At 37.1% G+C, this 144,179-nt stretch overlaps 3 protein-coding genes across 9 annotated transcripts; all 3 read right to left on the reverse strand.

Moving 5' to 3' along the window:
• Positions 1-21,916: 21,916 nt before the first annotated feature.
• On the reverse strand, positions 21,917-30,589 carry CCER1 (coiled-coil glutamate rich protein 1). Of its 3 annotated transcripts, XR_011534858.1 has the most exons (4): positions 28,863-30,536; positions 28,114-28,254; positions 26,590-26,706; positions 21,917-23,638 (listed from the first exon to the last, which is right to left on the reverse strand). XR_011534858.1 is itself a non-coding variant. In XM_008525700.2 (1 exon), exon 1 carries the CDS (start codon positions 30,039-30,041, stop codon positions 28,842-28,844), a length of 1,200 nt encoding a protein of 399 aa, XP_008523922.1. In that variant the 5' UTR covers positions 30,042-30,589; the 3' UTR covers positions 28,690-28,841. The 3 variants fall into 3 exon arrangements, 1 of the variants encoding a protein (XP_008523922.1); XR_011534857.1 differs by lacking the exon at positions 26,590-26,706 and having other exon boundaries at positions 22,849-23,638; XM_008525700.2 differs by lacking the exons at positions 21,917-23,638; positions 26,590-26,706; positions 28,114-28,254 and having other exon boundaries at positions 28,690-30,589.
• Positions 30,590-40,112: 9,523 nt separating this feature from the next.
• EPYC (epiphycan) lies at positions 40,113-92,980 on the reverse strand. 2 transcript variants are annotated; one of them, XM_070600681.1, is made up of 9 exons: positions 92,770-92,980; positions 80,557-80,689; positions 76,641-76,730; positions 74,120-74,297; positions 52,242-52,416; positions 46,665-46,823; positions 45,614-45,816; positions 44,248-44,343; positions 40,113-40,636 (listed from the first exon to the last, which is right to left on the reverse strand). In XM_070600681.1, exons 4-9 carry the CDS (start codon positions 74,282-74,284, stop codon positions 40,466-40,468), a joined length of 969 nt encoding a protein of 322 aa, XP_070456782.1. In that variant the 5' UTR covers positions 74,285-74,297; positions 76,641-76,730; positions 80,557-80,689; positions 92,770-92,980; the 3' UTR covers positions 40,113-40,465. The 2 variants fall into 2 exon arrangements, with proteins under 2 accessions (XP_070456782.1, XP_070456784.1); XM_070600683.1 differs by lacking the exons at positions 80,557-80,689; positions 92,770-92,980 and having other exon boundaries at positions 74,120-74,292; positions 76,641-76,705.
• A 25,361-nt stretch (positions 92,981-118,341) lies between these two features.
• On the reverse strand, positions 118,342-130,814 carry KERA (keratocan). Of its 4 annotated transcripts, none has more exons than XM_008525695.2 (4): positions 130,650-130,814; positions 125,473-125,523; positions 123,302-124,195; positions 118,342-119,334 (listed from the first exon to the last, which is right to left on the reverse strand). In XM_008525695.2, exons 1-4 carry the CDS (start codon positions 130,699-130,701, stop codon positions 119,162-119,164), a joined length of 1,170 nt encoding a protein of 389 aa, XP_008523917.2. In that variant the 5' UTR covers positions 130,702-130,814; the 3' UTR covers positions 118,342-119,161. The 4 variants fall into 4 exon arrangements, with proteins under 4 accessions (XP_008523917.2, XP_070455273.1, XP_070455271.1 ...); XM_070599172.1 differs by having other exon boundaries at positions 130,484-130,808; XM_070599170.1 differs by lacking the exon at positions 130,650-130,814 and adding an exon at positions 125,687-126,028.
• Between the last annotated feature and the right edge of the window lie 13,365 nt (positions 130,815-144,179).

Genomic DNA, 144,179 nt, shown 5'->3' on the forward strand with positions numbered 1-144,179 from the left:
CAGCTTTGTCATTATTTTATGCTCCTTCATAACTTCAGTTTTCATATAGCTTCTTTGGGCCTTTTCTCTATCTTGTAATTTTTCACCTTACACTCCCACTGCTAACTCAAAAACATTTCTTGTGCTTCTTAGCCCAAATTTAAGTTTGTGGAAACAAGAGTCAGACAGGCCTGAGTCATCTTTTCAAGTCAGGCCGCAGAGGCCATTGTTGTCTGGCCAGCCTATAGTCAAGGGACTGTTTGTTACACACATGACAGCTCAGGGAGCCAGTGCTGTCATGGATGCAGTTGCTTTTAGAAGTGAGTGTGGTCAGGGATGGGGCTTCAGTCCATATCTATGTAGCACATGGCAGAGTTTTCATAGAATGCCCTTAGAACGCTTTGAACGTATACTCGGGCCGTCCATAGCTGCCTTTGTCCATACACTGAGTATTAGAGGTAGAAAAGCCCAATGGCTACATGTTAGGAATAAAGTATTTCTCCGAATAGAGAGGGAGTTAACATTGCCTCTGCTCCTTACTCCCCAGACCCTCCTCACCTTTTCTGGAACACTTTCTAGAATAAGCCATCTGATTAAAGCCCTCTGAAAGCCCGGGGACTGACCCCAGGATGCCAAGCTCTGCCTTTAGGAAGGTTGAGCTTTCACTGCCCTCCAGTGGGCATGGAGGGGGCAGTTTTGCTGCTAATAATCATTGGGGTTCTGGTCTGAATGGATAAGCAGGATCCACTTTATTGTCCAGAAAGAGCCACCGTGAGAGAAAGGGAGAGGAGAGAGAGAGAGTTCTTGTATGGAGGCATAAAAAGGGAGTGTGTATAGGGTGCCAAAGGAGTCTGGGAAGAAAGGAAGACCAAGAAGGACAACCTGAATGCCAGAAGCCCCAAGCTTGGAGAACAAATACGAGTGACGACGAGGCCCGGAAGATCCTGGGGAATGAAGAATTGTCTGAATGCCAGGAGCTGTGTGGGAGCAAAGCCCTCATTAGAGGACTTCCTGCACAGACTTCACCTGAATGGAACGTCACACACAGCAGTTATCCATTTGCAGACTTCAAACCACCTGCACCCAAGTATGTGTCTGGTATCATGCCAAACCCATGCCTCCTCCAGTTTTCCATGGGATACTTCTCCTCAGCATCCCTTCAGCTCTAAAATCAAGACCTGGAGCATAATTAAATACTCAAAAGCTGATTTCATGAATGTCAATCGGACCTTTAGACCCTATGTAGATGGTTGAAAGGAACTTCTGCACAAGTATTTGAAAGATGCAATAAAAATACTACATCTTAGCTAACACATTGGAAAATGAATTCCTATTTTATACTTAAAACAAATATTTTTCTTAAAGTGACTTGACTGAGTATTACTTGTAGACAAAACAGCTGGTTGCAGGTAGACCTCATTATATAGACCCAACGCAAATATGAGGTGTATGGGCGTCCTGTACAGCAGAAAAGTATGTATTATTGAACAGCTTACCTGCAAATTGTCAAGCTATCAAGCTACTTAGGTAAGCAAGTATTGATTCACTCTTAAAACTAGAGAGCAAATGCATAGTGATGCATAACTTTAGCCACCATAACCAAGCTAACCCTACCTAAATTGGTACTGATTCTAAGCTGAGTTCACTGTCTCCATGGAAGTGTGTAAGCTAGTTATTATGGGTGATGATCCAGCTGGTTGGTCCAAAACACCTTATATCATCCACTAGGAGATCTAGCCTGTGAGAGTCAATCAAATATTTATGAATAGCATGCAAGAGACATACTGTAGAGAAAAGTAATAGTGCCTTCATAGGGCATTCCTGAAAATTGGCTAGAATAATAACTAAAAATGACTCTCAATAACCTATGCCACTGTTTTACTGTCTATATTTATGTGAGCAGTGCAAGGAGAGACTCAGGGAGCTTCACTCAATGAGAAGTCCAACTGTAAAAGGAATCCTGTTGAATTTACGAATCAGCCACTGAAGCAGACCATAGCATTCCCCACAGGGATAAATACCTTATATCACAAGCAAGATGCAGGGAACATCGCATTGATGTCAAATTAAAGCGTCCTTGGCAAGTAAAACAGCTAAGCCAAGAAACATTTCCTCAATCCTCTGTTGAAGAGCCGGGGATACATTCTGTGAGTGGGAAGAGAATCATATGGAATAGATTATGTTAAATCTCTGGCACAAATTTCTGTTTAGATACTAATTAATAAGGAATGCAATCCTTTATCCCCTAGGCCAGGTAAGGAGACCCTGCAAAGGAGAGTAAGAAAGTCCCCATACCAGTGGTTCTTAATGTCAGCGTGCAACAGCATCCCCTGGAGGGCTTGTTAGAAAACAGATTGCTGGGGCCCCATCCCCAGAGTTTCTGAGTCACTTGGTCTGGGGTGGGGCCTCACATTTTGCATTTCTAAGTGCTCAGGTAATGCTGAAGACGCTGGTCTGGGAAACCACTTTTCCAAATCACTGCCCTTTGTATCTGTGGACTTACTATTTTTGAAAACTTTGAGAACAAAGATGTGGAGGTGATGTATCACAATTAATTTGCACGATAGATATCCACATTTCTCAGACTGGAACTTTAGTGCAACAATTACTGGGTATATTAAGTGCCAGATACTTTGAAAAAAGTATAATATTGGTAGAGTGGTATTATACTACATATACTTATAGAACTGTACTGCATTTCCTTAAAAATAACAGCTATTGATCCCTATTTAGTAATGCACATATTATGTATTTATGTTATGAATTGGGAAAGTATAAATCAATGAGGAAAAACTATATTATTCAAGCATATACTGTATCCTAAACAATAATTAATTTCTTATTTGAAAAATAGTTTAACCAAGGTATCTCTTATAGATTTTAGTTCTAAAAATTCTCTAATATCACAGTTCTTTAAAAACTTACAGTTTTAGAATTATGGCACTCTGTTACAAGACATTTAAGGATCATCAGCCCGACTTTTTTTGTTAAAGAAAGAGGTCCAAATGACTTATTATGTTTTCTTCAAGATCATAATGACAACGGCAGTTACTTAACTTAAAAGCTGCCAGGAAAGAGAAAAGAGAGAGTTAAAACAAAAGCACAGTCAATTCAAAGAAAATGACTTTTATTTAATTTTTCAGAAGGGCAGAGAGTGGAGGAAATTGGAAGCCAGAAGGTCAGGAACTCATATGAGACTGCTAGAAAGAGCATTGTAGGAAGATTCTAGAAGCAAATAGAAAGAGGTGTGGTATATAACCTAGGTGGAATGGTTACCTTTCTCTTAACAGAATATTGTGGGGTTTGCAAATAAAAATTAGCTAAGTACTGGCTGATGGGGCATCAGTTGCTAGAGACACAGGAACAATGATAATTTTGATCCTTTTTTTGTATTCATTACCTTCCAACAAGTCTCTCTAGTTTTGCAGAGTGATTTCGATATTCTAATTCAAGTGAATTGTGTGAAGTACTAAAAATCAAACAAATAAAAAGAGGAACTCATATGAAATCAGAGCTATTCTCAGAATAAGAGCTATTCAGTGAATCTAAATTGAGATCATCATTCACTCATTCTAGGTCAATACAATGATGAAATCATAATACGTTCCTGGTTGTCTTCCTCTTTGTAATACGGCCCTTAAACATATGCATGGACAACTGAAATCATAAGTCTGTGCCTGTGTAAGACACAGCTCTTAAGCAGAGAAAATTAAAATCTTTCAAGAAATCTTCCATGGACTCTGCAAGATCAAATGCCCTGTCTGCAAAAAAAACCAAAAAAAAGTTAAAAAACATTTATCTTCAAAAGGACTTTGTCTTTTGAATCTGAAGAACAGTTTGAAAAAGATACAAATATATGTTGATGTGAAGACATGCGGAAAGAGAGAGAAAAGAATTTATCCCAAGATGCTGTTTCGCTCCATCTCTTCACTTCTTCATTCTTATCATCGTTTCTATTTGCTCCCACCATAGGATTATTTCCACTCTTGCTGTGGGTCTAGATGATCGCCTGCCTCCTGGGAATGGTGTACCTTTATTTACATTGTTTGGCATCATGATCATTCTTGCCCTGAGCCTTGTATCTACTACTGTGTTTAACAATGTTCTCGCTTTCTCTGGAGCTGAGTCCTGAAGCTTCTTTTCCTTGGTCCCTATCCCGTGTTCCACAGCCTATATTTCAGATCCTATGCTACAACTTTTCAGATTCTCACTAAGTCCTTTAAGGAGGATCTATTTTCCCTTCTTAAACCTCCTTTCTTGTACTGATGGCTTAGAATATTTTATTGTCTTACTCCCTGAGTGGAAAGTTCCCAAGCTCTTTGCCTTTTTAGACTGCAGTCTAATCATGACCCTTTTTGTGCACACTCTGATCATGTGTTAGAAGTTTCTGGTGTGAATTGTTTTCCAGTCTTAGCTTCTTTTAGTTTCATACAGTAGCATCCAAAGCCTTCGTGTAGATTGCTTATGACAAATAGCCTCATCTCTATAAAACAAATCTAAATGTTAATTATAAGGATTGAAGGCATCATGAGATTGGGGACTTCCAGTAACCCTTCAGCAGACAAAGAATGGCAAGTGTGGACAATTCACTGGGGGATTAATAAGACATGAATAAAAAGAATGCCAGCCAGTGGCAAAGGCCAGTGTTGAAAATGGACAGTAAGAATCTGTGATGGTTTATAGTTCCTCACGGTTTTGTATCTTCCCTAAGGATTACTCTGTGGACTTGTTGGAGGAGCTTGGCAGTGGTTACTAGGGAGGAATTCTGATTTGGGATTGATACAGATGGCTTGAGAAGTTTCAGGAAGGTGAGGGTGTTGATTTTGCTAATACTGAAGTAAATGAGCCAAAAGTTTAGAAGAGGAAAGCATTACTGGTTCAGACACCTCTGTTATTCTAGGATTCTGCATATTTTAATGATATTTTTGCTTATTAGGTTCCAGAGCAGCTGAATGGGAGTATTAAAGTGAAAGTAATCAGTAGTTGAAGAGAGAAGTAGCGAGCTGGAGATTTCAGAGAAGCTACAACACCTTTTACTGGTTACTTCCAGCATGATGGGCCAGGAGAAGGCAGTTCTGTGGGGGTCTGCAGTCTTAAGGAAATTGTATCCCAAAATAGGTAAAATTGATGCAATGAACAGGCTGAAGGAGAAACATGTATGTGAGGGAATAGAACCAATAGCGATTCTAAAAGAATGCTGCCAAAAAATGTGTTGGACTTGATATGATAGATACATATATATGTCCTTAAGAATGGCCCTAAGAAGAAAAGAAAAAGTTGACTCCACTAGACCCTCCAGTTTTGCATTAGAAAAAAAATAAGGGCATGGCAGAATAGGACAATTAATCTATCTGAAAGATAGATAAAGATGACAAAGGGAGGGGGTTCAAACAAAGTTTTAGGAGAAATGAATTTTTTTTATCCATAACAGAGAGGAGAGAAAAGGAACATGGTGAGATAAATCATTGCAGACTGGGTTATTTAAGCAGTAAGGTTATAATTGGAGCTGCTCATCCTTATAACAGAAAGGTGGACACGCAGTATGAGACAGAAGCACCAGTTATCATGGGGATGACTGGAAATGCTTTTACACAGAACAGAGGGTGAGGAGGTTTGAACGCTGGCAAGAACAAAAGACGAGACAGAACTTTTATTTAAGTCTGAAGTTGTGACCTTTTTCTAATACAGAAATAATGCTCATCGAAATTTCTTCAGTGTTCTCCAGTATTTTAATTAACTTGGTTTTTGGAAAGTTTATTTCCCCCAACTATCAGATTTACTTAATTTTGCCCAGTGCTGTAACAACAGTGAAACTATCTTGGAAAAATTCTTGGGAAGTACAAGCTGAAAATTATCTTCAGTAGTTTATTTTTAATACCTATTTTCATTACAATTTGCCCACAGCATAAAACTCTTGCTTGGTAGTAAGGCCTGCAAAGTCATGTTGACTCTGACGTGAGATGGTATATATTGAGTCCTGTATAAACTTTAGAAAAGGCAAAAGGAAAATGTAGTTTTAATTGCCTGAAGCTCCAAAAATTTCTCTTGCCTCCACTGTGTCTTCATTAACACAGCACTCTTTCACAGTTTACTGAATTCAATTGACAGGCAGTTAGCCAACTGACTTGAGGATCACACCCACTGAGTAATAATTAAAAGTTCAATTTGTGCTTTTAAAACATATTGAGTCATGTCCCAAAAGAATCAAACTAAACACTGTTATTATTTTGTAAAATCATATCCATATAGTTGTTATTTAAACTCAAATATAACTTTGTAGGTAATGTTTATAATCTGATTGTGTACACATAAGCAAGAGGGTCTGACTGAAAGATCGTACTTTACCATTTTTTCCACAACAGACAGACGTTAATGCAGAGCTTGGTTTGCAGCAAATGTTTGCCTAAGATGCCATTTTTCATGACATTCTTCATGTCTGAGCAGTCCTAGGTTGTACAGAATGCAAAAAATACTGGTTACACTTTGGGAAGTTCCATATACACCCAACATAAGTTTCAGTTAAATTTACTCCGATGATATTAACATAGACATGGCTTCAAATTTACAAGTGTCCTAATACTTTTACTAAAAACAAACAAAAAATAGACCCAGAGTTATTCCATGTCTGGTTGCTAAATTTTATGCAATACCTCCAAAAGAATCAGTCCTGGCTAGCTGCCATGAGCACAGAGACTTACCTGAAATTGTTCATCCAACATCAGCCTTGGCTGGCTACTTGGGCAACACGGGAATGAACATTCATTTGGAGTATGGAAATCAGAAGAGGGGCTCAGAGCATTACATTGGATCTGGAACTTGTAGGCTAAATAAGATTTAGCTAGGAGTATTTGGGAGGAGGTAAGCTTGTGGGCAGAAATAGCCACACCAAAAAAGTTTCACAGATCTGAACACACATTGCTAGGTCTGGGAAATGCTGAGTGCCCCACCCCACAGTGAGCTTGGAGCTCAGGGTGGTGGGAATGAGACCGGAGGGGACTTTAATATTATGATAAGAAAGGAGGGGCCACAGAACGGGTTTAGGCAGAGGGGCAAAAGATTATAGATGAAATTTTAAATATCAGTCTGGCAGATGAATGGAGCATTGATGAACTGAAAGGCGGGAAACCAGTTAGGATCCTATTCTAACAACTCAGATAAGAAACAATAGGTAGGGGCCGGCTCCATGGCCGCGTGGTTAAGTTCACACGCTCGGCTGCGGCAGCCCAGGGCTCGGATCCTCGGCGGGGACATGGCAACGCTTGTCAGGCCACGTTGAGGTCACGTCCCACATCCCACAACTAGAAGGACCTGCAACTAAGATATACAACTATGTATGGGGGGGGGGGGGTTGGGGAGATAAAGCAGAAAAGAAAAAAAGAGAAGATTGGCAACAGTTGTTAGCTCAGGTGCCAATCTTTAAAAAAAAAAAAGAAACAATAAGCACCTAGACTAAAGCAAAGCAAGGAAAGAGTCTTTGAAATTGAACAGCCATTTCCAGTACCCTCCAGCCCCATTTTCATTCTTCTCTATCATTTTTTAGGGGGCGGGATACATTTTTTCATTTTTTTCCTTCTTGATTTCTTTCTTTCTTCTTCCTCTTTTATTTTTTTGTAAAGATTGGACCTGAGCTAATGTCTGTTGTCAATCTTTTTTTTTTTTCTTCTTCTCCCCAAAGCCCCCCAGTACATAGTTGTATATTCTAGTTGTAGGTTCTTCTAGTTCTTCTGTATGGGACGCTGCCTTAGCATGGCTTGATAACTGGTGCTAGGTCCACGCCCAGGATCCAAACTGGCAAAACCCTGGGCCGCTGAAGTAGAGCACGCAAACTTAACCACTTGGCCATGGGGCCAGCCCCCCTGATTTCTAAATGAAAGAGTTCTTTCCCTCTTTATCTTTCTATAGCAACTGATCCACAGGGTTACACTGAAATTCAATGAAACAATGCATTGGAACACATATATAGCAACATAGATGTATATATATTTGATATACACATTTCTACATCTGCAACATGTATTTTGATTGCTTTCACTTTATAATGAAAGTATTTTCACTTAATAGCATTTAAGACTGGTTTTTAAGCAGATGTCTTCCAAATAGTCAACCCTATTTCAATTACTCTAATGATTCACACCCAATTTACCAAATACCCACTTGAATGTTTCTACATAAATGTCTGTTGACACAATAAATTCAACCTGTGTGAAATGGAATTCAGTCAGTTCCTTCTCCTGAATTTCCTGTGACCATGAACGGCTCACCCATTCTTCTAGTAACTCAGGCTGTGCGGCTTGCTCTAAATATGCAACCTCTGTAAAGCTTAACACGTGTGTCCTTCTTTCCATTTCTCCTGCCACCACCTTTTCATAGGCCTCAAAATCTCTCTCAGGACCTACATCTAAAAGCCTTTAACTGTTCCATGTGCCTCCTCCAGCATGCTGCCATAAGATGGAACTTCTAAAGTGGAGTGCTCCACATATTATTCCTGTGCTCAAAAATCTACAATCTCATTTAAGAGCACAACTTGCTTTTCTAGCCACATTTTCTCCTTCTTACCTTCATACAGTCTGTAGTCAAAGCAAATTGGATACTTTCTTCCCTTGACATGCCTTGTGTTTTCCTGACTTTGGACATGTTCTTTCTGAGGTTACCCTGAACATCATCTTCCTTATGAAGCTTTTTCTGATATTCTCCTCATTACCAAGTAGGGTCTCAATCACCATTAAAATCCCATAGCACTTAAATCCCCTCCCCTTACACCTCTTTAATTTACAGTATGGTAAATAACTATCTTATCCTTAAAAACTTACTGTATTGTAAACTTCTTGTGGACAGAGGGTGTGTTCTCCCTAATTTATCCCAGCAGAGAGCTGTGTATGCAGAAGCAGCTCACTAAGCATCAGATTTATTTAATCGTATTGAGCATACCTTCAAACCATGTATTACCCCATCCTACGTGTAGCTGTTCCATTTTAGGTGAATGCACAACATTTGCTCCCAAAACTTTCTACCTTTCATCATCAACATCACCGTCAGTATATTCATCATCAATAAAGATCCATTGAGGGGCCAGCTGCGTGGCTGAGTGGTTAAGTTCACACGCTCTGCTTTGGTGGCCCGGGTTGGGTGTGTACTTAGCATCCCTCATCAAGTCATACTGAGGCGGCATCCCACATAGCACAACTAGAATATACAACTATGTACTGGGGGGCTTCAGGGAGAGGAAGGAAAAAAAGGAAGATTGGCAACACACGTTAGCTCAAGTGCCAATCTTCAAAAGAAAAATCTAAAAAATAAAATAAAATAAAATAAAGATCCACTGAATGTCTACACATGTAAGGTATGCCCAATTTTGTAGAACTGTATGTGGTCAACACATTTCACTCCAGGACGTCATTGGTGGTGATGGTCAAAGTTAAGCAGGGCTTGGCAATACTGACAATGCGTTTAAATCATGAAATGAGATAGCTGCAGCTATCCTTCATATTGATGAAATGTAAAAATTTAGGCACTGCCACGATTTTGTTTGGAGATGGGACTCACTTCTTGACCGTTTAGTCTTATTAATTGTGAAGCTCATCTAACCCCTGTATCGTCTCCATAAAGCACAGCACAGCCTTCTCGCGCTTAGGAACACTGGATAGCACTTCAGCACCACGCTTTGGAGCCATTTTGAGTTTCAAAATCACCAAGAGAAGGCACAAAAATGCAAAACCACATGGCATAAATAGACCTCAGGATGGATACTTGCTTACAATAGGAGAGCTGAAAGAAGAAGGCAGAGGAGTCGCCTTGTTTGACCTCAGCTGGGAATGTGCAGGTTGGGTGACTTAAATTTTTCACCAGTCTGTGCATATCCCCAAACGACCACAAAAGCACTCAGGTATTGATTTGGAGATTACAGGTAAATTTTAGCATGTAGGCAAATTCACAAATATGAAATCTGTGAATAATGAGGATCAACTGTACTAAGGATGATTAACCACCAGACAGCTAAAGACTATATAATATTTTTTTGGTTCCTAAGTGAGGTTGAAAGTGATGTTTATTAAGTTTCTCACCATTCCTTAGCTTGTATTTTATACTAGTGATGAGAAGCTGTTTATAGCCCCCACCAATATTTACTATTATTGGCCTCTAAACTTTTGATTGTATAGTTCCCTCTGTCTGGAATGCAGTACTCATATCTTCTTAATTCCATTCAGTCATTACAGCTCAAGTCAGCATCATCTCCACCAAGAAGCCTAACAAGTACCCTCCCTCTGAATGGAAGCATTATGGTCTATCTTGCACTTGGAATTTTCTGTCACCTCTATATTGAGAACTTCTTAATAAAGCCCATGTTCAACCATTTTGTAGCCTTAATATTTAGCACAATGCCTGGCACAAAATAGGTGCCAAATATCGGGTTGAATTGAACTGAACTAGGAAGGGTGTAAGAATTGCTAATTTAAAAAAGAATGAGAATTTAACTTGAATATGTAAAAGAAAACAACTTAAAAAAACTAGGACCAAATTTAATAAGTTTAAATGAAAGTATAGTGAAGAACAAAAACCAAATTCAGTTGATTTAAGAAAGACCTTGTGTGCTCAAGTACTGAGGGTTATATGACGCCTTAAAACATCATATAACAGAAATCAGATGATTCAGCAGCATAAAGCAATTATTTAAAGAGCTAAGATTATGCTGGAGTATATTAATAGAAGTATGACAAGCTTATCCTGAGTAGTAATCTTCCTGCCATATTTGGCAATAATCAAGCCTTTCCTGAAGTATTTATGAAAGTTGTAGAGAAACTGGAGCTCATTCAAAGATCAAGAAAAATGAAAATAAGACTATTAGAAAAGATGAAAGGGACTCCAGGACTCCAAGGAGGTCAGAGGACTGCAATGAGGATCATGAATTAGAACTTGTCGTCAAGCCCAGCCCAAGACTTGGCACAAAGCTCAGTAAATAGCTTGATTAATTAAAGTACTGAAGTTGAGGCTCAAAGGACAGAGATCAGTGGTCCTGCAATAGTATAGTGGCCAAAACTGGATGAAATAGATTAAAATTCTAGAAGTAGATTAAAAGTTATTTGAAGCAGAATTTGATGGTACCAAGTGATTAAACACTGGAACACACTCCAGTGAGAGATCTTGAAATATTCCTTCAGACATATCTATTAGAATCATTTACATGATAAACTGCTTTGAATGAATTAAGTCCAGCCTAGAAACCAAGGGCTGAACTATCTTCCCTTTAAACCATTCCAAGAGAATTATAATATTTACCAATATCTTTACATTATTTTTCTGATCTAGAATTCCATGACTGTAGTCTTATTTAATCCATTTAACCTGTGTCCATCATGACTATTTTCTCATTTCTCACTTTCACTTTCACATATATTTTCCTAGGAGTGATGAAGAAAAGTGTCTCCATTTATTTCCTTTTTCTTATTCTCACCTGGTAATAGATTTGAACCAAGCTATAGAAGGAATAACTCTTGATTTAGGAAGTTGCCTGCATCTCTTGCATAGATGGTAACAGCTGTAATTATCGTCATAGTATCTATTAAGAACGTTAATGTTCCAGCACTAGAATGAGGGCTTTATATGCTTTATCTCACTTAATCCTAACAAAAATAATCTGAGAAAGGTACCATTATAATCTCCTTCATGGATGAGGAAAATGGATTGTTGAGTAAATAATTCTAAGTCACAGGAATTAAGAGGCAGAGCGGGGATTCAAATACAAATCTTTCTGACTCCAGAACACAAATTCTTAACCATTATGCTATTCTCTTCATTCATTCATTCATTCATCTATTTATTCAAAAGATATTTATTGAAACACCTACTGTATGCCGTGACTTTTGTTGGTGCTGAGGCATAGCCTGCGTTCCCAAGGAAACAATGTCTGAGATGGAGATTTGCTCCCCAGAAGATTATTGGGGCATGCTCTCAGGAACATTTTGAAAGAAGTGAAAGAAGCAAAATTGGGCAGAGGGAGAAGAATTGTAACACGGTTGCATAAAAGGGCTCAGCCTATCTCCTGGGACTTTTGAGCTGGATGGCCCTTCAGAATTGTCCCAGATTGCGGCAAGGGGTCTGGGCCTTCTTATTCTCAACCACCAGCCACTGAATAGGGGCTTCCCCCATGGAAGGTACTTGTCTTGGTGAGTCAGATTCCTTACATCCAAAGGGACTCATCTTCGGGCCCCTCCCAAGTGGAGTACCACAGTGTAAAAACACATAAGAGAACCTGCCCTTGTGGTGCTTATCTACTAGGGGAAAAATGGAAGAAACTGTCAAAATAGCTTTTTTTCCTATGGCAGGGAGAGGGTGTTCCGGGGTGAGGGTTGGGTATGAGGCAATTTAGGTAAAGCTTCATTAAGAAGGTGACATTAGAGCAAAGATTTGAAAGAGATGAGGAGGAGTTACAGGAGGACAGTTAGGAAAAGAGAATTTTTTTGGAGCGAACAGTCCCATGCAAAAGCCCCAAGAATGAGCATGACTGCAACGTTGGAGAAACCGCAAGGGGAGGCAAGAGGGCAGCTGGCCAGTGTGGCTGGATCACAGCCTGCAAAGAACAGAATGATAAGAGATCAAAGCCAAAGAAATGATGCAAGCCAAGATAACGCAGGGGCTCTATGACTCATTAAGGACTTTGACATTTATTCGGAATGAGTTAGGAAGTTCTGAGGGTTTTGAGCAGAGGTGTGAATGACCTGACAAATTTTAAAAGTCTCCCTCTTACGTGTTAAGAACAGACTGTAGGGAGACAAAGGCAAAAATAGGATAAGAGTTAAGCTATTGCAGTAGTCCAGGCAAGGTTGGTGGTAGCTTGTACCAGGGGGGTAATAGAGGAGGTGGTGGGAAGTGGTGGGTTTCTTGATACATTTAAAAAGTAGAACCAAAAGAATTTGCTAATCAAGGCTCCACAACTTAATATTTGGCCTTAAGCAAGCTATTTAATTTCTTAGAGCCTTAGTATCCTTTCCTTAAAATATGAGACAATATGTCTACTCTCCTGAGCCGATTGTGAGGATTAAATGAAAAACTATATGTGATGTGCTTGGCTTAGTGCCCAGAATGCAATGGATGACTGACACTACTTCTTCTCCTTTCTCTTGTCTCCCACCTTTATCAACATGCTTTTACCTTCATCACTTCATTTGGTCCTAAAAAATGTACTCTCAGGTAAACAGGGCAAGCAATATTAACTTCGATTTATAAATGAAGACATGTAATGCTATTAATTTATGTGATTTAGATGAAACTTCACCAAAAGTTAATGAAAACATCTCTGGACTTAACCCCTATTAGAGTGTACCTTCAAGAGCCGAATGAGGATTCTTACATGGTGATGTTTGAATCTTTCCAGATTTCTCATAAGTCTCATAAGAAGCAAAATCCACCCTACTTTTTGGTGGATTTTATAAGTGTGCTCTCCAAATTTTAAATTTTAAAGGTTTCTTTTAAAGAAACATATGCTATCCCAGCTGTCTACATCTAATAAAGCAGCTACTGACATAAGGAAAAAAAGGAGGAACGGAATATAACATTTCAGAGGTTTTCAGATACACTGAGGACTTGAATAATATGAGTGCAGTGAAATAAGGTTAACATGCAAATTTAGGAATTGTGGAAGAGTGAAACTCCCTATAATGCGTGGAGAATTCCAGACCTTTGAAGGCAACGCTGAAAGTTTGAGAATTGCAAATTCTCGCTTCAGAAATAACATGAACAAGTTACTGAACCTCACTGATCCTGGGTTTCCTTATCTGTAAACTGGAGATAATTATATTCACCTCATAAGATCATTCTGAAGATTACAATAGATAAAACCAGATGAAACATTGGAAGCGTGCAATGTTTAGTACCATTTTTGATCATTGTTATTGACCTAGAGTTCACGGTTTTCTGGGCTGGTTCAATGGAAAAACAAAGAATTTGAGGATATTTTCAAGAAAGCAGTTCAAGTAATAGATCATAAAATTTAGACATATTACTGATTAAAATGAAGCCAGGAAGGACTTGGCAGAGTGAAAGAAAAATGAGTGTTGGAGGGTCTGAGAGTCTCAATGAAGTCAAAGAACAATGCATAGTGAGCCAACACGGAGAGTTGGCAGGATGGAGAGTGGAGAAGAAAGTGTGTTCCCTTTCCTCAAATTTCTGGAATGGAAATGTGCGTGTATGTGAGCGTGTGTGTGTGTGTGTATAAAATAGTTGGAAATGTGATAACACTATCAAAAGTACATGACATCAACTACAAAAGTTGTGAAACATAAGACACTGAGCAATTTGATATGGGACAATTTAAAACCCTGGAGACAAAATAAAAACCGATTTCTGCTGCATCCAAAGGATCTGTTCCTCCCCTCTAAAAAGTTCTGTAACTCTTTATGTAAGTAAGGGGTTAGAGAACAAAATAAGAAAAGAAAATTGCCAAAGAACAGGGAGTTAAAATTTAAGATTTCATTGGTCCAGCAGTTCCCAGTTATGGAAAGACCAAGGCTATGACGACAAAATTAAGTGACTAAGGTAGAATTGAAGACCGATGGGGTTGAGGCCAAGGGCCTGTGAAATAGCGATTGTCCTGTGGGTTTCCAGCCTAGCTGGGGGGATGGCAGGGTTTGGGGGTGGAGTGGAAGACTGCGCTCTAGGGACAATAAAATGACCAGTGGAAGACGGACAGTGAACAAGAGGCTGATGGAGCAAAAGGAGGAGAAGTGTAGAGGGGCTACTGTCATGAGGTGCGTCTCATTTACATTAGGTCTCAAGAGGAATGTTTGTAAGTGAGGCAGCATTGTGGAGCTGGGAGTTTTGCCTCCCACCCCCACCCCCGTTCCCATGAGCAGGCAAGAATAAGTGCATGCTCAGGCAGCTGCAAAGGAAGCCAAGTTCCTCGGAGGAGGAGCACCAGATTTCAGGGAGACAGAAGGCTCCGTCTGTGCAAAGGTTGAGAATACCAGGAAAGCTGTTTACCACGGTGGGGACGGCTGGGCCTCCTGGGTCTGCTCCTAGTGCCCTCACACAGGGCCTTGCTCTCAAAAGGAGGCTCTACTCTTGGGCATTAATGCTCGGTGGACATTGGATATTGCCTTGAAATTCTTATCAATTTTGTCTTTGAATTTGTGCTTTACTTACCTGCCATCCCCCATCCCACTGCCCAGCAACTCCTGCCCCAACTGGGGAACTCTGCCTGGGCTTGGGGAGGAAGGAGGGGTCAGGAATGCAAGCCCCACACTGGAAGTTGTGGGGTGCGCCCCAGGCTCCTGTGAGAGGCTGTACTTGCCCCCTCACGTGAGTGAGCATGACATTAAATGTTTTTTTTAAGGTAGGCTTTTTGGTGAGGAAGAGCGGCCCTGAGCTAACATCTGTTGCCAATCTTCCTCTTTTTTTTTTCTCTGCAAAGCCCCAGTACGTAGTTGTATGTCCTTGTTGTAAGTCCTTCTAGTTGTTCTATGTGGGATGCTGCCACAGCATGGCTTGAGGAGTGGTGTGTAGGTCCACGCCCAGGATCCAAACCAGCGAACCCCAGGCCACCGAAGAGGAGTGCACAAACCTAACCATCAAGCCTCCAGGCCAGCCCCTAAACAATTTTTTAAAAACCTCTCTGACTGGTTTAAGAAAAGCTTTTTCCCCTCCTTTTTACCCAAGAGGCCCTACATTTACATTACACTGAGCCCCACAAATTATGTGGCTGGCCCTGATTTGAGGTTTCCAAAGATAAAGGGGGAAGATGATAGGAGGAGGGCAATGATAAGAAGATGGATTAGAGAGATGGGACATCAGCGAGACTGAAGGGAGAATGGAGTGACAGACTGAGGTGACCGGGGGTGATGGACTTTGCAGTTTGACCAGTGGCCAAGGATGAAATTGTAAGAAACATGGAAATTACTCTGTCAAAGATCCAAACGGAACTCTGGCAAAAGTTTTTGTGTGAGTGCACTGAACTCCAATGTTTAGCTTTATTGCTGCTGTGATGGCCTCAGAGGGCTCAAGGTACCAAACAGAAAAGTGGAGAGTTCTTATAAGCTAGTTCAATAAATCCTTTCCCAGGGGCTATTTAGTCAGAGAAACTTCACTTCAAATTTGAAACAGCTTCTCTTGTTGAACACAGCAGTAAACTCATGCATGTGTGGGCAGGTAAAGGCCCAGGGAAGGTAGTAGGGACAGAATTTGGGGCTCATTTTAAAGAGCTGGAAATGGCCAAATCCTATTGAGATTACAAGAGAAAAGAAAAGGCTTTGAGTCCTGGCTTTTCTGTTATCCCTTTACCCTGATTAAAGACTAAGTTCTTTGAGGTTTATCTGCAAAATGGGATGATGGTAATTCCTGCTTTCTGACTGCCCAGAGTTGTTAAAAGTGTCGAAGCATATATAAATGTAAATTTCCTTTCAAATAGCTACAAAAATATTAATTGGTACTATAGTTCTATATCCTTTTTTTTTTGAAGGATTATAGGATACTTCAAATTACTCTGTGATAGCATTTAGGAGAGTGACACTGAAGTCACGCTTCATCATTGCCAGCCCCATGTCTCTTGGAGGTTGAATCTTAGGGTGGAGCAATGAAAAATTTAAACATGAACAGAGCAAAAGCTAAAGGTGAAGTTTCAAAGCAGAGGAAAGCTACATATGTATATGCAAATGCCAAGTGTGTGTCTTAGAAGATATATATTAGGGTAAGAAGAATGTGGGCAGAGAAAGAAAAAGGTCTCATTTTTCTGAATTTTAGAGTATTTTTCACTCTACATCATTTATCTACATCAAGTAGCCTAATTCTTTTTTCATGTTGTTGTCTCTTTCTCTTTTTCAATCTATAATGGAAGGATCTAAAATGTAAGTGAGTTTAGCACTACATACCCACCTTCCCTTGTTTACCAGTAGGATATCCAGAAAAGAGCAACTATAGGCAGTGGGAAAAAAACAATTACCTATCTAAAGAGATCAATGAAGCATTTCATTAAATAATAATGTCAAAGCTTTAGAAAGGCAGATTTAGACAGTCCAGAGTAAAATTTGAGTAAAAGGTTTCAGTCACCTCCTTAATTAATCAAAACCCCAGCTTAATTCAAACTGTTTCTCAAATATCTTTTCTCAAATATGTACTTAAAATTTTTTAAGTAGATAACATCCATCTTTCCAATCTTGCGAGATTTTGAAGACAGAATTTAAAATCACATTGTGTGCCAAAACTGTATTTTTTCCCCCTGTGAACACGAAAATAGTAGCTAGAGTAGGGTATAAATATTAGGTGCTGACGCTCGATTTTCTCAGGCCGGGGTGCGTGCAGGGCTGCTTTGAAAATGGCGCCACCTAGTGGAAATTAAGAGTCAAAGCAACATCTGCAATGCACCACGCGTACCGCGTAATACGTAAGGATTTACTTCAGAAGAAAAACATGTAAAATGTTCTCAGATTTCAGTTAAATGAGGTGGGCCACTCAGGAATCACAAGCTACCTGGTGGGCCTAGAAGGTGCGCACAATCTTATTTTTATTTCTAAGTAATATTATAACTGCATGTAACTCATTTATGAAACAGGGCTTGGCGTAATTTTTTCCTCCACGTCTAGAAATATTTTTTGACGATAGATATCCTGACATTTGATTACAGGGATAAAAATTACATTTTTTGGCAAAGTCTTCAATTTGAAAATAATCATTAATTTTAATTAGTGCCCTGAAAATGTTTAAGACACTATCACTGAAAGCCATTTTATATCTCAAAAGTCTTAGAAATTAACGAAAATTTCTCCTTAAACTTATTTCTTCTGAGTATTTCGGACTAGGTCCCAAATCAGAGCAAGTGGAGTGAGAGATAATTTAGTAGGTTATTCAGGAAAAAATGGGCTATTTTTGTTTGCTTCAATTTCTGATGTTTCTGATAAATGTCTTAGAGAATCACTGCATTTTACGAAAGCATATTTAACATGAAATATGATCCACGTAGTAATCTTTACATGCTATGCTACAAATATTGGAACTGGAAAGAAAGTAACAAATCTTTAATGTAGGTTTAAATTGGGTGATTTATTTCCTGTTTTTAAAAAAGCTACTAGCTTAAAAAGTTAACTCTCTTAATTAGTTCCTAAAAAATTATTTTAAATTAAATCACATGTTCTGAAGATAATTTTTGGTTAATTAGATGCCTCTGGATTACGAATTTTTAATGCATCAAGAATCATGGAATAGGCAAGTGTAAGGAGAAAACAAATTTATGGACTATTTGAAGAAGTTTTATTGTCCTGTGTTTACTCATTAAATCAGTTATCATACTGTGTAGTGACTGCTTATTAACGCATCAATTTCCTCTGCCAAATGGTGAGCCCCCTGGAGAGAGACTATGTCTTATATACAGTCATTTCCAAGGTGCTATTTGATCAGTGTCCGTTGTGATTAATTGGTGCCCATAGTGCCAGTGGTTAATATTTAAAATATGACCATTAGCTGTAACTACACCACTGAGAATGATGCCTGACATTTAGTAGGAACGGAAAACCCAACGAATGAATGGCTTCGCAAACTGGACTGGCTCTTGCTTTGAGTGTACATTTATGGAATGTGCCACTCTCTTACAAAAACAGAGAAAAACATAACTAAGAAGTTAATCGACTTTAGAAAGCATAATTAATATTTTAAGGCAAAGAGAAATATAAGTTATTCTCATCCCTTTTTAGATTATCACTAGCCTAAGCCTCCTCATAGGCAATCAGTAGGTAGTGGCACACCAATGGGAACTATTTTCTCATATGTAGATACACATATATATAATATTATATAGTAAAAATAAAGTTGTGCACAAACACTTTCTGGGCTCACTAGTATAATTTATATACATATATAGAGAGGGAGAATTTTAGGAATCAGTAGTATATTTGATAATAGGATGGAAAAGATTTTTGGATGCATTAAGATGAATTATGAATTTATCTACTTCAATAAGTAAACTTGACAGTTGGTCACTCCCTAGTAAAATTATTTAAATTGCTTGGCAATCCACATGTAACTCTCCTAAGTGATGTTAAATTCAACAAGTACTGATTATCTTCTGTTTGCAAAGTAGCTGTTATGAGTCTAAACTTTAGTGTCCTATAGTTTTTGTATAAAAATGGCTAATAATAATGAATATCCTAAATATTGAAAAATTCTGCATTCTAAAACACACTTGACCTCAAGGATTTTAGCAAAATCCTGGTGGATCTGTCTTGTGTATGTAACCTAGACCAATCAGCTTCCTCCCTCTAGCCTCAATCAACAATGGCTCACCACGGTTCAATCTCCATCAAATCTTATCCTATTCCACTCCCTATAGGCCCTCTTTTCCTCCAGGTCAACAACTTTGCTAAACTAGATAAACTCATTGATGCTAATACATTCCTTGGGCATTATTAATTGCCAACGCTCTGCTGATATATGCAGAATACAATAGCTGACTTATTAGGAAAAAAATTGTCTGAAACCAATGGAGTGGTGAGGCTTAAGGTGGTGGGTTTAAGCTAGAGAGAGCACGGACATGCCATTGACCAACAGAAACTATTTTGAAGAAACCCATGTTTTAAGGTGCATCAAAATATAAACTCCCTGTCTTTTGCCCATACTTCCAGCTGTGCCTGATGGTAACCTTATTGACACAGGAGTTGTAATATTTCACATGGTATTATTTCTAGCTAAGTTCTTATTTCCTATTGTTTCATTGGCATTTCCTATTTAGATTCTTACTCTAATTTCTGGTACTTTCCTTACAGTGGTGAATCTTTCTCAGCTTTTACATTACACCCAAATGCTTTCAACCAACCTGCTAACATTGGCTACTGCTTTTCTTCTTCATACTGTATTTAATTTTTTTCCTAACCATGACTGCCGTGTGGCAGTGCTCAGGCTCTTCTCCTGCCAGTAGCTAGCAATTTTTCATTTCCACCCACTTCCATTAGTGACAGCTCATTCCTAATTTAGAGAATTAAGAGCTCTGCAATCAGAATGAGCTTTGTACTTTCACCTTAGAAGAAAGGGGAATGGGGCCAGGAAATCGCTGTAATGATGTGAATATTCTAGCACAGTTTTGCACTCTGCTTCTTTTCTCTCTTTGAAACTTCTCATCCCATAAATAATTTATCACAGAACCTTTGGACATCAATTACTGAGACTCAGCATTTTTCCAGGACCGTATTACAATATGCAGTACGACTGCGGAAGTTTGACTTTGGATATTGATTCAGAATTATGTCTTTGAATAATCTGAATGCAATTTAAAATTTCATCGCACTCCCCTCCATTTCACAGAGCAGAGTTAATGATATCAGGAAGCAGACTGTGCGGCTTCCAACATCTGTCACCCATCAGTTGTGCAACTTTGAGTGAGTTCATCAATAGCATCAGCTTTCTCATTGGTAAGCTAAGTACATGTGCTTCACCCAGGCCCTGACACACAGTAAGGGCTCAGCAAACGTTAGTTTAAATATGGAATAAAATAGGTGTCGGCCTTTTAAATTTCTAAACTAGGTATTCTAAATGGTAGCATTATAATACATTTAAAATGTATTTTCCGGTGTGCTTGAAGAGGAGCATCGTTGCTGGGAGCGTTACCAAGGTGGTTTATACTCAAGATTCTGTCGTCCAGCAAGTTGGAGCTGAGAGCTTTCCTGTTACATCAAAGGATTTTGTGTTCAGTGCCTGCGAGGACCTGCCCGTCCACGAGGACCTGTCTACTGCATAACAGAGAGTTCAGGGGGCAGAGATGTGGTGCCTGCCCCTCTAACAGCTCCTTCCTTGCTCCTTCGTTTATGCTTTCCTTGTGAAAGTGGTTTTAGTACAAATGTCATGAATAAGTCACTGCACTTCCTTGTTAGAACTACCTAATAATCAGAGTTTATTTCATAGATGTAGTTTCATTTTATTGTTTCATAATATTAAAAATGTTTATTGAGGGTCTTCTTGTATGCAAGGCTCTGCACAGGAAATAGAAAATCAGTTCCTTGCCCAATAGGATTTTCTAGGTAGAAGAAAACTGCAGACAACAAACTATGATTTCAAAGAGTAAAGGAATTAGGGATGGAGTGTGAAGGAAGCACAAGGCAGGAGTATCTCCTCCTTCCAGAGGCGCTCGGAGCAATGGACAAAGGCGTTACTAAGAAAGCTGTAAATGTGGAAAATGCCTCTCAGGCCAAGGCAGAGCCCATCCTTATCACTGATTCATGCTCCTAGTAGAAGTGGTGAAGCGGCTGGGGTGAGCTGGAAATGGCGCAGTAATAAAAATATAAATTATCCTCTGGATGCAAGACCAACAAATAAGCAGGTCAGTCTCTTTTCTTAACAAGTTGTGCTCTAATTAGTGGCTGTGATCATTAATAAATTAAATTATGCTCAAGTCCCAGGAGGTGATTGATTATCACAACTCCTGCATTTAAAACTAGGACAACAGACATATATTCCCATTTTATTTCTCAGGAATAAAGTATTAAGTATTATTTAGTTTAGTAATTTGGATTTAAAATTTAAGCATATAAATATAAATTTCAAATTTGTTAATCATCTTCTCTGCTGTTGATATTAAAAGCAAAACAAATATACTGTCAGTGAAGATTGCTAATGTTAATTAGTGGTGTTAATATCAAAAGGAATTCAAAATAGATTTATTGTAGTAGTGTAGTCCCCCCATATCCGTGGTGTTGCTTTCTGAAGTTTCAATTACCCACAGTCAACTGCACTCTGAAAATATTCAATGAAAAATTCCAGAAATAAACAATTCACAAGTTTTAAATTGCGTGCTGTTCTGAGTAGCATCATGAACTCTCTGCCATCCTACTGTCTTACCAGGGAGGTGACTCAGCCTTTGTCCAGTGGATCCACGCTGTATATGCCCACATCATCTCAAGAAGAAGGGTAAGTACAGTACAATAAGATATTTTGAGAGAGAAAGACCACATTCACACAACTTTTATTAGAGTTTATTGTTATAATGGTTCTATTTTATTATTAGTTGTTGTTAACCCCTTACTGTGCCTAATTTATAAATTAAACTTCCTCATAGGTATTTATGTATAGGAAAAAACACAATATATGTAGGGTTTGGTACTGTCCGCAGTTTCAGGCATCCACTGGGGGTCTTGGAACGTATCCCTGCAGATAAGTGGGGACCACTGTAATGCCTTTAGATAAACCAGTATTAACAGTATAAAGTTATTATAACTGTACCAAAAATCCATGGACATCTAAGGACTCTTGTGGGTCTATGTTTTCCCTCTTTCCTTTATAAACTTTGATGGTTTAGGTTTATGGCTTAGTCTCATAGATCAAAAAGATACTGATTATTAAAAACCAAGGCATATGGCCAGACATTCAAATAAACGATAACTATCTTAATATGATTCCTTGTGCCAACACCTTTACAATACTCCTTTTATATATATTAATGTATTGTGTCCCCAAAAATGCGTCTGTAAATACAATAGAAGAGTATGATCACTAGTTCACATTTAAATGTTTTACTTTTGCCACTAGGTGGCACTTACATATTAATAGTTGCAGAGCATACGCTTTGCATAAGAAGGCAAAATAGAGAGTGAAAGAGAGAAAAAAAAGTTAGTTTTATTAACTTTGTTTTGTATTTAAATATTTGTGCTAGTATATACTTTGAGGTCATGGGTTTATTGCAAGAAATAGTGTGGAATTCATAAAACTTTTTTTAAGAAAAAGGAAAACGAAATTATGGAGTTTTTTAAGAAAAAATGAAAGATGGACATTGACTTTGAAAAATCGACTGGGAGGGAGGAATGTAGATCCACTTATTCTGGACCTCAGCTTGTCATTTTATATTGTAATCTCTTAGCTCAAAGGAATGCTACGATCAACAGAAAATAACACAAATATACAAGTATAAAAAGCAGCATTAAAACTTTGCATTTGGTAGTGCTATGTAATGGCCAATGTTATATGAAATGTCTAATCTAATAGTGATTTTCGTGAGAACCAAGTTTCATATTAAAAATCTAAATATATTCATAGGAGTGAATGCTCAAATATTTCATGATAACAGAAGTATCAATCATTATAAAAAGTTCAAATGCCATATGAAAACATCAGAAGATGCAATGTTAATAGTTGTTTTTTTAGGTGTAGTGTAAGACAGAACCTTCAGTAATGTGGGAGTATTATGAATGATATCCAGTTATCTTACACAGCTATAAAATTACCTACAAATTCTTATGAAAATATTTTTCTGAAGTAAAATTTTTACTCTAATTGTAGGTGAGAAGTAACACAACAACTTCTTAGACTAAATTATTCCACTCAGCTTTTTTTTCCACCAAATATGTGTATATTTGTACTCACATACATAAAAATATAAATCAACAATTTGTTCAACAGTCATCACATGACATATAAATTATTAAACAACTACTGAAGAATTGTCATTGAGACGGGGTATCAGTATCTTTTCTTTAGGTGCCACTATCATCAACCCCACACTGAATAGACTATAATTGTTTCTATCCTCCTTGGAACTCAGATGAAGCTTATTAAAGGAAATTTTCTTCCTAGACAAGTTGTTTTAAATAAGACAACAGGAAGACATGTTCTGATAATACGGTGGACCTACAAGTTTGAACTCAAAATAGAAGACTTGGGTTCCAGAACAATTTACTTCTTTGAATTCCAGGTCCTTCATCTGTAAAATGAAAGCAAAGCATTATTTCAGTGTAGTTATACATTTAAATGTGATAATATATGTTAAGAATCTTGCATAGGCTCAAATATTCTTTGAAATCTTAGATCTCTGTTCTGAAGAGCTTAAGCGTTCTACAAAGGTGGCTTACAGCAGGTGTTTAATATTTATTGGAATTTTCACTATCTTATGTGTAGCCTAAGACAGAACCTTCTTCTTTAAGCATCATGATGTATACATTTTGATTTTGAGAAGGTGCATTGCCGGTGTGGGAAAGAGCAATCTTGACTTGAGTGGGTGATGCTTAGCACCAGTCATTAGGGTATTAATGTTAGCCATAAGAAGAAAAGAAACATCATTGACCTGGTGTGGGGGAGGAGATAAAGGAAAGAAAGTGTTCTTTGGGAATGAGTCCAGCTCTAGAGATTTAATTGGTTTCTATAGTTGAGATATAATTGGTTTCCTGCACAACTATACGTGCTGCTCAAAGTAGTGTATCTGATTGCAGTTATCCAAGAGAAAACAAGATGGTTAATGTATCATTTTGTTAATTATCTCGTGAGATTTTACATTTATAGTTGCTCTAATTACTAACAAGTGATTTTCAGACACCACATAATAGTATATCCATGGTCTCATCTGTGTACTTATTGAATACTTATTACTATAATTAGTAGGTATTGAACAGGTTTTGAGTTCTTGGCAAGTATTGACCCATTTAATCTTCATAATTTTATTTAATCCCACGAGGTAGATACTACAGATGAGGAAAATGAGAAGCCAAAATTTCAGTTACATACCTAAGGTCACACAAGCAGTAAATACAGTCATGCACTGTTTAACGACAGGGATATGTTCTGAGAAATGTATCGTTAGGCGATTTCGTCGTTGTGTGAACATCATAGAGTGTACTTACACAAACCTAGATGGTATAGCCTACTACACACCTAGGTTACACAGTACTAATTATATGGGACCACAGGTTGTATGTGGGGCCCGTTGTTGACCAAGATGTCGTTATGTGACTCGTGACTGTAATAGAAGTTTGAACCCACAAACCACAATCCTAATCATTAAATTCCCATGAGGGCTCTGTAGTGGATGTAATCCCTAAACCACAGTCTCCTGGTCATTAACGTGTATACATATCACTTAAAGGTCTTGTTCTAACTCTGTTGGTCTAGGTGGAGCCTGGGCATCGGTATTTCTAACAAGCTCTCAGGTGGTGCCAATACTGCTGGTCCAGGCACCACACTTTCATTATCAAGGCACCAAACTACTGAACTTGAACACTATTTTACCAGAAGCCAAAACTGAATTTCCAGGACAAGTTGGTTCATGCTTAGTTCAGTGGTAACAACTAAAATCTCTGGAGATCTCAGTCCAACAGAATCGCAATGAGATGACATTTCCTGAACCTTGTTAATGAATCTGGACTGATCCAATGTCCAGAAATTGAGATGATGATTTTTGACTGTTAAATGTAGTTTAGTGGTAATGATTAATAGTGATTGAGAGTCTATAATGCAATTCTGAAGTATTGGGTTATTGGTCTTCATATTTGACCCAAGTGGTAATGGAGAATGACATGTGTGTTTGAGGAAGCAGAGACTCAAGGCAAATGGCTACCAGCCCAGGTCTCTTAGGCAGCAGTGACAACACACAGATGCACAAACTCCTGTCTTCCCTCAGTTGACCTTGATGTCAGGCTAAGTTCCTTTAACTGGCTAAAAGTAAAGAGTTGCAGAACACTGCTGGTACTGGAACAGCTAAGACACAGCCACATGCTGATTTTGCTTTAAATACACAGATAATCAAGGCCAAAGTGATTCGGAAGCATTAATATTAAGAGTAATTTTCAATTGTGATTACATTAATTTGAATCTATCTAAATACAAACAACATAACTGCATATATCATTGTTTTATGCTGCTAAGATCAAAATTAAACTAATGAAGCTATTTTCTTATTCTCTGCACTCCCTCGCCTCAAGACTGCCTATGGGGTGATACTTGTATCATTCTCTTCCCAGATTCTGTAGGTGTGGTGTGGCTGGCAGGAGACTGGTTATTTCACCTCGCGTTTATTTTAATGGAACTAAATACTTTGGAATTAGTGTCTTCTTCATATGCAGATGTTATACAATTTTATGAAGCCATACTCAGAATTCAGAGTCGATCTCTAAATGTCAGGTGTATTTACTATTCTTAGAGGTCTAATATTTTCACAGAAAAAAAATCCCTTTAAGTTACTGTGAAGACAAAGTAATAAAGACAAGTCAAAAAGTGCTGCCAGTCACCAGGAAAGGAAAATACCAGAATCTCTACATGCAAAAACACCTAAGAATAGACAGCAAAGATTCTTATCAAGCCTAAGCCTTCAAATCTTATGATTTATCATGTTATATTTCTGACAATTGTCAAAGGAAATAACTCCATTTGTGAAAGAAATGGCTAAGTGGCACCCCCTTATCATTGTGTTCACTCATTAAGTTTGAAATGACTTAAAGAATAATAATGAGCTTATTTTGGAAAATTGTGTTTTCTTCAAGTGTACATTTACCTCTAAAACTAAAGACTGTTCATTCTGAGCCATACTAACACTGATACCACCGAACCATCATCGCGTTGTACTGAATGACTCTGCGGACACTCTCCATGGAAGCCGAGCAATAATCCTCAGGACCCCATGGTTACACAAGAGTGGGTGGGGAGGTCTCTGAAAAGTGTAATAGGTGCACTGGGATGACCAATCCCCCCACCCCCCAACATGATTTACCCATTCTATATCAGCCTTCAGGATTAATAAAGGGACCATCACAAGATCTGGCTAACAAAAAAATAAGTTCATATACAGAATGACTAATTGTTTTCCCCTTCCATTAATTTTTGCTGGTATCTATTCAGAAGATATGAATAGCAAACAAATGAACAGATAATATGGCTTCTTCCTACCTATCTCACTTCTTACTGGCAGCTCCTTCAGGACACTCTGGTTCTTCCACCCTCAGTTCCTCAAAGGCACCAAGCTCCTTCCAGTTCTCAGCATTTAGACTCACAGCTCCCTCTGCCCTGAGGAAACATCCCCAACTTCACTCTTGGGTTCCCTTGTGACATATACATTCATAGTGGTGCATTTCCTGCAGAATACTTGCAGTGACTAATCTGTCTAACTCATCACTTAATGTCTGTCTTTTCTACTAAACTATAAGCAATACAAATGAATACGGATTTTCCTACTTTACCATTGTATCCTCATCTCTGTTCACAGTGCTTGGCGCCTGGTAGTTCAGTAAATATTTGTTGAATAATAATTCATGAGTCCTGAGGCCTTGCTTGTGTTTACATCCCTCACAATGACTAATGGATAATGCCTTGTGCATATGGAGGCAATTAACGTGTTCAATTTTGTAATGTAAAAGTAGAATCTTTTGTAAGGATAAATTGAGAATTGTCCAGATGTGATTGTGAAGAAATTCAATCCTAAATGAAAGGGTTTCTTTAAAGAGAACATAGTTAAGACTTAGTCATTATTTGAGCGTCTTGGGTAAAGTATTTTTGGGCTACTACTTGCAAGAATTTATTGACCCACATCAGGAGCACGATTCTTGGCTTCCCCCTACATATATACATTAGAAACACATATGGGTGGCCAATTTTAAACTATTTTTATAGGTCACTCAGAATTGCATCTTGCAGAAAATAACTTCTTAGAGTACAATGAAATGTTTGCTTGTTCACTGCTGTAGTTTGGAGTGTTTAGTGCCACCTTAAAATTCCTACAGTTTTCAGTGTTTCTTCGTTTCATCCTGTTGGCCACTGAAGTGTTGCTGAATAGATTTTTCTGATATTTAAATAATAAGAAGTGAAACTAAGGTACTTTCATTTAACACTTTAAGCATTGTATTTTTTATTGTTTTAACAGCTAAGCTTATCACCCTGAAAGCTGCAATACGCCGGGATATATGAATAAAAATCAATATCCAGGCCTTCTCGTCACCAAATAAATACTAAATTATGGTTTAAACTATACTCAGAAGTACAGTTTGTCAAAAGATGTAATTTTTTAGAAGGCAGCTTCAAATTCTTCATCTAGGGATATTCTGGACATATGCTATCGATGGAACCTTTTAGTAAATTATGAGAATTAAGTGCCCAGGAGGAAATGTATTACTACTTCCTAAAAATGTTTGAATAAAAGCTATTCTTTTCAGTGCTGTATTCTCCATAGGTAACTGTTTAGACATTAGAAACTAGCTCACACAGGCTTGCACTTACCCATCTTTATTTTACTCTCCTTTATAAGAAAGACAAAGTGGAAAAGAAATAAAATAAGACATTCCGCTCCCAAAAGGCCAATAATCTTTAAAAAAATCCATCTGCAAAATCTATTTTTATGGTTCCTGTAAACTTATGACAGGGAGTATCTGCAAGAACAAGGCTTCAAAATCTAAGCTATGTTCCAGGGTTTGCAGTTACCTTGGATTTTAACTAGATGTACAAGTTGACTTCTGACCATGGGAATCCTCTCCACGCATGGATTTATGGATTGCTGAGGCCATGGCAGATAACCAGTTCCACAGAAGCAACTCCATGTTCTTCTGAGGAAGATCCATAGCACTGTGGAACAAGGAATATAAATGAGTGAGGCCAGAAGAGACTGCAAATCGGGCTACCAAAATACAACCCTCAAAAATGAACTCTTAAGGTGGAAAACTACTTGAAAAAAAAAAAAATAGACCTTTTAAAATAGTTTCGGTTATCCTATTAAGAGCACTGATAGACATTCAATAACCACACCACGTGCTTATTGAGCGTGTAATAGCCAAATTATCTGCTTATTCCAAGCTCATAAAGTAGACAAGTTGAATACATTTGCTACAAAAACATTTTTTCAGCACTGCCAAATTAAAAAGAAAAAAATCTCATGGGTAAGAGGGGAAAACACCCCTATCTATTCAAACTGTAGTAATAAAATATTTGGCCTTTAATCATCTCCAATTAAATTATATTTGAAAGCTCCCTCTCCCCCACCCATAATCAGACACAAACACATCAATTTTTAAACATTTTTATAATGGCCAAAGAAGGGGTTTACATAGATACGTTTATTAATGGAACTCGCTTTTAGACTTGTTTTTAATAGGCTGCTAATCCGTTTTAGCCTCAAATCAGTTCCATCCCATTCCTCAGTCCCTTCCTGATGTCTAACAGTTAAAGTCCTGTACCATGAGGAGAGCTTCCTGGGGCACTTCAGGAATTATCTGTTTCGGGCTTAAATAAGGACAGTCTATAAAGTTCTCTCTCTCTTCTTCAGCTCCCACTAGGATTGATAAAGGCATTTTCAGAGGCAAATGATTCTCTTCTTCTCTCTGCTCAACCTCCTCCAGCCTCTCCTCTTCCTCCTCCTCCTCCTCCTCTTCCTTTTCCTCCTCCTCTTCTGCTTCCTCCTCCTCCTCCACAGAGTCAGCCTCTTCAACTTCTTCTTCATCCTCAGCCTCCTCGGCCTCCTCTTCCTTCTCCTCACAATCCTCCTCGTCACACTCCTCCCCCTCTTCCTCATTTTTCTCCTCTTCTTGCTCCAACAGCTGTGGGGTGGGAGACTGTTTTTCCTCGTTGGGGTCAGGAGTGAAGACTAGAAGGGGATTCTGCAGAAAGCTGGACAAAGTATCCTGCAGCCCCGCGTCTTCCTCATCGCCGTGGGGGACTGCGTCGTTTCCCGGGGAGGCCGCGGGGTAGGCCGGGCTGCCCGCCCGGGCCTGCTGCGCCCGCAGCGCCTCCTGCTGGCGCTCCAGCTTCTCCTGCTGCCGCATGTCCTCGTAGATCTGGTTCATGATGAACTGGGTGGTGTTCCGCGGCGCCCGCATGCCGGGCGCCCGCCACCGGTACAGGTTCACCGGCCGCAGCAGGGTGTTCAGCTCCCCGGGCTGGCCCTTGGGCGAGGCCCTGCGAGGGGGGCGACGCAGGCCCCGGCCCCGGCGGCCCCAGCGCTTCTTCCTGCCAGGGGGCCTCACCCAGCCCGGGCTCCAGGGCCCGGGCCAGCAGGAGCAGCAGCAAAAGCAGAGTGGGTGCAGGCCGTACACCCGGATCACTTGCACCCGGCAGGGGGGCTTCCGGAATCCCGTCGGAGGGAGGCACCAGGGCCCTCCCCAGAGGCCCCAGTTAGAGTACACAGCCCAATAAGGCCGTGGGGGTGGCTGAAACCAAGGGCCCGGCCGGTGCTGTTGCTTCGGCTGTTTCCTCGGGGGCTCATATTCGGCCTTGGGGCCGTAGCGGTGGCGTCGCTTGTAAATCGGAGCACCTCTGCGCCTTCGGTGGCAGGAAGACCAGGTGCGTAACGGCGTCGAGGATGCCCAGCCACCGCCCGCGTTCAGACGATCCTCCCTCTCGTTGAGGGTCTGGGTCATGGTTCAGGGAGCTCCGACAGGTCTAAATGGAAGCGTCCCTGAAGCTGTTGTCAAGTGTGGCCAGATCCGACGGTGTGAAGAGGCTGGTCGCTGCACGGCGCCACGTGCCGGCGCTGGGGTCACGCCTCTCTCTCCAGGAGGACCTCGCTCATTCGCTCTTCCGTCGGAATCTCTCGTCCTTCGCACTCGGGTTGTCTCGCCCGCCCAGGTGGGTTGGGTGGGACTGGGGCTGGGTAAGGATGGTGGGGGAGGAAGGCGTTGGTGGGCGACGCGCAGTGAGACCTGCTCCCGGAGCCCGCACACACCCGCCGCAGCGGAGGCCACTACGCACGGGGAGGCCGAGGCGGCGCGTTACCCTGCGGCTCCCTCTCAACCCAGGTGCTTCACCGTCGCCGTCCTGGCCGGACTGAGGAGGTGCAAGCAGTGGCAGCCTTTAAATACTGGCCAGAGCGCCAGCGTGCCCCGCCCCCCCCCCCCGCGTCCTTGGTTGCCCAGGGCGACAGCCAATGGGGGTTGAGGTCGTTCGCCGTGGGCGGGGACATGGGGTTCCTGCCGGAACCGGGGACCCTCGTGAACGTTTGTAGGGGGCTTGTGACGCAATTCTTGAGCGAGGCAAAGGGCCCTGAGGCCTGGTTTGTGCTGGCCGGCAAAGGAACTGCTAGAGACAGTGTCTTTGAACTGTTTGGACCACCTTGAGACATGGGGATACAGAAGATGGCCCTTAAGCAGAACCCCGGGGGGTGAGGGGGGTGTGAGAACTTCACACCTGTAGGGGACAGAAGGGGTTAAAGAGGAAGATCCTCTAGTCAGAAAACTGGGCCCCACTCCTTACCTTGTGGCCCATGCCTAGTCTTCTAACTCCCGGGAGCTGTTGATCATCATACATGAAAACAAGACTGCACACCTTTATTGCGTGTGCCTACTGCGCCACGTGGGCTCCTGGCACTCAGTCCTCACACCTACCCTGTGAGGTAGGCGTTGTTAGCAGGTCTCGCAGATTAGGCACCTGGGAGGTTAATTTACCCAAGGTTGTAGGGCTAAGGAACTTCAGGGCTAGTATTTAAGACTAGGCTGTTTGACCCTAGAGCCCAGATTCTTAATGGCGTTCTATCCCATACTGCCCGTTTACCTGAAATAGGACTCTTGTGATGAGGGAATGAAATCAGTATGAGAAAGCACTTTGCTGATTGTAATATACCATGCAAATATCTGTTGATAAAGCGAACGTTACCAGGATGTGTACCATGGACTTTTGAGAATAGAAATATGCCAGTTATGTCTTTCCTTTTGTCCCTTTATTGACCAGATAGCATGTACTTTGCGAGCTTTTGTACTATTATGGTTATGAATACAGGTTTTGATTTAAGTAGACATGAACCTACTGTGATATATGATGGATACATGTCATTATACATTTATCAAAATCCATGGAATGTACAACATCAAGAGTGAACCCTAATGTGAACTATGGACTTTGGGTGACAATGATGTGTTAATGTAGGTTCATCAATTGTAACAAATGTGCCACTCTGGTGGGGGATGTTTATAATGAGGTAGGCTATGCATGTGTGGGGACAGGAAGTATGTGGGAAATCTCTGTGCCTTCTGTTCACTTTTGCTGTGAACCTAAAACTGCTTTAAAAAATAGTCTGTTAAAAAAAGCCACATATGCTTCAGCTTCAACTCACCAATTGTTAACTTCTGTAAGCCTCTGCCCCTTTACCCATACCATGAGCTTAGTCATAGTACCTGTTCCATAGGATCATACTAAGGGTTAAATAAGGTACTGCATTAAAGTACTTAGTGCAGGTACACCTTGAGCGCTCAGTAACTGTTAACTATTATCATTTTCATATTTAAATACTTTAGGACTTTTAAAGAAGTTTATACAGTATATGTAAAGATAATTAACCCCGTGCCTGATGCAAAAATAGGCATCCCACCCTTGTGTCCATTTCTTGTCCCACTTTTTAGAAACATCAGGGAAGTACTATGAGGCTTGATCCTAAAGAAATTGTCCCAGAGTATATCCCCCTATTACCTTCCTGTGGTGAGAGGAATTGTGCAAAACGGAACACTGCCCACTGGGAACCCCAGTCTATGCACGCCTTCATAACTGACAGAGGAGGAAAATGTGGGAAAGCCCTGAAGCTTGCAAAGGTCATTTGTGCATTCCTGGTTGAAAATTGAGAACAGTATGGAGGGTTCTTGGATCAGGACTCCAGCCATGGCCATGGGACCTGTAGACACCATGGGCTTCATTCAATTTCATTTGTTCTGTGGTTTGCTGAAGACAAGCCGACTTGACTTCAAGTGCAGAATGCTGCCATGTTCGCCTCTGGTGTCCCTTTCTGGCTGTAGATTCACACATTTGGCAGTTACTCTTCCCCTGCTCTGCTTAACTCAAAATGGAATGGTAATAGTCCAGATTTATTTTTCCAAGAACATGTGTAGTATACGATACCAGGTCTTAATTGAGAGCTATAGAAACTGACCATGTTGCTGTAGTGGAACTCCCATCAATTTCTTCTTTGTCTTAAGAAAGATTAACTCATGGATAATTAAGGACATCACCTTTTTGATCAGTTGCTGTGAACTTTAGACAAATAGTACTGGCTTTATGCACTTTTTCCATGGTGAGATATATATCTTTCATATTTGTTCTCCCTACTAAAAAACATTAATGCAGTATTGTCTTGCCCCACTGTTTTTCTTGTTAAGAGAAGCAGCAAATGACCACTTACGATTTTTAATTTTTTCAATAGATTGACATTATAATACAAATTGTTCATGTACTGGTTAGTTACCCGAGAAAATTAGCACCAGAACATGTTAAACACAACCAACAGAAATGCAATTAAGGAATTTTTTAAAGACTTTTTTTAATTGATCCATGTTCTTTAAATACTACCAAATGAAATGTTCTGATTCAACATTAAAATACAAACACCACATTTCATTATATTGTCTTAGTTTTCTATTGCTGCATACAAATTCCCACAAACTTACTTAAAACAATATACATTTATCTAAGTTTCCAAGTGTCGAGGGTCCAGGAACAGCTTGCTTACGTCCTCTGCTGAGGGTCTGACCAGGCTGTGGTCAAGGCATCTGGCTGTTTAGATTCTCATCCTGGGGCTTGATTTGGGAAAGTCTGCTCCCAAGATTATTCATGCTATTGGCAGAATTTGTTTCCTTGTGGCTGTATAACTGAGGGTTCTGCCTTTTAGCTATCTGCTGGCTGGAGGATGCCTTCAGGTTTAGAGGCCACCCACAGGTCCTAGGGGAGAACAGCAGTTCCTGGAGACAGCCCATGGATCCTTGCTGTGGGCTCCTCAACATGACTGCTCTCCATCAAGCCAGCCAAGAGCATCTCCCTAGTGCTTCCTAGCAGGATGAATACAAGAACATGTGTGTGTGTGTGTGTGTGTGTGATAATTATGGTCTTGACATCCATCACCTTTGCCATAATCTGTTGGTTAGAAGCAAGGCCCAGGTCCTACCAGCACTAGAGGAGAGCAGAGTACACAGAGGCGTGAACACCAAGAGGGGGGAAATCACCCAAGGTCACCCTAGAGTCTGTTTGCCACGTATACCAAGTAAATTTAGTAAAATATGTTCTTCATATTAACTAGTTGCAACATTATTTAGGAGATTTTAATGGAGTGGTTGCATTTCGAAGTTCTGCTAAGTGTCATATGACAGCATAGGTTATGCTATGCTATATGTCATGCAGCGCATTATGCTGTGAAGCTGAAGATGCACTGCAATCTTGGCGTTGGTTTTTGTGCACTTGTGTGACTTGAAAAGAATGAATTCTAACACTTGATGGCAGTAGTAACTCATTCAAAAATTCAGTCTGCAGGACTCTCTATACAAAACAAACTATGAAAAGTCAAATCCTTCTTTTTTATATCTTATCACACATACCACATTTAAACTACTCCCGGTTGCCAATATTAATTACTATTTATTCTACTGCAGTGGAATTGGGTATATGTATTAGATTTCAGCCTTTTTCACTTGGCTTTTAGAAAGCAAACCTCAGCTCATTAAACTGATAGGTAAAATTCTTTGGAGAGAGGTTTGATATGCCTGATATATTTGGTCAGAGAAATGAAGTACAAAAATTACTTTTAGATTGATCCTTGTAACTAGTGCATTGTTATGGGATACAAAAGATACCATAAATAGATTAAATTTTATGCATTCTCAAAGACTTGTCTTTTTCCACCCTGAAGATATTCAGGTACAGTAACTGAAAACCAGGAGGGCAGGCGCCTTCTAGTGGTCAAAGAGGCTAACTACAAGGTATGAAGTCTTTCCAAAAGTTAGACAAAGGGATTCAAAATTACTCTGCTTTCTCTTGATAATTTGGGAAGTTGTGGGGTTAGTTTGCAAATTGGTGAGGCATGTGGTGCATCAGGGAATACCACTGTGGTATTTTCCCATTTGTGAATGACAATTTAAGCAAATTATGAAGAGTTCACTTTCTAATGAGAAAACTACAAAGACAATGTTTCTGCAGATTTCAAAAGAAGTGAGGATGTGGATTTTACACTCGTAATAGTACTATGTGTCGATATTACTCAACATCACCCTTTGAAAGTATTATTAATCCTCTACCAACTCAGGATTTTCAGAAGATTTGTGCAACATATTGTACTCATGTGTTAAAAAGAACACGTGTACTCAGTAACGATCAGTTAGGAATTTTAACATGGAAATGTTTGCTTATAAATAGTTTAAAGTAACTATATTATGGGGCAATGGAATGCAGTATTCTCTCCTTTGGAAAATAACCTGTAGTATTTAGAGAAAAATAAACGTGTCGCAAATGAATAGAGAAAAAATATCAGGCTGTTAATAAAGTACTGTGTTTAATCAGAGGTCAGTTTTGGAATTACAGCTTTAGAGTGAGAATGTGAATCATTTGAAATGGCCATTTAAATAGGATGTGTTTAGAAGGAATAATAAAAGGTTATCATCGCATTTTCAGGGTTATAGTAAGCACTTGGGCCTTCTGGAGTTCATGGTGAATTACATGTACAAAGCAGCCTTGTGAGTAGGCAGTCATAATGCCTATGAGAATGTCAATTGGCCCCATAAAATTTGCATAATAATGCCATTTTCTTCCCAGTATTTTATTTCATTTTTTTGCTCCGGCTACCCCCTCCATGATTTTTTTGTAATAGCGTACTGAGAAGGCTGGGAGGATAGAGAGAATTCTGTGCTGTTTGCGGGGAAATCTGAGATCATCAATAATGATAATGTGGGCAGGGCGTTATAACTTTCATAGTGCCCTTTCCTCCACAAAAAAGCCAACAATTTTAGTTTATGTCTTGTTGCAGTAAAGATTAATATATTTCAGGCTAGATTCTTTATTGTATGTTTATTATTATTATAATCATGTTTGCTGTTTACTGAAAAGAAATGAAAACATTTGCATAGTTCCCTACAGTTATCATGGGCCCCGGGCACTGTGCCTACTGTGCCTAATGAGTAAGTCAGCTCTGCCTGCTAGGGATCTCCCTTAACCCTAGTGGCCCTGAGCAGCTCAATCCATCTTTCTGCTGATCTTCTGGAGGCTGGGTATCTACAAGACTAGTCTGGACCCCAGAAACATTTCTCCAAACATGTCTCAAACTTTCTTGGCCATTTGGAAGTCACTGTACCATACAAAAAGGTAATACTGAGCTTGGCATCTATATTAGTCTGTTCAGGCCGCCATAACAAAATACCATAGCATGGTGGCTTAAACAATAAAATTTTATTTCTCACAGTTCTGCAGGCTGGGGAGTTCAAGATCAAGCTCTCAGCTGATCTGACTTCTCGTTATGTCCTTCATGGCCTTTCTTCAGTGCACACACACACACACACACACAGCGTGAGATCTCTTTCTTCTTATAAGGCCTCTAATCCCATCATGAGGGCTCCACCCTCATAGCCCCATCTAAATCCCAAAGTCCCTATCCCCAAATACCATCACATTGAGGGTTATGGCTTCAACATATGAATTTTGAGGGGACACAAACATTCAGTCCATAACAGCTTCTCGGTCTAGCCTATACACCGTTTTCTTATATCGCAAAACAGGAAAAAGGCGTATTTGTGGTATTAGAGGCAGAACAGTAGAGAGGAATCCAACAAGACATTGGAGTCGGCCCTTAACCCAGGACAAGTAGTTTAAACGCTCTCTCTGATCTCACTTGGAACAGTCATTACTATCCCCAACTCCTGGAATGTTGTGAATTAATTCCTGCAGAAGACCTTTATAGACGTTTGTGTCCCAGAATTGGTTGCTATTATAACAATGTGTGTATATTTATGGACTAACTTTAAAACAGCATTTAGTATGCTTCAAAGTTAAACTCTAGCCTAAAGATGATTTCTGACACTACTGGCTGACATATGCTCTCTCATCGTCTCTCGTTTTTTATCGTCTTCTACTTTATAGCAATGGTGCTCTGAAGTGCTTAAATAAATTTATTTTAAATTTAATTTATGTTAAATAATAAATTAGTTTAAACATCATACAAAGTTGTTGTAATAACTGTGTAGACATTCTGGGAGCTACCAGTTTGTCTACTGTCAGTGCTATTCATTTAACCTCATTCAAATGTACACATGATAAGATCTAGCAGATGGTTTTTCTTTCTTCCATGTTACTTCCCCCTATATTTCCCACAAATGCAAGTAAAAGTAACACTGGAAGATAATTTTGACTAAAAAAAATATCTGTATGTTAAAAATAACTTAGCAATGTGTTAGCAGTGAAAATTTTGCTAAAATTTTGAATTTTGCTAAAGATTGATGCAGTTCTTTTTCTTAACCTATAGCAAATGAATTAAAATCAAATCATCCATTTGGCTGCCTCGTTGGCATAACAGAACTAGAAAGGTCAGTGACACTCTTAGTCTGTGTCTTTGTCGACATGGAGAATAACCATTTCATTTTAGAAATATAATAGTAAAATGGCTTCATTAGTGTTCGTAATGTTTCATTATTATTATCAATGCTGCAACCACTTTTTCTATGTATTTCTAGGAAGACTTAAGGGCAGAGAAAGAAGGTCATAGTCCGTGGTGTGTCACCATTTGCTTAATACTACTAGGATTCAGGGACAGGGGTAGGGAGAATTTTAAAGATTACTCTCCAAGATCTGTGCTCTCTGGTTATTCAAACTCTCATCTTGTTACTGCTGTTAAAAACTTTTGCAGAAGTAATTAAAGTCCCAAAGCAGTGACTTAAAATATGGAGATTATCTAGGTGGGCATGACCCTACCAAATATACACTTTAAAAGCAGGGTTTTCTCTTGATAGCAGCAGAAGAGAAAATCAACAAGATTAGAAGTACAAGTAGGAGTCAACACGCCATTGCTGGCTTTGAAGATGGAAGGGACTGTATGATGAATGTGTGCATCCTCTGGAAGATGAGACAGGCCCTTGGCTAACAGTCAGGAATTGGGGACTTTAGTCCTATAACCACAAGGACCAAAGTCTTCCAACAAACTGAATGAGCTCGGACGTGGATTATTTCCCATATCTTCCAGGAAGAACCCGACAGCAGCACTTTGACGTTGGTCTTGTGAAATCCTAAGCAGAGAATTCAGTTGAGTCATGAAGGACTTCTGACCTACACAAACTGTGAGATAATCAACTGGTGTTGTTTAAACTCCTAATTTTTGGCACTAATTTTTAGGCAGTCATAGAAAACTGATATAGAGATACAATGCTAGAATTAAAGTCTACTTTTAGTCTGATTCACAGTAATGTACTTATGAGAGAGTATGTCTAAAAAGTCAGAACAAGAACTCTTTCAATCAATTTCTTTTGAAGATTGTCACCTGAGCTAACATCTCTTGTCAATCTTCTTTTTTTTTCTTCTTCTTCTTCTCCCCAAAGCCCCCCAGTACACAGTTGTATATTCTAGTTGTAGGTTCTTCTGGTTGTGCTATGTGGGATGCCACCTCAACGTGGCTTGATGAGTGGTTCCATGTCCATGCTTAAGATTTGAACATGTGAAACCCTGGGCCACCGAAGCAGAGCATGCTAACTTAACCCTTGGCCACAGGGCCAGCCCCGCAATCATTTTTTTTTTTTTTTTAAGTAAGATTAGCCCTGAGCTAACATCTGCCAGCAATCCTCTTCTTTTTGCTGAGGAAGACTGGCCCTATGCTAACATCCATGCCCATTTTCCTCTACTTTATATATGGGATGCCTGCCACAGCATGGCTTAACCAACGGTGTGTAGGTCTGCACCTGGGATCTGAACTGGTGAACCCTGGACCACTGAAGCGAAACTTAACTGCTGTGCCACCAGGCGGGCCCCAATCAATTTTTAAATATCATCAGATTGTAGCACTTGATGGCTTGGTGGTTATTCTATTTTAAGCCTTTAAACTTCGGGGTATACAAATTATGACTAAATGATGATTGGTTTCCCTGCTAGGAAATGCTTATGCATTTAAAATGGAGACACATTAAAACAATTCCCTTTAACTGTTACGCCGCAGAAATTCTAGATTTAGCTGTAGTGTCTACAAATAATGGCATATGATGAATGGTATGAAGCAATGAGGAAAAACTCAGATAATTTAGATGAGGAAATATACTTAACTGAAAGAGATAGTTGCAAATAAAAATATATATTGTATGTTTTTACATTTTGGAGATGTCTTGGAAATTAATTGTCCCACTTTTTTACTTTAATATATTAATTCAGAAATAGAGTATGCAATGATGAACAAGTGTGCTATTAAATCATCTCGCTGAAGCTGTAGAGAATCATGTGCTCTCCCACATTGTTGGTGAAAGTGTACGTGGCTGTAGTATCTTTGAAGGGCAATTTAGTAACATTTATTAAAATTTAAAAGAATATACCCTTTGACCCAGAATTGCACTTCTATGAATTTATCCATAAACTTATTCTCACATGAACGCAAAGATACTTATGTTCATGCAAGGATTTTCTTTGCAATTTTTAGTGTAAATACAAAAGATAAAATGTACTTCCATGTAATGTGCCGATGTGTGGTTTTCAGAATCAGTATGTGCTGGTATAGAAAATTCACCAAGAAATATTTTTAAGTGAAATAAGCAAGATTCAGAATCCTGATTATCTTTTGTACTTAAAAATCTATGTTTACGTGTTTAGATACGTACGTAACGGTGATATGTATAGACGCGTAGCAATGCACATCTATATTTGTGTAAAAAAGGGGAAATTATGTGCAAGATTTTGTTTCTTGGGGCCGGCCCAGTGGCGCAGCGGTTAAGTGCACACATTCTGCTTCGGCGGCCTGGCGTTCGCCGGTTCAGATCCCAGGTGCGTACATGACACCGTGTGACAGAAGCCATGCTGTGGTAGGCGTCCCACATATAAAGTAGAGGAAGATGGGCATGGATGTTAGATCAGGGCCAGTCTTCCTCAGCAAAAAGAGGAGGATTGGTAGCAGTTAGCTCAAGGCTAATCTTCCTCAAAAAAGAAAAAAAAAAAAAAGATTTTCTTTCTCATGGAAAATTCACAGAGACATGCAAGAAACCATTGAATAGTTATTTCTAGGGAGTGAAAACTTGGAGTTTGCAGCTGGAAGGAAACTCATCTTTCATTGTATATTCTTTTATTATCTTTCAGTTTTTAACCATATGCCTATATTATGTTTATACATTTCAGAAAGATCCACTTCCCTTAGAAGGTATTCCTTAACTTCTTCCCTAGTGTGCTTATCATTATCATTGTCTATATGCTCCCTTTTCTATATTTTATTATTTTCACAGGTGCAGAAATACACCAAGTAACTGGTCAATTTAGCAAAGGTCTAAAATGAATTGACAGGTCTTTAAGATGATAAAATTTTATTATTGAAAAATTGAAGCTATATGTATTCTTGTTATAGTTATTTGCATGCTGTGATTATAATGAATATTTTCCCACAAAGCCATTGAAATTTTCAAATACTTTTATTCTTTTCTTCATTTTCTTTAATGAATTCAGAAACAGAAACATGCTTTAGTGAAAGAAAAAAGGAAGAGAAAAGTTTAATTAAAAACATCTAAATCTTAGCAATATACCTAAAGTGTTCATTTTTAATTTTTCTTTATTATATGCTTCACTTGATGTTATATAGGATATGAATCCTTAAAAGTTGCAAGTTACATATGATTTATAAGAATATTTGTGAAATATTTTTTATCATTTGGTTTTGCTCTTTCTGTACATCTTTTGGTTTATTCCTGTTTCTTCTGGTGTTTTTCTTAGATTACTAAGTTGCCATCATATCTTAAAAGTCTTAGTTGTATTTTATGGAATTATATATCATTGAGAACACAATTTGAAAGTATCATGCTGAGTTTTGTTTATGAAGAGAGCAGTGAGAATTGTTTGTTATGGCCAGCATCGTAATGCTAACCACTATCTGAAATTAGACAAGACTCCCAATAGGCAAGCGAGGTAGGCACAGATAGGCTTGAGGAGTTTTGCTGAGATTGATAGGGTTTCCATCCAATCGAATGTCCTCTAGGGCCTTTCGAATATAAGTCAAATTTTTAACATTGCAGAAGGTGTCTTCATGCATCTCCAGAATGTTGTTATTCTGAAAAAGATGGAAATATCTTATAAGACAAGATATAACGTATCCTTAGTATTGATTAATAACGTCATCCATTTGCTTCACCTCCGTTTCTATTCTTTTGTTCCTTCTCTCATCCGAAAAGGCATGTTATGTGATTATTATGCATCAAGCACTTTCTGGGTAATGGGGATAAGTCAATTAACAAATAGACACATGCTTGCCCATATGGAGCTTATACTTCAGTAATGGGAACATAAGATAAGGAGGTGAAAAAACAAATTTAAAGGAAAAGAGTTATTTCCAAAACAATGAGAACTATGAAGAAAGGATGGTGATTGTGAAAAGTTGTCTTAAGAGATAGCAATAGAACTGAGAATGGAATGACAAGAAGACATGGCCATGGAAAGAGCCAAGGTAAGAATATCCCAGGTGGAGAGAACCCAACTTCAGATTCTGAGTAATTAGCATGGAATGTTCAAGAATGAGAAAAAAATCAAGATGGCTAAAGTGAAGGGAGGGAGACAGTGAATAAATATCAGAAAGATAAGCTGGGTCCAGAACTAGATGTTTAAAGATAGTTTTATTGAGTGTATGTCACTTACCATAAAATTCAGCCATTTTAAGCGTATAGTTCAGTGATTTTCAATATATTCACAGACTTGTATAAGCATCACAACTTAATTTGAGAACATTTTAAACATCCCCAAAAGAAACCCCATAGATATTAGCCAAAGATATTAGTAATAACTCCCCATTTTCCCCTACCTCTAGCCCCTGGCAACTTCTAAACTATTTTCTTTTTCTCTGGATTTTCCTTTTCTGAACATTTCACATAAATGGTATCATACAATGTGTCATCTTTTGTGACTGGGTTCTTCCACTTAGAATTGTATTTTCAAGGTTCATACATGTTCTAGCATGTATCAGTACCACCTTCTTTTCTGAAGAAGAAGATTAGCCCTGAGCTAACTTCTGCTGCCAATCCTCCTCTTTTTGCTGAGGAAGTCTGGCCCTGAGCTAACATCCATGCCCATCTTCCTCTACTTTATATGTGGGATGCCTACCACAGCATGGCTTGCCAAGTAGTGCCATGTCCACACCCGGAATACAAACCAGCAAACCCCAGGCCGCCAAAGCAAAATGTGACCACTTAACCACTGTGGCACTGGGCTGGCCCCCCACCTTCTTTTTTATTGCCCAATAATATTCGGCTTTACAGCTATATCACATTTTTGTTTATCCATTCATCAGTTAATAGGAATTTGAATTGTTTCCAATCTTTGGTTCTCATGAATAATGCTTCTATGAACATTTGTGTGCAACTTTGTTTGGACATGTGTTTTCAATTCTCTTAGGTATATACCTAGGGGTTGAATTACTGAGTCATACAGTAACTTTATGTTTAACATTCTGAGGACCTGTCAAACTGTTTTCCAAAGTAGCTGCACCATTTTACCCTTCTTCCAACAATGTACGATGGTTCCAGTTTCTCTTCATCCTAAGCAACACTTGCAATTGTCTGTCTCTTTTATTTTAGCCAACCAAGTGGGTGTGAAGTGGTATCCCATTGTGGTTTAGTTCATTGTTAGTGCATAGAAATGCAGTTAATATTTTATATTGATTTTATAATGTGCCACATTGCTGAATTCATTTATTAGTTCAGATAGTTTAGTGAATTACCTCTGACTAAAACTGAGACACAAGAAGGTTCAGATATTTGTCCAATCATTAAATATTGTTGGGAGTAGAATTGTAGCTCAGGGAATCTGCTTTTGCCAGGGCTGCTATTCTTTTCTTTCTTTTTTTGGAGGGGGACGAAGAGTGGCCCTGACCTAACATCTGTTGCCAATCTTCCTCTTTTTGCTTGAGGAAGATTGTCACTGAGCTAACGTCCCTGCCAATCTTCCTCTATTTTATGTGGAATGCCGCTACAGTGTGGCTTGATGAATGGTGCTAGGTCTGCGGCTGGGATCCGAATCTGCAAACCCCGGGCCACCAAAGCAGAGCACACAAACTTAACCACTATGCCACTGGGCCAGCTCCAAGGGGCTGTTATTCTTAATCACTATAATATATGTCAGCAAACATTTTTCAAAGAAATCAAAAAAGAGAATTTTTATTAAAATCATTAGAGACATATATAAATTGAAGACAATGTAAAATAAAAAACTTTATGCTGAATATTGGTGAGGTGGTTGTGAAAGAGGAATATTTTAAAAGGTACACTTAATGCCTTTTTAAACCTTAGACTAGAGAATGTAAAGCTAATTTACTTCAAAAATATCTCATATTGTATATCCAAACATATTCTGTTTAAATATAAGATCAGAGGACTCATTACTTTGCAGAGTCAATATCATCACAGACAATAGTAACAAGATTTAACTCAGAATTGGAAAACACATTCCAAAATTTCCTCGAGGATTCCCTTGAAAATCCTCCTTCCAGTCATAAACAATGCCAGAAATCCTCATATACATAGAAACTTGCCCCCAGAAAAACGGAGACCAAGAGAGAAACATTCAGAAACAGAGTGAGAACTAGAAAGGACATATATATTAAGGAAATAAACACAGCCAGAAAACGTCTCGAAAAAGACAAATATCCAAGACTCATAGACAGATATACACACAAAGACACTTAAAAAAAGTATGGAAAGTTATATATTAATAGGAATAAAAGAAAAGACACAGATGTAAATATTTACAGAATCCACGGAGAAAAACACAGGAATCTGAGACCTGCTCTAGCGTAGCAAAATCACTTCTTGTGACGGCTTGCACTTTTTCTGCTAAAAAACTGTAATATTACACTATGGTATTATTTCTTTGAGCACACAATGGATGTGTTGTCTACAGATTTATTCCACAGAACAGATGAAATTAGTACAGAAAGTTGATTACAGCTGTAGACCAAAAGTTACTCACATCTGAAATAAGAAATAATTTATCTTTCTTTGTTTTAATAACCAAAAATGTTTGTTTTAATTGAGCATATTTTTAATCTATTTAAATGAAATATATTTAGCAAATATTAGATCATAGCATTTTTGAAAATATGTTTTCATTTATTACTTCAAAGATAAAATGTAGCTTAATGGAATTCAAAGTAACGCAAACTTTCAAATATGTTGGTTTAGAAAAAACTGCATTTTCTTAATCCAGAGAGATTGAAATCTATCATCTCTCAGTAGATAGGAATGTTATAGAACATGAATTTAATTCACTACATAAAAGCTAAAATAGACATTTTTTCCCCCTGAGAACTAGAAATCAAATTAGATTTTTCCTTCCCTTTTTCCTTTCTATTTCTAATCCTTACACACTTCTTCAGCAGATGAAGCTTTCAATTTTCATAAGAAGCTTTGTGTGTCAAAAAGATGTATTATGGCTTGGCAAAGAATGAAAATAAACACTAAGGTTATGAGAAACAAACCAGTATACATAGGGTCATGAATGTACAAATACCTTGTACTCATATTGAGAGAGAAGGAATGAGAGAGTGAGGAAAAAGAAGAAAAATTGTCACAGTGTCTCAACATGCTATTATGAACAGCTTTTCGCATCCCAAATTCTTTCTGGGCTTTTGTTTTCTGTGGAACTGTTGAGCATACCTTACTAGCAGAAGCCTACCTGGAGGTGAAGGGCCCGCAGATTTTCTGGGAGTGGCAGAGGGATGTGGTCCAAGTTGTTATCAGTGAGGTAGAGATGATGGAGATCATACATATCCTGTAAACATTCCAAATGTAGGGACTTAATAGAAATTAGTGGTGCCATTAGTTGTATTTTCCATTTCCTGTTCATGCAACTATTTGTAAAATAACTCATGCCTGTTCAGGTCTTGTTTTGTAAAGTTGAGGCAGGTTAGTTTCCTAAGTTAGTAGACAGTTCAAATGAGTTTTGGAAGAACTGATGGCAAGCAGATATCTCTTGGTGATAATGGAACATGCTTCTCAATCTCTAAGAACTGTCCACTCTAACTTTCTCAATTTAAACAAGTCAGTGACTCCATTTAAGACATTCTGCAATGGGATTTTGTAAGGCAGAGCAAGAATTTCCTTCATGTTACAGGGGTGGAGAAATGAGGATTTCTCCCCCAACAAAAGCCTGCTCTCTCTAGCCTAAGTAGAGGGAAAAGGGCAGCCTAGCAAGACAGAACACATTGAGACAATAACAGGCCTATTCTAGCCAAATTCCACAGCACAACCTGTTACTCACCAACACCCATGTCAACAAATGCTGAGTGGGGAGACTAGACTTTGACCCTTACTTAATGAGGTGCACTAATTCCCTTGCCCACTAGGGCAGTGTCACAGGAGGGTTGGTGGAGAGAGAAGACTTTCATTCTTTTCCAGTGTTACCTTACAAGTCCACATGACTCCCTGTAGCCTCCATGGAGTAATGTGATGTCCCTTCAAACAGTATTTTAAATTTGTTTGTTCAACATATATTTAGAGAAGGAGCTTGTTCAGAGTAAGAGTGGGTAAGAAAGCCAGCTGGTTACTGTTCCCAGACTCTATGTTGTTATTCCAAGCAAGTCACTCCTGCCCCAAACTTGCTTCCTTCACTTAGAAAACAAAGTTCCTAAGATTAACTGAATCCATCTTCTTTACAAGGTATTTTAGAAGACTTCTACCCTCTAGGCACCACCCACTCCCTGTACAAGCATTTATCCTTTTAACTACACAAAATGCTCTCCCTGAGTGGAGTTATTGGCAAATACAAATTATCTGACTTATACCATTTCCAGGTGCAATTTATAGATTGGTGCTCCAGATAGCCACCCACTTCTTATGCGAGCTCTGCTTTCTGTTCTTGGTGATTGATCATCCTCAGAACATACCAGAACACAGTATTTCCCAAAACAGTGTTGTGAAGTTTATTTTAGGAGTTAAAAGTCTCATCATATTGAATCCCTTTATAGAAATAAAAAGGCTAGTCATTGACAGCAAATGGAATGGGAAGATGAAAGTCTTTCATAACCACACTTAAAACTCACTTTAAATGCTTCCTGCTTTATTCCTTTCCTTCCAAGTCTGTTGTTGCTAATATCAATAAATGTCAACGTAGTTGGCAATTCTGGGAGCTGCCTTATTTTGTTGTCACGCAGGACAAGCTCTCGGAGTTGAGGCAGCTTTCTGAATGCATCTTCATCAATCTCAGATATTAAATTTGATGTCAGATCAATCCTTCTTAAATCATCTAGAAGAAAAAATGAAGTGGTTAAATATTCTTGAATATATTTTGCTCACATAAAAATATGAATATAAATTTTCCCACATGCAAGCAAATTTAAATAGGAATTTAGCAGTGGGCAACTAATGAAATAATGATTTCTAACTACTGTATAAAATTTAATTGTTTCCTCCTAATACTATTCATATTTGTGCACTTACAAGAAAGTGTAACTTTAGTAGAGAAATGGGCATGTTATATTTAAAATAGTCTTTGACCTATATTATACATAAACTTTCTCTGAATTTTACTAGTTAAAATGTTTTCCTCAGTGATGGCAGATTGTTGTATTATCTAAAAGTCAAAGATACATTTTTCTTAAAATAAAAGCATTAAGAATTTGTCAGGTGATTAAAACACTTTATGAAGAGAAGTACCAAAATTCTTCCAAATTGACAATCATTATAAAGTCAGAATGTTGGCTTCCATTCATCATCATAAAGCAACCGTACTTGAGTGGAAGTCTCTTCAAACAAGCCAAATCCTAGTAAATATATGACCATGACATTTTACTCTTAATGTCATAACATTATAATGAGTTCTAGCTTATAACATACAATATTTATGATTTCTGTTTAGCTAAAAATAGTTTATTTGAAAATATCAACAATGATATAGTTTCATCATGACCTTTCATTATTTGTCATTTTTTGTTATAATTAAAACAAGCCTTCAAATATTTAAATAAGAAAAAAGAATTGATTTATGAGCCATATTTTATATTCAAGTTTCATTTTCAGTACCAACATTTTACAGGGCAAAAATCTTAGGAAAGTCTGTAAAGAAGAGAAGGACAATAGTGCTGTCATTCATACTTAGGCTTGCGAAATCGTTTTTGTTGATCTTTTTAATTTTGTTAAAGCGGGAATAGAAATAGGCGGTGTTCTTGGGCAGTGGAGGAATGGCGTCAAGTTCATGGTCATCACAGTACACGGTGGTGCTTATGCAAGTACACAGAAGGCAGGTTGGGAAGTCTGAAAGATAGAGGCAAATAATTACATGCAAGCAACAAAAGCAATTTCTAACAAATAATGTAATTAGGAATGTTTGGTAAACAAGGTTAGAGTCTCATACAGACCATCCTGGTATAGTTCATATTTTCTCATATAGTTTTCTGTGTGTGGAATAGTAAAGTCATATATACCAATTACAACCACCCCAATAATTAGTATATTCTTTGTAATGTTTTAAAATTTTATTTTAAGTTACTGAGTGAATATGGAAAGGTTGTTGCTTTTATACTTATTAGAAATTCTATTTTCAAATGGAAATTTTAAGATTGTGGTTTTTATAAATTTAAAACATCACATATAATATTTTTATTAGGTTTTTGGTTCAATATTTAAACACCCCATTGAACCAAAATCTGCTTCAAGAAAATGATAAGGTAATAATTATTAATATTAATTCACTCAATATGTAATTTATTCAATCTTTTGGGTTTTTTTTAGGAAGATTAGCCCTGACCTAACATCCAGTGCCAATCCTCCACTTTTTGCTGAGGAAGATTGTCCCTGAGCTAACATCCATGCCCATCTTCCTCTATTTTATATGTGTGACGCCTACCACAGCATCGCTTGAGCAGCGATGCCTAGGTCCACGCCTGGGATCCGAACTGGAGAACCCGAGGCCACGGAGGCGGAGTGTGTGAACTTAACCACTGCTCCACCGGGCAGGCCCCTATTGAACTCTTTTTATGTAGATAGTACAGTGCTAACTGATGAAACAGTGGTGGGCACAAAGAGACACAGTCTATTTTATGATCTGCTATGTAAGATGAATGTTAATTACATAAATAAATAAAATGATGACTGTGATAAATGTCATGAAATATGACATAAGTATAAAATAGAGGAATTTGATCCAATCTGAGAGTCATGGTTCTCTGAGGAGGTGACACTTGAGCTGAGAGCTGCAAGAAGAGAAAGGGTTAAGATCTACAAGAGGAGAAGGAGTTGACTGTGCAGGTGGGAGGGAAGAGCATGCAGGCAGTGGAAGCAGCGTGTGCCAAGTTCCTTCGCTTTGGAGGGACTGAAAGATGGTCCATGTAGCTACAGCACAGAGAGCACTGGAACCTGTGGGACATAACATTCATGGGCCTTATAGGCTGTGTTATAGTTTTTGTTCCTTATCCCAAGGATGAACAGCTAGGGGTATTACATGATTGATTTGCATGTTAAAATATCACTGTGAGGGCCGGCCCAGTGGCACACCAGTTAAGTTCGCACGTTCAGCTTCAGCGGCCCAGGGTTTGTCTGTTCGGATCCTGGGTGTGGACATGGTACCACTTGGCAACCATGCTGTGGTAGGCATCCTACAAGTAAAGCAGAGGAAGATGGGCATGGATTTGAGCTCAGGGCTAGACTTCCTCAGCAAAAAGAGGAGGATTGGCAGCCGATGTCAGTTCAGGGTTGATCTTCCTCAAAAAAACAAACAAAGGATATCACTGTGCTTAAAGTTGTGGTGGAAGATTGAAGGAGGCCAGTGAGCAGAGTGGAATGAGTTGTTTTCTAGATAAAAGGTGATGGTTGCTTGGCTAGGGAAATGGTGATATAAAAGGCAACAGACCCAAAAGATATTTAGGAGGCTGGATTATATTCCAACATATCTCTCTCTATCATACACACGCAGACACAGACACACACACACACCCCTACCCCTCCTTCACCTTCTGTTTAGTGGTCATGTAGAGGACATTGAGCTTCTAAGGGACATAGAGAAGCAATGACCAGAAGGCAGGGAGGAAAATAAGATGAGGCAGTATTATGGAGGCCAAGTGGAGAGAGAGTTTGGAGGAAAAGGGAACAGAAAACCATCTAAGGCTGCTGAAATGTCAGGAAAGTTCAGGACTGAAAATGTGTCTTGGATTAATTATTGAGGTGGTTATAGGAGACTTCAGTCAGAGCTATGGAGTGATGAGGCTGGAAGCCAGATTATAGTCAATTAAGGGGCAAGTTGGAGGTGAGAAAATAGTTAACAGCAAATATAAGCAATGCTATTGAGATGTCTGACTATGAAGAAGGAGGAAGGAGAGATGATGATAACTATAAGAAGACATTGGTGGTTTGTATGATGAGGGAAATTGACTAAAGAGGGAGAGATTTGAGGAAAAGGAGCTGAAGGAGGAGAGGTTGAATATAAAACAGATCCTGAGAGGGCAGTAGGAAATGCGTCTCAAAGCACAGGGGGAGGGTTCACATCCCACTTGTGGGAGGACAGACAGTTCCTCCATTGTAATAGGAGGAGAGGGAGATAAGGTGCATCGATGGAGATGTAGGTGAAGTATATGTCTGAAAATAGAAAGACCAAAGAGGTGCCGAGAGGAAGATGCATTTTCATGGTGAAGTAGGAGGCTAAGCTCTCTGATGAGCTTGAGGAGTAAAGGGAGGAAGGCAGCAAGGGTTGTGAGATGTGAGATGAATGGAGAAAGTGAAACAGCCTAGAGAGGGAGAGAAGAAAGTAATAGAAGAATTTCCCTGGTTTGCTCAGCAATCAATTCATCCCAACTTAACTGAGACTGTCCTGGTTTTAGCACTGAAAGTCCTCCATCTTGGGAACCACTCACTGCCGGGCAAACTGGGACAGTTGGTCGGCTTAGATGAAAGATTCATTTCTGGTTTGTGATCACGAACTAGCGATGCACCTGCTAAGGTCTAATTGCTATCTTTAAACAGGAAAATCATTTACCATAACAACATCAGGAATGAAGACTATTTTAGGAATGGAAATCTACGCAAAAAAGTTTTAAGGGAGCTGTAAAATATTTAATACTTGCTAATTTATCCAATCATTATAAATTAATGTTTGCCACTTATTTTTTAAACATAAGGCATTTGATTCTTTCATATATTCATGGCTGTACTAATTTAGCAGTAATTGCTTAGGACAATTATATATATTCACACCAGTTGTAATTTAATTCTAGTTTTTCCTCATAACTCAAGCATACTTTATACAGCTTCAGAATATTATTTTTAGAAATTTGTATTCATAGTAAAATAATACGATATTTTGATTTTTAACGTTCTAAATATTTCCAAACTATTTAACTTTCATAAATGTATAAGATTTAAATTTAATTTTAAAGTTTAGAATTTCTGGTGATGTTTCTCTGGAAACTAAAATGTGAGTTAAACTTGTATCTTCGTTACCCATGCTCAAGTCTGACTTTCAGTGCTAAAACCAGGACAGTCTCAGTTAAGTTGGGATGAATTGATTGCTGAGCAAACCAGGGACCTTTAGAGACAAAATTTTTTTTAAATTCATATTTTTATATTGTTTCAAAACTGACAGTGTTGAAGCATGATTTTGACTAAAGCTTTGAAAAAGATTGGACATTATGCTTTTCTGTTGTTCCTGGCTCAGCTGAAAGACCACGAGTACATGTACTGATGCCAGATCAGTCAACTTTTGAAGGATCTGAAATTACTTAAAAATAAGTAATGTTCTAGGGCTATTTAATTTCCCCACCTGAGGGCTTTCTGCTGGGTACTTACATTTCCTTCTCATTGTGTGTGTAACTCCCTGGTTCTTTCTGTAGATGTTCTACAACTTCATAGAAAGTTAACTATGTGGAAAGAATATGATGTGCTCGTGAAAGGCAAGATTGAGTGGTCTCTGCTTGCATTCCAGCACCCCTACATCCACCTCCATGATCTTGGACAACCTTCATAGTACTTTGGAGTTCCACTTTTCCTATTTATAAAGTGGAGATAACAATACCTAGTACATAGCATTGTTGTGACTTTTCAAAGAGTTAATGTACATAAAACACTTTTATGGCTGACCTATCAGCAGCATTTCATAAATGCCGACTTTTTATATTACTTATTGGCGAACAGTTGAAAACTCATAGCAGCAGAGAATAGATTGGTGGTTACCAGGGGCTGTACCAGGAGAGGGGGACATAGAGAGTTGTTCAATGGGTACAAAGTTTCAGTTATGAAAAATTAATAAGTTCTAGAGATCTGCTGTTCAGCATAGTGCCTATAGCTAATAATATTGTATTGTACTCTGAAAATTTCGTTGAGAGTAAAAAAAAGGATAAACTCTTCTACCAATAACAGAATAATGAGAATAACTAACATTTATAATGTTTACTATGGGCCAGGCACTAAATTCATTCATTTAATCCTTATAACAACTATATTAGGTAAGATCTATTATTTATTATCCTGTTTTTTAGATGAGGAAACTAAGGCACAAAAAAATATTGACCACCTCGCTCAAGACTCTATCCAGCAAGTTGCAAAGCCTGGATTTGAATGCTCTCCTCTCTCTTTCTTTCCTCAGTATGTTCTGTACAGACTTTTCTCATATTACCTGTACCACATTCTTGCCTCTAAGTTTGTTTACACGTCTGTGTCCTTGTACTAGACAGAAATATCTTTGAGAACAGTAGTTATTTTAAGATAAGTATTGTATGTCCAGAACTTAGAGTACAGAGATGCTCGATAGTAACTGGACCTTTGCAATGGGAAGCCGACTCATTTGTAATACACCACCTCATTGTGCCATTCTCCGTTTGTGTAAAACTATTCTGTGTCAGTCTGCTTGAGCTTCCTAAAGATGGACAGTGACAAATTCTAAGAAGAAATATAGACAAATATAGAAACTCATTTAGCACTAGGAATTCCTTCTCATTAACTAAACGATTCTGGTTTTAGACCACCTTCAGGCCATGTGAGATGAAGTCCAATGATACGGAACGCTTTCTTCTCTTTTCCTCTCTCTGCTTCATCCTAGGACTGAATGAGAACAAGCCTGTTTTCCAATAAGTACACAGACAAGAATCAGAACAGGCTCGCTTCGAATCCAGTGTGTGAAACTAGTAGATATGTGATCTCTGGGAAGTTCCTACCCTTTCTGAGCCAGTTTTCCTTGGTAACAATGAAAAGAATAATAGTAACACCTTCTGGGGAGGTTGTAATAGTCAAATGAGGTAATATGAAGTGCTGAGCATTATGGCCCACAGATAGCTCAATCAATGTAAAATGTTATTATTACTGTTACTGTCATCATCGTCATCATCATCATCACCTTATCACTTTGAATTACTATGGTCTGATCTCTCAGACACAGATTCTAATTTTGCTAACAGAGTATCATTTGTTCTACAAATGCATTCTCCCATGAAGGTTTTGAGTAATGAAGCCAGACAAATATTTCCATCCCAAATCTTTGGTTATTTGATCACTCCCATCAGACCAAAACCTAATTATTAAAACTGTTTTATATTTGAATACAAAATACATGTGTATCTCCTCCTTTAAACCTAGCCTATTCCAAAACTTTCTCCTTGGGTCGTGAGGGCTCCCTATGGAGTTGGAGCTTGGCAGTTTCAAGGAAGGAACAAGTGGATGTAGTTACAATTCAGCTTGGATGGACCTGACCTTCATTGGTGTGTGGGCCCAGAACCCCGGGAAATTCAGGCTCCTGTGGGGAAGAGCCATCAATCAGCCTGGGGGTGGACTCCTCCTCCTCCTCCTCCTCCTGGGCCTCCTCTGGCTGTGGGGGTGGGGTCAGGAGCTCTCTGTTCCCCGAAGGCATCACTGTCACTACTTCAGTCTGAAAAAGAAGCAGAATTCATTCCATCAGGCAACCTTCTCAATCACCCTGTGTGGCAGTGACGCAACTTAAAAATGTTCCCATCTTTGCCACAAGAGGTCATTCGTGTTCTGAAGTTCAACACGGTATGGTTTGCTTGCCTGGGAGGGCACATGTGGTTCTAATTACAGCTATTGTTGTTTTTAATTAATTTGGTTTCTCAAATCTTAGTAATAGTTTCCAATGCCTTTTTTCTTTTGTCTTTTTGCTCTTTTAAACATCCTGGTATGTTTATTTCATAGGTTTTAAAAAAAACTTATTTATTATTTTCTAAATATATAGCCTTACAAGAATGCATTATTTTTGTGAAAGATTCAGATTAATCCAGAAATGTGCAAAATAAAATCCAAAAGTCCCCTTCAGCCTGCAGTGCTAATTCTACTCCTGTTGAAGACAATGACCAGTTAGAGATTGACGTGTATGTTCCAGTCCTTTCAATCTTTGGTCTTCTAGGTTCAAATATTCTGTTCCTTTGTGAAAACTCATACTTCTTCTAATTGTATTTTACTGAAAAGTATCCTTTCTACTAAAATAAAATTTATGGAGACATAAAAGCTTTATGATTTTATTATAACATGCCATTTCTCATATATTTTCAATATTATTTTAAATACCAAGTATTACCAACAATATTTGGGCATGTTAAAATGGACCTTTTTGAGAGCTTTTACAATAGGAGGCATTCATAAGTTTGAAAAAATTCTCAAAGATGTTTTCAGAAATTATGTTTTAGATTACACTTGCTTTTGTCCTTATTTGCATATTTTGAATAATGAGGTTGTTGCTTCTAAGAGGGCTGTTTGCATTTAGAATAACCCCTCACTCTCCCATCTCTTCTTTTGTCTCGATGTCTATTCCTTCTATTAGCTATTTGACAACCGTGTAAGTTTGGACAGGAAATCTGCTCAAGACAATTGGCTGGGCAAGAAGCAGGACCCACCCTTTGGGGCCTAGTTTCTTCATGGCCTTCCCCAGAAATCCCAGATTCTCCTCTGACCACTCTGAAAGGAGCTTTTGCCCCTTTCCACCCACTTCTTTAAATAAAGCGAAACATTTTCACTAAAAAAGCAAAATAATGCACAAATTACTTTCTAACTTATTTAATGTCAAAATGACACGCCAACTACTACTCTCCCGTATAAAATAGGCACCTTAATTGGGCCAGATATTTTCTGGACATTTTAAATAGATGTCTCAGATAACCATAACATTTTAAAGATACACATTATTTAATGTCATTTTTGATCATTTTGAATACAGTGCTTCGCAAATGAAAATTACCCTTTTAAAGAAACACTACACTTTCTTTTGTCAGTCTGAATTGTTTCTCCTGTGCTTTTGTAGTCTCTCCGTTCGGGCCCTTCCTACACTGTGTTGTGTTGCTTCCATCAGTGTTCTACCTTTCCAAGCCTACTAGGTGGTGTACTCTGAGTTGTGTCTCTTGTCTTTGTACCTCAAGGCTGTAGCATAATAGGCAATCAACAAGTACTTATTGAAGTATAGAAAAAACAAATTTGCTTGTCCAAAATATATCTAATTCACAGCTCTATGCTTACTTTAGAGATTTTGCTGGGAAGAATCAATGAGCATGTTAATGCTTACTTTAATGCACTGAAAGCATAAAATCAAACCAAAAGCAAATCATACTGCATTTGTGCATTAGGAAGCCAAAGTGAAGATATTATAAAAGTTGGCTAGAAATCTCCACTTGAGAAGATTGGGCACACTTCCTTAAAGAGAGAGACATACGGTTTCCATCTGTAGGGTCAGAATGAGGCAGATTCAAAAGGAATGGATTTGCAGAGAGACCAAAAGGAGGCTCCAGGAAGAGCGGAAATTAAGACAGATGTTTCATGGAATGGAGGCAGCCTAAAGGGAGAAACACATTCCAGACATGTTGCCTTGAATCTTTAGCTTTGCAGGAAAAATGTTTGCACATACTTTTTACAGATCATTGTTTTTCCACTGATTTGATGTGAAGCTGTAAGATCTCACGTGTCATCCAGTATAATGAGGCAAAACAGCTTTTGTGTTTACCAGAAACTGTTCTGTTCATGCTTACTTGCTAATAAAATGTGAATGCTGAAAAACTTTTAAAATCAACGGGGAGAAATGCCTTCTCAGTTCAGCAAAATTGCAGATCTATAACCTCAGAGTACTGTGCGTGGACAGCCTTTTGCATTGCAGACATATTTATTCGCACTGTTGAATGAAGTGATTTAGCTTTCCGTCTTTTTTCCTCTTTTAACAAATTTCATACTGTGATATGTTTGGAGGCAATGCATGCAAAGACATGCAGCCAGGGAAACAGGGCCGCCTGGCTCTCCTTGTGGCAGCCTTTTGTGCTTATGCTGCAGAAACCTAAATTTGGGCATAAACACAAATTGCCAGAAAACATTCCTGCCTCTTTTCTCAAGCTACAATTGGTAACACTCAAATGCAAATATAACTGAGCCTCTGATATAAATATTAATTCTTTCGAAGTTTTCCTCCATTCTTTTTCCTTTTACCTTCTTATTTTACTTTGACTTGCTTCCTACCGATTTGACTTTTTAATCTGTTCATGATATTTCCCTAAAGTTTAAAAACACAATACAAAGTGTCACTCCTACATATGACCTTGAGCTTAGTCACTACTGTACTTGAATATCTTCTTAGACCTAGTACCAGCAGGGTACGTTTCTGAGTTGATTGGTTTGCAGTAAGTTGTCCATTTCTAGTCTCTTAATTACCTGGTCCTAGAACTATAGATAATTTACATCATGGCAGACTGTGCTTGCTAGTACCTTCCATGTCCTTGCAAGGGCGTACCTATACCAGAGATGACAAACGAGTAGGCCACAGAGGGAGACCTGAATAGAGTGAGGTCTCAGCAGATGTCAGCCTGGAAAGATAATAGTGCAAAGAAAGGAGTCCTCAGGCCTGCCTCAGCCTCTGCACCCTGCACGGCCTTGACTCCGTGTAGACAACCCAGCACCTCAATACAATCTTGGGGTAAAGGAGACTGAAATGACCCTGAAGTGTCTCAAAGTTTCTGCTCCCTGGAGAAATAAGGCCTCTCAGCAGGAAATAATTCAGTTACATTTCTTGTCCCAGATTATGTGTACTGAGACTTTTACTGGCGATATTTCTATTGTTATTAATAACGCTGCAAAATATCTGAGACCTTCATTCTCCGATAATCGGCAGAGCTGTCCATAGAAGAATCTTTCTGTAAAAGTACTCAGCACCATTGTAAGTGACAATAACATTTGGTTAAAAGTAATTTTAATGAAATCCATGTATTATTTAGCAAAAAACCCATCTAAATGATCAATGTAACCATGTTGCTACCGTTAAGTCTACTTATTTTATTTGTCTTAATTTTAGGGTAAAAAAATGAAAAATTAGTGTGTTCAGAAACAACAGTCATGCTTCCTCCTGATTGCCTCATTTGCCACTGAATCCCTTCAGTACAAACTTCTTGTCAAACAGGCACATCATACTTGTTTAGGGCAGTCACGAATCATCTGCTACTGTTAAGCATTGTGTTTCAATCAATACAACAATGTGTTTTATTTTTTGGTATTTTAATAGTTTTTATTCTCAGCACTTAATCTGCAGCTAAGTTTCCAGTGAGGAACTCAATGAAGATGTAATATATGTGTGATGGAAAGAATCCTATGAAAGAATTCAAGTTACTCAGATTTGATTCCTACCTTTATGAATGAGTGAGAGGATCAGGAAACGAATGTAAGAATTTGTAAATGATGGAAGGTTTACCAGTTTTTACAGTTATCTAATCAACGAGGCTGAATGTCTATGTCAAGCATTACACTTAAGTTATGATCCCCTGTCCATTTTATTTGTCCTTATTATTTTCTAAACATCTGTCAATGCCGTTATTTTTTCTCCCTGTCTACCACCATTACCATAATCTAAGTTACTATCCTCTCTTGCCTGAAATACGACAGTAGTCTACTTACAGGAAGTTGGGATCTCCTCTGGTCTGCATTCACTCTGCAGTGAGAATAAACTCTTAAAAGGATGAAATTGATCATGTCAACCCCTCTTAAAATCCTTTAATGGCTTTTTTTGTTCTTAATAACCACAAGAACAATGGCCTAGCAGAAGTGCTGTAACATATTGGGTAGGAGGAAGGATTCAGACTAGATGAGTCGGAATCTAGCCTAGCTGTGAGACCTTGGGCACGTTACTTTACCTCCCTGAACCCAGATTCTCTGTTTGTAAAATCCTCTTATAAATAGTACAGCTGTGTTAGGATGAAAATGTTAATACCCACAAAACACTTAGAATAATGTCCACACATAGTAAGTGCCATGGAAATGTTTACTACTATTTTTAGAATAAATGCAAAACTTTTTTACTTATAGGGTCCTCCTCATGGTTTGGCCCTTCTGGTGTCCTCTTCCTCCATCTCATACCAATTGTGCTCTTTTGCTGCACTGGCCATCTTTAGTTTATTATGCTCTTCTTCTGTAGGACAATTGCATGAACTAGTCATTCTGCTTGGAACTCCTTCCATTCCCCATATTTTTTTTTCCAAATTCATTTGATTTTTAAACAACTCTACTGAAGGTATAATTGATATACAAAAAACTGCACATATTTAATGTGTACAATTTGATGAGTGTGGATATATGCAAACATCTGTGGTGCCATCACCACAATTAAGGTAATAGACATATCCAACACCTCCCAAAGTTTCCTTGTAACTAACGGTTTCTTTTTTCCCTCATATCAAGTTGAAGTCTTACATCCTTGGAGAAGTGTCTCATGATCTATCTGACTTAGACAAACGTGTTTGGTGGCTCTCAGAGCATTGTGTACTTTTTGTTGGCACATCTACTGTTGCATTTGTGGTACATTTTTTTTTAATTGTTGCAATTATTCCCTTCCTTAGATCCATGCCCCTTTGCAAAATGACTTTTCAGCTCCTATAATCAATAAGTAGAGGCTTAATTTCTCATCCCTTGAATTTTAAATTTAGACTGGCCTTCTGATTTGTTTTAGTCAGCAGAATATATTGATGTTGTGTCAGTTTTGTGGGTAGTTCTCCGGGAACATTGCTTGTTTCCATTTGCTCTCTAGGAACCCTGCTCCTTTGTCATATGAACAAGCTGGGGCCAGCCTGTTGGAAGATGAAAGAACACATGGAGTAGTGTGCCTAGCAATTAAGAGGCCTCCTGATCAATACTGTTGCATCAGTACAGGTAAATAATGGCAACTTTTGATATTTTAAGCTATTGTTTTGGATATCAGAGTAACAAGATATCTTAACATTCTAAACATGCATGAGAGAGCAGGTATAAAAAGAGATTAGTTATGGCTCAGACATCTCCATGTCTGCCAATAGACCTTCATTGTAGATGCAAACATATTGTCAAAGGAAACTAAAGGAGATGTGCTTTGACTTCATTTGATGAAACTGGTTTTGAATCTACTGCTGATCCAAAGATATTGGTTAAGCGCGGTCTATATTTGAGAGAATGATGGAATTATACACCCAAAGTCAGAGCCACTCCATTGCATAACTCCTAGAGGCACTATTTATTTGGCATTGCATGTGAATGGTTCTCCCTGGATTACAGAATGTGATGACACTGCCTGAGTACATGTTAACGCTAAGTCATCAGTTAATCAGTCCTGACACCCAAGTTTCCCTTAATTTTCTTCATATCCTCTTTATGTATACTCCCTACAATTTGACAAAGCATCCCAACTTAGGCAGAGATGGGAAAATATTTTACTAATCTTTTCTTTGCTTATGTGTGCAGTTGAGAAAAAGGACAGTACACTAAATCTCCGAAGACAGAGAAAGTATGTATATACTGAGATCCTTGTTGACGCATTTATTTTCATTGAAGAATGAAGATATAATTATTTCTATTAGGATAGGAAAAATAATGCAGATTTTAGTGTAGATATACATAGAGTTGGGGATAGTCATAGTGACGTCCCCACTTAAGAAACTGAAGTTACATTAGATAGTTCTCATGATGTAAAACTGATCTTAAAAATGCACAATGAGACAAACAACTTCTCCCAAGCCCTCAGGAGCATCTCCTTGACTCTTGACTCGTTAGTGATGATAATACAGCTAAAGAAAGAAAAGTAAACTGAAGAAGATAGCCTAGACAATTGAGTTCAGGGGAGAATAGTAGGTTATTGTGGCCAGCATTGTTTGGAGGAGAGAAATATTAAAATTGTTGAGCATAAACAACACAGTCACTAAACAGATCATCTCTAACATGGGGAAGAGAGATTTTACTGGATCTTATCATGGGCTAGATGAAAATAACAGGGATGGATTGAATACTCACCATCTATGAGAACCTGCTATGCTCTTCATTGATTCTCATGTCATTCTCAGAACAACCCTATGCAGAAAGTATAATCATCGTGCACATTTGATAAACTTGTAAATGGAGGATGGGAGGCGGGAGGACTAAGTAAATTGCTGAGGTTACACAGCTAAGTGGTAAGGCTAGGATCTAATCAGCCCTGCCAAAGGACTGCTCAACTTCCTTAACTTTAATTCTCTACACAGCCAAATAAAATTCTGCTGAGTAATCTAACTCCTTAGGCACCTTCATTCTGAGTGAAAGGGGGTACGGATAGGGAGAGTGAGCATTCGCATCACTGGGAAATGACTATTCACATTACAAACTCATTAATGGACTTTCTTGTTCATATTGTAAGCCTCATGTGATTTTCGCTTGGCATCATTCATCAGCCCACAGTCTGATCTGATCATGACTGATTGTTTGTCAGTTGCTGAACCTGAAGGCTGAAGACTGTACCAACGCCATCTAGGCCCATGGGAGCACTTGGCAGTCAATTAATCTTTTAATCTTTTCCTGAAATTGGCAGGTATGAAGAATATCACATAACATTGATGTAGTTGGATTGTAAAATCCAAGCAGCATTTATAATAATTTTCTCTCACTTTTGTGAGTAATAAGTATTATATCAGAATGAAACTTTAGCCTCGTTAAACATGATGGTTAAGACAATTCATGTATTCACCACATTGTTTCATTTTCCTCCTGGGCATTCAGCTAAAATACATTTTCCATTTTCTTTGAATCTAGATTAGATCATGTGGCTAGTTCTAGCCAATTGAATGGGAGAGGAAGTAATGTGCCACATCTGGTCTGAATCAGTGAAGGGCAAGTAGACTTTCTCCACATTATTTCTCTTCTCTACGTTTGTCAACACAAGATACCAGTGTGACCTTGAACTCCCAACATGAAGATGGTGAACTTCTAGCATGAAAGAAGTTTGAATCCCTGAATACTACTTGGAGGCCAGCAAACCTGTTGACCTGCATGAGAAGTCATGTCAGCAAGACATAAATTCTTTTGTGTGTTAAGCCACTGGGATTTTGGAGTTGTGTGTTGCAAGTGCTAATGTAGGTTGCCCTAATATAGACATTTTCAATTTTTGTTTTCTCTTATCCATTTCTTAATTATACTAAGGGAATAATTTTTAACATTGTTATGGGCACATATCATTGACATTAGAAAAAAGTAAATGCACTTTCTTTTGTCTCTCTGGCCTTCTGATTTCTCTTTTACAAACAGCTGTCCTTTGATCTTGGTTATCTGCTGTAGTACTTACGGAAATATTACACCACCAAATTTGAGTGAATTCACCATTATTTTAATTAATTTGTTTTTAAATCTCAATATTTTATTAACTTAATTTAGTCAAAATTGGGGCCGGCCTGGTGGCATAGTGGTTAAGTTCTCACACTCGGCTTTGGCAGCCCAGGGTTCACCAGATTGGATCCTAGGTGCAGATCTACACACTGCTCATCAAACCATGCTGTGGTGGCATCCCATATACAAAGTAGAGGAAGATTGGCACAGACGTTAACTCATGGGCAATCTTCCTCACCAAAAAAAAAAAAAAAAAAAAAGCCAAAATTAGTAAATCTATATAATGAATAAATGTCTGCCAGTCAAATATCAAAACTAGTCAATGGCTACTTTTTTACATCAAAATAGCATAAAATAATCATAACATTTGATATTGACTTGCTCGGATGTATATACCCACCTATGAAAAATATAATGCTTCCTTCCTTAGTTTTTTTTCTTTTTGAGGAAGATTAGCCCTGAGCTAACTGCTGCCAGTCCTCCTCTGCAAAAAGGAGGTCTGGCTCTGAGCTAACTTCCATGCCCATCTTCCTCTACTTTATATGTGGGACACCTACCACAGCACGGTGTGTCAAGAGGTGCCATGTCCACACCTGGGATCTGAACCAGCGAACCCCAGGCTGCCGAAGCAGAATGTGCACACTTAACCTCTGTGCCACCGGGCCAGCCCTCTGCTTTCTTAGTTTTTAAAAAATCAATCTTAATGGATGGTTATTCTTCATAAATTCATAACTCTAAATGGTAATGCTTCTTTGTATTCAATGCAATGTTTAAGTGAAAAATTCAATGCAAGAGAAACAAGAGCTGAAGAGTTGAAGGTTTCATTTACTCATACCCTCTCTAGTTTATGTCTCTTCTGGGACCTCAGCATTTTTTTTCTTTGTTCATGTGTTTATTTTCTCATTTCCTTTTCTTGTTGTCAGAAAATGACAATATTCCACTTGTAGTTGCCAGAAGGATTTTTTGCCTCAGTTTTATCCTAGTTTATTCAGGACTCCATTCACCATTGTCCCCTTAGGCTCCAGAAACTTAATAGGTTTCCAGTATCTTAGTTCTTACAAAATGTATCATCTAGTTCTAATTGAGTGTCTCCAAATAATATTGCAGGGAACTTTGGCAAAGGCTTTAGAAACATCCACTAATGGCAAAGTCAGTTCATATTCCCTTTTCCCTCACTGCCCTTGTTCCCCAAGTAAGGTTGCCAAAAGGACAATTTAGTGTGGGCTGAAATCAGTAATCTCATGAGGATGGGGGTAGGAGGAGAGAGTCAGTCACAGTAATTGAAAACAAAGAAGTTGGACTGAAAACCAAGATATTTGGAATCTTCCAAACTCTAGCTCTCTATTTTATGATGGAGTAATTTAGTAATTTTTTCTAGTTTCAGCCTGTCCCATCCTAACACACAGCAAATTGTTCCTCCTAACACATACTTTATTGAGGCACAAAGAAGAATAAGCCATGCCTTTTAACATGGAGAACCGCTCTGCATAAATGTGCTATGCGCTCATGGTGATGATGATGATGATGTACGTATCACCAAACAGAAATTACAGACATTTTGAACAGGAAAGTCTGTGCACTTACAGAGGATGTCCCAGGACCAGCTACTAGACAATTGCCTTTGAAAGAGACAATTATTACATTAAAATTGTTTCTACTATCCAGTATCAGTGGTAAAGCCGTGCAAAATTTTACAAATTTGGAAGCCTGACTTTATCTCTTGGGGCAGAATTACTTTAAACAAATTCAAAGACTGTACTAAACCAGCATGCTGACTTGAATCCTCTTATTGCTCCCAATATATTCTCTGTACTCTCTGTAGTCTCATTTGAGATACTAATTATAATCAAAAGATCGTTGATGACCATAGAACCAGAACAAAGGACTTTAGTAAGTCAGCTCTATAATAGCACAAGGAAAATGAATGGCTGTTTTCCAAGGGATCAAAATCTTTAAATCTGTTGATTATCATAAGTTTTTGCAGTCACTAGCATTACAGAAATCATCCTGCCACTAGGAGAAGGCTGCTGAATAGTAGTTAACTGGCTTTGACAATATTCCACTCTATGATCTTTTTTCTCTCCCTACCAAAATGTACCAATCCCTTTCAATCTCCATTCTATATATATTATAGTTTCAATATAGTTATAGTAGAAGGATTTTTATCTGAAGTGTCCTGGATTTGATTTCTTGCATATTTATGTCTTTAATCATTTTTATGTCATAACTTCAAAGAGAACAAACATGAAAGATTTGATCCAGCCTCAGTATCATTTAGATATATTTTCTTTGTTGTAAGTATTAAGAAATGGAGTGTATAATGTATATTTGCATGCATATCATTTACCTCTTTAAAGCCCACACTGGATGTTAGCGAAGAGATTGGGATGATGTCATTGTGATTACCCTCTAGAGCCCACCTATCTGCATCTTACACCGAGTCATTGACATCACAAGCCAATATTTGTACAATGTGGTGGATGACAGGTTTACTAAACAATAATTCTTGAACTATTCCAATGCCTCCGTGTGCGTGAACCTTAATAAACATAGTGTGAGTCTCTCTGCTCCTAGCAAACTCAAGACAGAGTTTACCACAATTTGCCCTAGGAGAGTTAGAATGAGAAATTTGTGGAATTAGGGAAGATCTAGTGAAAATTAGGCATATTAAAGGAGGACAAAGCAGGACAAAAACAGGTCAAGTCCAATCCTGGGTTAGAAATTAGTATGAGGGGAGAACATGTCCAGTGTAGGATCATCCAACTCAGAAATATGAAGATTTCCCCAAATTTTTTTGGACACTGTTACTTTTGGTGGATTTATATGTTACTGACTTTTTATCTATCTTCATGGAATATGCCACAAGATAAAATCTAGAGGACTATGCTAGAAAAACAAAAGTCTGAACCAGAAAAGAAAAAGTCACTTATGTAGCACAGAGTACTGGAGAAGTAAAGCAACCAAATTAAAAAGCATATTAAACTGGTTAAACAGAAATAGTAACTGACTCACACTGAAAGAATAGCTGAGGGAAGTCAAATACCAAATCTGGGTCCCACCCACAGAGATTCTGATTTCAATAGTATGGGGTGTGGCTCAGGAATTAGGGTTTTTAAAAACTCTAGAGGTGGTTCAAATATATGGTCAAGTTGCGAACCACCACATTACAGAGGAAACTTATTCTGCAGAACAGGATGTAGGAGACAGTAATGCTAGTAAGTCCTGGAACTTTGGAATGTTGAGTAACATCTCAATCAGAAGAGGGTAGAAGGATTGCTTTTCACTGGGTTCCCAGGGACCACAGGCTTCAGAATCATCAACAGCAGCTTTAGTTCAGGAATCTGCTGAGATTGATTCTCCAACTGGAAAAAAAAAAAAATGGGGAAGAGGGGAAAACTCTCTAAGGAGGCTGATTTCTTGAATTCCTTAGCAGGAAGTGAGGGTAGAAGCCACTGGGGGCATAGCTTCCAGGCTGGAGAACCCCGCTGGATGAAAATTCTCACTTACAAGAAATTCTGTCTCCTGATGGAACACACGCTCAATGAAGCATCTGGTGCCAGAAACTCAAGGGTTGGCAGGAAAATGGGAATTCAAAAGCCTTGAATATGCAGAAAGAAAGAGAAAGAAGCTTCGGGTAGACCTGGTGACTGGGCCTGCCACCATTGTATGTTTGCAAACTTTGCTAGAAAACAGGAATATCTCAAATGCTACTCTGAGAGGAGAGATGTTTCCTAGTTCAGTGCTGCTTATACCACAGGAGCATCAGAATGACCTGGAGAGTTTGTTAAATGACTGATCGCTGGGTCTCCCTCTGGAGTTTCTGATTCATTAGGTCTGGAGTGGGACCTGAGAATTTGCATTCCCGACCAGCTCCCTAGTGATACTCATGCTGCCAGTTCAGGAACTACACTTTGAGAACAGCTGCTCTAATAATGGTAAAACAGTGCCAGAATTTAACTCCTCGTGGTAGATTTCTCCAAATTGTGTTTGAGCTCAAAGTTTGCAGACTGGAGACTATGAACACCAGCCTGTCTACATCTGGATGAGGCTAAACCAGGATCTCTTTCGTCTTCTGACTTCTCAGATACCAAGTCTCTTCTTAAGTCTCTGGCAAGACTATGTACTGGTTTGGGGAATATACTTTTACTTAGAATAACTATTTTAGAGACTCAGGATGAACTTGTTCTTTAAATTTGATGGGAGTTGGCGTCAGTGTTGTAATAATATTGTGTGTGCAATTAATGCTTCATTCTCTTTAAATATCAAGGTCATGGAACACTTGGCAATGAATTAATAATTTATGTGCCTCTGAAGAAACTGTATCTGTATTTGGAGGAGTCCACTCAGGTTGTAGTTACTGAAAGAATCCAGCTTGACCTAGGCGCTCAGAATCCATCCAGCCGAGATGAGGTCAAAGTAATTGAGAAAGGGAAATTTTAGACTGCATATTCTTTGGACTTTTAAATCACAAAGCAAGTAATTTTGATTTTGTACTATAATCTCTTTGGATTTAAACAAGTTTAGACTTTAGTTTGCAGGAGAAGTCAATGTGTAGTCTTTTATTTTTTCTCAAAAACTTCATAGAAGTTGGGGAGCTATATACAACATTATGTCATCTTTATGTTTCTGGAATTGTATCATCGGAGTATATTTACTTAGCATTTAATTTCATTGCAGAACTTCTCAGCAGCTCTATTCTTAGATAATGTGCTTTGATATAAGCTGAGGTAGAACAAAGAACTGAGAGTGAAATTTCAGTCTCAAGTACAGAGAGGCCTTTAAGATAAATTCATTAATGGTCTTGGATCCATTTCAGAGCTTCTAGGGTCAAAATCTACATTCTGCCAGAGCACACCTAAGAGTGGTGGTTGGCATGAGGATAGGTCTCATGAAGGTGGGAACACAATTGTCTTTAAAATGGACTGATTGTGTCTCTTGAAAGAGAGAGCTATGTTGAACTTAATGGTTAAGCCTAATGGCTTGAAAGCCCGCCATCCTGAGAGGGCGCCTCTGCTGTCTGCTCCTTTACTCCCTCCTCCCAAGGGAGGAAGAATGACAGGGCTAATTGGTGATCTGATCGGGAGATGGGACTAGGTCTAGGTGGTTTATTTTCCCCTTGAGAGGAATTGCCTGTCTGTCAAGAGCATACATTCTGTTTTGTCCCTCCATGTGCTAAGATTTCCTGAATCAGGTGCTGTTCTGAGGCCTGTCGTCAACCACCATTGCCTGAGACTGATGGCATAGTCTATTTCTGGAACTTTGTATTAGGAAGCCTATAGTTGCTTCACACCTAAGTCATATATTTCAACTTAACCTTTCTCAGTAGTAAAGGGAGTATTTTGAGCTCTATTTGTGTGAGTCCCATTTCTGTCTCTCAACTGATTCTGAAGTTAGGTAGGGCATAGGAGGAGCACGTATTAGATTCCTTAAAATCTAACACTTATTGCCTAGAAAAACTTCAATATTATATGTATCTGTATGTGTTATAATACAAAATAATATACATTCTCATCTATGTACCTGACTCCTGGCTTCATATTATGTTCTAAACTCTTATTTTTTTCTTTGTCTCACTTTCTATTTACATTTTTCATACCATAATGTAACATAACACAAAAATAATAAGATATAAGATGTGATATTATGGATAATATAAGACAATGTACTCTATATTATATATTTTTGTAAGTTATTTTACAAGGTAATACTATTAAACAGATTATATTTTTATCTATATTTATATTTATTACATATATCTATTTCTGTACACATTATAGCATTTATTCACTTAAATACTGTTCAGAAAAGGTGGCAGATAAGCTCACAAGTAAAATAACTTATATCTCAGGTTTACTGTCAGCTCTAAAGCTGATGACAGATTTGGGAATGTAATTTCTCAGCATATGTATTTTGTGACTGAACTCATAGATACCTTATATCCCAATAGATAACTACAGATCTTGTTTATATTTACCTATTTTCACTTCTTCTATTGTGTTGAAATTGTGTATTTATAAGATGACTAGACTGGGAGGTACTGAGGGATGGCGGGGAACTTGGTATAATTTACCTACCCCAATTCCTGGCTCTCATCAAAAGATTGGTAAGTGGATCTAAAACGCACTCATGCCCAATGGGTTTAGCCTTCATTTCAGCTCCAATCCCATCCTTTCCACAAAGGCTCCCCTGATCACCAGTGCATAAGCTTCAGTGGCTGTTGATTGAATGAATGATTTGATGGTAAAGCTAACACTTATTGAACACTTGCTATGTGCTAGGCCTTAAGTTAAACAGTTAACAAGTTTTTCTCATTTAATCCTCACAAAGTATCTTATAAATAGGAAGCTGAAGCTCAGAGGAATTGTATGACTGTCCAAGGCCATACAGTTGGTGTGACAGATCTGGGACTCAGACACAGGGAGTCTGACTCCAGAGCCCATGTCACTGAACATTGTGACAAACCACCTCCCAAGAATGTAACAGGTGTATACATGAGCAACACCCAAAGCTGATGGGTTCTCCTACCATGCTTTGTAGAGTGAGTGTTTATGGTTTAAGTACTCAGGCAAAGCCAGACTTGGAAGTAAAGGTCCTCACCCATTTATTTGCTTAGTGTAGGATCCCGCTGTGCCAGTCAGTTCCTAACCAGTAAGCCTAGTTCTTCAGCAGATAGTATTTAAGTTATTGATTTCTCTCCCATTTTTTAAAAAAGATATTTGAAATCCAGAATGTTATTTGGATTTTTACTCTAAGCACAACCTAAGGTTTTTGTTAAACCTTTGTTTAAAACAGAATTTTAAATTTATCTTTCTCCCAAATTGTCTTACAAGGTTGATAATAACTCTTGAAGCTATTCTTTGTTACTATTATGTCAACAGTTGGTTTCCAAAGGTGTTAAAAGGCTCCTAGCTGTTCAGCCTGGGTTACTAAAGAAAATTCCTTTGAGTTTCACATACTGGCATGTTGATATGTTAAGCACAATGGAATTCTGTTCTAAAGATTAGTCTGTTACTCAAATTGATTTAAGCGATCCGTATTAATTATCTAAAAGAATTTGACCATGAACACTGGCAATGAAAGCTGTATCTTCTTTTCTATTTTATCTTGAAAATGGATGAAGAAGAAATGTGTTTGGCAAAGATTGCTCAATCCCCATATTTCTCACAAAGCAGCTTTCAGTTCAGAAGGATCATCTTACCTCTCACTCCCTTAAATACTTTGACAGCTAAGAGAGATGCTTAAATATTGTGTCAATTGTAATCACTTGAAAATTCTTAATTTTCTAATTCCTAATTGTCAAACTACTTAATTTCAGGAGAATGAAAACCCAATATTGGACCCAATATTTACTCAAAGAAATAAAGATGAAAGAGAAGAAGCAAGAAAATAATGGAGGCTTTTAGTGCCAAAGTTTCTTTGGTTTGGCATTAAAAGAATCTGGTTTAAATTTTACTCTGAAACTTACTAGCTGAGTAACCTTGGACAAAATTCTGATCCTCAGTTGTTTCCATTAATAATAATAGTAATAATGGAATAATATCTTATTTCAAGGGATAGTTATGGGAATTAACTTACATCTGTGGTCTCATAAATAATGCATAGTACAAATACAAATAAGTCACTGGCAAAGGCTATCAGTGTTCTCTTGGTTTCCTGTGAGCCTACATAATTGTATATTTTTGTTGCTTCATTTTTTTAAGATTTTCAAATAGCTTAAAATCAGAATCAAATGCTTTCACACTGTTTTTAAAAGAAGCATATGGAAAGTCGATCAACAACCATATTAAAAGCTCATCAGGCAGATTCTTCCCTCCCTCCCTCCAGAGCATCTTCAGTGAAGAGGGAAAATGAAGATTAGCTTTTATTTTTTGCCAAATCCTGAAAAGAATATTTAATTCAGACTGACTGAGTTAAAGTTCTTCCAATAAAAAGGGTTTTATATGCAAACCATATGTTTGAAACTTTAAAACATATTGTATAAATTGGCCAAAGTGAGAGATAATTGCAAATATAAAGATAAAAGTATTGCATGTCTTTTGTTACTGGAGGAAAAAATGCTAGAAATATTACTAATTTAATTACTTTTTGTTCAGAAAATACAAAGATGATTTTTGAGACATTACCCATCATCATTAAGAAAGTTCTATATCAATTTATTATATTCAGATAACCTAAATAAAAATTCTTTTTATATATCGTTATCTAAATTAGATAGTGATTATATAAGTAGTCCAAAATTAGTTTAATTCTACTTCAGCAGTTTCTGGTCTGAGGGACATCAGTGTATAGTCTAAAATGATTTTGCATGATGCCATGTTATCATGATGACAAGTGAAAAGAAACCATCGCTCAATTGTTACTTGATGCAACTGCCTTCAATGAGTTCTCTCCCATTCCTAGAACTCCACTAAATTTAATGTTCATTCCTTTGATGAATCTTATAGTGTCTTCATCTCTAAAAGCTATCTTCAAGCTGATTTTAAAATCAGGAATGATTTTAAACAATGTGGTTTACTTGTTCTCTCTATGAAAGAGAAAAATTGGCCTTAATTTTAAGATCAATGAAGAGTAATAGCAAGGGAGGCATCCTTCATTCAAGAAATTTCCTATTGGTCAATTATTACTTTTACTTCTTTATTAGTTGTTATTGCTTTCTACTTATGAATGCATATCCCAACTTATTCCAGAAACAATATGCGGTGGTTTTAAAAGCATGTATGGTAATACTTCAAACAATTGACATGAGGAGATTAGGACAACAGGAAAATAAAGGTGGGGGAGATAATATGAAATGAGGCAAGAATGAGGCAAAAAATTAGGCTCCAGGTTTCTGAGTAAAATGAAAAACACAATTAATTACAAGATGTAGAGCACAGAAAATAAGCACATTTCTTAAAAGTTGCAACCCATTCTGACACTGACACCTGAGAGAAATTTCTCCTCCACATCTTCATGAAGAGCATTTACAATGACCTTCACATCATCCTACAGTAAATACAATCAAGTGCTCCACAGGGCTCTGTAGTATAACATTCTTGGTGTTTACTAAAGATGCAGGGACATTGCAGATGCAATTAAGTAAAACTAATTATGTAAGACTAAAATCAGTTGGTATAGACAAGGAGAAGCCTAATTGTCTAAATGGAGCTGAGGACATTTTACCAGAGGAATGGAAGTTCATATCCTTCACTAGAGCCTCCATAAATATTAATACAGACACTGAGTACTCTTCTGGACAAAGGAAATTACTCATGGACAGGTCAATGTTTTTCTTAGACCTGAGAGAAATGAACAATCAACAATCTAAAAACTATACCGTGAAAACAGATCTTATCAACAACACAGTCTCAATTTAAGCCACTCAAAGAATACCAAATTCTGAGCTATGTAGTTTTCTGATGAACTCTTTAAGGGAAAATACTTCCCTGGATACTGGACCACCAGATATGTGAGATACATACACGTTGCCCATAACGTGGACAAATGTTGGAGAGTGCCTATCCGTAATTATTCTTTGAGGTAGTTCGTCTTAAGTCATTCTTTCACACAATAATTAGATAACAGTCAGTTGTCTATAAAGGTTACTTCTGGTTCACGTTATTCACCCATAGGAGAATGCTTTTCTTTCTCTTTTAGGAGTGTTGGAGCACCTGGCATTCAGTTCAACTAAAATTGATATAAGTTAAAAGGCCAATTTTGAGAATGGTAAAAAATGGAGGAAGGGTAATACAATATTATCTCAACCTATTGAAAATTATTTTTTGATGTGAGATGACATCATTATGATTATATACCATTAATAACTGTGTAATTTTAGCCAAGTTACTTAGTTGCTCCTTGTCTCAATATCCTCATCTAGTCAATGGAAATAACAATGGTACTTCATAGCTTTGTTGTGAGAAACAAATGAGATAATACATATGATATGTCTAGAACAGTATCCAACATGTAATAAGTCCTCGATTAAGGTTAGCCATTATTCACTAGGAAGAAAAACGTCTATATTTTGGTCTTATAGCCTATATTTTGGTCTTCAAATTTTACCAATAAATTTATCTGCTGGGTAATATAGAGCACTGTGATGGACTTGCTGGGCCTAAAATCTGCTCCTAACATAGAATCCAGTGGATCCTGGATATTCTAGATCATTAGAAATCACATAAGTCATCACTCTGGAAGATTATTACTGCATATAACTTTCAAAACCAGAAATATTTCATGACCTTTTCCAACCACCAAGGAGATAATGAATATACTACCGCCAGTAGGAATCAACAAAGCTCTATTGAGATTCTTACCCTGGGGATGGTGGGCGATCTGGCTCATTAACTAGATAAATCACTGGACTCACAAATGCAAGCCTTGCAGCATTGTAACTCAAATTTGGTTTTCAGAAAAAAGTTTAAATTGTTACATACTGTATTAGTTTTCTCCTGCTGCATAACAAACTGCCATAAACTTAGCAGCTCAAAACTATAGGCATTTTTTAGCTCACAGTTTCTGTGGGTCAGAGGCCCAGGGATGGTCTGACTGGGTTCTCTGCTCAGGGTCTCACAAGGCCAATCAAGGTGATGGCCAGGGCTGTGAAATCATGTGAAGCTTGAGATTTCTTATGTCTATAGGACCAAGGTTTCCAGATGTTTGCTGGCTGTCAGCTTCTCCCAGGAAGTAGGCGCTTCTTGCACTCCTTGCTACATGGACCTATCCATCTTTAAAGCCAGCAACAGACAGTTCCCCTTATGTTGAATTTCTCTCATGCTTCAAGTTTTGTCCTGGACCTCAACGTGCTGATTAAAGGGCTCATGAGTCTAGGTCAGGCTCATCTCCCTTTTTAAATTCCAGCTGTGTCATATAACATAACTTAATTACAAGAACGAAATCCCAATATGTTCATGATGTTAAGGATTATAAAGGTAATGGACAAACCACAGGGATGGGTCCCTTAGGAGATATCTTAGAATTATGCCTACTGCATATGTCAAAAGCCTTGAGGATTAATCAGTCAAAGCCTAGACCAAAGGGTCTACTATATTGGCATGAGATGCCAAGTCTTGGAGTTTATAAGACAGAAATTGACATATATTTTTGAAGCATTGTTCAGTTAGCCCATAAATTTATAATTTTAAAATATAAGGTTGTCTTTTCTATAGAGGAAATAAATTCTAAATCAGGCACAACCATGCTCTTGGCATTGAGAATAAGAAAACTGAAGAATCTGATCCCACCATTCTCTTTGTGCTTCATTTACCATGAATTTTTTCGTCAACTACTCTGTATGGGTGTGCTGTCAGTGTTCACTCAGAAAATGTCATACGGGATAAAAAATATCTGGAACAACTGACCTTAATTTATAAAGATGAGATAACTAATCTCACCAGGACTCACCAGACTCTGAACTTTCAAGACTGCATTCAAGAAATTCATGTCATGAGTAACTATGTTCTGGAATCCATTCACGTGACTGGATCTACTGGCTTTATTTCATATCCTCCAATAGAATTATATACTGGTTCTTTGTTTATTTGTTTGTAAAGCAATTTATAGTAATAATTTATGAAGATCAGACCTAAAGTTCTTTTGAATTTTGTTCCTCGTGTCATCTTATTAACTCTGTCATATTGTTTTTGGATTTCTATTTGCATAGGTGGTGGGTGAGCGAGTTGGTTAATTGCTTTTTGCTACTGGACCAACCTTGTAAATATTTTTTTAAATTATGCATAGTTTATGTTTTCAGATGTGCTATTTTTTTATTATAGCACATGTATATGTATATCTATATCTATCACTTATCTATAAATTGTTTTCCAGATGATGACTTCGTCATAAAAGATTGTTAAATCAGAGATGACATACATTTCAATCAATCACAAGGGATTATTTGTGGCTCTCTGGAGCCCTCAGTTATTAAGGATTTGAGTTTGGCTAGGCAGTTTGAAAGAGTTCTGTGGAAAATTAGAGATGTTTGCATGTAGTAAAGGCCGGGTGTATAGGATATAATGAATTGTGTTTGGTACCTTGCAGAAAGGTTGGTGTTCCAGAAAATGGAAATACTGAGGGAAGATTGTATACTAAATCATCTTTTCGTTTTTGCTTGAGGAAGGTTCATCTTGAGCTAACGTCTGTGTTGATCTTCCTGTATTTTTGTATATGGGTCGCTGTCACAGCATGGCTGAAGAGCAGCATAGGTCTACACCTGGGATCCAAACCTGTGAACCTGGGCTGCTGAAGTCGAGCATGCCAAACTTAACAATCAGGCCACCGGGCCAGCCTCCCTAAATGATCTTTAAATAGACGTATTCATTAGCTTAAATTTCTTGATGCCGGGGAAAACTTTAGAATCTCATGAGAATGTCCAGGGCCTCCTGGGAAGTAAAAAAGATCATGACAGCAAGGAATGGCTTAAAAGACAGCTGCACACAAAGCTCACACCCTTCACAATTTCCCCTAGCACAGCTTGGTCTCAACAGTATTCTTTCTAATGTTCTTTTGGTCTTCTGAAGGCAAAAAATGGCCCCTTGAATCCATTCACTAGCTTGGCTCAAAATAGAGGATTCAGTTATGGTAATTATCAAACCTCTTCAATCTTATAAAATATTTTTTGAAGGAATGACAAATAAGTTTAAAATATTTAATTTGGTAGATAATTTGGTAGACATATACACTGAGTTGTTTTTTATATTTATGCAAGGTGAAAAAAGGAGCAGGGGAGATGGGTTAAGCACTGGAAAACTTCCTTCTTAGACTCTCCATTGATACATTAGGTTGGAGATACATAGGTCACATAGAGCGAGACTGGTGTTAACGACTACAAATTCTCAACAGAAAATCCCCTTAACATATCAGAAGCCATAGAGTGAAATGAATCAGATAGTGAACATTCACAAAGACTTAGAAAGCAGAGTCACAACCAAATGTGCCAAGGAAAAGTTATCTGCTATCAAGCGAGAAACTTTACTAAAAAGGGAGACTCAGAGAGGGGAGCACATAGAGGGAGTGGGGGGGCAGCTAGAAGGTGAGGGAGAAAGAGAGAAAGACAGGGAAAGAAAAATAGGGCAGGGGAGAAGACGTGAAAATTATTATATTCTGAAAATCTGCTTCTTGTATTTTATAAGGCAACATAAACAAGGATGAGAATGTTTACTATCTTAATAAGATATATCCAAGTTCCATACAATTTAAATATATACTTTTGTCTAAATATTTCATTTCCCTGATTATCAAAATCAGTTATTCTAAGAAGATTTACACTTGAAAGCCTGCCCAAAACATGTTATGATCCTGTAAAGGTGATGTAATTTCCCTTTTGGTTTACTTATACTTAATTAGCTTTTGTCAATGTTGTACATTAATTACACTCCAGCATTTCAAGGTCTGTTTGTTTTCTGATTCAAAAAAATTAGGCTGCATCTTTTGTTTATGTAAAAAGCCTAGCATTTAATTAGAAACATGTCATATCAGATTTATGTAATGGGCTATAACCTTGTCAATGCCTACATTACTGCTGAGAGATAATCAGTCACCTAGGAAAACACACTCCCTCTTGGAACATAGTGGAGTTCCAAACCATTGTCCTTTCTCTGAATTCTTTGTATTTTCTCCAAATTTATGTTAATCTTTTTCCTTTATCCCAAACTTCCTCATTATTGCATGTGTATTATTTTAATTCTTCTTTTCCTTATTGATGTTCCTCTAATTGTTTTCCTTTTCCTCTAATTTTCTCTATTCTAACTTCATAGAAACTCTTTTTCTTTTCAATTTTGTGAGGCAATATAAAGAAAATGAAGTACTATAAGAAAGCAAAAGAGTGTTACGATGTTAACCTCCCACAGATTGAATGTGTTCTGGAGAAAAGGTTCATGTGAAATTATTGATAGAACATCTCTAATTATAAACACACAAAAATCTATTTGAAGAGAACAAACCCCAGTAACTCCTGATAGAAAGCTTTTAAAAGTCTGAAGCGGGAAGGGGTGGGTGCAGAGTGGGGGGGAATGAATTACCTCAGCTTGACCAATAGGTATGTTTTCATAGTTGTATAAATTGTCCAGGTCTTCCAAGGTGGCATCGTAGGTTTCTGAGTCATAGTGGATGGGCTCTAGAGTTGGAGCAGTCACAGCAGCATCAAGGATGACAAGTCCCAGAACGAGTCTTGCTAATGTTTTCATTTTTCAAACTTTCCTTATCATAAAATATTAAAAAGCATAAATATTTAATTGATTTTAACTTATGAATAGTTTGCACCAAATAGAAATGATAAATCAATGTCAACACTGAGAAACTCAAGTTGGTAGCTTTCTTTACATGGATAATTTATAAACATAACACATGAAATTGTATGGCTTCTGAGGACCATTGATACCAGATGTTCAAAGTAATTTACAAACCTATCCACATTTTCACAGTAGATATTGTAATTACAGTGAAACTGATTTCATTTTATAGAGAAACATGAAGAAAATGAGATGCAGAAAGATTGTGATACACTTATTCACAAAAGCCTTTACATTATCTAAGAACTTTACCATTTCCTAAGTATTAAGTTTCTTTCATCAACTCTCGGATGTAGGAATGATAATGATGACGATGATGATGTTGACGATGATCACTGTAACTGTCACACCGTTTTAGAGATGAGGAAACCAACAAAAGTCGGCTAGTAATATAACTAGGACTCATAATGTTTCTTGTACATTCAAGCCTGGGGCTTTTTCCAGACAAAGTAATGAAGTTTTTTTCTTCCTTTTACTTTTCTGTTGCCTCTAGATATCATTAATACATCCATAATTTAATATGTATATTAAATATTAATATTTAATACACTATTTTAAAAAATATGTTCTTAACTAAATTGAGCAGAAAAGAAAAATATTTTTCCTTTAGTCCTTATTGTTTTATTTCAATTCTTGATAGCTATCTAAGGTTTAAACTCAAAATCGACAGGAATACATGTCTAAAAGCCACTATTTGGCAAGATTCCTTTAGGGGAGGGTTTGCACAGACGTGGGATTAGAGCAATCTTTCATAATTCTTTAAAAGGCACAATTCTTATTTTCCATGATAGCAGCATGCTTTTTTGGGTTTCCATCAAGATCTTATAATTTTAATTATTTTAGGTCTGTATATACTCTTTTAAATACATTTTACTTTAGGAAAAAAACCCCTCTCATTTTTAATTTAAACATTTAAGTTGAGCCTATCAAAAACGATACCTGGTGGTCATTTATTGAGGAAGCAAAGTATTTGTAAAAGTTTTATCAAGCGTGTCTAACATTAAAGGTTTTGTAAGGTGGACATATCTCTGGCATTTACTTTAAAAACAGTGCATGTGGTGTTTGTACCTATGCACACATATAAAAGGGAATTCATGGTAAATATTACTTTTAAACTTGAATGCACTGACAGACAAAACGACCTTCAGCTACTTGAAAGAGAGTCTTTGTGAAGCAGGTTTAGGCAGAAGGATATGAAATTCCCCTGAGAATAAGCAGCAGTACAAGGAGCTCCTTTTTATCCCTTCCTATGCTTTCTTCAAATAAATTTTTTATTCCCTCTGGATACACTAAGCCGCTACTTTACTCACCTTTGCACAAGTCTTTGCAGGATGGCAGATTTGGAACTGTTCTACGCAATTACCAACAAAGTTTTACTTAATAAAACTGTGTGATTTGCAAATCTTCCAGAAAACATTCTCCCACACGCAAGTGGGAAGTATTAATAGTGGCCACTGCTAACCTAGAAAAAATATTTCCCTTGTACATTTCTGGCACCTTTCAGTGTTCAAAGAAATTGTGCACTTGCTGATTCTCTTTCTCACTTCATCTCTATATTTGATTATAACTGTCTACATATTAGAGTTTACTTGCATTTGGCATATCCATTAAAGCTATCAGCAAAAGGGCAATCTGTGTGAACCTTAGAAATACGGAGAACATCTATCTATGTTTGGTTAAAAAAAAAATTCCTTCCTTTAAGTAATTATATTAGTATTTAATGTAGTCTTTGTTGAAACTTTTAATTTCTCGTCCATTTTATACCATTTCATTATGTTTTAAAAATGTATGCTTATATAAAGCTTTAAAATGTATAGCTTCAAAAGACATCCTAATGCATGTTTCCATATGATCATCAGTTTATTTTTAAACACCTGCAATCTCACCATTTGCTTCTTTTGCATCATATCAATCAATATCAATCAATAGTGCCTGTCTATACTAGCAAAGAATGTGATCTGTGTCAGGGCACTTGATGTAAGGAATATATTGGAAACTACTAAAGTTTGATTGGCATATGTCATGACCATTAAGATCAACTATTTTGTTGTATGTTATTAATTCCTAAGCTAATTCAGAATTTTGGATCTTCTAAGAATAATGTAAATATAAAAATAGCAAAGTTAAATCAAATCCATTGAGTCACAGTTCACCATGAGATATTAAGGCAAGTTGAATTATTTTTTTAAAGGTTGTTAGAGTAGGAAAAAAAAATCTCTAACCCAAGAAGAAAACAAGTGTAAAAACTTACCTTTGGCTCCTACTTGATGAAGTGGCATGAAGTGACTGAGGATGCAGAGCCAGTGCTATTTGCCCCTGACCAATGGTTGTGAATTCTGGTCTGTGGGAGGTGGAATTTATAACACTCAATTTTCTGTTTGGAAAAGCTAACCTTGAGAAATGCTTCTCAGTCTTTAAAAGACCCAAATTACTTTATAGTCACTCAAATTAAACAGTAAAATCCAAATTACATAGTATATAAAGCTCTTAAAATTATGTTAAAAGAATTGTAATTGCCAGTGTGTCGCTTTGAGATTTTTAAGTGGAAAAAGTTGGTTTTAACATATCTGATCTATACCAAATTCACCAACTAAGAAAAAAAGTTAATATATATGGTGATACTATAGATGGATAGTTCAGAAACATTCTAATAAGAAATCATTTTCCTAAATCTTGCCTGTCTTGAATTGCTTTCTTCATGTTTCATTAATGTTAACTGAAATTCAGTAAATGTTGCAAAAGCCTTATCTGTTTAGTGTTAGGTGAGTAAAAAAAGAAATTTCCAAGTTATTTTGATTGCTTGGAATGCTTTGAGAGCAATGAAACAATGAACCTTTTGTGTGAACATTTATTCAAAAATTATGTCCAGAAGTAATGCATAAATATGATCTGAGTGTTTTTCTAAAAGTCTCCTTTTTCTCTCTTTTATCTATCAGAGCCAAACAAATCAAATTACATAAGAAAAAATTTCCCCCAGAATGCAAGATTTGTTTTAGGGTCTTGGTGCCTGTCATGGTTTGTGAAACTGAGTTTTATTACAAGTTTGGAGGGAAAATATATTTGTATTAAATTTCCATTTTTTAGTTTCATTCACTCTGCAAAAATTCTAGAAAAAGATGAAACTTGCATCTTGTGTTCTGGTATGCTTTACATAAATCTAGGAGTCTGTGTCTAACCTGTGCATCGAGAATCTTTCCTCCGTGACCAGACGTGAATAGCTGTATTGAATTTTGAAAGCCGGTTTGATTCTGGGCAAACTGATGAAGGAGAAGAAGGTTTGTCTTCAGGTCTCTCACTCCCCTTTCTGTCTTCACTCTTGCCTTTCCTCTCCCCAAAACCTCTTTGCCAGTCTCCTCAGGGCATTCTCAGTCATTATCCCCATCTTCCAGACCTGCTTCCAAATGATTTGTTCTCAGTGTACATTATTTTTCTTGGGACCAGTTTTATTTGTGATCGAAACAGTGATACTGGGTAAAGTACGGACATCTACGAAGACCTCTCAAACGGTAGAGAGCCCATCTTGGAGACAAGAACTTCTTCCTGGAATCCTCGCAGACTCACATCATATAGAGGCTACTTTCGGAGGCATTTTTGAAATAAGGCCTGAATCTGAGTTCCCAGCTGGCTCTCTTTTAGCAGCAATGTCCCACATTGTGTGTTAGATGACCTTATATATTGTTAATTCTCTTACCACATTCTCAATCAGAGTGAATATCACCATTCACAGATGGGTAAACTGACACTCAGATGTTAAATTATCCATTGTCATATGTGACACAAACAAAGAGAAAACCAAATTGGGTCAATTTCCCAGATGTTACTGAGCTTGGCTGAGGGATATTCGTGACGGTAAAAAGGCAGTGGTGGGTCTCAGTTCCTTAGATTCTAAGGCTGTTTATCCATCACTAGTTTTAGGCTCTTTCAGATGCTTTAGAATAAAAATAGATGAATCGAATATCCATGAAAATAGCTAAGATTTCTTTCTCTTCCTGTATTATTTAATCTGGTACTCTGCACACATTGTCAGGTGACAAAGAAGTGGGATCTACCCGGTCTTTGCTTTCTAGAAGTCTCTGGCTGAACCTGTAAGACTCTATTTCCAGGAATAACATTTTCACACTATCCTTTTTTGGGTTATTGGTGTTTGAGTGACGTCTTCCTCAGGCTTCAGAACACTGCCTACTCATTCAGTTGTTTAATGACAATTTAATAACCAAATACTTGTCGTAATATAGAATTGAAAGCAGAAATTATCATTCTTGAGTCTTCTTCCAAATAGATAACCCTTTCACCTTTCCATATGAAAATGGACAATCTTTAAAGGAATTTCTCTTGGTCTTATTTGGACCCTCTCCAACATTTCAAAGTCTATCTTGCACTGTGGGAGCTCAAATTTGTCACAATCTCGTGAGGACCTAATCTCCATTGAGCAGTGAGCAAGGATTAATTACCAGTTCCAGCCTTTCTTATCCTTGGTAAATATCTTCTAGTTTCATGATAATTTTCTTAATAGAGTCTGAGCTTGTTGCTTATGAGACACCCTCAGGGGATCAGTTATCACAACTAGCTGCTCTATCTAGTAACTGAGGCTCTATGGCTTATTCCTTTAAGCCCTGAAACATTTTACAAATTCTTTTGGCTAGGACGCTACAAAATTAATTAACTACCATCCTGCTTGCTTAAATAGAATTAATTTGAAAGAGAATGGTCTTATCTTAACGATTGCCTTCTCTCTGTTCTGTAGCAGGGATGAGCAGAGAGGGCTAGTCACTCTGAGGACACTCCACTGCTGCCTGCCCTTGTCCCCAGCCCCAAAAGGCCACATCAGTAAGAGGTGCAGGAGGGTATAGATATCCCATTCCAACAATTATAAGGAATAAAACTATTGTCTGAAATGATTACCTAACTTCCTATGAAGAATTCCCTTGTTGCCTCAGAGACCTTACTCATCAGTGCAACTCCAAAACTCTAGGTCTTCCGGCACCACCATAAACCTGTACCCCCTAACGCTATCCCAGCTCCTCTTCCAGAATCTTTCAAGCTTCATCTGCCATCTTCAATCTCTCCTTTGTCCTCACTTTCTTTTGGAAAATTTCCCTTTTCTTCCTTTACCTTAAAAGAATCTGGCTGTCTCCACTCCATGCCTTTAAAGTGGAGGTTACTGTTTCTTCTTTGCTTACATAACTGAAAGACTGAGGAATTTTTCTTGCTCTACATTCTCTCTTCCAAATGATCTCTTCTCTCTACTCTTTCAGAAACTTCATCCATTCTGGAACTCAAGACAATTGGCTTACTTATCTACAACCTCCTCCCTGTCATCAACTGCTTCATCTCCTAATTAAGCCTCTCATAGTTGATGGCGTTCTTTGCTGGCTTGCTCATACCCTCTACTCATACCCCTGTCATCATTCTCAGCGATGCCAACCTCGATGTCTATCATGGTGACCTGGTAGTTACTATGTCTTCTCCTGTATAGTAAAGTTACACATTCCCACCATCATTGACATACCCTCTAGTTTGTCATTATTAAGTATTACATAACCCTACTAGTGGAGTACTGTTACTATTATTATTATTATTTTTGTCTTATGAGAACTTCATTCTATTGGCTCCATCACTTTTTCACTATTCATTAAATCTCTTATCTTCACATCTTTCCTTACCTTTAGATTTAATGGACCATTATCATATTGACTCCCTTTCAAGCACTTTCTGCTCCTTTTTTTTTCTTTTTTTCTTCTGTCATACTCACCTGGGAAAACCTCAGCTTTGGTTGAACGCAACTCTCAACTCTCTCCTTTCATACATCTGAGCTGTATATTACTAGTGAAAATCACACACAAAGATGATTGGTGTCACTTTAAATTCTTAAAGATAAGCTTCCACCCTGGCCAGGAGATCTACTGTGTTTCAGATGTTGCTTCTCTTTCTAGCATTCTAAGATGACTACTTTATCATATTTCCTTTGTCCTCAACTCTTCTATGTTCCTTTTCTCCACACTGAAAGTCATCAGAGTGATGGTAGAAGTCATCAGAGAAATATTCAATTAACTTTTGCTATCATATCCACCTGCACTCACATGCATCTTCTCTGTTTTCCCTTCTGTGACAGAGCAAGAAGTTACAAGTAAATTCTCCAAATGTTGCCTAGGATCTTATTCCCTTACCTCTTTTCGTTTTGTCTTTGTGAGGAAGGTTGTCGCTGAGCTGACATCTGTGCCAGTCTTCTTCTATTTTATGTGGGATGCCGCCACATCGTGGCTTGGCAAGTGGTGCTCAGTACACACCCAGGATCCAAACCTGCGAACCCCGGGCCACAGAAACAAAGTGTTTGAACTTAACCACTATGCCATCGGGACAGCCCCCCTTTCCTCTTTTTAAGGTCCGAGTTTCTTTAACTACCTCCTCCCTCTCAATATCTCTCCTCTCTACTAGGTCAATTCCAAGTACACACACACATGCCTGGGCAGAAGTCAGGCAGGCCTTCTACGCAACACTAGTGACCTGAATGAATGTCAATAGAAAGCGATGGCTACTGTAGTGTCTGTGAGAACACATGCTAAGTCTAAAGAAATTCAAAATCAAATTATTTTAAAACACTGCACACTCCAAATATGTATCTGCAGACGTGATTCATTCTACAAATCCTTCAATTTTGACTTCTGAAATTATGCATCTTTACAATAATAGTCTTCAGACTTCACATTTTCATTCTACTACTGTCCCATTTCAATGTCTCCTTTTATAGCAAAATTTCTCAAACAAATGGTATGCATTGGCTGTTTCTTCTTGCTCTGTTCCTATTCACTCTTCATTCCACTGCAGTTTGGGAGCTGGATGAGTAATTTTCTGGCTTTGTCTTAATTGCTGTCCTAGCAGCCTACTTGGTTTCAATGTGGTTTTTCTCCTACCCAATGGGCTAAGCCTTCTCAGTGTCTTTGTCAGCCACCTCTTTTTCCACCCAGCCTCTAAATTTTAGAGTGCCTCAGGTTTTAGTCTAATGATTCATCTTTTCTCTATTTATCCTTTCCCCTTGGGCAAACTCGTCTGTTTCTATGCTATAATTACAACAAAAATAAGAATAATTTTAATAATAACTAACATTTTGATGCTCACTGTGCACCTGGCATTGTTTATGATTCTCACTTATGAGAGAGGAAGTTAAAGTCCAGGGAGGTTAAATGACTTCAGCTAGTAAGAGGCAGAGCCAAAATCAAAGCTGAAGGAATCTGGCAGCAGAGCCCAAGTTCTTAACCACAACACTCAGCCACCGCCTTCTGCTTGTCTTCCGGCTTCACATCTCCAGTCCTCACTGTTCTTTCTGAGCTGGAGATGCTTATATGCCATTGAATACTTAGAACTTGACATCTTCACTTGGACATCTCATTGGAAAATCACAATATTCCTAAAATAGTAGCCTTGGACCCACCTTAAATTTTACTCTTATACTCTGAGTTTTATTAAATGAGATCACCTCTCTAGTCGGCTCCAGCCCAAAACCTTAAAATTATTGTAGACTTCTACCATTTCTCTAATTCCCACCCCCCCAATTAATCTATCAAGTCAAGTCTACTTCAAATAGATCTCCTTCTACCATCCCCTCACCTGGACGACCAACAGGCATGCTCTCAGGTGTCTTTGCTTCCTCTTTTGTGCTTCTATCATTCACTCTCCAAACACCAGCCAGGGATCATTTAAACTGGAAATACTACATAAAAGTCTATACATTTTTTTCATTAAAAAAATGCCATAGCTTCATATTTCTCTTTAAATAAAATTAAAACTCCTAAACCGTATCCCAAAAGACTCCTCGCCAGCTAGAACCTACCTTCTTCTCCAAGCTCAGATCAAATGATCTCCCTCAGTCACTCTCTACAGTCACATGGAGGACCTTTCTGTTCTTGGATCACGCCAAGTCATTGTTTCCCCAAAGAGTTGCACTAGCTATTGTTGAACCTCATTTTAAATGAAGCCTTGCTTTTTAAATTGTTTACATTTCTGCATGAATATCACCCCAAAGGAGCTTTCTCTGGCCCCCTCCCCATCAGAGGAGACCCTCTTCCTTCCCATTACACTATAATGCCTCATCACACTTGTTTTTTCATAGAACTTGCCACAATCTGTTATATTTTTCAGTTCTTATATATGTGTCTCCCAGGTGGCTATTACCTCCATGATGCATAAACTTTCCTGGTTATATTCACAGTTGTATCCTTAGTGTCTAATATAGTCCTTGGCCCACAATTTGTGCTCAGTGTTTTTTGGAGGAATGAATCAATTAATGATTGACTGCATGACTCAAATGCATAATAATTCAAAGTAATAAATAATTACTAAATTATTATGATTTGCTTGGGCTAGTCTAATTAAGATATATAGGGTTATTTGCACTTATGATAACTGGTTCTTGGTTAACATGCTAAATTAAGTCCTTTCTCTATTTTTTTATTACATTTTTTATATTTTTCTGTTCTAGCTAACTGCTGAGCTATCTAGTGACATTTTTCAAGCCATTGTCCATGGGCCTGTTGTAGCAAGCTACTAAGACTTTTTTTGTTTCACATACAAAGATGTATGGTACAGACTTTTGATGAGAATCTGAGTTTCCATACCATTTAGGACTCCTTCTGTATAGAAGTATAGAAAAGTAAATACCAAAATAACTTAGGAAAAAGGAAATTCATTGACCAGGTAACTGGAAAGCACAAGTTTCTCTCTTTCCAGAGTACTTCCTTTGGTTGATGCCCTTCTCACTTGGCTTCCAAACCAAGGAGCTGGCTACATCTGCTCCATATCTTACATGTTTTCAGATTAAAATCCAGAGAGGAAGAGGGGAACTCTTTGTTCAAGTTACCCAAGAAAATATTTCCCTTTGTGCTGTTGACTCTGATCAAATCACGTGGTCAACACTCAAAAAAGCCCAAAAACTAAAAAACAATGGAGTTGAGAATTCAATGTCTGTTTGGCTAAATCCTCACCTCATTTGAGGCTTTGCTCAAATTTTACCTCTTCAGTTACTCCTTCTCTGACCACTCCATTTAAAGAGGACTGACTTCTGAACACTTATAACTACCTGACGTTGTTGGATAAATTATTATTTTATTTATTTTCTCCACCAGAATGTTATCTGCACAGAAACTTGGTTTATCCATTTTGTTTGTTGCTGTGTTTCTAGTGCATAGCACATAGTAGGCATTCAATAAATATTTGTTGAATAAGATAATGAACTGACTCAGGCCTTTGGCCAAATGATTTACCCTTGAGGCTGCAGTGGACTGAAAAAGGAGTAGAGAATGGTTTCCAGCAGAGAATGGTAAAAGAAGAGCGAATGGCTCATGAGTAGCAAAAGTCTTTGAACTTTAGTGCAGGGACATTCTGAAATCTATTTCGGCTGAGCTGAAGCTTCTTTTGCTAAACTTCTGATTCTTATCTGTTTTCCAAGTGAATTGTGTGTAAGATATCAAAAAATCTTTGATAAACAAGATGGTATAATTAAATCTCTGTTTCATGTATAGCTTCTCATGTACCATGTTTTCCATATCATTTTCACATTACTCATGCTTAATCAGTAATAATTAAAATAACAATTAGGCACTGTTAATGCTTATTTTTTCATAATTTGGTCTGTGAATTGTTACATTTTACTAGTTTTTAAGTTGCATCTTTTTACAAAGCTTATTATTTTGGCATAAGTTATACATATTCATCATTATAAAAATTCAAGGACTATAATTAAGTTTTGAGAAAAAAGGAAAATAATCATACAAATGCTTACCACCTAAAATTTTATTATCTCTGCATCTCTACAGATTAAAACAGAAGATATAGATAGAGATATAAATAATATTACAAAATGTGATATAAGATATGATATATTTTATTTAAAATATTTAATTCTATTTATATTTAATATGAGAAAAATTCACTGAACTGTAAGTGAAGGAATTGGGGAAAGATAAAGATTTTATCACAAAAAATATTAGTTCAAAATTATCTATTTAAAAATTAATAATTACAAAAAACATTGAGCTAAATTATTTTAAAGTGTTTCAAATTTATATGTACTTATTTACATTTATATTTCTCCTCACTGTCTAACTTTGTTATGTTTTTACTTTGCAGTGATTAACAATTTTTCTTATTATCTGAATACATACTGCTTATTAGGTAACTTTAGCTTAAATATTTCAAGGGGTTCTAATGTATCCTGTACTTTTTTTACGTACTATAACACATTTAATCTTCACAACAACCTTATGAAATATTTACAATTATTAATTTGCCCAAGATTAAACACCTAAAATATGTTAGAGCTGAAATTATAATATAAGGTAAGGATCTGGACCCAGATCATTCTCTTTGTCCTATTATACAATACTGTGTTCCTGAACTTTGACCTCAGATATAGATACAATGGTATTAATACCAATGATCTATTCTTTTGTTCTACATCTGCCTCATTTTTGAATGTACAATTTTGATACAACTCTTTTTTAGCCTTGATCGCTTCTAGATTGTTTCCCCCAAAAATCTCATATGTACTATATTCCCTAAATTCTTGCAAGTTTGAAAATGATTGTGAACTTTTTACTCTAAGGATAAATTTTTTGGTAGGATATTCTTAGGTCACATTTTTCTTAGAACATTGAGACATTGCTTCATTGTCTTCTGGCACTAAAAGTTGCAGTGGAAAAGACTGAAGCCAGCTTAATTATTTTCCACTCTTTAGGTCACTTACTTTTCCTCTCTGGTGGCTCATAATATGTTTTCTAAACCTTGAACTTTGGTAACATCACCAAATGATGTTTTGGCCTTTATGGTTCCACATCAATCTTTCCAGAAGAAGAAGGTACATTTTTCACTGTTGTTAATTTCAGCATAAATCTCTTCATACCTTTAAATTTTTATTTCTGTTGAATCCATTGTAATCATTTTTCTGAAATAATAATTACAGTGAATTGAAATTCATTTTGCTTTTTTCTATCACCATCATTTTTCACTCTAGTCAATGTTATGATTTTACTCTTTATGTGTATTTTCTTAATCCTGCCACTCTTCTACTGTTTTTAGTAAATATTTTGCAATATGCCCAAAGGAAAATTATCAAAGGCCTGCCCAATGAGAAGTTACTCTTACCAGAGCCCTAGCTGACCTGAAGGAAGGGTAATCAACCAACTGCAGCCCCTGCTAGCCATTTTGTCTCAGATAAAGAGAGAGGGGAAAAAAAGGGGCTAAGGAAGGTTTCTGAAGATCAAGTCCCAGGGACTAAGGTCTACTAAAAATCTGAGATTTAATTGAAAGAGTATGGAATGCTTACCCTCTCAAACACCTTACCACCACATCAACATGGTTTAAATGTAAAGAGAACAGATTACAACTGAGAGAGCTTCAGGACACAGATTCTGTTTAAGAAGGAGTTCTTAGGGAAACCCAGAGGCAAAGGAAAGAAAAAGGCCCATCAAGGAAACTAGAGAAAACTGAAGCTCTGGCACTACAGCTATGGGCAAACATTAAATACAACCCAATTTCTAGCCAGATTAACATAAAATCTCACACTAAAAGCCTAAAGTGACTATTACCCAATATGTCATGCCCAGTTTTCAACAAGAAATTAAAAGGCATGCTAAAAGACAGGAAAAGCACAGTCTGAAGAGACAAAGCAAGTATCAGAAGATGACTCAGATACGATATAGAATTTAGAGTTATCAGATAGAGTATTTACAACAATTATGATTAATATGTTAAAGACTCTATTGGAAAAAGTGGACAACTTGTGAGAACAGATGGTTAATATAAGCAAAGAGATAGACACTCCAAGAAAGCATCAAAAAGAAATTCTAGGAATAAGAAACCCTGTAATATAAATGGATAATGCTTTTGATGGACTCAACAGTCTACTAAAGCTGGCCAAAGAAAGAACTGATGAGCCTGAAGATATGTCAATAGAAACTTCCAAAAATGAAAAGAAAAGAGTGAAAAAAAATTTTTAAAGAAACAGAATATACAAGAAATGTGGAAGAATTACAAAAGGTGCAACATATGTATAATGAAAACACAGGAAGGAGAAGAAAAACAAAAGGGAATGGAAGAAATATTTGAAGTAACAATGACAGAATTTTCCAAAATTATTGACAGACACCACATGACAGATCCAGGAAACTTAGAGAAAAACAAGTAAGATGAATAAGAACAACAAAAAAAAAACTATATATAGGTATATCATATGCAAACTGCAGAAAAGCAAAGACAAAGAGAAAATCTTATAATAATTCTTAAGTGGTGGAGGAAATTTACCTTTAGAGGAACAAGAATAAGAATTACTTTAGACTTCTAGTCAGAAACCATGCAAGCAAGGAGAGAATGGAGTGAAATATTTAAAATGTTGGGGGGAAAAAACTCTAAATCCTAGAATTACAGGTTCATTGAATATATCTTTAAAAAGTGAAGGAGAAATAAAGACATTTTCAGAAAAACATAACCTTAGGAAATGTTAAAAGAAGTTCTTTAGAGAGAAGAATGATATAGGTCAGAAACTTGGATCTACGTAAAGAAAAGAAGAGCATAAGACAAGGAATAAATGAAAATAAAATAAAATCTTTTATTTCTCTTATTCTTAATTTACTTAATAGATAATGGTTTGTTCAAAATAGTAATAGCAATAATGTTTTAGGTGATTATAGCAAATGGACAAGTAAAATGAATGACAGCAGTGTGATAAGGGATAGGATGGAGGAGTTGGGAATACTCTGTTTATAACGGTTTTATTCATAATCATCAAAATCTCCAGGCAATAAAGATATCCTTCAAAGGTGAATGGATAAACAGTGGTATATCCATACAATGGAGCATTTTTCAAAAATCTTTAAAAATGAGCTCTCAATCCATAAAAAACTTGGAGGAAAGTTAAACACATATTGCTAGGTAAAAGAAGCCAATCTCAAAAGTCTACTAACTGTATGATTCCAACCATAAGACATTCTGGAAATGGCAAAATTACAGAAACAGTAAAAAGATCATTGGTTCCCAAGAGTTTAGAGAGAGTGGCTCGGGGTGAATGGGTGAAGGACAGGAGATCTTTAGGGCCAGGAAAACACTCTGTTTGATACTGTAATGATAGACACATGACATTATGCATTTGTCAAAACCCTGGAAAGCAAAATAGTGAATTTTAATGTAAACTTTAACAGACTTTAATAATAATATATTACTATTGGTTCATTAGTATAACAAATAATCCACATTAGTGCAACATATTAATAATAGAGCAAATGTTGGTGGGATGGAAGAGGGTAACATGGGAATCTCTGTACCATCTGATCAATTTTTCTGTAAATCTAAAACTGTTCTAAAAAATAAATATTCAGTCTTTTCATTTCACATCAATAAAAAAATTAATGTATTAATTTACTCACTAATTTGCCTTATTTTTTTGTACCTACAATATCCCAGGCACTGTACTTGGGGTATATGCCTTTATGGAATTCTCCTGATATAGTAAGACCGTAGACTAAATATACAGTATTATGCTGAATTAAAGATAGACCATGTTTTAAAATGAGGTAGATATTATTATGGGTACTACCACTCCCAGGATTACAACTTCTAGTTATGGATGGTTCCTGCATTAATTTGTAAGGATACCCACACACTGTGTACATTATATACGTATTCAAGAAATTCGGTCTCCTTTAGCAAATATTTGCTAGAGGAAAACATTTGAAATCAAAAGAGTCTTTTATCAAAGCAGGGAACTGTATTACACGGTACATTTATGGTGTTCTTATTACAGAATATTTTCTAAGTTCTAACTTTTAAAGTCTACACATGCATATAAATGCCAGCAGTCTTAACACTTTGCTCCCAAGTTTTCTAACTTGGCTGATGTTTGTTGGCTCTGTTACAATTAATATCTAGTCTTCCCTTGGCTGAAGTTACTTTATGTTGTCTAACTTGGTTAAATCACTTGTTCTGAATTGAATAAGTTAATTCATGTACTTGTTTACAAGATGATATGTTTTCCATCTTGGCCTTCACAGCTGGTGTAGGTGAATAGGCCTTTTGCTCCAAGCCTGATTCCAATCCCAAAACATCATCCAACTTCCACTCTTTCTACGTCTCACACATTAATGTTACTCTGGAGTTTAAAGCTAGAGATAGCATTCAATAGAGCTTTTATAAGTTGCTACTAAATTTTTCTCTCCTTGTCTCATGAGTTTCTATACTTATAATCACTTTTAAGACTTCAGGTTTTTAATATATAATTGCCAAAAGCATTAACAGAAAGATAGTTAGATTATAAAAAGGAAGATAAATACACCTAAAGAAGGAGTTAAAATGAAATTTTAGTAAGTTTATTAATGATAGATGAAATATTTATAAAAGAGACTAAATGGCATATTGCATAACATGAATACCAAACCTAAAGATTTAATTCTATGTAGTCTTTTTATTAGGATTTAAAATGCCAAGTAAATGCCTCAAAGAATCGGAAATGCTTCCCTTTTACAAGAGAAAATATAGACAATCTGTTTACTATAACTGGGGAAGTTTTCCATGTAAAGGACTATAGAATTTATATTTCTACTTAATGCATTGGTCTGAGTTTCTTTAAACGATCTGTAGTGCATTATTTCATACTGTTGTTATTTTAAAAAATCTTCTGAAACATTGTTGATATCTACAAAAAAGCAATGACTCTTTCTTGTGCATAGATTTAAATAAAAGATCAGTAATGTAGCTGAAATATGTTTCTGATATAGCCTCGTGCCTTTCCAACATTATCTTACCCCACCATATTCCTTCCTCACCAAAGATTCAGTCACATTAGTCTTCACTGCCTCCAACATACCACATTCTTTCCCGTTTCTGGTTCTTCACCTCTCTTGTTCCCTTTTGTCTTTTTTTTCTTTTTTTTTAAGATTTTATTTTTTCCTTTTTCTCCCCAAAGCCCCCCAGTACATAGTTGTATATTCTTTGTTGGGGGTCCTTCTAGTTGTGGCATGTGGGACGCTGCCTCAGCATGGTTTGACGAGCAGTGCCATGTCCACGCCCAGGATTTGAACCAACGAAACACTGGCCCACCTGCAGCGGAGCGTGCGAACTCAACCACTCAGCCACGGGGCCAGCCCCCCTTTTGTCTTATATATACTTTACTCTCTCTCTCTCAAAACACCACCAGTAATCACGTGCGTCTCAGGGAGGCCTGTCTGACTCCCCTACACTAAAATTCTTATCATTATTCTCCATAGCATCCTGCTTTAGTTTTCCATATTTCTTCTTGAATATTTTTTATTTATTATCAAATTTAATTTCCACAAAACTGGAATTCCATGGTGGCAAAAATCATGTTTTATTTTTCCACCTTTGCATACCCACTGTCCAGCTCTGTCTCTGGAACAAAGGAGGCCTCTAATCAATGTTTGTTGAATAAAAAACACATAGTTTCAAAATTTATATTGTGTGGCCCTTCAGGCCATTCAGTTTCACTGAGTTGAATTGGTATAGAAATATATCAGATCCAAGTAAAACGCAGGAAGACGGCTTGGATCATTGTTTCTTCATACAGTCAGAGTGTCTATTGGTGGAAACAGTACTTGGTACTGGTGATTATTCAGTACATCTTACATTGGCCCTTGAGCTGGTTCCGCTTACCGAACACAGTTGTGTGAAGCAGCGTTCTAGCCACTCAGATGCTGATTATTGTTGAGTTTTCCTAACTTTTCTCTGACTCAACATTTCATAAGAGCCTGTCCTTCCTTCATTCAAGAAGTTTTTTTATTAAGTCCTGATATGCCAGTAACTCATGGGTAGTAGAGAATAAAAATTAATAAACATGATAAACTTTAGAGCAGAAGAGGTTAACAGAAGGAAACACAGGTAATATGATACAATTCTTCACTCTCCTTATGCAAAACTATATTCCAATCTGTGTAAACGTACATACATACACCTGTGCACACACGCACACCTACACATATAAGGCTAGAGGGAAATATACCAAGATATTAATAATGTTTATCTATGTGTGTGAAAATTACAGGTGGTACCATTTTTTTATGTTCTATACACTTACCATTTTTCAAAATTATTATTTCTTAAATTAGGGAATTGTTATCTGTCATCAACCCCCACCAGCTCTGGGTAAAATGTCTACTGAACTATGCTACCTGGAAAAGTCAAAGCGCTTTAAATCAGTTTTTATAATTATAATTCATTATAATATTATTATCAAAATTAAAGTCAAAACTTGGCAATTATTATCTTATCAATATTATTGGTCAGTGTATCAATAGCAAATGTGATATTTTATCTCCTGTTTGATTTGCTCTGTAATTATACCTGTCAATTACTAGTAAGTGTTGCCAGATTCAGGAAATAAAAATACAGCAAACACAGTGAAATTTGAATTTCAAATAAAAAGACAATTTTTTAAGATATAGTATATCTCATGCAATATTCAGGACATTTATACTAAAAATATTCACTCTTTGTTCACCTGAAATGGAAATGAACTGAGTGCCCTGTATTTTACAGCCAACCTTAATTAGCTCAGAACTTGAGAAGAAGAAAAGAAGAAGGGAGTTCTTCAAACCCCAACAAATCATTACAAAGATTCCTCATAGATCCTCAGAATCTCTAGAAGGACAGGGAATTTAAAGGTCATCTAGGAAAGTAAAATGTACAATACTTAAATCCCTCTCATGGCGTATTCAAATGAGGTTTCATTGACGACAACTGAATCTACCTCAATCAAGAAGAATTTGGGAGCATGTGTGTGGAGTCTTGGGGTAGTGGGAGCGGGCCCCGGAGGTTTATTTACCCTTTGAAATCTAAGGTGATATCCTTGAAGTTGCCTAAAATCTTAAAGGCCTGTGTAGTTTCATGGCATAGCAGAGCCTAGGATTTCCGAAAGTACATGTGAAGAATTTTCTTTAGTTTGCAATGGCCAGCATGAATCAGCATGTCACATAAGAAGATATTGTTTACGGGTTCTGTTATAGCAACCTATTCCAAACAGGTTTTTGATCTACACCTTGTCTTAAATGCTAGCTATGCATAAGATGTAAGTTAGGGTAGGTGTGAATGCCCCCTATATTAGTCTGTGTTCTCCATAGAAACAAAACCAATAGAATATATGTATGTGTCCTATGCCAATTATTTTCAGGAACTGGTTCACACAGTTGTGGGGGCTGGCAGGTCTGAAATTCCTAGGGCAGGCTAGCAAGTAGGAAATTCAGGCAGTAGTCGATGTTGTGGCTTTGAGTATGAAATTTGTAAGGCAGGACAGTAAGCTAGAAACTCAAGCTGGATTTCTATATTCCAGCCTTGAGGCTGAATTTCTTCTTCTCCTGGAAACCTCATTTTCCCCTCTAAAGGCCTTCAACTGATTGGATGAGCCCCAACCACATTATCAAGGGTAAGTTCTTTCACTTAAAGTCAATGATTGTAGATGTTAATCACATCTACAGATATCTTCACAGCAATGTCTAGACTAGTGTTTGACCAAACAACTGGGCACCATGGCCTAAGTTGACACATAAAATTAACTGTCAGACACCCTTATAACTGATATTCATTTAAAGGTTTCAAAGCATTTCATTCCTAACACAGCGTGAAGAACCTCAGCTTTGAAGTTAGATGACCCCTGAGTTCAACGTTCATAGCTATGTAACCTTGAAAGACTCGTTTAATCTCTCTTTACCTCAGATTACTGTCCTATAAACCAGGAAAAATAATACCCTCACAGGGTTAACATAAGAATTGTGTATTTAAATGATGTAATGCATGTAAAAGTGTACAGCACAATTTCCAACACACAGGAAGCATTCAATAAATAGTAATTTTGTTTACTATGATAGTTATTCTTCTTATTCAATAACTCGCCATGAGTTTTATTAGAATTAATGTTGCTTTCTAGATTATTTAGCTGGATATCCAAGCAATGCTGACATTCTACCTTGACCACTATTCCCCTTCCTGGAGGTTTTCTAAGGGAGCTCCACATACAGGGAACATCAAGAAGTAAGACATTAAGTATATCTTTATTATTAACTGGTCTTCTCAACACCTTAAGGCAGAGCTCTTTGGTAAGCCTTTTAGATAATCAGTATATCCTGAAATGTGACTATTCAGATAAACAATTTATCCTGGCGGGGAGAGGGAGGGGGTGTGGAATAAAGTGTGGGAGAAGCTTCAAGAGCATGTCCTAGCAGAGATATCTGAGAGCAAGTCTCATCATGAGAAAAAAATCCATACCTGAAGGGAAAGCAGGGGAAAAAAATTAGAAACATATTAAAAACCCAGCTCATGTCTGGGGACCTTTCTCAAGCCTACCATTCCCTTTAAAAAGAAACCAAACCCAATTAAAACAAACACAATACCTGCCATTTTCTTCAAGCACACCTTTTGGTTGACAATGCGAAGCTGCTTTAAGAGCCCATGTGAGTTCCTATCCTCCTGGCTGGGGCAGTAGGTAAACAACTGCAGAGACTGGGCTCCTCAGGGATCTCTGGAGAGAGAAGTCATGAGCAAAGGCTGTCAGGGCAGGTAGGAGACTGAAGTCATCGCAATTCCAATGATTAAGAAAAGATCACTTGATTTCCAGTCCCAGGCTGGTATGGCCTAGTAATGTCTTGTTTAAATATATGAATCAATGCAGTATTTTGCAAACTTCCATTATTCCCAGACCACTTTAATGAGTTTCATCATACCTGTATAAACCCATTCCATTACTTAATATTTTTATTAAACCAAACGCAACTTGATTCCTTTAAAAGGTTAGCCTTCTGCTGTCTCATGATTTCTCTGAATTCACAGCAATTACAGAAATCATGTGAGTTTTCATTGTTGTTATGTGTGTATGATATTGAAAATAAACTTTAAAACTGCCTATATAAACTGCTTAAATCTATAGCTCATACAACCAATCGGAAGTGCATTATGTTTTTAGGAAAAATTAGCTATATGTAGGTGAAAATATAGGTTTTAAACAGATATTTCCTGAACTCCTATTATTTCCACAAATATTTATTAATTATAGTTTCAGGAGCTGCTCCTTGCACTGTGGATGTAGAAATAATCAAGGCAGTCAAAAGTGCTGCTTTCGTTGAGTTTACTTTCAAGTAGGGGTGACAGACAAATAAAAATAAATAAATTTTAAATACCGATACATGTTATCAAGAAAATAAAACAAGTTAAGAGGAATGAAAGTTACTGAGAGGGTGAATTTTGTATTTAGTGTGGCTGAGTATAATCTTCCTCTTTTTCTTGGCAAACATCCAGAAGCAACAAAGAGGGAAAGAAATATAAACATAAAGTCCATTATAAAATAGATAAATAAAACCTCAGGCGTATCAGCAAGCAACTCTGAATTATTCAATAGGAGAGAAGATTGTCTAAACAAGGAAGACCAGTGGGGATATAGACAAAGGATCCTCTTGGTTGCAGAATTCAATTTAGAAAGCCATAAACACTGCTTATTCTTAAGTGGATGGGGCAATTCTAAGATTCAAAAGCAATAGTTTCTTATTTGCAGAAATGGTAACAGGGTGCCTGGACTGATGCAGGAGCTTCCTTAGGCCTGGCTCTGTTTAAAGGAAAAGATGGAGAAGGATGAATGAGAAATCACACAGACATCCTATACTTCAGGTTAGTCCAAGGAGAGATGCGAGGCCCTTCACGTTCACGTCATTGTGAGCTGCCTGCCAGTTGCTAACTTTAATATTTTTGGATAAGTAAAAGCTAATAAACTTCTCACACACACCAATCTAGGGCACAAAAATATTTTTCTCCAGCCTGGAATATAACATTGGCCCATCCTTCAGGAAAACCTCACTCAAAAAATTAGGCTAGAAAAAATCATTTTATTCAAACATGGGTTATTGAAATGGAACCAGCAACAATACAAAATCTAATTCGACTAAGAAAATTCCAGAATGCATATTTTAATCCCTAGAGTAATCTCTAAAAATATAACAAAATGATATATAACTAAAGGTAAATATATAAGTTAAGATAGAATTCTAAAACACACTCAACTAATCCAAAAAAAAGAGAAAAAATGGAATAGAGCATCAAACAACAGAGAGCAGAAACAGAAAATGCATGGTAAAATGATAGACCCAAAACTGTGAATATCAATAATTCCATTAAATGCTAGCAAACTTCACAAACAAATAAAAAACAAAGGCAAAGTTTATCAAAAAGATAAAAAAGAACGTAATACTATATAGCAATGAAAAGGAATGGACTATTGGTATACCCACAATAGGGATGAGTCTCAGAAACATTATTCTGAGTGCAAGCAGCTTGGTACAAAAGATATATACTCTATGATTTCTTTCATATCAAGTTCTAGAATGGGCAAATGAATCTATGATGGATCAGAACAGTGAATGTTTGTAGGAGGGTGAGGTCAGGAGCTGACATTCTGGACTGATATCCATGTTCTATATCTTGGTAATAGTTTGTTATAGGTGTACGTGTTTATTAAAACTCAGCAAATGTACACTAAAGGTTTATATATTTCACTGTATGTAAATTTTTTATGAAAAGAAAATAAATATTGAACTCTAGATATTGAAACACTTAGGAAAAAGTATACTGATATCTGCAAATTATTTTGAGAAGTGTCAAATCATAAATGGGTGATGGATGGCTGGAAGAGTTTATATATGATAAATACATCAGAAATACAAGCAGATTAGAATGTTAATTATGGGATCATGGTGGTGAGTATATGAGTGTTCAATGTAAATTTCGTTCAACTTTCCAGTATGTCTGAAAATTTTTGTAACAATGTTGAAACACAGTTGAGCCAACATAAAATCTATAGAAAGATAATATTTTGACACATTGATAAATGCAGTGACAAAATGCATTTCTGTGAACTAAATTGATAGGAAAAAAAGACAAATAATAGTAAGGATATAGAAGATTTGAAAAACATAATTGCAAGGGCTAGCTATTGCCACAATAACAAACCACCTGAATCCCACATCCAGGGCCCCCTCCCTGAAGAGTGTAAGGCTGCTATTAACTGAGCATCATCGAATGAGCTGTGTGTAAGTAAGGCTTACTTATCAGTGGCCGGTTATTATGACAAAGAGATGGAAACACCTCTTTTGCCATATTGTTCAAGGAGCAGGCTGAGATGAAGAGGGAATGCGGAAAGCAATTCCTAAGATATTTAAGAAAACATGAAGGTAGTGTCTGCCTTTCATTATTCAGAGGCCTGATAGAGAACTGAGGAAGTGGCGTATACACCCTGAAGTCTGCTCTGCAGTTGGAGACGGTGCTAAGCAAGGTCCTGAAGGACCTGAAGATCTTGGCTTCTGAGAACAAGTTAAACTGATCTCTTAGATTTCCTAGGAGAGTTCCTGGGTAAGCAGATGAAGAACATAGACTGTCAGGAATACCAAATTGCCAACCAGGAGGCAACAGAAGAACTGATCTAGTGGGAAGACCTGTTTGAAAAGCCTGCTGAGGCATCAGGTGAAGAAACCTAGCTTCTGAAGGCAGCACAGCGTCTTCCCATTATAGCAGGTCCCAAAGTCAGCTGCTTAAAAGTCTTGATCATCTCCATTTGCCTGAAGACTGATTTCCTTCTATCTAGTCTCCTAATCCTTGTTGTGCAATCAAATAAATATGCTCTGCATTATAAAAATAAATAAACATATATATATATTTTAAAAAGAGATAAATCACTGCCAATAGGTACAGTTCTTCAGACACTTCTGACCTTTGCAGTTCTGGTATATTTCGTATTGCAGAGGAGTTTAAAGACGGAAATGCCTCTTTAGAACTAAAAATAAGCTATTTGACACATTAAAGAGTCATTTTATGTGTTTAATCATCATGGTCGAGTACTATTCCTGCCTTTGGATACAAGAGATTTTTCAAACCAAGACTCATCGCCCTCTGACACATCACTGAAGTTACAAAAACTCCTATCACTGCATCATTAAGATTTTTATAAATTTAGGAGCAGGACAGGACATAGAGCTGGAATTTTGGAGTTTGGGGTATAAAACACTCTCCTACCCACCAACCATTGGTATTTATCTTGATCTTTCAGTCCTAATTAAAGTGAAATCTATGGCCCTTGTTTGTACTCTGTTAAATCATAAATACAGTGTACGTTATCTGTTAAATGAGCCTTTGATATTTCATGGACGAAAATTTCTTTTTCATTTAAAAAAAATCACTTCTTTAGGAAAAGTCACTGTTTGGAACACATTTCTTTGAAAAATATTGATGTTTTTTCTAATTAAAAAAGCAAATCATCTGAGAATTCAGCAGCTTAAACTATCAGTTGTTTATCCTCATAGATCTGAGGTTGCCTGAGGCAACTCTGCTTCAGGTTGCTCTAAGTATGGTGGCTCTGCTCCCCGGGGCACCAATAGGAGAGCAGGGGTCTGTGTGTCTCATTCCAGTGGAAAATGTGCAAGAAGCAGGTGGAAACTCATGAGCCCTTTAAAGGCTTATACTCCAAACTGGCATACTGTCACTTCTGACCACATGCCATTGGGCAAAGCACATCACATGGCCAAGTCCAAAAGGACCAGGAAATACATTTTACTCACAGTGATGCCATTGCATGGGGCTAATTACAGAATCTACTACAAACACAAGTATGCAACATGGTGGTCTCAAACAGCAGAAGGTATTTTAGTTTCATAACAGTGTTATAAAAATGGATTATAGGCTGAGCTATTAGGCATATCTCAGCACATTTCAAAGGACTAAAATCATATGGAGTATATTCTCTGACCAGAAGAAGTAAGCTACAAATCAATAACAAAACAATTACAAAGGCAATTAGAAATTAAGAAATATATTTCCAAATAACCCAGGGGTCAAAGAAGAAATCACAATGGAAATTAGAAAACATTTTGACCTCAAGGACAATAAAAATACTGCAGATCAAAACCTATGGGATGCAGCTAAAGTGTTTCACAGAGGGAAATTTGTAGCCAAGATATATGTATTAAACCTGAAGAAAAGATCAAATATCAATGATTTAAATATTTATTTAAAATTTAGATATAAGACAGAAACTTGAACTGAAAGAAGGGTTAAAATAAAAACATAAATTTAAAATAAAGAGAAAACAAAAATAATAGAAAGGATCAAGAAAACCAAAATTTAGTATTTGAAAAAAACTGATAAAATTAATAAATTTCTTATGAATCTAGTTAAGGGAAAAAGAGGAGACCAGACCTAATATGAGGAATGAAAAAGAAAAACTCATTACAATCCCACAGACATTAAACACCTAAATGAAGATATCTTGAGAAAATTTATGTCAATAAATTTTGTTTACATCTTTTGTCATTCATTAAGCTTAATACTTTTCTGTATGTGGTTACACTTAAAATGTTAGACATAAAAATGTTAAAAAGCAATGAAGTAATCAGCTTAATAAATTAATAATAACTATGAAATACTGAATTTTGATTTTTGTGCCAACAATTGTTCTGACTGAAATACTTTATCATTTAATTCTCACAAAAATGCTACAAGGTAGGTATTTTTATTATTCCTACCTTAAAAGTGAGAAAACTGAGGGATAGGGAGTTTAAAGAATTTGCCCTAATTCCCACAGTGAGGCAAAGATAAAAGCACTTAAAGAAAAATAGCAAGACAACAGAGAAGCTGAAACATGATTTGGTAGAACTCAGGGGAAGTGAAAACAAAATAAAATTAGTGCATAAATGAAGACAAAGTGAAAGCAACACAAAGTAAAACAAATAGATAATCTAAATAACAAAAAGGGACAGAGAAGAATGAGAAAAACACGAGTATTAATGTGTCACAAAACCAAGAAAAGTTACTGATTCCCTAAAAAAGACTTTGTGAACGATAACGGCAGCAAAGAATTTGCTTCAGTGAAGGATTACATTACACTATATGCAAAAAATTTCCTTTCTGGCAAGCTATAGTCACAAAAGGGCTCTCCACCTTCAATTTCTGTCCATTACACCAGCAGAAAGAAGAGATGGAAGCAACCCAGCAGTGGATATGGAGCCTCTATCTGTTAATAGAAATATACCCCAAAATCTCCTGTGTCTTCAATTTACATCTCATTGGGCAGACTTGTCAAATGGGTAAATATTGCTTCATGGAGAGCCAGAAAATGTAGTTATGTCTCGGTGTGTATGTATGCATGTGAGTATTTGTGTGTGTGTGTGTGTATGTATGTTTGACAGGACAAAGAAAATTCCTATTTTGTTAGTACGGAAGGAAAGAACGGATGTTGGGTAGGGAACTAACACTGCCTCAGGGGTTAAATCAATGATTGAACTTAGCAAGCATGTCCCTGGTGACACTGGTAAAAACAGTTTCAGTGATATAGTAGGATCAGGATGCAAACTAGGGTAACTGGAGGTGACAGGAAGTGAAGAAGTGGAAACAGGGTGTGAGGACAAAATTTTCATGACATTTGACCCTAAAGGAAAGAGTAGCTAAAGAAAGTCTGGAGTACAGGATGAATTTTAAACACTACACACTCAGACAGAAATGCAATGGTTTAATTTTACTAACTTTCTTTAAGTTTACAAAATTTTGAATTAAAATTTGCTTGTTCCAAATTCTTAAATATATATTTCTATACACATCTTCCTAAATATGAACATGAATATGAATATAAATGTTTCTATAGAGAGACGTTCATGATGAGTTGCAAGATCTCATATTCCGCAAATTTTAAAATTAAAGAAAGAATCTCATAAAATGACGTGATGTACAAGATCATGGTTAGCTGAAAACAAAGCTACCACAAATGTTACATTTGAGAACTCCAAAACTGCAATGACCACTGGCCTACCTTTTACTCAGAGGAACGTGGTCTATCCTGGAATTCCTTTTTATTTCTCATTTGTGGAAGCCTAGATGAGTACTTTGCAAATATTGTACCTAAGAAACCATGTGATGAATTTTGCACTATGGTTGTTGTTTTGAAAGACTTGTATCAAATACAGCAAAGTTAAGAGCACTGGGAGATAGTTTTTAGTGACAGTCTGATTCTCCCGTTGCTATTTCTCAATGAAGGTAAGGGTTGTGGAGTATTTCAAACATGTGGAGTTGGATTGGGAAGTAGGATAAACCTTTTATGAACTTCATGAAAAATTGTGTTTACACAAGTGTTTATGATAAGTAAGTAGATGAGTCCAACCATATCTTATTGTGAGGAATGCATAAGGAATTTTCACATGAGGAAAGAGAATTTCCTTTTAATTTTACTGAGAAACTTTTAGAATTATTGAATACTTAATTTAGAATTTACATTTCAAAGTTAAGCCTTTTCCTGGGTTGAGAGATAGAAAGGAAAGGAACATTCATTCCATTTTGTGTTTTGTTTTCTGAATGAAATATTACTTTTTATACTGCTTGGTATTCAAATCATGTATCACCTAGTTGTTTTACTGAAAATACTTAAAGATATGAAGCATAATTTGCCCGGTTAGCATTCTATTTATATTAAAATGAATTACATATAGTGTTTTTTCTCCTTACTTAAATTTTGTATGCATTTTTTCTCGACACATTTTGCTTTGAACACTAAAATATTAAGTTATAAGGTCACTCAGAATTTAAGCTCACAGTGTGGTTTAATGCAAACAATAATATAGAAACCTTTCTGGATGAAACTTGTTCTACCCTTTTCCATGGCTAAGTGATCACTTTTACATAAATATTTTCTTTGGCTTCAATAAAGATTTATAACTTCTGGAATTGTTTAATTTAATAGAATGAATAACAGCCAATTTAGGGCTTCAAATAGTTCTTTTATAAGAGACGATTTGCTGATTACAACTCTCTTCTTGCCTCTTTGGTCCACCTAAATATCAAATCTAATCAAATACAGCATATGCCAGCATATTTACAAAAACGCTAACTTTTTATGATATTTGTCATTGTAATAAGGCATATACTTATAGACATATTCAATAGAAATTAAGAGAATAACGGTGAAATTTGGAATTTATAAAAGAATTGTAACAACTGAATTTCTTCATCTAAAACAATAGTTATTTAACTAGATATGGCAATTATGATATCTTCCAAGTCCACAAACACTTCTACAGGAAAAATAAATCTACTCAGTGCTCTTATTACAGCATTGCTCTGTACATCTGGTTTTGTACAATGTGATTCCACTCTATAAGTACCTGTTACTAGACTATGACCGGACGCTGCATCCAAGAAAAGCGTATCCATGCCAGACCATGGGAGTGCCTGGTGGAAAGTGCTCTGAATGGTGACATAATCATTGTCAGAAATCTGAACTAGGAACTATAGAGTTTGCTGGCCTTCTTTGTGTTTATATCCAATAATTCTTTCCACATTTCTTCTAGGAATATAGTAATCTTACTTACAAGAAATCTATTGGATATAGTTCAGGATGGGTTGACACTGTCATGGGTAATACACAAAGATTGGTTCAGAGATGGGCACGTAATATAAGTTATGTCAATCAGAGTCCATCAGAGTACTCCTTGCGGATATCAGTTTGGAGATACTGGAATATATACTCTTTTCCACCCAGGTCACGAAGATGATATGATGTAACTCTAGGACTGGTAATGTCAATCTGGCCCATCACATGGAGAAATCTGCTCTGCGATAGAGTGAGAGAGCAAGGGAAAGAGAGGGCGAGGAATATTATTTGAGCCCCTGTATCAACCATTCTTGAATTCAATGGTAAACCTTTACGTCTCAGTTCTGTACACCAATAAATTACGTTTTATGTGGATGGTAATTTGTTTTAGATTTCTATTAATTGTAAGTGAAAGTATCCCAGTTAATACAGAGAAAAATTTATTCATAGGCAAAGAAATCTGAAGCTTCATAGAAACAGAGATAGAGGCCATCCATAAGGCAGAGAGAAGCCTGAGGAATCACAAGGAAATCAAAGTTATGAGGGAGCAAAAACTATGAGGAAATAGATTGTTTTGGGGAAAAGAATGAAAAGCAGATGTTTGGAGGTTTGTAAAAATGCATTAAAAGCTGGTCACTACTGAATTACCGAGAGCTGCTTAGGATTCTGTTCCAGCCTTTGTGATACTGGGTACTGCTCTTATTCCGTTATTCCTCAGACCTGGTTGCATGCCTGAGTGTCATACTCCCTTATGTCCACTTTTATCCTTACAATAAGCTCCCATTATCTGGTAATAACTTGAATAATTTTGTTGTACTTGCATCCACAAGGGACTAGATAAAACAAATTATTTTAAGCTTTTTAATGAAATACTCAAATTTCCCATACTCCTCCTTCACCACCATAGATTGGTGCCAGTTATGGAAACGTTTAAAATAGAGAAATTGCCATTTTTATCTAACAGGTTTTATTTGCTGGCAATGTATAAACAAAGTGAATTTTTAATGTAAAAATTCTGGATCTTAGCAATTTAATTCATATCAACATTTATTTTATATGTACTCTTTAGTCAAGATGCTTTCAGAGAAGAAACAAAAAAAAAATCTGAATCAAATTCATAATACTATAAGGTAATAATACGTAATTCACAACTCAAAGTCCAGAGGCAGGACAGGCACCAGACCCTATGATATGTCACTCAAGAATATAATCAAAAACCAGGGTCTCTGCCAAAAAATTTCACAAAAGTATATGAAATAAACAAGTACTTAAAAAAGACAAATTATCAGAAATGGCCAAAAGTTAAAAAAGGAGAGAAAAGAAAAGAAACTATGATGTGTCCAACATTTATTTTAAAAATGTAATCTGTCATTAAAACCCTTCCTACAAATTCTTATTCCCATAATGGTAGAGTAGGTTGTATATGGCTAACCCTCATTCAGATAAAAATTATAAACACTGGATAAAATATGTGAAGAAATAGAGTGACCAAAGCAGACAGAAACTGGAGGGAGATGACCCATGAAAGAAGGAGCTACACTAGCTTTACACCTGAGGGTACACTCAAGTTAGTACACAAGCTGGAATTTTACTGGGTTGAGGAGAGTAAGGAAGGAGATCCTATAATGGAGAGAAAAAGAGAGGGGAGAGCCCCAAATCTTACATAAGCTCTACCTAAATCCTTTGGTAACTACTGAACTGCACATACACAGGGAAAAGTTCAGAATTCTCAAAGAAAAGCAATAGCTAGAAGACTGAGACAAATGAGTAGTTTCAGCTGATGCCGACGTCAGTTGAGCCAGAAGTCTGAGTTTGAGTCAAGCCAATTTAATTGCCTACTAGAATAAAAATCAGTCATCTTCAGAAAGAGATAACAGAATCCAGTCTCTACAGTGTATCATCCACAGTATCTACAATGTTCAATAAAAAAATTATTATACAATGAGAAGAAACAGAAAATTATGATCCACAGTCAAGAGAAAAACCAGTCAACAGAAACCAATCATAGAAAACCCTGGATATTGAAATTAGAATACAAGGACTTTAAACAAACAATTATAAATAAGTTTAGGAACTTGAAGTAAAATATGGTCATAACGAATAGGCAGATAGGGGATCTCAGAAAGAAATGGAAACTCTAGAAAATAACCCAATGGATGTTCTAGAACCAAGCAAAACAATCTATATTATTAAAAAATGTCTTCTTATGTGGTAAAATAAGTAGTTACTAAGCTTGAGGATAGATCAATAGAAAATGTCCAATTTTAATAGAGAGCAGAGAGAATAGTTGAAACAAATCAGTGGATCCTCAGTGATCCATGAGATTATCTCAAGAGGTCCAAGATATATATAACTGGGGTACATGAAGGAGAGGAGAGAAAGAAGGGAAATTAAAAATATATATATATTTGGAAGACTTATTAGTCTTTTTTGGCTGCCGTAACAGAATATCACAGATTGTGGGCCTAAACAACAGAAATTTATTTTCTCACGGTTCTAGAGGCAAGACCAAGATCAAGCTCCCATCATGAGTAGTTTCCTGTGAGACCTCTCTTCCTGGCTTGTAGACAACTGACTTCTTACTGTGTCCGCATGGGCTTTCCCCTGTGGGCACACAGACAGGGAGATCCAGTGTCTCTCTCTTCCTATAAGGACACCAGTCCTGTGGAATTAAATCCTCACCCTTATGACCTCATTTGATCTCTATTAACCTCCTGATAGTCCTCATCTCCAAATATAGTCATGTTGGGGGTTAGGACTTCAACATACAAATTTTGGGGGGACACCATTCAGTCCATAGCAGAGGAACAATAGGCAAAATTTTCCCAAAGGTAGTAATAATTATCTACTAACATCTAAAATTCTCAGAAAACTCCAAGCAAGACAGCTAGTCTTATGATAAAACTGGAAAATCAAAACTAAAGAGAACACCTGAAAATTAGGCAGAGAAAAAGAATGCATTACCTACAGCAGATTAGCAATATAAATGACAGCTGACTTCTCATCAAAAACAATGGAGGTCAGGTGACAGTGCAGTGACATCTTTAGAGTACTGAAAGGATGTCTACCATGAAGTTTATATGCAGAAAAAGGAGTTCAAAATGAAAAGTAAAGCAAAGACATTGTCAAGAAATGAAAAATATGAGCATCTGTATCCAGCAGAACTGCACCACAAGAAGTACAAAGGAGGCCGTCCCCACGGCCAAGTGGTTAAATTCGTGCACTGCGCTTCACTGGCCTGGCTGGAGCTCGCAGGTGCAGATCCTGGGCGTGGACTTACACACCACTCATCAGGCCATGCTGTGGTGGCATCCCACAAAGAAGAACTAGAAGAACCTGTAACTAGGATATCCAACTATGTACTGGGGCTTTGAGGAGAAAAAAAAGGAAGATTGGCAACAGATGTTAACTCAGGGCCAATCTTCCTCACCAAAAATAAAAGCATACCTCAAAAAAAAAAAAAGCTATGCAAATGTCAGGAAATATAAAAAAAAAAGTACAAAAGTTCTTTAGGCTGAAGGAAAATTTTGAAGCTGAAGGAAGAAATGTGGAACATTAGAAATATTAAATATTTAGACAAACAAAATATTATTACCTTTATTTTTAAAAATTGTATATGACTTTAATGCAGAAATCATAAAACTATTTTATGGGAACTCTAACATATGTAGATGTAATATATATGATAACAACAACACAAAAGATGAGGAATAAATGCAACTATACTCAGAAATACAAATCTAAAGTTCAGACATGCAACACCTCTCGTCATTTCCCCCATCTCTTCGAGGCTGGTTACGCTGTACCCCTGCCCTTCTCTGTACCCTGGAAAATTTCACTCAGTGTTCAAGATTCAAGTGAAGTACTTCAATCTGAGGCAGCTTCTCAAAAATTTGCCAAGTAAAGAAGTGGTCTGGGTTCCATTAACAGCAATGAAAGCGTTACTCCAGTTCATTATAACTGTTCTCCGTGCTAATCCTCTGCTAGACCCTGAAGAGCAGGCACTATATTTTATTGTTCTTTGTATTTGCCTTAGCTCCCACCAATATAGTTACCTCCTGGTAGGCACTTAAACGTTCTTTGAGTGAAGAGATGATAAATGAATGAAAGAATGATTGAATGAAAGAATGCATTGCTGAATCAAAGGGGAATCAACGGAAGGAAAGATCTTTTAGGGAAAAGAAGTTTGGGCATACTAAGCTTGTGGTGCTAAAGGAGCAATCAGGTAAAAATGTTACAAAAGCTGTGAAATGTGGACTTGGATTATAAGAGAAAAGCAAGATTTGGACACAGAGCTACAAATCAGAGCTCAGTCTATAGTCTCATTGCAGAAAAGTAAAATGCAAAAAAAGGAAAAGCTCCCCGAAAATCTTGAAAGATGCAAATTCTTTTGCATTTATCACATGGCTGCTAACCTCTAGCAGTTTGACTTTTATCCAAGAAATTAGGTATTTGATCCAGCAAAAAGGACTTTGACTATATAAACTCTGGTTAATGGAAAAATGTTTTAATATGCTACAGAAGGCTTATTGGCTAACCGGACTTACAGTGACTCCTTATTTTCATAAGTTAACATCCTACTGTTTAAAATGGAACTTTCTTGCTGCATGAATTCTTTATCTTCTGTTTTCATGATTAACATCTGGCATTAATTATATGATAGTTTAGGACAATTTTAATCATAAGCATTCTTTTTTTGAGGATTTGGTTTGTTTGGCGATTCTAGCTTTATTACTTACACATGGTGTCATTCTCTTTAAAATTCAAAATTAAACATTGGCTAGCTTCAAGTATTGAAATAACATTGCTTGTACTTCACTGACTATCATGAAAAATTGTATGAGCTATGTCCAATTACTTTAACAGATAATTTGATTTCTCCCGTAGAGAGATTTTGTTTTAGCCATGCTAATTTACTCGTTTTACAGATGGCTTTCTCACATTGGAAAAGCATTCTATTTTCTATTTAACGAAAAATGATAAATGGGGCATCAGAAGTTTTCAGAGCCTAACAAAGAGCAAAGTTATTGTAAACATAATAAAAATGTATTTAATCAAAGATTCTTGGGACTTAAAACTGGAAAAAGTTTCTTCAATAATGCGAGCTCATCATTTCTCAAATGATAAATCTCCACGACCCAGACAGAGAGACTGTTCCATTTTGTTATCTGCTAGTGGCAAGCCAGGATGAGATAAAACCCAGATCTTCTGATCAAATTCTGTACTCTTTCTACTACTAAGACGAATTTGCAATACTGCACAAGCACATATTTTTAACATGACTTTTTAAAACTATGCCTATATCTCCAATTACTCATGATGCAGTCACGTTCAGTTGCTCATTCTACAGAGCTGAACAACTGAATTGGTAAGAATGGGAGTAGTTATACAAAAATCCCACTTCCTCACCCTTCACGGGGTAATTCTGAGAGGTCTTCTCCATAGTCTCTCAGAATCCCCATAATATATGATTCCCAGTTGCCCACCATGGTAATTGCTCATTAACACATCCCTTATTGGCTTTCCTGCCTCACTCTTACCCCTAAATTCTTTCCTTTTCTTTTTGCTTTCTTTCTTTGAACATTAGCCCTGAGTTAACATCTGTCACCAATCCTCCTCTTTTTGCTGAGAAAGATTGGCCCTGAGCTAACATCTGTGCCTCTCTTCCTCTATCTTACATGCAGGATGCCACAGCTTGTCCTGATAAGCAGTGCATACGTCTGATCCCGGGATCAGAACCTGTGAATCCCCGGCCCCTGAAGCAAAGCATGCGAACTTAACCACTACATCACCCAATCGGCCCCTCCTTTTCTTTTCTTTCCTATTGACATCCCAATCCTTGTCTCAGAATCTGCTTTAGGGATAACTGACATCAGGACAATGAGAGAAGTGGAAAGTAAGTGTTTAGCCTGTCCAGTCTCTATAGAGAAGTGGGAAATAGAAAATGAGACTTGGCAATGGCTTTTGGCATAGCCAACCAACATCTCTGCTATAGCAACTATTATTAATCTGTTGACCTTAAACAAATAGATTGCCAGTTATTTCCCCGGCAAAAAATGGGTTTATTCGAGATCAGCAAAGAATTGCAATTTGGGGTCTACAAGCATGGAGAGCCATGTGCAAAGCTTGAGCAACAAGGGGATGGGAAACTCTTTTATAGAGAGAAAGAGGAAGTTGGGAGGGCGATTGTAAACAAAAAGTCCTGGAGGAATTGAGAGTTGGACCATAGTGGCTTTTCAGTGGCTGAGTGGAGACAGTATCTCATTGGCTCACTATCAGTCTAGATATATTGAAGTTGCCTGAAATCATACAAGTCAGTAGTGTGTCTGACAAACATAATCTGTTATTTACTTGCCACCAACTACAGGATGTGAGAGCACATTCCTCGGGGCTGGCGTAAACCAGAAATACAAGTGGACTGAACTTCTTTAGCCTTGACTGATTTTGCAATCTCTTTTCCTTGCTTTCCAGACTGAAACAGAACATCTTTGATTTTTGACTTATTATAAATTTTACTGATTTGTTTGTGCAGCTGAAAATTCTACTATGTCCTACTCAACGTGCATTAGATACTGTGTATTCATAATGTTATCAATATATATTTAGCAATTTACTTTTGGTGGTTTAAAACAGCAGCCATTTGTTTCTCTAGGTGTATGTTTCTTCTTCATCTCAGCCATAACCTCAGTGACTACATTGTCCTCTCTTAGACAATGGGCTAACTGATTACAGGAAACTGATTCTACTAGGACCTAGGACTCTGGTAGGACTTCTAATTCTAGTTTCTGATTTTTTAAAAAATTTTCGTATAGACATAACATAACGTTTTTGACACATTATCTTCTACTCAAACTAGACTGATTAGTTTCTTTGCTATCTCTGGCATGTTGGCTATTTTTTAATTTTAGCCACTCTGTTGCATAGCCTTGCAGAGTTCCCTAGACAAAGAACATAGCTCAAGAAATGTTTATTAAAAGAATCATGAGTACAAGCTAACTCTCCACTTAGAAAAGAATATTAGTGGTGTCTGAATCTTTGTTGTTTTTCAAAGATACTGTTAGATGTCACATTACCAGAAATTAATACCACCACCCCTTACAAAAAGAGGGAGAGGAGAAAGAAAAAGAAGCAAGAAATAAAGAAAGGAACTCTGGAGCAGTTACTTTTTTGAAAAGAATTTTATGTGCTTGGAATCACACAACTTTAGATGAATGATATGGTGTAATATGTACCATCTGGTATTAAAATCCTTATCATTTAGCAAAGTAGATAAAAAGAGAACATTTGGACATCTTTACAATATGTTCATAGAATAAGCAATCTTTTGATTGTAGCAAAAGATGCATAGAAACCATTTTTTTGGCCATCATTTATTTTTCCTTGTGTGCATGAAATATGAGAAATTAAATGTAAAACTAGTTTTCTAGTGAACTTTTCCTTTGGGTTTGCCAATAAAGAGATGATGTAATTATTTCCAGATTCGCATCGGTTTGATTCTGTTGTGTGTGTGTGTGGGCGTGAGTGTGTGAGAGCACGCTAAATGAGCTATCATTTTGGAATATTTATTCTCATTTACCACTGTGCACAATTTAAATTTTGTAGATTTACAACATACTTTTGGCTTGAAGTCCCTGAGCTAATTATGTGGCATTTAATTGCAAAGTGGTTTGGTACATATTTACGTGGCATCTGTAAAGATCATTTCAAATGGGTGTGGGCTTATTCTATTTTCTTGTGAACATGTTCAAATTCATAACTCTATTCCAGAAAGATAACTTGGAATATTAATTTATTGCCCTCAGTCACAGCTGTTTCTTTTATAAACACGGAAGATTTGACGTGGCAATTGTCATTTTATTCTATTGAGATCTTTCCCCAAACATTTGAAATTATTCCTTAGGACCAAAAGATTCTGTCAGATAACTTAGAAATTTCTGAACTACCTTGGCTATTTGATATAGTTGATAATTTAGATTGAGCATTCATTCTTTTTAAAGTTTATTTGCATAGATTCTGAGAGTAAAAATTTTCTTTTTCCTAATCAATCAACTGATTTTAGACAATACTTCACTAATTAGATTTATTTCTATCAGAAATTATGTATGTTTATGTTTAAAGTTTAATGTATTTTGTAGGGCTGATAACTGAGCGTTGAATCTAATAGTGATTGGTGTTTTCCCCTTTTTCTGGGCTGTCTGGAATTTAAACTTGTTTGAGGAACCAATTGGATCAATCTTACAGCCACAGCAATTAATGCAATCAGATTCTGCTCTGAACACTAAAAGCACCTAGGAGATACACCCGTGTGTAATAGTGAATAGTAATGGTTACTCTGCCAAAATGTGGGAAAAACACATAATCTATTATTGTGCACCTTTACTAGTTACTAAATAAAATACTTAAACAGTTAAGAAAATGGAACATTAAATTTTCAAATGAGGGGCCTGCCCCATGGCCGAGTGGTTAAGTTCGCACGCTCCACTTCGGCCGCCCTGTTTCGCTGGTTTGGATCCTGGGCACCGACATGGCACCACTCATCAAGCCATGCTGAGGTGGCATCCCACATAGCACAACCAGAAAGACCTACAAGTAGAATATATAACTACTTACTCGGGGGCTTTGGGAGAAGACGAAGAAAACAAAAGCAAGATTGGCAACAGATGTTAGCTTAGGTGCCAATCTTTAAGGAAAAAAGAAAAATTTTCAGATGACTATTATGGACTGAATTGTGCTCCCCAAAATTTGTGTGCTGAAGTCCTACTCCCTAGTACCTCAGAATGGGCTGTATTTGGAGACAAGGCCTTTAAAATGGTGATTAAGTTAAAATGAGTTTTGTGGGTTTTTTAAAAAGTGAATCCTCATCTAATGTGACTCATATAAGAAGAGGACATTTGAACACACTGAGTGACACCAGGGTATCGTGTGCACAGAGGAAGGACTGTGTGAGGACGCAGAGAGAAGGCACCATTTGCATGCCATGGAGGGAGGCCTCAGGCGAAACCAAACCTGCTGACACCTTGGTCTTGGACTTCCAGCCTCCAGAATGCTAAGAAAACAGATTTTTCTTGTCTAAAACTCTCCAGTCTGTGGTATTTTCTTGCAGCAGTCCAACAGACTAAGACATCTACCAATTCCAGGAATATATAGATTTTAATGTTTTAAAAAGAGAAGCACATTTAACCATACATTTGGAAAGAGTGATAATCAAATATATGTTGTTCGGCGTTCCATAAATTGGAAGGAAAAAGAGCAGGAAACTGCACTGTAATTTTAATATTTAACCAAAGAATAAAATCTTGTAGTTTGAGGCAAGAGGAATCCTACTAATATTAGACATATAGGGAGTGAAAGTGTGTGAGGAGGGCATGCAGAGGGTTGGTTGGATTATCATCAGTAGCGCATTTGAGCAAAGTTGCTTCCGTGGACCAAATGGAGCATTGCGATTTCACTAAGGGTGTAAACAATAATAGTCACTGCAGGGCACCGACCTCCCAAAGTGAAATGAGTCCCTGCCTCTACACTTGCAAGCTCAGATGTAGTCAGAGATCTTTCAGATTTAGTCACCTCCATCAAGTGACCCGGGGGACCTTGCATAATTTCCTTCCCTTCCTATGTAGTGCCTTTCCATCACTCTGCTCCATGCATCTGTACCTTTAGCATCCCGCTTCTTGACACTGTCTTACACACTTCTCCTTCCTATGCTAACATTTACCTCACCCCAGGACTCAAGTACATATTCCAGGTAGAAGACCTCAAACAGCTACATGACATCACATCTTTAGTGGGGTGATGACAGACAGAGAACATGCTGTCTAAGCATATTTGTCTCACATTCCTCTTAAGATCCCATTGAAATCATTGTGCAGAATTTAAAAAAGGACTAAATGCATTACAGCAAAGAGAATTGAGGAGGAAGCCAACTGTGGATGGCGAATTTCAACATCTCTTTGGATGAGAGCGGAAAGAAGATGAATGTGTTGACTGGTGAAACGAAGAGGACAAAGTTATGGTTCAACATTTGCAAAGGGATAGATACAGAAAAGGAGTAGCCTGTCTCTTATTGCAGTTCAAGAAAAAATGTAAACTGTCTTTTTAACTTTCATATTTTAGAATCAATTTATAGGCAATGCATGGAAGACATTGCTAACATTTAAGAAAGTGCAAACTTGAACAACTTTCACCATGAAATTAAATGTATATCTGAGAAGATGAAAACAAAAGAAAGGGAGGGATTAGGATGTTAATAACCTCATCTCACATAGAGAAAACCTGAGATGGTCTTTGAGAGTTGTTGAAATTATAAATACAGGTGAGTTTTTTTATTCAAGTTTACTATCTAAGTTAAGAAATACAAATAATAAGATAGCTATCAAAATATAGGAAGAAGGGAATGGATAGGGCTGAGGATGCTAAATAATCTTCTACAACAGAGTTAATACGGGTTGCTTAAAGTTGCTAAATCAAGAGAGATAAGAACATGTGTTATTAGCAATATGGAGATAACCACAAGAAAAATAAAACTGGTAAACATTTAAAGTGTTGTTTCTAGAGAATTGGACTGGAGTGGAAAGGATGGTGCAGGAAATCATTTTCATTGGAAGTTTTTCTTATCTATTTGATTTTTGTCAAGCTCACGTATCATTTAGATAAAAATTAAATTGTAAATATCATACTGGTTATATAACACTAAGTTTTGAGAATTTATCAGTTCACATCACTGAAAACATATGCAAAATACGAATGAAATATTAAGGATAGACTGTTATGCTTTAATAACAAATACCACACATTCACTGGCTTCATGCAAAACCAAAAGCTTGGTTCTCTCAAACGCTATCTGTCCCTATACCAGTTAGCAGGGGCAGCTCTGGCCCATATAATTCCCTCAGAGAGACACACAGAGAGCTGACAGTGACAGAACCACTACCACCTGGACCAGGGAGCATTTGCAATTTTCCCCTCGTCACAGTGGTGGGATGCAAAAAGAAGGCTGCACACCAGCAATGAAATCCTTTGGCCTTGAGTGATACTTGTCACTTCCAATCATTGCACAGTGGCCAGAAATTGTCTTATGGGTTCTCTGCTTTCTTTCAAGGGGACAGGAAAATTTAATCCTTCAGTGTACCCACAAAGAGAAGAAAAGCTATAGGTGAACATTGGACCTCTCCATAAAAATAAAACTTGCATTTAAAGATTTTAGATACGTTTAGTACCTTGATTAGTATTTTGGAGCCTCAATAAACCACTAGGATATTGTAAGTTAAAAAGAACTAATAAATTATGAAACCCTTTTTCTGTCTCTAGATATTTTATCTAAAATTTTAGTATAAAGTTTTTCAAACAACAAAATTGAAAGAATCTTGCAGTGAATACCTATACACCGAACTGCTAGACTCTAACATTAACATTTTACTATTCTTACTTTATCACTTATTTCTTCCAGATATATTACTGTCTGACTTTTCTTTAGCCAGCTCTGGTGGTCTAGTGATTAAGATTCAGCACTCTCATCACCGCAGCCCGGTCTCATTTCTGGGTCAGGGAACCACACCACCTGTCTGTCGGTTGCCATACTGTGGCAGCTGTGTGTTGCTGAGATGCTGAAAGCTATGCCATCGGTATTTTAAATACCAGCAGGGTCACCCATGGTGGACAGGTTTCAGTGGAATCTTCCAGACCAAGACAGACTAGGAAGAAAGACCTGGCCATCCACTTCTGAAAAAATTAGCCGTGAGAACTCCATGAATGGCATCGGAGCATTGTCTGATACAGCTCCAGAAGGTGATGGGATGGTGCAAAACGACCAGACAGGCTCTGGTCTGCTGTATACAGGGGTGCTAGTTGGAATCAACTCAAAGGCACTAACAACAAAAATTTTCTTTAGAACATCTTTGTTTAAGAACCTCAAATATGGGGCTGGCCTGGTGGTGCAGCTGTTAAGTGTGCACGTTCTGCTTCGATGGCCCGAGGTTCGCAGGTTCAGATCTCGCAGGCAGACATGGCACCGCTTGACAAGCCGTGCTGTGGCAGGTGTCCCACATATAAAGCGGAGGCAAATGGGTGTGGATGTTAGCTCATGGCCAGTCTTCCTCAGCAAAAAGAGGAGGATTGGCAGCAGTTAGCTCAGGGCTAGTTTTCCTCAAAAAGAAAGAAAAAAAAAAGAACCTCAAATAATAATAATACCAATAATATTAATGATAATAATCTTATTTATTGAGCTTCTATGATATTCTAGGCATCTTAAATATACTAATTCTTGTCCTCAGAGATCTATCATATAAAGTACATATTATTCTCTGTCTACTATAATTAAAGAACCAATAATCAAAGAATTTGAGTAATTTGCTGTTTCCCTTAGCAGATCAAGGATTCAGATTTATTTGTATTGGATTCTACATCCTCAGTGCTTTTATTACTACATCTCACCATCTTCGATTTTAATACATCAGTAACTACTAGGTCTCCCAAACCACTTTCTCCCTTTCCTCCTAACTATATAAAAACATATATAGTGCATACAATTATTTGCTAATCTTGTGTAGGAAAAATATTTGTTCCATCTCTCTTTCCATTTCTCGGAAGGCAATTTTTCTACTTTTCCACCTGGACGGTATTCCCAGCTATATTCCCACTAACCAACAGCTTTGTTATGTCGCCTTTAACGTAAATGGGAGGCCAGCAAATGGAATATATGGCAGGGCTTTTGCCCTGCTGGAAACAAATCCTGGCGCCATAACATACCCTATGGACAGCTTTTCAGATGGATTTTGCAAAAGACATTCCTGCTAGTCATTTTACTGTTCTGATCTTTTTCCAGGACAGTTTTAACTTGTCTTCAGAAACCTTTAAGAATTCAGACAATGAGTCTCTTTCTAAACTTGAAGCTTGCTTATTCAGCTGGATGTCACAAGGGAAGTGATATTTTTCCAAAGGTAGAACAATAAATTCAAACATCAAGATAATAATCCTGTGATTTTGCAAATTATGTGTTATATTCACTTAATAGTTTTGAATTCTACAATATGCTTATATATCACTTTCCTTCTTTTCCCAGTAAAGAAATATTGTGAGCAAGTTATTTCTGACATCTGTCTCAGATGCATAAAGAAGAAAAATTTTCTATAGTTTTTGCTAAATGTGACATTTCACTGTTTTGCTAAATCATAAATTACCATCAATATATCCAATACTTCAGATATTGTGCAAAATATCATTCCATGGGACAGAATAATTTTTAAACTAGCATTTTAATAATCAATTGCTGTGGATGTATACGTATTATCCTAGAACAATTTTGTTAAATTTTTTCAGCTATAATGGCATACTTAATCATGAAAGATGGTATAACCTAGCATTTCAGGCATGAACACTGAAGCCAGACGACCTGGGTTTGAATCCTGTGTCTGTCATCCAACAGCTACATGACACTGAACTAGATACTGAAGCTATCTGTATTGTTTAAAAGTTTTAGGATTTTTGTGCTGAGTCTTCTTTCCAGGGTGCCATAAGCACTTACGTCTGAGATTCTTACTAAGTCATAGTTCCTTGACCTTTTTTATCTTGGTAACGTTCACTTCTTATTTATTTTGGCAATTCCTTCACATGGTCACATGCATTACCTTTTCATTTCTCAGCACTGAGCTACTTAAGACATTTGAAACTGTAGCCTTCTGGGCTCAGATCTCTCTTCCTTCCAGGTTGTGCGCTCTAATTCCTTTCAAACCTGTATTTCATCCCAGGGAATCTTCAGTCTTTTTCTCCCAATTTATCTATCCCCTCCTAATTTCATTTCTTTCACTATCCAGTTTCATGCTCGTGGCTCATTGGCCCCATTCCGTAACTCTCGATTCCAGTTGATTGTTTATCCTTCCATTGCACCAGAAATTAAAACCTTTAACTTGGATCAGTTCCGCCATTCATTTGTCTCAGTTCCTTATTTGAAAAATGGTCTAGTCTAGAGAAAATTTGTGTAATTATGTGTATTGGAGTCTCTGCTAGCAATAAGATTCAAAGCTACTAGTTATTGGGTACTTTCTATGTGTCGTATAATAAGAAGTGCAGATTTGTTCTTTCTCTTATCCTCACAGCAACTGTGTAAGATAGCTGATATTGTTCCCTATTTTGCAGTGGAGGATCCAATGCTTAGAAATGTTAAGACATTCTAGATCAAAGAGTTAGTAAATGACACAGGCTGGATTTGAAACTCAATCTTTTCTCTCTAAAGCACAAGTTCCTAACCACTGTACCATGTAATTACCAATATGTGGCTTCAAATGTATTATTTCATTGTATGTGTTCTACTGTTGCTTTTTTTTTACTTTCTCTTCTTGCCTTCTTTTGGACTTAATAAATCTTTTTTTGTTATTCTGTTTTTCTCTTTATTAGTTTGCCAGTTATGCATTCTTTACCTATATGTTGTGGTTAACTTTGAAAAAAAATTCATCCTTCCTGTTTGACATACAATATTAACTCTAATCAATAAACTTTACACTTCTCCTGGCCAATGCATAGTTTTTAGAACACTTTAAATTTTAAATATCTCTATAACCATCTGTTATCTGTCTGTTAATAACTGCCCCCCCACCACACATGCACATTTACATTCAATTGTTCTTGTGGAGTTCATTGGATTTTTTGACACCAATCTTATCAAAGATGTCATCGGGAATTTTCTTCAAGATGCCAGTTTTGTCTAGTTTTTTTTTGTTTTTTTCAAGAAAGTTTAGAGAAATCAAATAAAACAATCTGTTACAGTGTTTTTACCAACAAAAGTCCATTTCTTTTTTTTTAAAAAAATTATCATTTGGGAATACATTCCTCACTATCATAGGAGACTGCCTTTTCTTTGATCTCTGCCCTTTTTTCTTTCGTATGAATTAATTTCATGATATTTACGTGGAGTAGTCATGGCTAATGTTTTGTTTTGTTTTGTGTTTTAGTTAGGGCCATAAAATGAGGGATTGAGCATTTATTAAGATCACATTACTACAATAATGGCTTGAGCTTGTCTCCTAGTTATTTTTTTCATGATTTCTTTGGTAGTAGTCAAAATATATACAACATCAAGAAAGAGAACAGCAGATTACTTGTAAATTTTAGAGGCTTATAGTAACTTTGTGAGTATAATCAAGAAAAAAAAGAATTGCTAATAGAAAGCTCATTCTATTCCTCATAGCTTATTTGTCAATACTTAGAGTTGTCCTTGCTTCTCCTGATCCATCCCCTGTCCCTGACTCAGTCTTATCTCCTAGGAGTATGAATATTTAATGATTTAAATCTAGAAGTCTTCCAAAATTATTGGAAATATTACTAAAATCTAGAAAATTTCACCTACATGTTTATACATCTACCCAGACCTCTCCTTTTAACTCTAGTCCTCATTCAACAACTTACACATCTTCTCTTGGATGAATCAAACAGTTTCAAATTAACCATGTCTAAAAACAAACTCATGATCTTCTCTTCTAATTGAGTCTCTCTTAGAAAATGTACTGCCATCTATTCAATTATGCAAACAGAAACCTTAACACTCTCCTTGCTCTCACTCCCATCTATCCAGTCAACCACTGAATCCTGACAATTTTCCTCTGAATTCTCTCACATTTGTCCACTTCTTTCTATTTCTACCACCACCACAGTGCCCTTATATTCCAAACTACCTTTTTTTCCCCCTGATTTGTACTGTAAGATTAAAATCCTACCCAATCTCCTCACATCCAGTCTTGGTTTCCTCCAAATTGTTTTGCTCACTGCACCAAGAAGAAACTTTTGTGTATATGTATATATCGTATGTATCTAGTATATATCTTCATCTACCTATATATATATCACATACATATGCACACAATAATAATAATTAACGCTTATTCAGCACCTACCATGTGTCAGGCACTATTCGAAGCATTTACACATTCTAACTTATTGAATTCTTACCATAAGGTAGGTGCTATTAATTGTCCGCATATAAATAAGGAGAAAGTGAGGCAGAGAGAATTTAAAGATTCTGCCCAGGACCACATGGTGGTGAAGCTGAGATTTGAACTTAGTAATTTTAGCTTCAGTGTTAATGTTCTTTACCGCCACACGATATTAACCCTTAATGAATCTAATCCCTTCTGACTTAAAACTCTTCAGTGACTTCCAAATTGTTCCTGGGGACTACAGAGTCTTTAAATGCTACTTAGAATAGTCTTCCCTCCCAACCTGTGTTGTCAAATACCTATTATTTTTTACGCATTTCCTTAACCATTATTTCTCTAGGGAATTCTTCTATCAAATCATTATTAGTAATCCTTTTGCACCATAGAGCTCTCTGTTATTAGCACTTATCACAGATAAAGTTTTACGTAAGTTTTGTGATTACTCAGCTAAGTTATGTCTCATCCACTATTGTATAAAGTGTATGCACTATTATATCCTCAATGTGTAGTATAGTCTGGTATATATATGGTACTCAATATATATTTTCTGGAATAAAAAAAAAAGATGGAAGGAAGGAAGGAAGAAAGGAAAGAAGGAAGAATTAGAAATTTTAGAGTTGGAAAAGTCTAAGAGGAACATTTCACGACTTTGCTTCCAGAACAGGAATCCTTTTTATATCCTTTCTCTTGAATCATCACTCAGTCTCTTCATTCTCTGTTTGAACAGTTCCAGCGGTGGGTAATTCTATTTCAAGAAAAGTTGCTTCCATTGTTCTGTGATTCTGAATAACTATTAGAAAATTCTTCTTTAGGTGGAGCTAAAACATGGCTCGTTATACATTTCACCCGTGTGTTCTACTCTTCACTTTGGAGCTTCCTCGAATAAATTTTATCCCCTTTTCACATGGCAAGTTTTCAAGTATTTAAAATTATTATATTTCTCTCAACACATTCTTTGTCCCCAGCATGGGGATATCTGATTACCTATATTTTTATGACACAATTATATATGATATAATTTTTTTACATGATAGTAATTTGATTTCTTGCCTTCAGCCAGCATTTTTAAAGTTATACTCAAAGCACATTCACTGGTTTTTCCCTCCCACCCACACATAAGCTTTGGTGTGAAAATAGGTAAGCAACACCACACATTATATTCTCTTCTTGGGAATACACATTATAGAATAACATATTAAGTTTCTAAGAAGGTTTGGAGTAAAGTATCATGTTGGACTTTCTTTAATCTAGTGTTTCACAAATTTATATGATCTTGTGCTAGGAAAATATATCAAATTTTATAGAGTTTTTTGGAATACTATCTGGAAAAAATATATGGAGTTATGTGTTAATCTTTATGGAATATTTATTGTTTATAGCATATGTCTTACAAAATCAGAAGTCTAAAGTAAACCACACTTCGTTACTTAATGAAATCCTGGGTTATCTTTCTAACTCATGAGAAACAGGTGTATTATGTTAATTGATTAGAGTATAATTTTTTTCTTATATTTACTGGAAAGAAAGGAAAAATAAGGTAAGGGGAAAACATATGTGCATATATTCAAGTCAGAAAAATGGAAATAACTGTTACAATAACACTTTTTATTAAAATATGTTATTAACGAAACTTGCGAATAATGCATCAGAAATAAATATTTTACTTCTGTTTTATTAGAAAGCATTCACTCTTTTTATTTAAAAAATCCAAAAAACATTGGCAAATATGAGAGCTGAATAATTTGCAATTCAAGTGTATTTCAAGTGTTAAAACACTAAGATTCTGTTAGAAATATGTTATAATAAATGTGAAACTTAAGATGTTTAGTTGCTAGAGTACATTGCACTATATCTAGGAACAGCAGCTGTAGGAAATAGTAATGATCTAAAACTGACTGTTGCTCTGTTATTTGGTATTAAATGACTAGAACTCTATTGTTATAAAGTATTTGATGCATTTCATATCCGTTCTTGAACTAAATAGCAAACTTATACCTACAAAAGCTACTTAGCAATCTGAATTTAATAATTTCTTTATAATTATGGTAAAGAAATATCTCATTTTTTCATTTTCTTCAGATCTTACTGCCTCCTATTAGATTACTGTATTTATACTGTAAATATAGTATATGCATAAGTAATTTTGAACATAAACAAATACGTGTTTTCTATCGCATAACAATGTAGTTCCTTTATTTGGTATTAGTAAGCTGTGAAAGAGACCAAAAAAACTATCTTTGAGTTGATAAACTATCTTAACTCTGTGTCTGTTTTATTAATTAAAGAAAAGCAGGCTATGCTACATATAACTGGCGGAAGCATCTTTGGATAGAAAAACTAAGCTGCACAAATGAAAGTGATGACCAAGAACAATTGGAAATGTGGTTTTTGACTTAAACTTATGAATGGTAACCAAATTTCATGTCTGAAATATTAGCTCATTAAACCAATTTTAGATTGTTGAAGATGTGTTTAAATAACGACAGCCTGAAGGAGCCTGAAGCAGGTCATTAAATCCATTGGGATTGGTGGTTTGATTTCATTTCCATCCAGACGGAGATAGCGAAGATGAGGTCCATAACTGAAGATGTCTTGCTCTGCAGGCAGTGTAGTAGTGGTAGGACATATTACGGAGACATTCACATCTACGGAGACAAAGAAAGCATGAATGAATGAATTGGAACACAAGACACTAGGCATGGGAAGACCAAGAAGTATTGCAATGGTCCAATGGAGGGCCTAGTGGCCTGATCTATGAAAGTGGCAGAGACATGAACTATTTTTGTATAAGTTGGGGATCGTGAATATCTGTTTTATAAGAGTAACCCTGAAGATATGTGCAGCATGTGTATAGTTATCTCACTCCAAATTCAGTGATATTTAGAACAGAGCACTAGAAAGGACGTATCACTAAAAGCTGTGGTGGAAACAAAGGTGAATAAGAGATATCACTTGTCTTCTAAGCTTGCCGGTGAGATAAGCCATGCTTAGATTACTATAGGGTGAGACAGGTAGTATTTAGGGTATTAGAGGTGGAGACAGCAGTTCAGATCTGGTACTGAAAGAATGGGTAGGTGGATGGATAGATGGATGTGTAGGTGGAAACTCAGTCTATCACTAGAGAAAGTGCTTGAAAATTACCTTAAAATGCAAATTTCACATTAATAGTGTATGATGATAGTTTTTTAAAAAGTACATTTAACATAAGTTTGCATATATAATAGTTAGAAAACAACCTGGAATCTCCATCCATGAGTGTGTTTAATTGGAAAGGAAACATTTGCCAAGAATTGAATTACAAAGTATTCAAGCCAGGAAACATCCCATCAGCCTTTTCACATGGTTAGGATGTGAGAAATCATGCACCTGCCTTGGATGAGAGCCCTTGGCATGCATGACTATACTGAGATTTAGGAGCATTCAGGAGAGAAGGCCTGTTAAACTAGCAAAACTCAAAGAAAGATGTGTATTAGCTGATCTCAACCATGAATCTGTATATTGCCTTTAAATCTCATTTTGAAGATGTTTTGAGCAAGAGATCTTTCCTTAGAAGATAAGACCCACCTAACTTTGGCAATGGCCTTCCTTTGTGTCCTATTGATGCATACGGATTTATGTTGTATTGAAGGATTTTGTGCTTACTGAGAAGTTGCTTTGCTCTGATCTTATGCCATTTTGTGAATTCTACCAGCTAAAAATAATAATTCATATTTATATAGCAGTTTTGTTCTCATCAAGTTATTTTTCTCCACATATATTATCACTTTATCATCATACACCCTCTTTTTCTCTCAACCTGAGCATTACAGGAATAGTGGTCCAGAGAGGTAAGGCAATGCACACAAGGTATTTCAACAGGCAAGTGGCAGACTGAGTCCCAGCCTGGTCCTTTTCCTACTGGGTCCCATGTCTACTGGAGAGGTCATTTCCCTTTCGATGTGCTATCTCATTATTCTTATCACCCTCATGCCCCATAATCAATGCATGTCTCAATAAATGAAATATGAGAAACAAGTGTTCTATTTAATTATATTTTCACGAATTAACTCTGGTGTTTCTTAAAGAGCACCAAGCAGCGACTTATTTGAATAGATAGCATTTTTGCCAAATGTAAAGTCCCTTAAGTTGTTCAGAAGAAATAAATATTTCCATCATTTTTCATAAGAAAAGTTCACAGTCCAGTAAGTTCTGAGAACTCTTCATATAAAATGTATGTTTTTTGGAGACCACTTTATTAACAAGTAGAATAGATTATGTGGCCAGAAGAACTAAGTATTTTAACGGTTATTATAACACAGTGTGATATAATGGTGAGCCAATAATTCTAGCCAGGAAAATTTTTATTTTACATTTATATTTTTGGAATATAGAAATGACCGTGCTTGGTATCTACATTAAGAACCAAACAAATCAATCTTTCTTTGTTGATGTTGTTGCTATTAAAATTATTCTAATATTATTATCTTAGCATACCTCTACTGATAAAATGTTTTCTAAAGTCTTGCATTGTGGGGATTGAAGAATAATGTGCTATGATTATACTTTCTGAGTGGGAAAAAAAACATTTAAAATGAGAATGGCTGGGCTGAGGTCTGGGCTATTACATTTACTCTTTGTCCTCAGGCAAATATCCTCACCTACTTGAGCCTCAGTTTCTCTTCCTTCAGAAATCCCTAATAATAGCACACAAGGTGCTTGTGAGGATTAATTAGTGGTTCTCAAAGTGTGGTCCCTTGACCGGCAGCATCAATACTAGCTGGGAACTAAATTATTAGGCTCACCCTGGACCTGCTGTGTCAGAACTCTGGAAGTAGGTCCCAGCATCCTGTGTTTTACAAGCCTTCCAGGTGACTCTGATGCACACTAAGATATAAAAACAATTAAAAAATAGAAATATATGAGGAAACACTTTGAAAACTCTAAAATGTGAGTAGAGGAAGAATAGTTTTATTGTGTACCTTGTATCAGAATTTAAGTGTCCAGCATATGTGCCCAAATGTGTTTTGAATTTTGCTACCTCACTCTTAAACACACTTATTCTCAAATTCTCAGGGGAATCCCTAATTCTCAAACAGGGATCTATGTGGAATTCCTTTAAATTAACTTCCCACATCAAATGTCCATGAGGCTTTTGTTCCCAGATAAGGAATGTACCTGTTAAAGCACAGAACTTTCATCAGGAAAAATATTGCATATGTTTGGGTCAATATTGTTTGTTGTCCTATTTGTTTCAGTGAAACAGATTCAGCTATTATCATTTTTTTCCTGCTGCATCTTTTGCTTTTGACAACAGGATTAAACAAGATGTCTCATCACCATGGAAAAATAATTGCTGTGGCAGCAGCCTCCTTGTTAGTTCTTGGACTTTATGCTCAAGTAGGCTGTTAGAAAAACCAAAAAGTACCTTGAATAACTGAAGAGTACTCAGTGGGAAAATAGGCTATTGTTATAAACAGGATGTTTATGTGATTATTTGCTTAAATGAAACTTTAGTGAGTAATAACTGGGCAGCACAACCTTCTGACAATTATGTGTGTTATTTTCCTACAAACCATCTGACTGATTCTCACTTTAGGAATGTATTTTATAGGGTTATTCAGGAGGAGTATCCTCAAGATTATACTCCTAAAGGGCTTGTGCTGGTGTCAAGGATGCATGGATAGATGCCAGGCTGGTAGCAATACCCCTGTGGCTGGACCAAGATATTGTCCACTTCTACACTAGGTTCAGCCTGGTCTCAGTTGTGAAGATACCAAGTTTGCTTTGAATGTCTCCAGCCTCTTCTTTCTGTACCCACTAATTTTCTTGCTGGTACCTCTGCCTCCAATGCACTTTGCACTCATCTGTCTCTCCCTTATCAAAGTTAGTTTCCAAATGGAGCAGGTATTCTACCTTGTTGATTGCCATTAGTCCTAAGGAGATGCCAACCTCCAGGGGCATTTGTTTCCATTTCAATTGAGCAAAGCCTGAAACTACAGTATTGGTTCCCAAATGCATGGTCCCCAGAGCAGCAGTCTCAGCATCACCTGGGAACTTGTTAGAAATGAAAAGTCTCAGGCCCCATCCAGTCCTACTCAGTCAGAAACTCTGGGGTGGTGTCATCAATCTATGCACTCCGAAGTTGGAGAAACCCACTGATCTAAAGCAGAGACTCCAATGAGGCTGGTCTTGGGCATGAGCTGTCCTACAGTTTTTAGGACAGAGGTGCCTTCCTGATACCTCCTAAATCATATTCCTTCTATTACTATTCATGAGGTTGTTTGTACCTGGTACACTTTGTTAAATAAATCTACCTAGTGACTCAGAAATATTGGAATATCCTTGGAGTAAAAGGAAATAGAGACATTTAATTTCTCCAATAGGAAATAGCCTTCTGCAGATTATTAAAGTCCACTTTTTAATCAGCAAGTGACAATTTGAACTTTTTGGTTCATTAACACTATCTGTGAATAGACAAAACAATGCTGAAAATCGAAAATAAACTAAAACATATCTAAGGGCACATTAGTTGGGGGTAAAAAACCAACACCATTGCTACTTTCAAAGAAGAGATAGGGTAAATTTAATGCCCATGCGCATTTTAGTTAAAGACACACGCTGATGGTTACTTACTTTTAATTTTGTTATGATCAAGGTGAAGATGCTGCAGATGAGCACTGATTCGGGGAACCTTTGTGAGTTGATTGTGCGACAGTTGAAGATCTAGAATTGATGACACATTAAAACCACTTGAAGGGAGGCCTGCATCTGATAATTTGTTGTGGTTTAGCCTCAGGAAGGCCACTTTAGGAATCACATTAAAATAATTCTCTGGTATTCCTTCAATAGAATTGTTGTCTAAATATAGTTGCATTGTATTGGCTGGTAATCTTGGTGGCATGTTCCTCAGGGCATTTTTGGCCATATTTAGCTGCATGAGGTTCTTGAGTCCCTTAAAGGTGTCTCTTTGAAAGGCATTGTCTAATAATTTATTGTGCTGCAGGTCAAGAAGGGTCAGATTCTCTAGATTGCTGAAGGTCCCTTGAGGAATTCTGGACACCTTGTTTCTAGCTAATTGTAATTGTTCTAAACTTCTTGGCAATGGAGAAGGTACCTCCTCTAGCTCATTATCTTCCAGAAATAAGAAAAGCAGCTTCTTTAGTTGGCTCAGGGCTCCTTTTTCAATTCCATAGTTGGTGATTTTGTTCTTGTTTAAATTTATCCATCTCAGCTGGGTGGCATTCTCGAATGGCTTCTCAGGAATGGTTTCTATCAGGTTGTTCTCAAGATAAAGATACCAGATCCTTGAAGGAATAGCAGGGATTTCTTTGAGACCTCGATTTTCACAGTATAAAGCAGTAGGGAAACTGGGTGGGCAGAAACACTCTCTGGGACAATCGAAGTCATGCATAGTCCAATCCTCTGGCTCATTTACCTCATAGACCTGTCTCACACTTCGAGTCCATGCAGTATCTGTTATGAATAATACCCAGATGATGAAACAGATTGTGGTTGCCATTATAGTACCTAGAATAAAGGATACAACTGTTAAATGTTTGGAGATCTTGACCTTTAGATAATTGTATGCACCAAAATGGTTAGTAAACATTACTTCTTTGGAAGGAAGGTAAAAACGTTAAAATTTTATTCATAGATATCAGTTAATACACATCTATTTAGTAATCTCTATAGCAAAGCATTTTGCAAACACTGAAACTGACTCACCAACGTGTAGCTTTCTGGTTTTAACCCAATCACGATGAAAACTGAGAAATGGAAAGCAAATTTTAGGAGCTCTAAGTGCTTTTCCATTTCAAGCAATTTAATGCAAGGACGTTTACTGAAACTCAGAGTTGAATGCAAGAGTACAAAAAAGTGATCTTTTAATAACTCAAACGGAGAGTCTGTGTTGTTCCTAAGAAGTAGGCATATGCTTTTACTTTTACTCCTAAATGAGCAAACCATCTGGATGAGATTTCCCAGGCTCTTTGGCCCTAGAGCCAAAGAAACAGAGAGATCAAAGAACATTTTAGCAGTTTGTTGTGAAGGAAGGTTCTAAGATCTGAAGAAAAGTGTGTGATTAATCTCTTTCTCTGTTGCTCAGCTTCTCAGGTAAGTTTTATTTGGGGATATAGGGAAAGACTTCTAATATTATAGGTACACAATAAAGTTATTCAGCCAAGAAATTTAGATTATAAACTCTCTCTCTATATATAAGTATGTATCACAATTAGGTAGGTAATATATTCAACTATGGCATTTCTATGGTTGATAAGAAGCAACATGTTTAGGATACAAGTAGAGCTCCATATTTTCAGTATGGCTGCTAAGAAAGAACAGGTTAAACTTGCTGATACACGATACGTATAAGACATAAACCCTCCCCATTGAATCAACAAGGTTACAGGTACAATGAACTATTCTAACAGGAAAGAAAATACATATATATAACAGCAGCTTTCTGATCAATGTACATTTAGTTCAACCACTTGATAATAAAGACGGAATAAATTTTACTGATCCCTTAGAAAATGATCAAATTAGTGTCATTTATGAAATGCTGATCTTTCAATTGTGCCGCTAAATTGAGGGAAATGACAAGTGCAGAGCTGTTTCCGCAAGCTGTCAAATTTCCTACGATTGCAGAATTCTGCTCTGGTCACCTTCCAATTGAGACACGTTAAAACATTCTTTTTTTCAGAATAGGGCTTTGCTTTAGCTATTGAAGCTGTAACCCTGCCTCTGATGAATCAGAACTTTGCAATCTTAACTTTAAGAGTTTTTAAAAGTGCAAAATAGTTTACCTTGCTGTCCAGGAATATACCGTTGAGTCCTGTATCTGGATCTGAAGTTTGCTAAAAATCGGTTAAGAAAAAAAAAAAAAAACAGTTTGACTAATGCGATTATGCTGTCAAGCCTCCTGTGTATGAGAAAAAATAAAACCTACTCTGCCCAGTCACCATGAGCACCTTTTGATCTATTGTTTCCACTTTGACAGGGCTTCAGAAGACCGCTTACCTCAATCTTCTTGGATCTTCTTCCTCCCTTTCTATTGGTCCCTGCTCAATCACAGTAATGGATTGTCCCAGGCTCCACTGTCGTATTTTTATGAATCCACCCTAATATAAATGCATCTGTGGTTCCAACTTTAACTCCTCCAACAACCACAGCATCTCAGTACCTAGGCAGCCCAACACAGGAAATTGACTTAATCTCAAAAACCTATAGCAAAAATTCAGGGCAATTTTCACTCTGAATTCACAGCTCCAAAAATGTTCTAATGTACTGATACCTAAAACTCATCTACCAGAAGGAAGCTGAAGGTGGTTTTGATTTCAAGTATATAAAAAAAAGGATTTTAAAGTGTTTTACTCCAGATGATTTGTTTTTAAAAAATTGAATACAAAGAAATAAAGGTCAATGTCCTCTGTTTATAGGGAAATATTTAGTTCATTTCTCATATAAAACAGATGCCAGAATTCTATTTAGATATAATGTATTTGATTAAGGGGAAAAGAGATTGAAAAATATATTTGAAGAATTTAAAAATGAAATCTGGGAAGCTATACCTTATGTTGGCACTAAATATGGTGTTACGCTTTTTTTTAACAAAATTGATTTTGTTTCTCTATTTTTGACTGGGAGCTTTATTCCAAGTAATTATTAAAATGAGATTTTTTTTCTCATTATAACAGATGTTTTGCATTTAGTCCATTGCAAGGCATTCTGTTGCACTGCTAATTTTTTTACTTTAACATATAAGTCTAAGATAATGTGTCTTCTGTCTTATATTTGAAAAAGTAATTATTGTGCCTTTTGAGTAAAGATGTAAAAATAATCTCACTTTCAGACATTATTCTGTTGATTGATTGTAATCATTTTGTTTTTCAAAATCTGTCTTATTCTGGGATCAAGAAGTTTAATTGATATGACTCGTTGAACAGTGCTCACAGAAGTATTACCAAGGGGCAGGCCCGGTGGTGCAGAGGTTAAGTGCGCATGTTCCGCTTTAGGGCCTGGGCTGTGCCGGTTCAGATCCTGGGTGCAGACATGGCACTGCTTGGCACGCCATGCTGTGGTAGGTGTCCCACATATAAAGTAGAGGAAGATGGGCATGATGTTAAAAAAGAAAAAAAGAAGAAGCATTACCAAAGATAGAACAGAGGGAAGAGGAGGGGGCACTGGATATTGTCTTTACACTCTCAACTCGAAAATTCATTTGAGTTTAAGAGAGCTTTTATATTTTTATTTTGTTTTATTTTGAAGAAGATTAGCCCTGAGCTAACATCTGCCTCCAATCCTCCCTTTTTTGCTGAGGAAGATTGGCCCTGAGCTAATGTCTGTGCCTATCTTCCTCTATTTTATATGTGGGAAGGCTGCCACAGCATGGCTTGATAAGCAGTGCTAGGCCTGCGCCAGGAATCTGAACCAGGGAACCCTGAATTTAACTGCTACGCCACTGGCCGGCTTTTATAGACCAGGAGCTGATTCAGACATGATCCCTTAGTAGCTTTACAGGGACACTCACATCATAGTTTAAGAAAAAAAGCAAGTGTTGTTTGCTTTCTCACAACAATGATCTCTCTCTTCTGCATTTTTTTGTTTTCTCTTCTTTTTCTAAACACTCAGGATATAAACAACAGATGATCTTCAAATCTGTGTGGCTCCCTTCAGCTACTCTCCTATTTCTTAATTTTCTTTTTTTAGCCACTTATTTCAGTCATTTCTTAATTCTATTACACAAATGTTGCTACGTGTTCATCGTGGGAACATCAGAGCAGTACCCTGGCCACCTCAAGTCTTCATCTTCTGTTCGCCATTCCGCCCATGATCCACCCACCAAAATATGGCTTCTGATCCCTCCACCTTCCTAAAACTGCTCTGACAAGACTCAGCAATCATTGTCGCATTTACTAATCTATTGAAGTCTTTTAGTGTTTAGCTCACTTGACTTGTCTTTTGACAATTCTGACCTATCCTTTTTCTTAAATGTTTCTCTTAGTTTCTCTGACATGATTCTCTCCTAGTTTTTGCCCCCCTTTTCTATTGACTTCTTTCTGTCTATATCCTGAAACTCTCTGTTTCCTCTAACATTTTTTTAAAAATGCTTTTAACCTTTAGAGCCCTTTGAGATTCTGTCCTGTGTTCTGTGTTGTTCTCGCTCTATGCACAGGTCCTGTGAGAGACTGAGGTTTTAACCACTCCTCTGGGATGATGACTCCTGAGTCTGTCTCTCCAGCCCAGCCTCTGGAAGAAAACCTGGACTCCGGTGTGTGTATATACCTACTTTGTAGAAATTTCCTGTTGCATGCCTCAAAGACATATATCTAAAATGAAATTCACTCTCTCTCTGTACTTCTAACTGTTCTCATCATTTTATACTTTCGAGTGACACCATCATCTTATTCAGTCTCCTAAACCAGAAATCTGGAAATCATTCTTAACTCTTCCCTCTCATTTTGTGAGCATATGATAGCAATCGCATTTGAAGGATCCTGAAAGACGTGATATAAATAAAAATGAACATCTACCATGCTTGCTAGATTTGGTATCGTTGTTTCTAGACTAAAAATACAGGATGTTTTCCACTGTTGGTATAATCTCTGTCTGTCTATATCTTGATTTTTCCTGTAACGATCCAATCTACCCTCGTTTGATGAGTGATGCCTGGAGGACGAGGACTTAAACCCTTCGTTGGAATTGCTTAAGTGCAAGTTCAGTAAATTAAATTAAGAAGGTTGTGAGAATGTCTGAGTCATGTCAGCTGTTCCAAGAATTAATGAAGGATTCTGCCCAGTCTGATCTGACTCTGCTAAGAGAGACAGCAGAAGCCTAAGGTGTAGTGATGTGGATTTGGCATTGTCTCTCTAATGACAGGTTGATATTTTAGAAGCCCTTGGGGCTTTGGACATAGTAGGTATTTAGTAAATATTTTCTGATTGAGTGAATGAACAAATAAATACACAAGGCAGATGTACCTCTTTGATAGCCATGAGTTTTTTTATCAGATAAACTATGTAAATAGAAACCTATTGGAGAGCCTTATATATATGGTAAAAATAATATAAAGTAAAATGAAAGAACAGTTTTCCTTTTGCAACTTACTAGTTGTTTGAGTGCGCACAGGCTATTTAACCACTATACGCCTATGTCTACCCAGACTGCATCTGCTGTGACTACTACAAAGTGGTGTTTGAGAATTACATGAGACGAAGAAGGTGAACATGTCAGATGAGTGTAGGAAAATTTCATAGAGAAAAAAGCTAAAGCTCAAGGAGAACTCACAAATCATCTCTTCAAACTCCTTCCTTTTACCTATGAGGAGAATGAGGCCCAGAAATTTCTTTCAGCAGAAAGTGTGACAGTCGGCATCTCGGCTTTCCTGAAGACCATTGACATTTTAAAAGAGAAGGCAATGTGTGAGGGTATAAAAGATGTGAAACTCTAGCAGGATTTCAACTTTGTTGGCGTGTGTGTCTCCACATCAATGTTAGCAATGTTGGACTACTTCTGTGATCCCAGGAGCTTTGTTTTCGTACAGTTGACTGGACTTTTACTAGGAGAAATAATTTTCTCTTAATAGATTGATTTTAGCTTTGTGTGACTAAACTCTGTCAAAAGATTTAAAAATATAAAAGAAATCCACTAAAGTATATAGCTGACACATAAGCATATACATATATTATTGAAAAACTTTGTCAAAATAATACATTTAATATATTAAATATTATTATAATAACATTAATTACTGTATTAGTAATGATACATTTTAAAGGTCAAAACTACTACAAAACTGATAATGAAGATAACAATCCCCAACCCCACACACAACATAAGTCCTATTCCCAAGAGGCCATTACTTTCAACTTTATCATGGATTTCCTTTAGTATTTACTTTAATAGTCTTGTTTGTATTCTCTTGTTTGACTTCTTAATTTTAAACATCAAGTATTTTCTTGTCAGATAAGGATTGAGCACATTTTCCCAGTCCCACTCCTTATCCCACCTGAAGCCATGATTCCCTTCAGTAACTCCTAATACATGAATATCACCAACTTTGATTAAGTAAATATTGTCTGCATACAATTTCATAGTGAAAAAAGTTAAATTATGCAGTATAAATATTATTTACTGCTAAAATAATCATTGCAAAATTATTTTAATTCCTTCGTTGTACCACGTTTATTTGCTATAATCATATATATGTAACTATATGTAGTATGCTCTATATACATATACAACTATTTCACTAATATGTTCTAAAATCTCAAAGAGAACTGTAAAATTACTTTGAAAAACTTGTTGCACTCAGTGAGTAGGAGCAACAGAGTGTGCTGGTTAAAAGCCAGATTTGCTTGGGTTTGAGTAAATTTCTGCCATTTACTAACTGTGAGACCTTGAACAATTATTTATCTTTGCCTTAGTCTCCTCACCTGTAAATTAAGGATAATAATAATGAGAATAATAATAACAGTAATAGCAATAATACCCCCTCATAGGGCTGTTGTAAAAATTAAATGAGTTAATTTTCTAAAGCACTTAGGACGTGATAAAAGTGTTGAGAAGTAAAATTAGACATATTAGGTACACTTTTTTCTCCTGGGAGGTATTTTCCCTGAAATTCTATATTCTCCTACTTCAATCTAGTTTGCATGCTGTTGCAAGCCTAGATTTGCAAATCTGGCAGACTATAATCTTCAGGTTTTTTGTGGCACATTTCAGTTGTCTGATAGTTAATGACGGCTACAGGATTCCTCCTTTTCAACCTACACAGAGGTGTTATGTTTGATGAAAGTAAGCACAGTTGTATCTTACCTAAGAGGCAATTATTTGCAACAGGCACTAAAAAAATTCGTGCTGAATCTTCATTATGTTTCTTTCAGCATTAACTAAGTTTACTAAGATGTAAATTAAAACACACAAAAATCGCACTGTCTCTGCTGAAGTACTATCTTTTAAAGTATATTAAGGATAATACAACCTTTGTTCTCTGAGCCTCTGGGATTGTCGTGTCCTGGACTTCTTTCACTCATCTCCTGTGCTAGATCCCTTGTTACTTCCTGGATCTTGTGTTCTGTTCTTTCTTGGTTAACTCCACAGTCTTGGCAGAGTGCAGCCTTGGATCACTTCCTGTGCATCTGAGATACTTTTTTGTGTGTGAACTCACATGTATAAAAATGTGTTCATTCAGCCCACCCACTTAACTGATACTTTGACTGGATAGAATTCTAATCTGAAATAATGTTCCTTTCAAATTTTGAAGGTATTTGAATAAGCGATTGTCTTGTTGCTTTTGGAGTTGAAATTAAAAAACTTGATAAAATCGTGATTTTCAGTTTTCAGAATGTGACCTTTTCTTTTTGCTCTCTGAAAACTTTTGGGATTTCCTTTTGATCTTAAGTTTCTGAACTTTTACAACATAGAGATGTATTTGACTCACCCACCAGGTACTCAACAAGTCCTTTCAATCTGGAACTTGATGTCCATGTATTCAGTCAATTTTTTCTACTTCCTCTTTTTGTGAATCTTAGATAGGGCACCCCCTGGTGAGGCTGTCTAATTCTCTTAGCTCTTCTTTTCCACTTCCCCCCTCAAAAGATTTTTATGCTTTCTGACAGATTTCCTTAATTTTCTCTCCTGACCTTTAACATTTCTATATCATATATCATATATTCACTTTGGGAATCTGTCCTCTGGTTGTTCCTTTTCTAAAGCATTGTTTTGTTTTATGTAACTGTTAACTTCTCTTATTGCATTCAAAATGAGATGAAAAACTATAAGATCTTTGTAGTATTGTGAGTTATTTTTGCTCCCTGCAATAATTTTATTTTCTTTGATTTCTTTTTTCCTGGTTTGATTTGGGCTATTAGAGGTGTTTCATATTGGAGGTTTTCCTCACATATGTAATGATGCTTTGCTGAACTTTGATGCTTAAGAAGAAAGCACTAATAATCTTATTGGAAGACCCATGAGAATCGATAGCACTTGTTGGCTAATGACCAGGTATTCTTTCCCTCTCTCTCCACATATATATATTTATACATATACATATGTACAGACACGTGTGTGTGTGTTGGGTATAAATTGAAAAAGTCAATGCTTAGTCAGTGTATTTTCATAACTATGATTTTTTATCAATACTGCTAGCACGCAGGTTTTTCTCTTGTGAATAGATAGCAAATAACCTTCTATTCATAGTTTAGCCTTTGCACCTGGTGCATCCTGAGGCTATGTTGTCTAAAACTGAACTGAAACTAGCAATAAACCCTGTCACTTATAAGCGATTTATGTTTTGATTCAACTTTGATACCTATGACTCTCTCTGGTACCCGTTGCTCCAAGACTACCAGAAGACTTTCATTATCTCATCAAAAAATAAAAATAAAAACAGCTCTGAGATTCTTGGGTGAGCTCTGTTACCAACTACCCAGAGCCACTCTGCTCTAGAGTCACTTTCTTCCAGCTTTTAAGCCCTTTCTGTTTCTACCAAGTTAGCTTTAGCACCACTGGCCTTCAGAGAATGCTAAGATAACAGGAGGTGAGCGGTCTGAAAGCCAATTAGCTTAAAGCTCATCTCCGTAGCACTTCGGAAGAGGTCTCCTCCATGACAACATTTCGTCAGAATGTTGAGAAAATACTACCAGATTCATAATGTCTCTGGTAATCTTGAGGAGATTCATTGAATCATAATTCTGTATGCTTGTTATCCTTAGCTTCTTATCAAACTGCCCTTCCAGGCCATGCCCATCAGAGCTATATTGTTGCAGCAGTCCACTCTCAGTTGGCTCCCTCATATCATATAGCATCAATTATAGTTTGATTGTATTTATACTCTTCTCAGTCAGCTGGTCATAGAGAAAGCCCTTGTGAGATCATAAGTGTGACTGAAGGGAGGGACAGCAGTGCTATGCCACAGGACTAGGACCTATTTGAACCCATTCCCATTTGTATCATGTACTTGCTAAATAAGCACTGTTGGGCAATTCAGATTAGGCTAGATAAATCAGATAATACTGAGTTCATGGGAAGCAAATGTCAAATTGTTGTTCAGCCTCTCCTTGGGTTTAGTTTCTCAAAAGGATAATAATTATTTACTCAATAGAACATAATCTTGCTTTGGCAAGGTAGGGGTTTAATTCTCTTAGTAAGGCTTACTACATGCTCCTTATAATGACCTGACCTGTCTTACACTCTCTAAATAATATTTAATCTAAGTGATAAATAGCAGGATCACTGTGACCTCAACTATCTGTGAAGATTTCTCTATCTTACACTTCTCAGTACTGAACTCAAGTGGAATAATATTTGGCCTTCAAAATTCAGAGATTATCCATGTTGTTAGTGGTAGTGGATACATGGTTCACAAAATTGTCTTCAGTTTGGAGATGTAGTCCAACTTTCCTCAGACCTCTAAATCCCAGTAATAAGTCAATGACTTGGCAACCATTGGTCTTCCATTATGCTTGCCTTCCACGTTCCGGCATTCAAGTGTCTAACCAATGTATCTAGCTAATAAAGTTTACCCTCTAGATTGTATGCCATGATGTTTTGTGAGATGGTATTTCTGCAGACTAAAACGTGGTACAAAGCCAAGGAGTTAACACAATCCCGGAACAGTAGAGCAAGATTATATTGCTGTTCCTGTTTGGTGAAAGAAAACAGACTGCTTTTGTAATTTTGTTAATTGGAATAGAGGAAAAAGACATAATTCAGATGAGTTGCTTCATACAAGGTACTAAGAGCTATAATGATTTGGATTACATATGGAACAGCCGTTACAACAGTAGTTGCCATCTAATTAAACTTTGGAAAATCCATTTTTATCCTCTAAAACTATCTTTCCACCACTAAACGCTAGATTTAAATGAGAATGTGCTGAGAATCATTAGCCCTGCACTTTTAAGTCATTGAAGGTGGCACTAATATTTCTGACTCTTTTATTGAAATAGTATTGTTATTCATTTAATATTTTTGTAGGGGTGGAGAGCTCTGCAATGTTTGGCTTGGTCTTTCCAAACAGTATGGTCTTTCTTTCACGGGTTACAGAGCCAGTGCGAGAAAACTGTCAGTGTCTGAGGTCATCTGTTCCAACTATACATCCAAGAACTTGGGAAATAGATATGCAAAAGATATAGGCTGGATAAAAGTAAACTTCTCCACTTGTCATCTAAACATCAAAAAACCCTCACTACTGGACTGCAGAAGTGTCCTATGCCCGCAGGAATTAGCTTTGTTTCAAAATTATGTTTTCTTCCTCGGGGCACATTACTCTGGTAATGACCTCTGGTTCTTTTAGGGGAAGCCTAGGTAAAAAAAAAAAAAAAAAAATAGTAGCACACACTTGTGACATCAATCAAGGTACAGTACTTTTCTTTCTTTCTTTTGTTTTTGAGGAAGATTAACCCTGAGCTAACTGCTGCCAATCCTCCTCTTTTTGCTGACGAAGACTGGCCCTGAGCTAACATCCATGCCCATCTTCCTCTACTTTATATGTGGGACGCCTGACACAGCATGGTTTGCCAAGCAGTGCCATGTCCACACCTGGGATCCAAATTGGCGAAGCCTGGGCCACTGAAGTGGAATGTGCGGACTTAACCGCTGTGCCACTGGGCTGGCCCCAAGGTGCAGTACTTTTTGAAGACAAGATACCCTCTCTTTCATTCTGGTAGCTTAGGTCCATGATTTAAATAAGATTTAGAAATTCAGTAAAAGGCAGAAATTCTGCATTATCTGTCATATTGGCTCATCCAAGGCTCTGATGAGCAGTTCTGCAGGGTTTTTGTTTTAAAAATAAAATAGCTTCACAGAGTACTTCACATCTCTTTCATTCCTGGAAATCTGATTCTTAATTGGCCATTATTAAGTTCTTTTTGGATCAGACCATTCTAATTTTGTGTTGATCCCAATGTCTAGTAATGGAAAATATATCTGTTTTACTCATTGGCAGTGAACAGACACTACTTGATCTTTTCTACTCCAGATTTGCCCTCGCTCATAGAAATCAAGGAATCAAATTTCACTGCTATGCCTTCCACCAGCAAACTACAGGCATCACTGAAGTCTTTTTAAAGATACTGATACTCCTATCCCCAATGTATTTCTCAATGCTTGATGAAGATGAATGGATGGATTATACATGACAAATCCATTTTATCATAGAATATGAGAGTTGCATTTTGTGAAAAGATGCAGAGTTCTATTTTTTAGAAGTTTTGATTTGTGCCTCCATAATATACCAAGGAATGAACTTCATTTAATGTACGCTTCCACTGAGTTCCGTTTTGTGGTAAGTTTTTCAGCAAAATAACAGACAGACTCCCAACTGCTTACACTTATGTAATGAATCTAAAATCTCTGGAAGTACACTCATATAACTAAATTCAGCCTGTTCTAATATTATCATTCTCCCTCCTTGATTGAGTACCCTGAGAATCTATCTATCTTCCCTCATGTTTAGCCAAGCTGGCCAAAGTGAGGAAATTCCTTCAGTTTGTTTAGAGTAATATTTTCATCCCTAGCTTTCACCTTCCAGTTGATACCTTTTATTATACATGGGGAATCACTGAAGATTAAGGGGAATGGAGCATTAACAAAAAGAATGAAATTTCTCTTAAAATTAATGTCCTGTGTTGAGGAAGTAGCAGCATCTTCAAACAGGTAGGAATTGCTTTACAAGTCAAGGAAAGTGGGGCTCTATTGGGGAGGAAAGGGGATTCAGTGGGCTTGGGGTTCATAGGCACTCCCACTCATCTGGATCTTATTGTATAATCCCTAGTCCAATTCTTGGGGGGCTCTTTGTTTCCAGATCAATGCTCTAACTTTTTAGAAAGAGACAAGATGAATAGTGCATTAATTCCCATTCAGAATGCATTTTGTTTTAGCTGTCTCATCCTGCGATGGAAAGAAATAACATCTTTATGTTTTAAAAATAATTTTATAAAGCATCTATATTTCAAGCACTAAACTTGAGCAGAGAATTTGGGGAGTTGAGCCTGCAATTCTTTCTTTTCCAGATGCTCTGTGGGCTTTTAGAAGCAGCCACTCTGCCCTTAAATCCTGTTTTATGCCCTTCATACTTTCTTATAACAATAGCTATATGATCTTTCAAAGCCTCACCCTCAGGAGATGTGTCATTTTCAGGTAACTACAGATGATATGTCCCATTTTTGTGGGTCATTGTCTTCCAGTCTCTCCTCCCTGAATAATTTCAGGGTTTTGACTCCCTTTTACCTAGGCTAGCAAATAACCAATCATAAGTTCCCCACATTTCTCAGCAATCTGATGTCAATAATGGATTTCTGCTATTGATGTCTTTGTGTACCAGACTCCTAAGCTATAAGCAACAGATAGCAACTCTGCGTGTTTTAACCAAAAAACAGGGTTGCCTTGAAGGTGATAGGTAGAAGCACATAAATGAGAAGAGGCTGAAAGACTGAGCTTGGAAAACAGACCAAAGATAATGAGACTCCTAAAAAAATAGATAGAAATAATCTAGCCAGGAAGCCATTGCATTTGCTGCTAAACATCACTGGAACCAGAGGGTCCCACAGACAGTCTTCACTGGGGGCCTTCACTGGTGGCCATTGCAGATGAATTCCAAGCAAGAACAAGCATCTACTCTGCTAAGCCTGTCACAAGCTGCACCCTGCCTTTTCAAGAATAGAGACAGAATAGATACTTAGGGCTACTGAACCCCACTAAGATTACAATCAAGAGCAGCTCTCTACATATAGGAAAAGAGTTCAGAGCTGGGACAGATGGAGAAGTGACTGTCTTTTGCCTAGGAATATATAATTGCCTAGTTAAAAGCATAAACTAGACTTTTTCTGTCATAAGAGTCTTCTCCATGGTTTGTCCCTTGCTTACCCAAGGAGTGTCTCTTAATGAGACCCCCATCCTGCATCCACAGGCACTCTGCTGTAGCCTTACCCAGAGTTTGCAGTTTTCTGAACCGTCTGTTATATCTTTAGTCCAAGCCTTGCTTGTGATGCTTCCTTTACCAGAATTCTTACCACCCGTCTGTCCATAGAACACACACTCAAATGCAGCACTACTTCCTCTGGGAAGACATTCATATCTCCTGTCCCTCACCGATAGAAAAAGTCCACGATCCTGTAAGAAACTACCATACCAACATAGACTCAGTTCCAACTAAAACAACCTGTGGTTGTTTCTATATCTGTCTTTTAGGGTATAAGCTTCTTAAAACCAGGCAATTTTTTCTTGCTTTTTGTTTCCTTGACTAGCATTGTGCTGACATATCATGGGCGCTCAATAGATGATTGTGTGATGAGGAAGAGGAATTAAATTTGGTCAATAGCTCTCATAGCCCTCTTAGTCAACCTTTAACTCCCCAATAAAATAATTTTAAGTGACCTGTTCCCTTGAATTTTGTTTTTTGAAGATTTTTTTTTCCCTTTTTCTCCCCAAAGCCCCCAGTACATAGTTGTATATTCTTTCTTGTGGGTCCTTCCAGTTGTGGCATGTGGGATGCCGCCTCAGCATGGCTCAATGAGCAGTGCCATGTCCACACCCAGGACTCAAATCAACGAAACACTGGGCTGCCTGCAGCGGAGCACGAGAACTTATCCACTCGGCCACGGGGCCAGCCCCTGTTCCCTTGAATTTTAAACCTCTAATTCTTAACTCTTTTCTCCACTGTGAGTATTGGCTATGAAGAAAACTTATTTAATATAGTACTCCTCCCTTCTCCATGGGAGATATATCTCAAGACCCCCAGTGGATACCTAAAACCACAGACAGTACCAAACCCTACACATATATTCTGTGATTTTTCTATACATACATACTTATGATAAAATTTAATTTATAAATTAGGCACAGTAAGAGATTAACAACAATAACTTCTCTTTCGCATATCCAAATTGCCAGTATCATTACTCCCGCACTTTGGAGGCCATTATTAAGTAAAATAAGGATTACTTGAACACAAGAACTATGATACTAGGTTGTGACGCAAGACAGTTGATCTGATGGGTACGGCTACTAAGTGACTAATGGGTGGGTAGCATGGCTACGCTGGACAAAGGGATGATTCTGGGCAGAATGGAGCAGGACAGTACGAGATTTCATCATGCTACTCAGAATGGCATGCAATTTAAAATTTATGAATTATTTATTTATGGAATTTTCCATTTAATATTTTCCGAACTTGGTTGACCACAGATAACTAAAACCACAGAAAGTGAAACTGCTGAAAAAGAGGTTCTTCCGTATTATTAATGATTAGCTTATTTATCCTTTATTTCAATAGGAATTTTGTTTCACTGATTATAACTACTCTGTGGGGTTGGATACCGTAGTTAATTATTTGCCTATGGATAGATTTTTCCTTTTTTTGCCAAACACTTCAACTTCTTAAAACTTTTAGAATAAAAATCATCTCTGAATAGGGCTTTCATATATTTTCCTCAAAATTTAAATTTATTGGAACGAAATAGTTTTAAATACAAACATCGTTACAGTAATTGCCTCTTTAGAAAGTAAAATTAGGTTTTTTTAATAGGACAACTAAAGATAGTATGTAATTAAATTTTAACACTGACTTCAATTATACCCAAGATTTCAGTGGGAGCTGGAGTATGGTGGCCAGGTGGGGCTCAAGTCACATGCCTAACTAGCTGTGATTTTCAATGGTTCACCTAATCTTATTCATTAGTAAAAGAGAGGCAATGATGACACTGAACTCATTGGTTGTTCTGAAGATTAGGCAAAATTCAAGAAGTAAAATATTTAGAACATAGGCAATCATCAAAGGTTAGCTTTTAATATCACTCCTGTCAGAAGGAATTGGAGAGTCAGAATGCTAGAACCAAGAGATCTAACTGGAGTCGGAATGAAAAACTGGGTCACGAAATGTCCCTCAAACACATCTTAATGAAATCAGGAAATTGGCATTCTGTTTGTTTATTTAGCCAGACTTCAAATGTAATGATTGTGTTAATAGTCCATAAAGGCCTCTTGTGTTTTACTGATATTTTGTATTTTTTACCATTCACCTTTCTTGTGCCTTTCCTCATGCACAATACTTTTAACATAACTAACACAAACTTTTTTGTTTTATTTGTTCCTGTAAAATGTGTATTCTTTGTAGGAATGCATTTTTAATTTATATAAATGTTACTGGTTACAGCTCATTGTTTCTTATTTTTTTAACCAGCAATTTATTTTTATGATTCAACTTTACAATGTGTACATCTTGTCCGCTACTTCTGATCAAGAACTTGACGTTTTCTTTAGGAGATCTTCTTTGAGAAACAGCTAAGATGTTGTATAACAATGTTCTTTTCATTTTCTTGTTGGAATGGTAATGCATGTTCCTGGCTAGAGACCACTTCCATATTTTCCGTATGCATAATTTTGGATAAAATGCTTTTTCTTTTCTTTTTCTATTAAAAGGATATAATTCCTAATTGAGGCATCAAGAGAGAAGTTATCTAGGAAACTATAAAGAAAAAATGTTTGATGCTAGAGTAAGGCCACGACGGCTGAAGTACTGAGGAAGTGTAACACAAACCTACTTTTCTGATGTGTAATTCTCGAGTAAAACCAAATAAAATATGTGTTTGTTATTCTGAGTTTGGTGCCAGTGTATAGTAATGGAGATTCCAGAAAGCACTGTGAATTTCATTTATTGAATCTGAAGAAATAAACTGCACTGTCGGTAATACAGCCAACTTTCCTCCACCCTCTCTCTGCTGAATCAGGGAAGCAGCAATAAAATGATTGCAAATGTATTGTGAAAGCCTCAGTTTGATGCCTTTTGTTCTTTATCCAATTTTTTTTCCAAAGACACTTGCTAGTAGCATGAGGGAAAAGTTATTAACTATTGTTTTACATTTAAAAATATCTTATCACTGCTTTTTTGCCTCTCAGGATCAAACTGGTTTTTACAATTTCGTACAGTGCAATTAACTTTTTGTTCCCAGTGAAAATACAAATGAAGTAGTATTTACACAAACCAAAGAACAAACAGAAGAAAGAACTTGTGTGAGTGAGGTTCAAGAAAAAAAGGAATTTTAATTTATTGATATTTTAATACCAATTACCTATCGGTGTTCAATGCTTCAGCAAGTTTAAGGAAGATAAAGCTTTTGAAATGGTCATTGTCTTTCGTCACTTACTTTGTTTGCAATTAATTTAGAATTTGATGGCAATAACTGATGACCTTAACATAAGCTGTTATTTCGTGGAGAAAAACAGCATGAAAGATTTGAATCAAGAATAATAATGGGGAAAGGTTTTCAGTGTGTGGCCATGGGAGCATGTTTTCAAGCAGAGGAATGTCACAGTATTTCAGTTCTAGATCAATATCCGCTCAAGTTAACAATCATTCACACATAGCCATGATATGCGTTGCTAAGTGCTATAAAAGATATGAGTGATATAGAAGAGATAGTCTATCCAGAATCCCTAAGAACTCAGGTGTCAAACTACTTCCTCATCCATTTGCCAGTTATCTAGTCTCCCAAAAACTCTTTCACTCTAATAAACCCACTCAAAGTCTCTGTGCCATAATTTGTATTTCAAACTATTTTGAAATAATTACAGGCATAAATAAAAATTGTGTGCTACGGTGTTAAAAGAGCTTGGAAGAAATCTTCCCTGAGACAGTTCTTAGACTTTGTAAGTGAAATGTCACATAACCAAAACTTTTCCCCAAATCCAATCTGAATAGTTGTGTTTTCTCCTATTTGAGTTTTATATTATGAAGATCCATGGAATGATATCTATCACATCATTTTAACTGTCTGTTGATTCTGAAAATCTTATTTCTGTTATCCTTAACATTTCAGTCTGTGTGTGTGTGTGTGTGTGTGTGTGTGTGTGTGTATAAGAGAAAGAGAGTGAGAGGCATTGCTATTCCTAAAGATGGATTTACCTTGCTAAACCAGAAGGGAAAGACCAGTATGAAATTAAAATTTTATAAAAGCTTACATTTTCCAGTTCTGCCTGGGGACACATGATCACTTGGGCCACATGAGATAGCACAGTATCAAATTTCTATCTGAAGCCCTTTGATACAGTCTTTGAACACTGAAATCAAGCTTCACACCTTAACTGAAGGATGGATAGACATTGAATTTCTCAAAATATCTTTTTGCTTGCCTCCCCAAACTACAAAATATTTTCTTCACATTTAGCTGAAATTTTGTAGTGAGCTCAAGCATTTTGTTTAGAAAGAGATCCATAACCAAAATGACACGATTTTGTTCCTATTTTCACCATTGTATATTTTCCGTTATAGTCAAAGCTATTTTTACATCTGCTTGGTATTTAGCTAAAGAGAATTGTTAGAGAGAAAAAAAACATGGGGAAAATTGAGCAAGCATACACATTTTATAGAAAAGAATTCTTGTAAAGTAAAGCAAAGCTATTGGAATCTAAAGTGATTTAGCCAGGAGTACTTGCCACCAAGCATTTTTTCCCTTAGGTAGAGAATTGCAGATTTTGTTTGAAATATTGGAAATTTAAAAAGAACTGGCCACATAATCCACTATACATTTCACAGATTTCTCCCAAGCCAAACAATTTAATTCCACATAGTATTTTCAGCCAATGGACAATGAATATTTTCACTGTTAAATTCATTTTCAACTGCTCAAAAAGCCTCCAACCTATTGGCCTCATAAGTTGACAACTCACTCCCTACACTCATTTCTAGGATTTTAGCTGAAATTCATAAACTTTATGCAAGAGTATGTGAATTCTTATGATTTTAAGTTCTTTAATGGCCAACTAATTGCATTGCTTTTAACATATTCATTCTATGAATATTAAGGAAAGTGTCCTAAAGTAATTTTAAATATACTCCCTACCCATTTCTAAATTCTTAGAAGAACAATGATCTAAATTCAGATTTTAAAAATAATATCTTCTATAAATAATCCAAAAAGATAAAAAAGAAACACATTTTTAAATGAAATTCTTTCTAAATTCTTTCACTATCCTTTCAATACTCTTACCTAAAGGACTCTTAAAATTTAGAATTATCCAGGGAGTTTGTCAAAAATGTGATGTTCCTAAGCCCTAGTTTCAGAGATTCTGATTCAGTAGGTTTGAGATGGAGCCCAGGAAGCTGCACTTTTATCGTGTCTCCAGGGTATGCCGATTCAGATTGCCCATGCGTAACACTCTGAGCAAATGTGCTTATATTTTTTCTTAAATTGTAATACTTACCCTCAACCATTTTCTTTTCCCTTGTACTTCCTAGGAGAGAAAGACCGATGGCAGAGGTATTCAAAGCCAGGCAGTTTTTTAGCTATATCGTAATCTATTGTTAAGAAGTTACTTCAGCTTGAAGTGGAGAGAACAACACAGAATTTCACTCTGTCACCTCCGAAATATAGTCTTGTTGCCCTTTAAAATTTAGAACTTTCCATAGCCTATGAGAAGGGAGATAAAAATGGAGAAACATTGGATTAACACTCTGCCAGTTGGCTGCTATGCCAATGTAGGGACTGAAATGAAAAACCTGCATCATTTTCTTTCCATTTTCCCCAGATGGAATCTATCATAGCAATCCACTTTAAAAGCCCCTTGGGCTGGGTGGGGTGTGCTGTAGACAAACTGTCAGTTCTAGTGTTGACAGCATCCCTATTTCTAGGTATTGCATCTATCTCTTGGGAAACTTATGAACGTCAGTGCAAATGGCATTAATTAGTCTTTACTGTTAATTCATTTTCCTAATTTATTTGTTAGCATGAACTTATTCCCTGGGCATAGAAAAAGGAAACTTTACTCTTTTCCCAACTGGTCTAGTACAACAGATGCTTTGGCACATTCAGCAGACTTCAGTTACAGGTGGGGAGCCACTTTTTGCCCCCCAAGCCTAGCACACTTCTTGGCAAAAGTGTGATCTTCAGTAATCATTTGAATAAATGGAGGTAAATTCCTCTTCTACAGAACTCTAAATGAGTGGTTAAGAGGTGTGTAAATAAGCTTAACGCAAGATACAAAGGAGTGTGCGGCTTGCGATAGCTGTAATGTCAGGGCTCAGATGAAGGAAAAAAGAAAGAAATAGAGAGGGAGAGAGGGAAGGAAGACTTTCATGGAAAGAGCGAGTGATTTGATTTCATGGTGGCAGACAACAAGGACTTTACAGAACAAATGGCATTTGCAGCCCCCCAAAGCAATTTGGACACAGGTGTGGGAAAGTGTGATGTATTAAGAGCAGTGAGTCGTCAGACTGGGTCTTTAAGGGAGTGGTGCTAGAATTATTGCTAAGGAACATCTCACCAGATACTGTCTTTGGTTAATCTGTATTTAGCCAAGAAGAGGTTATCGAGGGCATGAAATATGAGTTGGACAGAGCTAGAGAGTAGTAAACAAAGCAGCTTGCATTGAGCAACTTTGGAGTTTATTATAAAAGGCAAACTCTTCTTTCTTTTATGTTTTGGAGTAGGTAATGACAAGGACTCAAATTTCTTGGCTGTTGTAGGTTTTTTCATGAGATGACACTCAAAGTTTATCTTTGTCAATAATGTTGATCTTGATCAAAAATGTGCAATCTTTACATTATCTGAGAACAATTAGAACTGTGTCACATTTTACAATCTAAGTAGATGATTTCAAACACTTTTCATGTTTCCATCAAATTTCTTCCAACAGTATTTCCACCTTCTAGGAAGATTCTACAAGGATCAAGTCCACGGGGAGTAGAGGGAGTGCTGGGATGCAGAATGGGGATGTAGAGCTAAGAAAGCAAAGATTTCAGTTCAGAAGGAGTAAACTAATGATAAGAAATGCTCCTGAGATCAGAAAAATACTTGTAAGAAACAATGGGCCCTTGGTAACATTTACACTTACTTCTCATATTTCTCCTACCTAATCATCTAAGATGCTAAGTCACAAAGTTTTCTTTGCTCTCAAGTCAAAAACATAAAAAGCAAGCCAAGGCTAATCTCCAAAAAGGAAGTCTTTTAGAAGAGATTTTGCAGGTGTTACATTTTCCTCCTCTTCAGTTATAGTTTAGCTTTCAGGAAAGGGAAACACATCTTATTTGATTTCACAATTTACTGATTCTATTGTGATTCCTGTAAGAAAGAAAAAAGTGAACACCATGGTGGAGTGACTTGCTCCCTTTGTCTCTCCCCTCTAAGTTACAACCAGTAGGTAATCCATAGATCAACAACCATTTGCCCAGCATACCAGAATGCCTGAGAGATCCAGGCATCTATACATCTGAACGTGAGTGGATTGGACCCCTGGAAGTCAGTGGAACAAGTGTAGCAATGGCAGCAGCTCCTAAGACAAGAGGTTGCAGGAACTGTGGTAACACCCACAGAGACCCCAGGAATCCAGGCAGCCCATGCTCTTAGAGGCACCAGGAATCACTGTGGCCCACAATGGGAGACTCTGGGAACCCTGCTGATACTTGTGACCCAACCCACTCCCTCTGCCCCAATGGTAGCACCTCAGACACCAGCCCTTACAGCAGTGAGGATGCATCCAAGGTGTGGACAGCCCTGGTAGCGGCGGTGCCCATGAC

The sequence above is a fragment of the Equus przewalskii genome, chromosome 29 (assembly GCF_037783145.1).
Source record: "Equus przewalskii isolate Varuska chromosome 29, EquPr2, whole genome shotgun sequence".
NCBI classification, from domain to species: domain Eukaryota; kingdom Metazoa; phylum Chordata; class Mammalia; order Perissodactyla; family Equidae; genus Equus; species Equus przewalskii.

What these genes read in the sequence shown, in the direction of transcription:
- CCER1 (XM_008525700.2), bottom strand. Translation starts at nt 30,041, where the DNA reads ATGACCCAGACCCTCAACGAGAGGGAGGATCGTCTGAACGCGGGCGGT.
- EPYC (XM_070600681.1), bottom strand. Translation starts at nt 74,284, where the DNA reads ATGAAAACATTAGCAAGACTCGTTCTGGGACTTGTCATCCTTGATGCT. An exon ending in AAACGATTTCGCAAGCCTAA is followed by an intron (nt 45,817 to 46,664) that starts GTATGAATGACA and finishes TTTTTCTTCTAG; the next exon opens with ATGATTTAAGAAGGATTGAT. An exon ending in TGCGGGCCCTTCACCTCCAG is followed by an intron (nt 40,637 to 44,247) that starts GTAGGCTTCTGC and finishes CATCTTTTTCAG; the next exon opens with AATAACAACATTCTGGAGAT.
- KERA (XM_008525695.2), bottom strand. Translation starts at nt 130,701, where the DNA reads ATGAGTGAAAGAAGTCCAGGACACGACAATCCCAGAGGCTCAGAGAAC. An exon ending in GTATATTCCTGGACAGCAAG is followed by an intron (nt 124,196 to 125,472) that starts GTAAACTATTTT and finishes CCTTTATTCTAG; the next exon opens with GTACTATAATGGCAACCACA. An exon ending in TGATCATAACAAAATTAAAA is followed by an intron (nt 119,335 to 123,301) that starts GTAAGTAACCAT and finishes TTGTCTCCGTAG; the next exon opens with ATGTGAATGTCTCCGTAATA.